Genomic DNA, 113,551 nt, shown 5'->3' with positions numbered 1-113,551 from the left:
ACTGTGGAAACTTTACACTGGACTTCAAGCAACGTGGATGAAGTGCCTCTCTTCTTTTCCTCCAGACTCTGGGACCTTGATTTCCAAAGGTAATGCAAAATTTACTTTCATCAGAGAACATGACTTTGGACCACTCACCAGCAGTCCAGTCCTGTTTCTCTTTAGCCCAGGCAAGACGCTTCTGACGCTGTCTGTGGTTCAAGAGTGGCTTGACACAAGGAATGCGACAGCAGAAACCCATGTCTTTCATACGTCTGTGTGTGGTGGTTCTTGAAGCACTCACTCCAGCTGCAGTCCACTCTTTGTGAATCTCCCCCACATTTTTGAATGGGTTTTGTTTCACAATCCTCTCCAGGGTGCGGTTATCTCTCTTGCTTGTACACTTTTTTCGACCACATCTTTTCCTTCCCTTCGCCTCTCTATTAATGTGCTTGGACACTGAGCTCTGTGAACAGCCAGCCTCTTTAGCGATGACCTTTTGTGTCTTGCCCTCCTTGTGCAAGGTGTCGATGGTCGTCTTTTGGACAACTGTCAAGTCAGCAGTCTTCCCCATGATTGTGTAGCCTATAGAACTAGACTGAAAGACCATTTAAAGGCTTTTGCAGGTGGTTTGAGTTAATTAGCTGATTAGAGTGTGGCACCAGGGGCCATCAATTTTGAACCTTTTCACAATATTCTAATTTTCTGATATGATGAATTTGAGATTTTCATTTGTTGTCATTTGTAATCATCAAAATTAAACAAAATAAACATCTGAAATATATGAGTTTGTATGTAATGTATGAATATAATATACAAGTTTCACTTTTTAAATGGAATTACTGAAATCAATCTACTTTTTCATGATATTCTAATTTTATGACCAGCACCTGTAAAGGTGGGCAAACTCTTCCGGTGCAGTGAGACCCTATTTATTCAGTGAAGCCATTTCAGGAGTGGTTGTGATTTGTATTTTTCAGAATTAGGAAACACAAGCTGAGGATTGTATTAATTTAAGTCCTAAAAATAACTTTGTTAATTTGCGTCATTGTGCTTTATTTTGACAAACAATTCAAGGTGCACAGTACAGGTCAGTTTCCTGTTTAACTCAAATACGGCTTATAGAATGAAGCTTTGTTTTTGGGTAACATTTTACAGATTTTTTTTAACCCTTATTTACCCTTTCCATACTCTTTGCGAGTACAGAAACATATGTTTATACATAATACGTTTTTTAAAGGTTAAATCTCTTTGCTCTATGCAAGATATAAACAAAAATAATAATTGTTTATCTAATTATGCAACCACCCTATAATTAACCTACTGTCAAAGGCTTAAAAGTGAAAAGGGGTCTAACAGGTTAGACCTGATCCTTTCTTTCTACTGGCAGTCTACATATTCAGTTATATTTGCCTTCTAAACATTTTGACTAGAGCTGCAGTATATTTCTCTTGTTTTACTTTTTTTATGTACAACAAAGCTCATTAGAGCAAATGTTTTTATTTTGATCACAAATTTTAGTAAATCAAGTTACATAAGTAAAGTAAAATAAGCTTCCTCCCTGCAGATTCTGATGAATTAAGATGGCATTACGTAAATAACTGACCAGCCAGAATAGCTTTTTTAATCACATTTCAAGCATGAGCCCCTGCAGCAGGTTGGCATCGGTGGAAGTGGCCTTGTGTGCATGACGTGTCCTTCCTATTCCTGGGTGTTTTGTCATTCTGCCGGGTATTAAAAACATCTGAGGTATTATGTTAAAGCTGAGCATTAATTTTGCTCTCTGACACCATGAGGAAAGGTTATATGAATGATGGAAAAGTCAGGGGGTTTTACCCATTGATTGTGACATTTCTGGCAGAAAAGTTCCAAAAGGACTTTTATTGATAGTAAAAACAGAAGCTGCTTCATGAAAGCTTCAACAGGCTGAGGTAAAATGTTCCCTTTTAATGCCATCAAAGGATCATCTACTGCATGTGTGGGTTTTGTCAATAACCCCATTGTGGTGGCTTTGAATCAATTTTGGAACCTGAAGCGCCTGGCAAATTTTCCGTACCAGTCTGTGCCATGCTGGGAACTTGGGCCTAATTCCAGCTTGGATACCGACACCTTTCTGTTTTGTTTTTTTTTATTTCAGGGCATTTGATTGTATTTAGAAGCAGGAGACACATTCAGTGCTGCCTCCTTTTATACTATTTTACTGGGTTTAACGTTAAAACTTTCAAAGGAAAAAGGGCTTATTTAATCAAATTATCTTTGTAAGACCAAGATTGAAAGTGCACACAGGCAGAAATGAGAAGAGGAGGAATTCTAAGAATAAACGTTTATTTAAATTTGTTGTGTGTGAAATGTGACGGAAAGCACTTCTTAGTTATTCTTTGCATTAGTTCAAAGAAAAAAAATCTGTGTGCACATATAGAATAACATGCAGCAATTGAAAAACAGAGAAAAAAAGCCTCAACAACCACTTAGTAAAATATTAGGATTAAAGTGACAAATTCATAAAATGCACCGTATTGTAGTAGTTTTTACTGTACTGTAAGTATTTTTGCATGCTTTCAGTTGCTTTGCTTCTATGCATCATACTTTGTGCAACAACAATGCTAATAAAATATACATTGTACAAAACTACAAAATAACTGTGCTTTTATTTTTAAAACCCTTTTTTAAATCTGGTTTTATTTCAGTATAGGTTCACAAAGTATATTTAAACCTCAGCCATTGCACTTTATTCTAATACCAGCTGTCCTTGTTCTTCATCGATACTTGAACATTGTTCATGCAGTGCAGAAGAAAAAAAAGTAATTACATTTTGCATCTAACAGAAGAAAAGAGGCACGCTCTGCACACAGAGATTAGCAGCCTGGACAAACAAAGCGCTGCAGGCGAGGTAAAGCTTCAACTCTTATTTAGTAGCCCTTGGAGAGCCTTGGTTCTGACTCCACCTCCCTTTTTACAGTGTTGAAGATTGTTGCCCTCTTTAAAACGTCTTTGAATCCAGTGCTACCATGTTACACAGGGAGATAGCCCTCTCTGTGCTCATCACATCTGCAAATGAGAGAAACAGAAAAATATTCCAGGTGTCAGTGGGGTCTTTCCAAATAACGCAGCCGTTTCAGATGACATCGGATCTGTCTTCTAAATCTCTCAGAATTATTCATAACAAGGCCTGACAACGAAAACAAAGCCTAATCAGTATGCTCACTCTGTGTTTTGTGCTCTGGAACAAGTTTACTAAGCCACTCGATATTTGAGTGTCTCTCATCTTTCTACTCTGATCAATGTTAAGGTACCCGCTCTTTCAGGAAAGTGTTTGGCAAACATGCTGTCAATTTGAATTCTTTTTTTATTCAATAGGGAAAAATACTAAAACATGAGCAAGAGAATAAAAGAATTAAACGTAACATTATGTTGCTGTGGTGGCCCTAAGTGAGCTTTGAAATGAAAACTAAAAAGTGCTTACAAAGAAACTGAACAGAAACCTCTATTGAAATTAGAGGACTTGAAATAAAGTGTCTTTTTAAGTGCAACAGTATAATTGGACACCATCTGACCTTTAATTTCAGTACATTAATTCAACAGGGAAATAAAATCCAAATTAAAGTGAAAGTAACTAAAGTCTTTTACATTTTAGATTATTTTGGGCGTGCAGGTGGAGCAGTGCTTAGCGCACACAACCCATGTACGAAGGCATTAGTCCTCGATGAGGCCAACCCAGGTTTGAATCTGACCTTTGCTCATTTGCCGCATGTCTCTCCCCCTTTCCTTTTGCCCTACTGTTGAAAAAATTAGCCTCTAGTCCCGTAAAAACTAAAAAAAACTATTTTTAAGACTAAAATTAAACAAACTTTTAATTAGTAATCCAGTAGCTTTTCTTCCCGGTTTAAAATAGCAGCTTTAAACAGTTCCTGTTTCTTATCTCTTCCAGGAAACAGGAACTGTTTTAAGCAACCCTTTTGATATGGAAGTAAAAAAATGATATGCCATCAAGTAAGGCAGATGTATAATTTCTCTACAGAAAACAGGAAATCATTTTCTTCCATTGACTATATTCAATGGCCAACTTTTTAATAACTTCTGCAAGAGTGTCATCTTGGGCCAGAGTGCCACCACAATACCTGGCAGATACTATTTACAATCTATTACTTCTTTTAACACTGCAGTACATGTGCAGGGTTTTTTAAACGCTACTGTAACTGTCGGTGAAATCATGTTTTGGTCAGAAAATAATTCAAATGAATCTTTTTGGCTCTGATGCTCCAGTTAGATGTTACCTAAAATGAGAAATATGTGGAAAAAGACCCAAAATAATATGTTCTTATTGGTGGAGGATTTGTGATGTCGGGGGTCTAAATGGGCCTGGTAACTTAATGAGTGTCTGTGGTTGTGATCTCTTTAGGGTTATTAATAACGTTATATTAAAAATAGGCCAGCATAGAAATTTCTCATGATTTCTGATGCAAAAAAAAAAAGAGAAGGAAATCAAGCTTTTTTTATGGCTCTATCAGTTCTAAATCTTAAGAAAACCTTTCGGGTTATCTGAGGGGGGAGTAAAACAGAGCAGCCATGTAGCAGCGATATGCAAATAGGACTGGTTAAAGATGTATGTTCTAACCTCAACACCATCCAGCATTTTCCTTTTGGCAAAAACATTTACAAAATACAGAGCAGGAAGTGCAGATAATTGTGGAGGGGCAGTACATGTCAGTCCATGTCTGCCTTTAATTTGGCTTAATTTCTTAAATCCAACATCCAAAACAAACGGATGGCCTAATAAAATCTCAGACTACTGCATGCATATTTGTAGGGGGAATGAAGTGTACTTGTTTGTACATTTCCATTTTAAAATAATAAAAACTCCAGACTGTAAGCCCGAGGGGATGAGAAAGTAATTGGAAACTTAAGAGCGGAGCAAAGCATAAATATCTTGAGAGATCTCCTTGCTCCCTGCTGAGGTCTACTTGTCATAAGACAAATGCCTAATTACTGCTGTGCTCAGACAGAAGGAGACACAACTTAAGCTGAGGGAAAGGGGAAATAAAAACGGGAACTGAATGAGATAAAGACCATACTTGTGGCACAAACCAAAACGAATTCATCTCTCCACTCAGATGAGGTACATCATATGATGCATAACTTTAACAACATTTAAATTGCATTTACAAATTGAGCTGCAGCGTTTATTATCTTTTATCAGTTAGGGTGTTAAAGTTTATATTTTTCCTACTAACAAGGTGTTCACATGAATCACACAACCAGCAGCTGTTTACATTAGAGCATGTTGAAATCATTTCACGAGCTGTAAACAGGTGCCACATCAACAACCTGTTAGCATAAGGCGGAATATAAATCCAGCAGAAAGCAAGAAACATCTTGCTCTCTATGTTTGCTGTCCTCCTAATTCCTCAGGCTATATATTCAAGTACTTGTCTGCCAGCTCAGACAGCCCTGTGTAGGATATGTGCTGGTAAGACAACAAATACTAGACACCTTGGTTTCTTTTGGTACCTTGCAGTCAGTCGCTCTCATGTTGGGTGTCCTTCAGCTGTGCGTTTAGGCTCGGTTCAAATAGCATTTGGGTTCACTTTGTCAAACAGTCCTGCAAAACAAAGCTGCGACATACACCACCCCTCTACGGAGGAACAAAAGGGCCAAATATTCCCCTAACTTTACATCAGTGTTTAGAAAATCCTCAATTTAAAAAAATAAAGTGGTACTTAAAGTGCACTGAAGCAGAATAATACTGTCAAATATCCAAAACGGTTGTCATCAGAAAATCAATCTGATTTTAGTTTAGCTGTTCTTGATGCAACAGGACAATGTTCTGGTTTTTTTTTTTCCCATTTAGTTTACTGGGACTAAAACATTTTCTAATAAAAAGGGCAAAAAATGAGTGAAGGTTTAAAATAAACCTTTTATCAGTCAAGAACTTCACATGTGACAGGTTGTACAATGTCTGACCTTGTTAACAAATACATGTAAACCCTATATTATCCATACCCCTGACAGATTTTGTATTATAATTATTTTTAGGCATTACAGTTCCCTCGACAGATTTCTAATCAGATTCAAGTCGGCTCTCTTGCTTGGTCCCTCTAAAACCTTAATATTGCTTCCATCAAAAGTAAAAAAGTAAAGTCAAAATATTAACTTTCAACCTTAATCTGCAAGGGGTATTAATAAACGTACAACAATAGGAAAACATTACCCATGGGCTGCTTAGCATTAGTAAGGTGTATCAAGGTTAGAACTGCTGAAAACTTATTATTTCTCACATACATGGTAGAGAAAGTGCAAGACATTCTAGATCTGGAAACCTAAAACTCTATTCTGCCTTACAGACTTCCTGACAGAACTTGTATGTAGAAAACATCCTTTTACCTTTTATGCACTTTTTAAATATATTTTCTATCTTCTCTTAAGGGGTACAGAATTGACTACACTTCCTAAGGAGTGAAACTTTGGATGTATTGCCTCACTAGCGTATACAAGCAAATTACACTACAGATGCAGCGGACGCATTAGCTACACAATCGGTTTAACTACCAAGGTGTTTTTGGAAGTCTATGCAAGATTTTCCTTCAGTTGATATTCAGCCATGCATGTCCTTTTTAAAACAAAGAGCTCTTAGACTACCTTCTCACTTTTCTTGTTTGGTGAATTAGTGCAAACTGTTGCAAAAACTGGGGTGTGCACAACTGGCAAAAACAATAGAACACACTCCCTACAGGTAGTGTGTGGGATTAAGCTCCTGATGCATAAACACCAGGTGTATATCAGGCGAGAGGCAGGTTATCAAGGTAACACTGTTGTAAAACTACAATTAGCAACCTACCTACTGGTTGATAAGCTGCTTCAAACTAAAGCAGACCATGTTGTCCATTTTTGTTTTCAATTCTTGTATCATAACACCATTACATTGTGAAACCCATGGATTTTTTTATCCATGGTTATCGAACCATGAAAATCTTACACCAGCCCATGCTTACCAGAGGTTACTCATTCGATAAATAAATTAAGTAAACATTAATATACAGTATCATCATTGTTATCTTTAAAAAGACAGCAGATTAATTTGCATTAATATGAAGTTTTAAGAAGTTATTCACAACTTTTAACTGATAGTTTCTTCCTGGAAGTCGTATTTAAAAATGGTTTTGTATGTCATTGTGCTTGTTGCTGCAGATGTCTGTAGTGTTATAGAGCCTCTCCAGCAGACAGACACAGCATGGTGGTAAAATTCCCTTGTTGTTCCATCCACGCAGCTGCATGCTGGCCTCATGGAGGCTACAGTGCAGGCAGGAAAATATCACCAGTTCGAAGGTGAAGTCTGTCAACAACATGAAAGACTGTATCAAGCAGCAGCCGAACAATTTCATGGGTCACCATAAGAGCAGTCTGATAGTAAAATACTCTCATTTCCATTTACATCCGTTTTCTTAATAAGTGAATCCGGTTTTAAAAATGCATAGCCCATCCTTGCTGTAGCTCATGTAGAGACAAACAGTGCTAGCTGCCCTATAGACAAACTTCACTCTTCAGTTCTGTTTATATTGCACCATGACTTCACTTCTTTTTGTCAGGCAATGTGCATCCTGCTTTGCTCTTCATAGATCCGTGATATTTCAGCACCAATCCTTAGAACAGACAGCAGTCTTGACAATATGTCTATTCCGGCAGTGTTGAGGTGAGGTAGATTGCACTTTTTTTCATGATTCATACTCTGACCTTCACTGAAAAGTTTCATTTTCATCTGTAGTGTGCTGGGGGGGTTGGTCTTTCACAGCAAAAGAAATGGCTCACTAGTTCAAAAGGTAGAACTGTCAAAAAAAAAAAAAAAATCCAAGCAAATAATGGAAATGAGACTTTTTCATTAATATAGTCAACGACAATGAAGGGTCAATGCCACAGGCACAGGGTCTCCATAAATCTACACTGAGCTCTCATCCGGCCTGGGCAACAGTTGAGTGTGCTTTCTTTTTTCTAAGATCCTGCTTAGCTCCTCAGAGAAGGTGTGGGAGAGCGGGGAAGTGTTTTCTGAGTCACTCTGCCTCAGCAACACGTAGCTGTTCCCGTTCATCCTCCTCAGAACGCTGGGCAGTGTGGCTGATAGACCATTTGGGAAGTCACACTCTTGAGATGTATGTTGTGGAGTGGGAGGGAGAGGAGGTGCTGGTGGAGGAGTCTCATTATTCATTGAAGTCTGACCCTCACCGGGAACAATCTGTAAAAAGCCTCCATCCTGCAGGTCTTCATTACGCAGCTTGGAAACTCCATTACAAATGCCATTGCAGTGACTTGAGATGGTCTTCAGCTCCATGTTGGATGAGATTCTGTGCTGTTTTTTGCACCTGCTGCTCCTCTTACTGCTCGGGTGTGCTGCGGCCGCGGCACGCAGAGAGTATTTCCCTCTCTGGCCTGTCCGCAAGCAGAAGCCCACATAAGCAAGAACAACAGTGAGGACAAAACAAAGCCCACCAAGGACTGTGATGAGGGAGAGGTAAATGGCTTCCATGTTTCTTGGGGACAGCAGGAGGAGTGTGTGGGCTCCATCGGATGAGGGATGCACAGTTGGAGCTGGTAATGTAGTTATTATGTTGAACTTTTTAGTGTGCGGAGGGGGAGGCAAATCCAGACTGATGGATACATTGTAGGTTACTACAGCAACCTTGACGTTGTTCTCAACAGCATGACAGGTGTAGAGACCACTCTGGTCATGTCGAGCTTTGATGATCAGCAGGCCGTCTGTCCCTGTTCTGAAGCCAGAGCTGAGGTCATAGCCCTGCACCTGGCTACCATCCAGCGTCCATAAGGGTGTTGCCAAGTTGGAGCTTAGCTCACACTGAAGCAGCACGTCATCACCAACCCGAACAGAGCGACTCCGCTGAACCACGTCTAAAAAAAGAAAAAAAACGAATGTGTTAAACAGTGCCGTGCAAAAGTATGGTTTCCCCTTTGACCTTTTTGTCACTTCACAATAAACCTGTTAATGTTAAACACCTTAAGCCCAAGCGACTGCTTTCAAAGGGGCTGGAGCTATTTTACAACAATAATGAGATTGTAGTTGACTAACTCTCAGAGCAACACACACAGCACAATTCACACAAGTACAAAAAAATTCACACACACACACAGTAGAAGATCCACACACACAGCACGATTCATACAAGCATACAAGATTCACACATGAACAGGACAAGATTTGCCAAAGTATTTGTGGTCGAAGACTCCCCATTGGGAAGAAACCTCTGACAGAGCCAGGTTCACCATGGTGGTCATCTGCCTGACCAGACGAGACAGAGAACACAGAAAATGTCTGGGAGGAATAACACTCTGATGAAGCTTTAGCTACGATGGTGGAGAAGGGGATGGAGGTGGGTTGAATCAGGGTCATCTGAATCGAAGTCGGACATTGCGCAACCACTGCAAGCACTTTGGGTAGCAGACAGAGATGTGGATTTGGAGACCTTTTAAGCTCAACTATGAATGCTGATTGGCTTTCATGGAGGTGTGGTTCAAAGCTCGATTGGCCTGTGACGGAGGACGATAAGGGTAAGTAATGGTTTCTTCAGTTGACCTAGGCTCCATAACTAACACAACATTAGACATGTCCCCAAATGATGTTATTGTGTTGTTATTTGAAATTAAATATTGTTAAAATTGTCAAGTATTTCAGACAATTTACATTTATCTATGTCAATTCTCTGCTGTAATGACAGGTTTTATTTGCTGGAGGGGTTTGTTTCTATTTATGTTTGTGTGTGAATGGTTGTTTGTCCTGTTTGTCTCTGGCGACCTGTCCAGGGTGTACCCCGCCTCTCATTCAAAGACAGCTGGAGATAGGCACCAGCACCCCTCGTGACCCCGCTTGGGATGAGTGTGATGGAAAAATGTGCCGCCCCTTTTAATAATCCCAATCTGTAGAACGTCCTACTTTTAAATGTTTAAAGTATATTAACCAAAAAGTGTCAAATATACAGCAATTAATTTCTTACAACAATATACTACAATTTAAGATTAATAATACAGAATTCATACATATTTTATGAGGTAGGTATTTTAGAGGTTTACTATGTAATTATAAATAGACCAACTGCTCAACTAATTTAATGTTTATATTATGTCGAACCATAAATAAAATTTTCTATGCTATCTTAGACGCTATTGGCTTTGTTCAAAATGTGAATACTCTCACACATTTTCATCTTCATACTTTAGACCTTGTGCTGACATTAAATGTGAAGAAGTAACAGTTTTCCTCAGAATCCTGTCCTCTCTGACCACTTTTCAACAACCTTCAGGATTACTTTACAGAGTCCTCCTTCCCCAAAATAAGGTTTTACTTTAGCAGATCATTATCAGATAGTGCAGTTATACATTTTAAAGAATCTGTTTCACTTTCTTTCTCCTCTGTATTGCTGAGCAGTGCTGCAGAGGGCAAACGTTATGTTTATTCCCCTTTACAGGTTGATGATTTTGTTGATGGGGTTGCTAGTTTGCAGCATATAGCCTTAGACAACGCAGCCCATTTGAAAAGGAAAAACTAGAAAATAGAAAGCTGGCTCCCTGGTTTAATGCAGAGCTGCACACTCTGAAGCAAAATTCTAGGAAATTGGAGTGGAAATGGCGCTCTAGATGTCAACGGGAATCCTACCTAGTCTGGAAAAATAGTTTACTGCTGTATAAGAGGAACCTTTGGAAAGCAAGAGCAGCATTCTTTTTCCTCATTAATAGAGGAGACTAAGAGTAATCCTAGATATCTTTTTATTACAGTTTCCAAACTCACCCAGAGCCATAACTCTGTGGAACCGTCCATCCTACCTTCTCTTAGCAGTCAGTGTTGTGCCTGAACGCGTTCATTGAACGAAAGTTCATGAACTCGTTCATATATTGGGCGAACGTGAACTGAACGTACTGCATTACTGCCTGATGAACGTTATTGTGAACTCGTTCATTCTGGTGTCTGTGAACGGCTCGCTCTCTCAGTTCAACTCCGTTCAATAGGTTGCCAGATTTCTATAGAGTCCTCCAGGCGAAACCTCGGCTAAATCACACCGTAAACAGGCCTTAATATGTAGCTGGAAAAACACCCAAACTGGCAACACCAGCTACCAGTGTCGCAGCCTACAGCCGCATGCGTCATCAAAACAAAATGCAGCGTGGAAGCCACAGCAGCATGGTGGCGACCGTGGAGGCGACAAAGCAGCGTATGATCACTTAAAACAGGTTTATGACCAGGTGGTCGGTGAGGATGATGGCAACAATCTTACATTTCTCTGCAAACTTTGCCCGCCGGCTTTCAGTAAAAACATTCGCACTTCAGTAACTTTAAATTTCTACCTCAGCCTGGTCCCTCAGTTTGTGTTAGTAAAATGTTCTTGAGGGTTTTACTATTCATGTAACTTGTTTGTTAAACCTGTCTGGTATAATTTTCCAGGATTTCAGTATTCCTTTTTAGTACGTACTGAAATGGAATTTCAAATTGAAAAAATTATTAAAATTAAAAAAACATTTGCACCTTAAAGACTACTTTCCTGTTTTTCTTTTAATAATTCCTCATAAAAAAGACCATTCAAGCAGCACATTTTTCCTGATGTTTTTGAGAATATACTGTAGAGGTGAAAACTGCAGCTGCTACTAGTGTGAAGTGAATGGACAGCAACAAAGCGTTAAAGCAACAAAGGGGAAATCTTTTCCCCTCAATGCTAATGTAAACCCTGGTTGGATAAGGATTCAAAACTGGATATGAAGATGAAATCTGACGCACAGTTTCAGTGTTACAACTGATAAAATAATTGCTCTCTGTGGTTCTACAGTAGGCTATGGTGTAATTGAGCAATATATATATATATAAAAAAAAAAGAACTATGAACTAGTTCATTTTTGGGAACTGTGAACTTAGTTCAAAATTTTGAATTATGAACTATGAACTGAACTAGTTCATTTTAAAATGTGTGAACTGAACTTTGAACTAGTTCACGTAGAAAGAGAACTTTCCCAACACTGTTAGCAGTAATGATTTTATGGGATTCTTCATAAATAAAATAGATTCTTTTTTAAATAAGATCATTAGCACTCTAAACTATTGGTTTATCCCTGGAAGGTGAGGCAGTATCTGTTAGCAAAACTGTTGCGTTCATCTAATCTATCCTTTTTACAGTCATATGTACAAAGACTTTTAAGGTAGCTGTAATTGAACCTTAACTAAAGAAACAGACTCTTGACCCAGATGACTTAATCAATTATAGACCTATATCCAATCCTCCTTTCTTATCTAAAATTCTTGAGAAAATAGATGCCAGACAAGTTTGTGACCACTTACACCATAATTAACTTTTTAAAAAGTTTTACAAAATTTTGGACCTAAATGCATCATGACAAAAGTCTCACTCTTGTGATTCACTGACACTTAGCAGACCTGCTATAGTGATTAGTTAGTGACAGTTACATTATAGACATTTGGATTTGTATTAGAAAAATATTTTTAACTGTCTGAGCTCTTAAAAGAATATATTTCAAAACGTTTCCCCCCCCCCCCCCCCCCCCCATTTCCAAACTGGTTTTGGTATTTCATGCCTTTGCTCATAAAATGTGCTCATGATTTACTATATTAATATTTGATTAATAAAATAGTATTTGAAAGAGTATCAAAGTGATTTTTTTTTCCCTTTTGGGGCCTGTATGCATATGCACTTTTCACACTTTTCAAAGGGCACGTACTTGGGAAATTATACTTATTGAGACAAAGAACAAAAAAGAAAGAAAAATCTTTCCCATATAATCATAATTTAATGTATATGCTCTTAAAATTACAAAATGTATTGGAGCTTTAGAGGAAAAAGCATTTGCGCAAAGCAAAGTAGAAGAAAAGACAGACTAACTTTATGAAATGGTTCTTAACTACTTGGCTCATATGCTAATTATTGAAAATTTTCCATATTAATCAATAAATGCCCAGATTTATAATAGCATGATGTCCAATTAGAAATATTTTAATCTCTGCTATCATACTACCCCACAGAGAGGCAGAATCAGGAGAAAGACGATGCTACATTTCATCAGAGTAAAAATTGATAAGTGGAGCGAAGGCATTCGCCTGCCTTGAATATCAAACAGATTTCTCTCCGTAGACAGCAAAGATGTGATTAAAGAAGGGAGGAGAGGATTTTACCAACGCTGTGCATATAATCAACTTTCAAAGAGGCCTTCACGCATGGCATCTTTTGAGCCTCATATTCTCTATTTCTAATCCTCTCTAAATACATAAAACTTTTCTTATAAGAATCAGATAAGATGTTTTTGTACCGTATCTTGTGCTCTCGCAGCCCGTTCTGCCATGCAGGATGTCTTGGATTAAGTTGGATCTGTGAAAAGAGAGGAAAAAATAATAAGCGCAACAGAATGAATGAAAGTCTGGAGAGATATTTATTTCTTAGCCTTTGAATTAGAACTATTTACAATCTCTCACAAAGGCATACTCAACTTTGGTATATGTATGTGGGTCTGTAACATTTTATCATGTTACAGACCCACATACATAGCGTACATAGTTGTACAAGTTTTTATATGCTATACAAAGATGAAATAACACACATGTATTTGTATAGTCAAAGGGTATGGATAATTTGTTTACAATAAAAGAAAACTAAAAGGAAATTAAGGTACCAATTTATACACACTACTCCTTAATAAAATCTCTGTTCAGAAACACTTTTAATGTTTTTACAGCTATAGGTATTTGGGGGAATGGCTATTTGTAGACTGTATGTCTTTCTTTTTTTTTTTGCAAAATAGCTGGTCTAGACTTTGACTAGGGATTTCTATCTTGACCATCTCATAGTAATTCTGCCTGTTTGTTCAATCTGAAGTCAGTAACAGCCTCTAACAGTTCCCTTCCAGTGATAAAGTTTGATCATTTTTCCATTTATTTCTTGCTAAGTGTAAACATTCCCATAGCATGATCCTGCCACCATGATACCAGAACATGATGTGTTCAGGTTTTGTTTCATGCCGTGTTCATGTTTACTGGTTAAGACCTTCCTGGAAGAAAGTGACCGAACATTACTTTATTTAAGGGGAAAAATGTGGACTGCTTGTATATCTGTTTGAGTGTGTGTGTAAATGGGTGCATGACTCATTGTAGAGTAAAGTGCTTTAGAGTTCCTGACAACCTTAATACAGTAAGTATTAAGGTTGGGCAATTGGACAAAAAAACTCAGCCTTTCAACAATCGTTTTTTAAGTGATTTTTTTTTTTTTTTTTTTTAGATCTACTGGTTATGGTTAAGATGCAGCCCATGAAAAAACAAAACAAACAAAAAAAAAACAAAAACCTAATGCTGTTTTTAATGATGCACATAAACTCCTTCCAGCTGCAGCTCTTTTCCTCAGTACCACTGTGCAGCAGAGATTTATCTACTTAAACTTCAGACAGACAGAAAGAACTGATCCAAACCATTATCTTTTTTTTTATTTTTGCCAAACCAGAAACAGGGAGAGGCATTTTCTTCTTTTTTTAGATGTGTTTACAGGCCGCTCAGTCTGTTATGGATTTGATTATAACACAACAAATTAAAAAATATATAAATTGAAAAAAGTAAAACAAAAAGGAGAAGTCTCTCCTCCAGTGAAGCTGTACTCTTTCCATAAAAAAATAAAAAATAAAAAATAAAAATTTTAAGATCTGTTTTATTTTGCACATTCAGATAAACAAATGAATGACAATAAAAAAATTATAATGTCTCATAACAAAGTCAGAACAACTGGAAAAGAGGAAACTATCCCCACTGGACCAAACCTATAAACCTTCTGTTAGGCTATGACCTAGCATATATAAAAAACGTGCAGGGATATCAATAGTTTTACAAAGCATTCTATATATCTCCCTTTTTGTACTCTGCTTGCTTCTGCTGACAAAGCTTATATGTCCACATCAATTAGCATATTTGAAATATGCAGCTGCATGATGTGTTTACAATTACAGCCAGGGTCAAGTTTCTGCCAGCAGTCTGTTTATGCATCTGTTTTGGGAGCTCACATTGTAAGAGGACAAAGCAACATATGAGGTTAGCGATTAGCACAACAAAGGGTCACCTTCAGTCACTTAATCCAGCTGCACCCTCACAGATTTCAACACTCACCTGTTGGACTGGGTCATCATGTCCACACACTCTGCTCCGTTCCAGGCACAGTGAGGATCCCGGGCAAAGATGCAGTCATAGCAGGATGAATACCTTATGCAGTTAGAGAGCGGCAGCTGAACAACGCCTGATGGGGAGCCGATGTACACACCCCTCTGTGGAGGGGGGAGGATTTTAGTATTATAGGAAAGTGATCTATGCTTATACTTGGTGGGTTTCAGACGGTCAGGCTGACTACCTTGTTTGAAGATATTAGCACGCTGATAACAGGTACTGGTTGCTCAAACAGCTGCAACTCTTCAATAATGTGCAGCTTACCTTTGATATCTACAGCTTTGTGCAACCAACCTTCATCTAGATGAGAAAGATCAAGAAAAACAGAATTTAAAAGGAATGTAATATATATATAAAGTTAGAACATATTACATAACATATCCCTCTAAAGGTTTGTTGAGGTGATGATTTATCTAAAAAAACTGTCTGGCTTGCTATTAATTCAGGTGGATGTAAATAAATAGGATTAAACACTAAATATAAAATGCCATACAAAGAGCAGAGTGTGCGACTTAACTTTCGGTTTAAAAGAAATTCACTTTCCCTCACTTCTATACAAACTGAAACATCTTTAGGTATTTCACCAAACTGCTATAACAATGTTCTTTTTTTTGTTGCTATATTCATTATGATAAACTGGCATGTTCAAAGTTAAATACATCAGAATTTGATTAAACAATAATAAAGAGCTGCTTTATAAGTTAAAATGACCAGATGCCTAATACAACCAGAGGGGAAAAAAATAAATATGAAATCGTTACTCTTACAGGAGGTTCAGTCTGATGTATTGGTTTGAAACACAGGGAACAATATAAATATAACAACTATACTAAAACGCCACAAATGGACAGGTGGAGGCTGAACTTTAAGACATGCTTCTCTATTCCATCTTTTAAATGCATTATTAAGGAAAATAAACTTTTTAAGGTCATTGATTGAGTCAGTGAACAGTTTGGATCTCCAATTAAACGTTTAGGATGGAACTTGCTGATCTTTAAGCTGTTATAACAAACTGTTTGAACAAGATTGGAATTCAAAAATTTTTATTTTTTCCCCCAGACCTAATTTGAAAAAAAAAAAGAGCCGGGTTTTACAAAGACAAAAGCTTAAGCTTTTAAATAAAATTGCATTTTGTTCTTTTGGGATTAATGAAAAATCATAGAGAACAACCCTTAAATCACAGATTTCACTCTGTCATTTTTAAAATGATCTGGTTTAACACTGTGGCAATAAATGCGTAAATCATCCCACCAGTACACTTCACAAAAAGTTTCATACACACCTGTGCCCATGTATAACACATGGTACATTTGCTCATCTAGTCCCTGAACCACTTGTGCTGCCATCTGTGTGTAGTCTGTTGTCCTCCTGAACAAGAGGGGACGCCTGTCTGCAGACTGGACCTGCTTGGACATTAGAGGATGTCGTCTAACAAAATCCAGGACATCATCAGGTAGGGATGTGGATGTGTTTATGCCTTTGGACCTCAGATCGTCAGTAATGCACTGCAGTAAAAAAAAAGGCCAGAGAGACACGGATAGGAATAAGGACAAAATAAAGTGCAAGGAGAGAGAGAGAGACAAATGTTTTCCTTATATGTAATAAACTGGTCTATAAATAGAGGCCAACGCTGGAGAGTAGAGAGGGTGTCAGAGGGATTAGTGAGACAATCCATATGGAGAATTCTGAGATCATAAGGAAAAAAAGAAACTTTAGATAGACTGTGTCAAAAGAAAGTGTATTTTTCATTCAGATTTTAATAAACTTGTGTGAGCTCAGCATCCGCTTTACGCTGACAGGAGGACAATTCTGCTCCCACTGCACCTGGATGAGGAAATAGCTCTTTTTTTTCTTTGTTCTGTTCAAATGATGTCAGCCAGCTCCTCTAAAAGGCTTTCACGCTCCCATCCTGAAAACCTTTGACCATTCCTTTTTTTCCATTTAATGGAAAAGTTTAATTAAGTCTGAAGAAACGCTGAAATTTACCCACAATAGAAAATGTCTTACCACAAAGTAGAGCGCTGGCCTCTTTACCCTTTTCCTAATTGCTACAAAAATGGTTTTCAGTCTTATCCTTGAAGCCGACTCTTATTCTTTCTCTTTTTTTCCATTCCTGTTTAGAGCACTATTTCAATATGTTCATCTTTACCTTATATTCTTTTATCTGCTAACCAACTATTCCTGTTCCACATAAATTAAACATGAGTTTTCTTTCATATTTATTAAACTCAAAAGTCATAACCTCCTATGTAGTAGATGCATGCTTACAGTTCCAGGTCTCGGATCCGGGATTTTTCCAACGTATTCCTTCCAGGTAGTGCCAGAATCCTCATTCTCCATGTAGGGTCCTTCGAAGGCTTCTTGGACTTCAGACAGAGGGAACCGACACACTGCAGACGCCTTCACGTTTTTCCTTTCGGTGTCAAGCAACACAGTGAGAAAGACCAGAGCACAAGTCACAAAACATTAACACTAGTAAACCAGGGGTTACCATGGCGAGCTAGAGCGAGGCTGCAGCTCATCTCCTCAAAGGGAGACAAATCGGAAAAAAACAAGGGCAAAGAGGAGAAGGGATGAATGCTGATAAAGATGAAGCTGATTAGAAATCATTTGGTTTACGAGAGCAAAGAGGAGCTGAAGAGATTAAAAACCTCACCGAGATATTTAGACTCTTATTTGTTTATGCTGGTAAGCATTTTGCTTAAATATAATATTGAGTTTTCCTGGACTATAGCCTTGTGATAACAGATTGTCTTTAGCTTATTAAATGCACAAGTGGTTCACAAAAAACCATCAAATGTCTGGAACCTAACCATAATATTACAAACGTTTGGGTTTCAACATTGTGTGGAATCACTGAGTCGCTAACGAATCATTAACACTCAAAAACAGAAATTGAAGGAATATTTCACATCATCAATCAACTAATTGATTTGCACACCAAAAAGAATCCCTATGGGTTCTGTTTTATCTGGAGAAGAACAAAACTCATTTGTTCATCTAATCCATCGATGATAAACTACATGTTTTCTTTTCCCTAACATCTACAGCTCCTCCAGAGTCACTGTGGGCCTCACTGCTGATTCTCTGATGAAGTCACTCCTTTCCCATCCTGTCGGCTTAGATGGTAATCAATGCTTTTGTAGCTTTGCTGTTTCCATTCTCACCCATTAGATTGGACAGCAGTCTGACAAATGATGAAAGTTTGGCTAATAGTTTTATAATCTATAATAATCTCTCTGAACCGTCTGCTTGTCTTTCAGATAGAAAGTTTTATCACTAATGTTCAAACCTTCACAAAATAGCTGGATCTATAGTAAGGTAACATAGTTTGCTATTCAGATGACTTCCGAAGGCAACTGGCTGAATGAGTCTAAAGGAGGCAGAACACAATCTTATAATCTCTCCTATGTCAATCCCATAAAAATCCATCAGAATTTATGGTTGAAATATAATAAAAAACAGAAAGGTTAAAGCATATGAAACATTTAGACAGTATATGTGCTTTAATAATTTTTTTTTCATACAAGGAGTTCTTTTAACACTCACCCTCAATCTTTCACAAATAGATTTAAGTAAAACAAGCCGCAGCCACAGTTAGTCTCAGACAGAAACTATAGCTAAGTTAAAAGTTACAACCAACAAAATCTATGTAAAAACAGCAGTAAAACATAAAAAATATTTATTTTATATGTCAAATTTTCAGCTTCTCTGTATCAGCAGGTAAAATCCTGACAACAAATTTCAAACACAACTAGAAATCTTTATAATCCTTTCCTAAACATCAGTTCAAGTCCTTCAGTGACCTTCAGATGATCAAACCAGTTGGAAGTAAAGCTCTCTGGGCTTTGTTTCTCTGCTCCCTTGTTATCTCCTCCCCTCCTGACATATTTGAATGTATCGATTGTTGCATTTTCTTCTCAGTCTCTCTCTTTCACATATCCAATATCAAAGCTTTGCCCCCCAGACCTAAAGAAAATGTTCACTCACCACTCCAGGCCGAAGATGCCGTAAAACAGTGTGTCCTGTGGGGTGAGGCCATGCATTACAAAGACACTGCGCAGCATGTTAAAGTGGAAGTCGAACTCAGGAACAGAGCAAGTCAGTCTGGCCTTCAGGAAGGATGTCCATCGTTTCTGGAGAGTCAAACGGCCTCCTCTGTCTCCCTGTGGGACAAGACATGCAGATAGGGGAAAGAAACATAAAGACTGGAGTAATAGGTGTCATGATAGGTGAGGACTACAAAAAAAAAAGATTGCTCAGTTGGATAAAGGGTGTCAGAGGATTTATAGCTGAGAAGGGTAGATTTGAGGTACCATATTTCATATGTGTGACACCTCCCAAAATCCAGAGCAGAGGGTGCACAAAAGAAAAAGATTCAGACAGGGTCAAGACCCCCTCCTGTAAAATTTAATTCCCCACTATAAGATTGATGGTAAATGTCACAGCCAGACCAAACACACACAGACACACATTCATGATAACAACAAAAAAATTTACCTCTGAGGATAAGTTTTCAACATTGCAAAAATAGGAATAGCACATTTTCTTACAACAATAAAGAGTTTTTTTCTACTATAAAGGAGAGAGTGACCTAATGAGCTTTTCATTAAGGAGACAAGGATTTACACAAGGATCATTTAGACAAGGATCTAAAAGAGAGCAGATGGCTGCCGCCATTCAGGGTTTCAGGGAATATTTATCATTCACATTTTTAAAAAGAAAGATGCTAACAAGCCTGTCTCACCTGCAATCAACCACTTCAAGCTTCACTGGCTCTGCAACTAATTCATCACAGATGCAGTCTGCTCCTTTAATTACAGTCCTTGCTATAAATGCATCTCCATCCCTGCCCCTCTGTTGTTAAATCAGCTGAAAACATCACATTCTTCCCTTTTCTCACCTTACAAACACGGGCCACTCGTGCCACCCTGCTGTGACTGGAGCTTGTCGTCTGCTCCTGGCTCTTCTCAGTGAAGAAGAAGTAGATCTTATCATCGTCCCCGTTGCTGCTGCCCAGACTCTCCCGTACAAGAGATGAGCCCACAAATTCAGCTTCTGAAATGAGGAATGATTAAAACATCATATTCTCTTCAGTTTATGGGCTACTGCGCCTTGTAACATATTCATACCCGTCTAACACTTTTGTTTTCTCTTCACATCAATAAAATCCATTGTATTTATTAATAATTTAAGTGACAAACCAACACAAAGCAGAGCACAACAAAGTTGAGTGAATAAAGGATGCTGCCAAGGTATGTCCTTTATGGGAAAGTATCAAACAGATAGCCATGCTTTCAGTGTTCTCAGTTAAACAATGGGTGTTTTGGTCCATTCTGACCTACAAAACACCATGGTCTGGGAAGCTGATATCATCATCCTGCACATACTATATAAGAGTCAAAAATATCTTGGTAGATGTGTTGGCTTTTGTTACTCTTCTCACTGTATATCTTTGCAGCAATATTTGATAATGATTTCCTCTGTAAGATAAATGGAACACATTCATCTAATTCAATGTTTTTTTATAAAGAAAAAAAAATCCCCACTGTTACCCATGGTGGTGGAAGCATCATTGTGGCTTTGTGGTATACTATTCAATTCAATTTAGCTTATTTATGAAGCACCAATTCACAACAAATGTCATCTCAAGGTACTGTACAATCAGATTGATTCAAAGTTTTCTATCTAAGGAAAACCATCGGATTGCATCAACTTATTGACTCAATTGCAATCCCTCACACTAAGCATGCTTGTAGCGAGAGTGGAGAGGAAAAGCTCCCTTTTAAAAGGAAGAACCCCGTGCAGAACCAGACTCAAAGTGAGCGGTCTTCTGCTGAGGCCGACTGGGGTTCAAGGAGACAGTATTAAAGAAAAGCAGAGGCAGGAAGGATGACTAAACTTGATGCAAGAACAGATATAAATCCTTATAAAAATGTGTCAGACTATAAAAGGAGGAAGATGTTCACCTTCCAAAATTACCTTAAAGAGCCAAGGATGGACGCATTTGCATGTATTTAATTGGACCAGTCAAAATCCAGATTTCAATCATATTAGGCATCTGAGGGAGAGCTCAAAATTGTTTTTGCTTTTTTGCAAAAAGCACTCAGTAAAAACTGCATCTTTTTCACACCTACAAATGTGAAAAAGTTGGAGAGCTGCACACCCAAAGAACTGGAAACTGAGTGATTCTAAAAAGTATTCCACGTCACAATTAAATTAATTATTTTTGTGTTGCTATATTAAATAACATCTAACTAACATTCAATTTTTGTATTTTGAAGTTCAGAGCCACATTGAGTCTTTGTATGTTCATCCCATTTAGGTCTAATAAAATAAAAAGCAGCTGTAAGAAAATGGATTTTCTGTAGTAACGAAACAATCTATCTTTCTGCTTCTTCTTATTCATTTAGAATTAAGAAACCACACTGTTAAATTACTTGGGGCTATCCAAGGATAACATCATAATGTTAAATAATTTAAAAATAAAATATTGCTTCACTCGTACAATCTTCCCATCCAAATGATACCGAATCCTTCTATTTCAAGAACTGATCTCACCATTCAGCCAGCGTGTGGGAGCATCCTCTGTCCTCAAAACAGGAGATGGAGAGTTTCGGCGAATATCTGGAAAGCTCCAAAAATCATACTGCGAGGCGGTGTATATCTGCTGATCTGAGGCAAAAACAACGCCTTTCATCATTTAGATTTGGACACAAATTCCTTATTAAAGAGAAATTTTCTGTGGCATGCGGTACCTATAATGACAGCTGTGTAACCCGTCTTTGGACCATGAGGACATTTATCTCTGCCTTCTTCAGGGTCAGAGGACATAACAAAGGTCTTCTCCTCCTAAAAGAAAAAAAAAAATAGAGACGCTTTCATTTTGAAAATACTAAAATAAAAATATCTAGCTTATACAGTTTTCAATATTCATCTAGCATCATCAAACATCTTCTAAAAAGGTGGATCGTGGACCTACAATGTATGCACAAAGCGGCCAAAAGGCATGAGTCCCACACATGTAAAGGTGAGTTGAGTTAAACCTCTGCAGGAGGCGGATATGATTGAAACACTCTGTCTGAAAGAGAGAAAGAAAAAGTTTGATTTAAAAAAGGAACAAACAGCAATACATACACACACAAACCATCAGTCAATTATATATTTACATCCTATTTAATCTAAGAAACGCCCTTTATTTATATAGTGTCATGATCTTGGAACTGATGACTGGCTTAATTATTCACTCCATTCACCTGTCTAACTCTGTCCGGTTTCTCATCACTGCTCATCTTATCCACCTGCTCCTGTCTCTATTTAAGGCGCTTGCATCCAGTCATCAGAGCCAGATTATTCTTGTTCTCTCTACCCAGTGGTGAGAGTGTTCTTAGAGTACCTGACTGTTGCGTATTCGCATCTGAACGGTTTGCCTGAACTTTCTTTGGACTCCTGGGTCTCTAAGCCTTCCTGTTCTGATCTGTTTGCATGACCTGGCTTCGGACTCCTGCATGTTCTCCAGGGCTGCAGCATCTGGGACACTCTGGGCAGCGCCCGCCACATCTTGTTGGCCAACCAGCTAGATCTTACCTCATTCTGTGGCTTTGGACAGAACTAGTAACCAAGTTAGTGACTAACATCTTCCTCTGTTAGATTTACGTGGTCACTAACCCGTGTTTCCTTTTCCAGAGTTTCCTGCCCCAGATGCCCAAGCCGTTGCTAATCAGATCTGCCAGCAATTAATAAATGATTTTTTTTTTTTTTTTCCCACTCTCTGTCTTGCCTGTATACTGGGTCCCTCTGTTCTGAGTCATGGCATATAGGTCTTTATCAAGTCCAAGAACCTCATAGCCCTTTACATTTCAGGCATTAAGCCACAGATGGTTGCAAGTTACACTGTAGCCACACCTGCTCACAGGTAGAAGGGAGGCTGAAATTTTTGAACAGTAGTTTGCTATAGCTACAGTTTAATGGTCGTGGTCCATGGATATATATCATTATATCATTCATAGTGTCTAACGTTTTTTGTCTTTTTTTTTGTAAATGAATTACACTAAGTGAAATTACTTGTTTGATACAAATGAAAGAGAAGCTCTTATTTACAAAAAACATTTCTTCGCTATTGATTGTGTATTTTATTTTGGGTCTTTATTTTTACCTGCATAAATCCATTTCAATTACCTAAATAATTATACCATTAAAGTAACACAAGAACAAGAAATGTAGAAAATATGATAAATGCATTACTTTTTTAGCTGTTTCAAGTTCAACATTTTTCCAATGAAAATCCCCTCTTGATAAGCGAAGCTTAGAGAATACTGAACAGTCCGATTATAAAACCAGGGTGTTGTAATAAAGAGAAATGCCTCAAACAGGCACAAGAATGACGGGATGTAGAAATAGGGGGGAAAAAACTTCTCAGAAGAATAAAGGTCTCACCAGCATTTTAGCATAAAGAAAGAGATAAACTTGCCAGCTAAAATATTTTTAGCTATTAATGTATAAGAGAATCAAACAAAGAAAACTTTAAAAAGAAATAAAAAGAATTGACTGAGGATAAAGAAAGAACAGAGTGCCTACCTTATTGTCTTTTCCCTTGAGCAGACAGAGACTCTTTTTCTCACTGGAGGCCTCCCACTCAATCTATAATAGACCGAATATGAGGAAAAACAAGACAGAAACAGACCTGGATTACATCACTGATCATTCTGCATAATATAGAAATTATCAAACACTTGCAGGAAAATAGACAATAATTATATTTCTGCTTTAAAGCCCTTCATGTAAGATTTTTTGCTCATCCTTGCATCTAAAGTTACTGCTGTCTGAGTAACAAAACATGATTTTTAAGGTTATGAAACGTATATTTAGCAGAGCTAACGGAGAGGACAGAGGCAGAGGAGGGTTTGTAATGCTGTGTTACACACACCTATGAAAAGCTAACACCAGATGAAACACAAAGTAGAACAGGAGGGAGATAAAGTTCACCTTGTGTACAAAAGAGGAGAAACATGTTGAAACCATGCTTTGACTCTAAAATGGAGTTTAAGTCTTTCTTAGAAGACAGTAGGTTATTATAAAAGAGCTCATATAGTTTTTTCTCTTTTGGCATAAAGAAACCGTTTATATTAATGGTTTAAGCCTGATAAAATATTTTTAAACACTTAGTTTATATTTTATGTTCAAATGAATCTTAGGGTTTTTTTTTTATTGAAATGAAAACAACTTAATTTCAGTTTTTTTTTTTTTTTTTTTTTTTCCATGTAGCCTGAAGATGATAGCCTCGTGAGACCATCCTGATCTCACGAGCTTTCAAGGTTTCACTTGCAAATCAGTCTGGAGACTTTCTGTTAAAGAAAATTTGGAGCCGTTCACCAAACGAACGTCCAATCAGCGTTGGTTTTGAGGCGGGTTGAGGTGTGACGCAACAAGAAGCACTACAGTTCAGTCTAAAGAATATGGCGGCTTCAGCCGATTAAACTAGCGTTAGCGTGGCTATAGAGCAAGTTTTATTGGAATTACAGAGTTTTTCTTCACTGAAAGAAGAGCAAAACACTGCTCTGGAGGCTTTTCTCAGAGGAAAAGATGTTTTTGCTCTCCTCCCGACTGGTTTCGGCAAGAGTAGCCTGGCTTGTGGTTGTGTTTTCGTCGTCGCTCTGTTAGTACGTCATATGCTTCGTTGATCTGATTGTTTTTTTTGGCCCGTCTATCACCAACACAGGCCAATCAGCTAACCAGTATTTTCACCCCTTCCCAAAATTACTTCAACGGAAGGTTTCCAGATGGATATGCGGAGCAAATCCATCTGGCGGAGTCAGGTTATGAAGATGATGAGCTTGAGGAGCTGCCAATGAAATAATGTAAGAGATTTTTCCAACAATTTGACTAGGAGACTGACTGTTTCAGAAATATTTTTTGTTTATATTATATCATATTATATATTCATTTTTCTTATATGCAGACAGCCATACCTTCATCCATACAAACTGACTTTTATTTAATAGGTCTTTAAAAGGCCCACCCTCCATATGACTGCACCTTTAATGTAAAGGTCTTTTCCTTTATCACATTGTAATAACACAGAGCATTTAAGAATAATCCAGCCTGTAAATGAGGAAGATTTTTAAATGGAAAAAATACTAATAAAAATACATACCTGTTGTATGCTTATTGGTATCATGCATATAGATGTTTAAAAATCATTAAAATACTTTCATCTCTTATCAACGACTTAATATTGCAATAAAACTGCAGACAATCAAGACTCTAATTTGATTAGGTTAATCAGTTTATCACATAAAGACAACCTGAGTAAATCAATAGATATTACTCTGCCTAAACCAACCTGGCTTTACTTTCGGGGGGTGGAAGTTGAGTTTAATACGGTATTCTCCAAAAAAGCCACATCCTGATCAAAACATTCATGCAAATGTCAACATTTACCATGTGCAAGGCAGTTTTCTAAATCATAAACTCATTGCACAACAATCTTTGTAGGTCACCTGTGACACACCCCCTTCCTACACTTACCCAAAAATAAATAAATAAATTGCATGGACTATATTAGCCTGTCTAATATTAAAGAGACCTATTCCATGCAAAATCAATGTTTTTGAGCTTTAGACTAAGTTAAAATTGTATTCCTTCATCGGAATCATGAATCATAAAGGGTGTTTCGTTTGATTAATGCATCTCTGAGTGATAGTCATGAATTTGGAAACTACCTCCGTAGATTGAGGCTCCCTCTAGGAAACACCTACCTTGACTGCACTGTGCCAGCAATGTAAACAAAGGCCCTGCTCTCCCGTAAAGGAGGGGTGATGTGAGGTAGAGGATGATGTTTCCATCTCAAAGTTAAGACCAAGTGGCTCTTTTAGCAACAAATGATACAGAGGAGCAACTTTTCTTTTAAGCTAAAGTCTAAGCTCCGAAAATCTGTTTTTTTGGCCTGTGGTCTTAAATTTTGTTCAGGCTCCTGAGAGGGTGGATATGGTGACGTCATCAAAAGGGCAGCACACAGACAGTGAGAGGCGCCTTCCCATTGAAGGCAAGTTGTTTTCTTAGGGGATAGAAGAAAACGTCTACATCTTAAAACAAATGAATACCCATGTAGTTTTAAAAGTATTCATTTATGATATATATTATATTCATAGGTGACTTTGAAAAGCTTGAAAAAGCCTGATATACTAGCTTCAAATGTTGTTTAAAGATTTATGATCTAAGGGGGGGGGGGGGGGGGGGAGCAAAGCAACAAAGAAATCTATAAGGGTGCAAATACCTTTTTGCCGTCGAAAGAGACACTCCTTGTGAAAGAACCTTGTTATTGATATAAAACAATTATTGCAGATAAGTAAGAAGGAAACTATTGCAGCCTTGGTTCTGTTAAGTTTTCTTTTTCAGTATTCAGTTGTACTTTGCTCCATGTTTTCCAAATTTATTGGTTTATTTCTATTTTGTTGTGTTTTCTGGATATATTGAGTTCTTAGGTTTTTCTTTGATACCCTCTGTTGCCCTCTTGTGTTGGTCCCCTCTTCCCTAGCTCCTTTCTAGAAGCATCTGTTCACACCTGCTCCCAATCAGTTAGTCAAGTCTTTGGTCAGTCAGACATAAATACTCTCCCTGTGCAGTTCCTCAGTGCTGGTTCCCTGTCTTTCCTCGGCTCCTAGTGCATGTCTTCCCTGATGTCTCCATGGTTCTGGTTTGTATTGCATTTTTTATTTGGATTTTGGATTCCTGCCTCTGTTAACTGTGAACACTCCATTAAAACGACAAAAACTCACCTCTGCCTCCCTGCCTCTGCATTTGGGTCCCCAAAACCTCAACCAAACCCTGACAGAAACCAGAACTAAAGAAATAAAAGGAATACTATATTTATCAAAAAGTAGGTCAAATTCTAACCATCTTTTATTGCCCAGCACTAGTAAAAAAACAAACCTGTGCTGAGAAGTCCAAGGAAACGCTTACACATTAAACCTTAATTTAAGATAATAAAGTTTGGATGTGAATGTTTAAGGTTAATGGTTAACTGCAACATTAAATATTAGGTATTGTTTTCGTATTACAAACATTTAGCTAACCAACATTGAGATTTATGTACAAATTACACGTTAATTGTTTTTTTTATTTGTCGATACATTTGCAAACTGGAGCTAAAAAAAAAAAGTTTAACCCTAATCATTTTCTACAAATAAAGCTCTATAATAGGGAATTAAACACTTAACTAGAGAGCTCCTTCAGTCAAAGAATACTACAGTCTATATGGACAAAAGAGCATTATCGCAGATCCAACCTCCAAGCCGCAGTAGTAATAATGTAGCTTTATGATCTTTGCTGATCCCATTAGAGCGAATAAGTGTTAACAATCATGATATTAGTTTCTTACTATCATGCCACTTTTGCAGTCTTAATTCTACTCTGTGTTTCTATATCTATGATTATTTTTTATATAATAAGGCTGCTGTATTATTTTTACCTTGAACTTCTTTATATACTAAGAGTATGTCATTTAAATAACTGTATCATTTTCTTTTTAAGATGTTTTTTTTTCCCTTGCTGTAAGCTCTGTGTATGTATTTAGATTTTTTGTTTTGTTTTTCAGTTTTTAAAACCCTTATATTTATATTTATAGTGTGCTTCGATTTGCCCATTGCTTCACCACTGACACACATGAATATCCAAACTGTGGGACAGTGCCTCATCTCAGATTTAAATGTTTTAATAACGGTTCCTGCCCTGTGATGCAGCCCTGTAAGGCACAAAACATGCAGCAATACAAAGAAGACAAACTCACAGAGAGAGGAGGACTGGCTGAGATGTCAGAGGCATTCAGAGCAAAAGCTGCCCCCTGAGCCCCCACATAGAGCCGCTCACTGTCATCCTGCAGCAACATTGTACTGATGGGGACTGCAGAAGACCTAAAACGCCTGCAGCACTGGAGACCTGATGAGAAAAGAAGAGAGAGGAGGATGTTTGATTGAGGGTGCTCCACTGACACTGCTTTTGCTGGAAAAAGAAATAATGTCTGTTAAAAATATATCATCTTTAAATCTCTTGCTCAGACAAAATTAGCAGCAAAGGATTTTTTTTTTTTCATATCTTCAAACGATCTATTGTTTTTCGGCTTCAATTATTTTTGCAGAACATTTTCACAAAAAAAACTGTACGATTTAAACCTGGTTTGACTTTTATAAAGCCATTGATACCAAGGAATAAGCACAACCCCTTAGACTGGGACTATTGATTACAGTCTGTCTCTGTAGGAAAAAATGTAGGTTCAAAAATAACCTGGTCCAGAAGAAAAATGTTTTCTCAGTTGTCAGAATTTCATATTCACAACTATACTATAAATGCTATTACATATTTGTTGTGTGGTGAGTAAAGCAACAGAATAAAGTAAAATATTTAGAATCTGATGGGTTTTTGTTCAAAAATGCATAATGTAGGACATATTAAAAACTGAAGACTGAGAGGTTCCTTAATCAGATCTGACATGTCGAAGATATAAAAGGTAAATTTCATTTGGTATGATGGATTTCCCACAGCAGGATTTTTGAATGCTGATGCAAAATCGTAGGTGTTGTTGCTTCTCCTTACAATGTTTTTTTTTTTTTTTTCCAAGCTGTCTGAAGAAAATTACTTCATCAAATTCCATTCTTTTAAAAGCGTCACAGCAGACGGCTCCTCATGTTGAAGCCTTTTTCACAAGGCTGTGATTCCAATCAACCAACATTTTCCTTTTTAATCTATTTCTCTGCCATCATAACGAAACACCCAGCTCTTCCACTGAGCTATCGATCATGGCCCGTCAGATCTATATTCATTGCAAGCATAAAGCATAGTGAAATGGACAAACATATTATTGGAGGGAAGATTTTTAATGCATTTGGTCCAGAAATTCTGCAACTTTACAAATATTGTACCTAGCTTAGTTTTGGTAATTGCAATATTATAATCACTCACATAGAGATGACAGTTTGCTATATATCTCTACATTCTCCAAAGGTTATACTTAAGTCCAGACAGAAACAAGCCAATAAAACAGTTAACAACACTACTTCTGTTATCTCTTTGAAGTTTAACTTCAACATAATCAGGCTGAAATGGGGGGAAATCACAAGTTAAAAGAATAAGAGTTATTCAACTAAGAAAGCTAATTATAAACAGCACTTTTATCTATTAACAATGATGACCTGTCTGTAGGTTTATAATGTAGCTGGATTTTAAAAATGTTTTGAATTATCCAAGGCTAATAATTGCTCCACATCTTTCTCAAAATAAGAAAATATATCTGTTTAAGCTAAAGACCAGAGCTTGGATTTAATATTGAGCACTCATTGATGGCGTTGAAAATCTACACAGTTATTCACATATAGACCCATATAGAATTTGATCTAATGAATTGATATCAGATGTATGAATGCAACAGGTTAAACAGTTTGCTATGCAGCAAGAAGGTTCTGGATTTGATTCCCTGCACAGGGTCTTTCTGCTTTGAGTTTGAATGTTCTCCCTGTGCATGCGTGGGTTCTCTCTGGGTACTCTGGCTTCCTCCCACAGTCAAAACACACGACTGTTAATTGGCTTCTTATAAATTGTCCTTTGGTGTGAGTGTGTGTGCATTTTTGTATGTCTTTTTGTGTCTCTGGATAACAGGAGTATTTTCAGCAGTTTTTAGAGCAAATCTCACAGATGACTAAAAGAAGAACAGAACTCGTTATAAAGAGAACTTTAAAAAAAATCTACTTTCCACAAAAAATAAAGAAACTGTAAATTGTTGCATATGTAAGCTTTGATGACGGCCATAATGAAATCAAAGCAGAAATATTCCCCTGTCCACCAAATCAATAGTAGGAGCTGTTGCTCATCATAATCCAAATTGCTTGACTATAGATTCAGTTATTAATTCAATTTTACTGAAACTTTAAAAACTGTGTCAAATATAATTCCATAAATCTTTGATTAATAACAATTAACTACAAGTCACATTTTCTGTCTTTTAACCATGACCCTTACCAGTTTAAACGACATCTGTAATAATAAGAGTCTTTCTTGAACGAGCATCACCTAGATAAGTTACAATCTTACAATGCTGAACTATATTTAAAACTATATAGAAGTCAAAAAGAACTATATGAACTTCATTTCAACCATTTCTGAAACAATAACTAAAGAACATGTGAACTCATGAGGCATGTTATAAATGGCATACTGACTATGATGTGCTTAGTAGGTAACACATTTATTTTTACTACTTGTTTTATAATTTGTAATTTTCGCTGAGTTGAATAGATGTAAACCAATGAGGCATAACTTCACCACCGACTACCTGTTAGTGTCTTGGTCTCTCTTTTTATGCCGACAAACACCATAAAGTGGAGGTATAGAACCTGACACCAAGGTTTTGGTGATTTTTAAGTCCTATAAATTACAAGGTAGGCCTGCGTAGATCTGAGTTTTTGTCCAAGAGTAGCCAACAAATGCTCAATCTGATTTAGACTGGGGAATTTGGAGGCCAAGTCAACTCTTCAAAACGTTGTTGGGATCAAAATCCAGTCCATTCATTGAAAGGTCTGTAATAATCCTTTGGTAGGCATTATGAGCCATCAATGTGTATATAAGACCTAAGCTCTCCCAGTAGAACATTTCCCAAGGTATCCTGTTGCCTCTGCTGGCTCTTCCTCTTCTCATAATGCATCCTATGCGTCACAATGCGTCATATGTCTCTTGTAAGTAACTCACCAGCCATTCACAAAATGAAAAACAACAAAAGAATTCACCATTTACTTTGATCTGTCTTACAGAACCAGCAGAACCTTCACCATCATTAATCTAAAACTATTTGTTGCATGGGGTTATACAGGCCAGTCTTTGTTAACCAAATCCATAAACAACCCTATCACAAATTCACCACTGTTCTTTCCTTCACAACCTTTGACAGATCTTCTCACATGCAGACCAGGAGCACCTCTCTTGAGCTGCAGTCTGCATGTTATGATGGAGTTTCATCCCGAGTTTGTCCTCGTCAAACATGCTCACGTCCTTTCCTCGTTTTCCATACATCACCTTTGTCTACACAATGTTTACTTTGCTGACTCTCATACCCCACCCAGTGCAATGATAAACAAATCATTAAGGGGAAACACTTGATCATTCATGTTATACACAGCTGTTATCTAAAAATAAATTATTTCCTAACTCATCAAAACTCATGAAAATTCAAGTATATTTTTGTACAAAGATTACATGGCCGTAATCCAAGATGCAAGACGTAATTTAAAGGCAAAGATCATGTCTATTCTGCAAAAAATTGCTAAAACTGTCATCCAAACCTAAAAGCAGCATCAAAGAGAAAGTATCAGGTTCTTTCCTTCTGGGTCCTTCCATTCACATCTCAATCCCCTGTTCTCTGTGTTTTTCTTCTGTCAAGCTAAACACCTACATGTCCTCCCTCACTAGTCCCTTGGCCTCCTTCCCTTCATCTTACCTGACTGGCAGCCCAATCTCCAGCACATTTCTCCAAACATACCCACCGTGTCTCTCTCTCTCTGTGCAAGCTAACTCAATTTTACCTTATTTTTGTTCCGAATCAATCCATCCTTAGCAGTCCCTAAGGATATACTTCTTCTTGCTCCTGTCCATCCTCATCACTAAGAACACACATCTCAGCATCATTGGGCATTTTCTGCAGGAAACATAGCTTGGAAACAAATCAGAATAGTTCCGGTAATCTCTTTTTATAGTAGCATGAGGATAATAAACTAATTAGAGCTGATTACTTAATAAGGCTGTAAACTCCAGTTGCCCATGTGTAGGAATTTGCTTTAAAAAAAATAATACTGCTAGTTTCTACCAGGTATAATGTTACGATGAGTCATAGGTGGTGCTCCTTACATTTCTACTTAATAGCTACATTTATATGGGTGTAAGTAATCAGAATCAACAGATGGTCAGAATAAAAATGTATTATGTAAACAAGCCAGTCAGGATGTTCTGACTGGATTTGGCAGGATCAGAATAAAACTGTCAAGGTAGGGTTCAGGTTGGCTGAGGACCCAAATGCTGAGATGATGAGGCGGAGATGAGTTTTGCTGATTTAATGAAGGAACAAATGGCAACAGAAGCATGAAACAAACAAACAAACAAACAAAAACCAGGAGAATGCAGGGAGAAACACACATGAGGAGTAAGTGATGAAGAGAAACCAGCACTGATGAACTGTAAAGGAGGATTATATGGGAGACAGAACAAAGAGTGGAGTTATCAGTTAACTGGGAGCAGGCGTGGACAGAAGCAGCTAAAAGGGGGGCCAAGGCGAAAGGAAAAGGGCACCAGGGGGAAACAAAGAGCAACCAGGGAAAACAGGGCTTAACTGTAACTAGAAAAGAACTTAAATAAGGCTAAAGGGAAATAAAGCTAATGACTACAATGACACAAATTGGAAAAGAAAACAATGAACAAGAAAACAGAATGACATAAATAACTGAAAACTCAAAAATAAACTCAAAAATAAGTCCAAAGAAGAGAAGATTAACAAAAACAAGCTGACCTGACTGTGCATGTGCATTTAAACGGCAAAATCGAGTTGTTTTCTTTTTTTTTCTTTTTCTGATTGCAAGATTTTCTGCATATAACTTGTTTAATGTCAGGTAATATGCGTCAAAAACAGAAATGTATGGGGTATAAGTAGGGCACAGCAACAGGTGGGGGAGGGAGAGTGAAACAGTACTTATTGCTTTAAACAGCTGGAAAAAAGATCCTGCAGTTCAGATATAAATATTGACACAAAATATCAAGATGTCAGCCAAGATCTTACATCCGGAACAAATGGCACTACTTATATACAGTGTATATAAATTCCTAGTCTCAGCTTTATGTCACCATCAGGAATTCCAAGCTATCTTGGGATGGATCTGTTTGACAGAACAAGATACTAATGAGGAGACGTTCAGTACAGCGTGTGTTCATACACAGACACTAACAACACATGTTACAAACTCCCTTGCAGCAGAAAGTTGTGCAAATCCTAAACATACAATCTATCAAGCGTCCACTTAGGTAGAATAAACAGGACACTAACGTCAATACACATAGGGCCGGATTTATCAAAGGTTTGCGTGTATTAAAACGTGAGCTATTTCACTGCGCACGCTAAAAAATGTACAAACTGATCTATCAACAGCGTGCTAAAAGCATTTGATCTTTAAAACGTGCTAAATAGCGCCTGTGATCCATTTAGTACTTTTTCTGCAATGAATATGCAATATGGGGCGTTTACACGCTAAAGTGCGTCTTGTGGGAGGAGAACATGTAAATATATTAATTTAGCACTCGCAAAGTGATTTATCAAACTTGAACGCAATTTTGCTAACGGTATCTGACTCTATATTTAACACGTTTCAAAAGAAGGTGCAAATGGTCTGTATGCGTAATTGCGCACACATGGCAGCGGTTATTGTCGCAAGAAGGAGACATGGAAATGAAGCAAGGAGACGCAGAGAACGCATTTTTTCACTCCGTGTGAATATTTTTGGAATGAACGAGGAAACGATCATCAAAACATATCGTTTATCCAGCATTGCCATTTTGGAGCTGTTGGGGGAACTCCGAATGGATTTGGAGCCAGCCACAAGGAGGACCCACGCAATACCAGATACCACAAAACTCCTTGCAACATTGCACTTTTTTGCATCTGGGTCATTCCAGCGTACGGTTGCAGCGTGAGCTGGGATCTCCTAATCTCGTTTTTTCAGAAGTGCTGTCCGACGGGGTCGGGGTTCTCCCCCTGCGCCTGTGGAGCAACGTGCCAAATGCTGCGGGGATCTCATCCACAGTCACAGGCCAATACAAAACACCTGTTCTTTTTTTTTTTTTTTTTTTCTACTGCAGCACATACCACCTTAGGGAATAAAGGTTGCCAATTTATAAATAAATAAATATATATATATATATATATATATATATATATATATATATATATATATATATATATATATATATATATATATATATATATATATATATATATATATATATATATATATATACTTATTTATTTTTTTTTGTTGGGGGTCACTGTAAGATTTAAATTTCTTAATGCACTAGTTTGTACAGACTACAAACTACTTTGCCGCAAACCACAAAACGCGCAAAACCATCATTTAAATAGGGCGTCTCCAACAGTTTTGCACCTTCCACCAGTTACGCAATCGCTCTTGTTAAATCACCCGCAAACCATGGTTCAGCCCCTCGCGCAAAATTCCACTTTGCGAGCGCAAATTACTGCACGCAAAATTGGATCTTGATAAATCCGGCCCATAGGGCCGGATCTATCAAAGGTTTGCGTGTATTAAAACGTGAGCTATTTCACTGCGCACGCTAAAAAATGTACAAACTGATCTATCAACAGCGTGCTAAAAGCATTTGGTCTTTAAAACGTGCTAAATAGCGCCTCTGATCCATTTAGTACTTTTTCTGCAATGAATATGCAATATGGGGCGTTTACACGCTAAAGTGCGTCTTGTGGGAGGAGAACATGTAAATATATTAATTTAGCACTCGCAAAGTGATTTATCAAACTTGAACGCAATTTTGCTAACGGTATCTGACTCTATATTTAACACGTTTCAAAAGAAGGTGCAAATGGTCTGTATGCGTAATTGCGCACACATGGGAGCAGTTATTGTCGCAAGAAGGAGACATGGAAATAAAGCAAGGAGACGCAGAGAACGCATTTTTTCACTCCGTGTGAATATTTTTGCAATGAACGAGGAAACGATCATCAAAACATATCGTTTATCCAGCATTGCCATTTTGGAGCTGTTGGGGGAACTCCGAATGGATTTGGAGCCAGCCCAAGGAGGACCCACGCAATACCAGATATCACAAAACTCCTTGCAACATTGCACTTTTTTGCATCTGGGTCATTCCAGCGTACGGTTGGAGCGAGAGCTGGGATCTCCCAATCTCGTTTTTTCAGAAGTGCTGTCCGACGGGGTCGGGGTTCTCCCCCTGCGCCTGTGGAGCAACGTGCCAAATGCTGCGGGGATCTCATCCACAGTCACAGGCCAATACAAAACACCTGTTTTTTTTTTTTTTTTTTTTTTTTTTTTTACTGCAGCACATACCACCTTAGGGAATAAAGGTTGCCAATTTATAAATATATATATATATATATATATATATATATATATATATATATATATATATATATTTACTTTTTTTTTTTTTGTTGGGGGTCACTGTAATATTTAAATTTCTTAATGCACTAGTTTGTACAGACTACAAACTACTTTGCCGCAAACCACAAAACGCGCAAAACCATCATTTAAATAGGGCGTCTCCAACAGTTTTGCACCTTCCACCAGTTACGCAATCACTCTTGTTAAATCACCCGCAAACCATGGTTCAGCCCCTCGCGCAAAATTCCAGTTTGCGAGCGCAAATTACTGCACGCAAAATTGGATCTTGATAAATCCGGCCCATAGGGCCGGATCTATCAAAGGTTTGCGTGTATTAAAACGTGAGCTATTTCACTGCGCACGCAAAAAAATGTACAAACTGATCTATCAACAGCGTGCTAAAAGGATTTGGTCTTTAAAACGTGCTAAATAGCGCCTCTGATCCATTTAGTACTTTTTCTGCAATGAATATGCAATATGGGGCGTTTACACGCTAAAGTGCGTCTTGTGGGAGGAGAACATGTAAATATATTAATTTAGCACTCGCAAAGTGATTTATCAAACTTGAACGCAATTTTGCTAACGGTATCTGACTCTATATTTAACACGTTTCAAAAGAAGGTGCAAATGGTCTGTATGCGTAATTGCGCACACATGGCAGCGGTTATTGTCGCAAGAAGGAGACATGGAAATAAAGCAAGGAGACGCAGAGAACGCATTTTTTCACTCCGTGTGAATATTTTTGCAATGAACGAGGAAACGATCATCAAAACATATCGTTTATCCAGCATTGCCATTTTGGAGCTGTTGGGGGAACTCCGAATGGATTTGGAGCCAGCCACAAGGAGGATCCACGCAATACCAGATATCACAAAACTCCTTGCAACATTGCACTTTTTTGCATCTGGGTCATTCCAGCGTACGGTTGCAGCGAGAGCTGGGATCTCCCAATCTCGTTTTTCAGAAGTGCTGTCCGACGGGGTCGGGGTTCTCCCCCTGCGCCTGGGGAGCAACGTGCCAAATGCTGCGGGGATCTCATCCACAGTCACAGGCCAATACAAAACATTTATTTTTTTTGTTGGGGGTCACTGTAAGATTTAAATTTCTTAATGCACTAGTTTGTACAGACTACAAACTACTTTGCCGCAAACCACAAAACGCGCAAAACCATCATTTAAATAGGACGTCTCCAACAGTTTTGCACCTTCCACCAGTTACGCAATCACTCTTGTTAAATCACCCGCAAACCATGGTTCAGCCCCTCGCGCAAAATTCCAGTTTGCGAGCGCAAATTACTGCACGCAAAATTGGATCTTGATAAATCCGGCCCATAGGGCCGGATCTATCAAAGGTTTGCGTGTATAAAAACGTGAGCTATTTCACTGAGCACGCTAAAAAATGTACAAACTGATCTATCAACAGCGTGCTAAAAGGATTTGGTCTTTAAAACGTGCTAAATAGCGCCTCTTATACATTTAGTACTTTTTCTGCAATGAATATGCAATATGGGGCGTTTACACGCAAAAGTGCGTCTTGTGGGAGGAGAACATGTAAATATATTAATTTAGCACTCGCAAAGTGATTTATCAAACCTGAAAGCAATTTTGCTAACGGTATCTGACTCTATATTTAACACGTTTCAAAGGAAGGTGCAAATGGTCTGTATGCGTAATTGCGCACACATGGCAGCGGTTATTGTCGCAAGAAGGAGACATAGAAATGAAGCAAGGAGACGCAGAGAACGCATTTTTTCACTCCGTGTGAATATTTTTGGAATGAACGAGGAAACGATCATCAAAACATATCGTTTATCCAGCATTGCTATTTTGGAGCTGTTGGGGGAACTCCGAATGGATTTGGAGCCAGCCACAAGGAGGACCCACGCAATACCAGATATCACAAAACTCGTTGCAACATTGCACTTTTTTGCATCTGGGATCTCCCAATCTCGTTTTTCAGAAGTGCGCGCAGTCATCTTATCCACAGTCACTTGTGAGCCATTTGGTATGTGCATTTTTCTACAGGCCAAAACAAAACACCTGTTTTTGTTTTTTTACTGCAGTGAAGTAGAAATTCAGCCACATACCAGCTTAGGGAATAAAGGTTGCCAAAGTTTATATATATATATCCATCCATCCATCCATTTTCTTTACACGCTTGTCCCAAGTGGGGTCGCGAGGGGTGCTGGTGCTTAATTCCAGCAGTCAATGGGCGAGAGGCGGGGTACACCCTGGACAGGTCGCCAGTCCATCGCAGGGCTATATATATATATATATTTTTTTGTTTTTGTTTTTTTTCTGGGATTGGGTGGGGTGTCACTGTAAGATTAACATTTCTTAATGCACCAGTTTGCACAAACTACAAACTACGTTGCCGCAAACCACAAAACGCGCAAAACCATCATTTAAATAGGGCGTCTCCAACAGTTTTGCACCTGTCACCAGTTGCGCAATCGCTCTTGTTAAATCACCCGCAAACCATGGTTCAGCCCCTCGCGCAAAATTCCAGTTTGCGAGCGCAAATTACTGCACGCAAAATTGGATCTTGATAAATCCGGCCCATAGGCATCTCTCAGCCTGTTAGAGCCAAAGTAATATATGAAAAAAAAGCTGTGATGTAGTTCTAAGTAAACATCTAATTAAAATATATACAGAGCATGATGCTAACAGCCTGTATGATCAGGTGTGGTGCCATTTTGACAGCAATTAAACCGTATAAATGCAAAAGAAAAAATAAATAAATCTACTTTTCCTGCCTGCCAGAGATCGTTGTGGCAAAAAGAAATGTGTCATGAATGCACCAGCCGCAGCCAAATCACTTCTCTCTGAATATTGCATGGTTATCAGGGAAGCTGTCATTAAGATTCCTATCAGCTGCTCTGAAACACAATGCTCTCTGTTCAGCTGAGCAGGAGTTACTCCCTACCCAGTGCTGCTCCCGGGTCTTCAGGTGTCTACTTTAATCCTTTATTCTCACCAGAAACCAGAAGAGTTCTCGCTCTCAGGAGATTTTTTTTTCTCACTCAATACGAGCGTCTCATTAAGGCTGAGAGAAAGCCTACTTCTCTAAGAAATCCAACCATGTAACATGAAGAGTGTCAGTGAAGGTTTGACCACAGGAGTGAGGTAGTTCAACACCCTCACTGGAAGTGTTGCAAAGCAGGGAGATTTATCAGGGTTGCTTTACAATAATACTCCCAAAAAGCATGTCTGTAGCTTTGGCTTACATGATCATTCCAGAATAGGCTGCTTTTGTCGGGTTGTGAAACAAAAAGCCCGGATGATGTTATTTATTGAGCAAACACTTGGAGGGACCTCAGCTGACCAGCAAAGTACGCTGTGTTCAGGGACACACACGCACACACAGACAAAGCCTGCACACAAGCTTATGGAACTTCAAGGCATCGGACTGTGACATGACAGACTGTCTAGGCTTTGCCGTCAAACATGTTTACTGCTTGCCTTATTGACGTTTACAGGAATTTCGGAGGCAAACCCTCCCATAACCTGACAGGTTTAAATAAGAGTCGACAACAGTGATATTCTTAGTTTGATCACGTTATTCTCCATGTAACAATGATTCCCCCAGTCTATCATTGGTAGAGCACCAAGCTTTAAATCTGCTCAAAGAAAAATATGTAAATTTCTTCCAACTGATAACCCCACAAGAATACATTTTCTTCTTTTTTGAAGAGAAAAATAGTTAAGGTGAAATGCGTGCGTTCCTGCATAATTGTGTCTACTCACTCAGGTTGAGGAGGCTTATTTTTAGATTGCAGAGAAAAACAAATATTTGAGGGATTTGCACATTGAAACCTCTCATCAGGAAGAGGGAACCGAGAAAAAAAAAAGAGTTTTAGTAAAAAGACAGTGCCAACATTTTCATATCCCTTAAACTTTTCATATCTCTGTTTGGATTTTATGTGGCTAATATAAAAAAAGCACATCTGTCAAATGGTAGAGAAGGGGAAAAATTAAAATATCTGAAATGCACTTGTATTAAGACAGCTAGTCAAAACTGTATAGAAACATCTTTTACTCCAATTGTTTCTTATAAGGGTATAATTCTACCAGTTTTGCAAACTTAGAGAATAAAATAGTTTTAAATATTGCAACACATTTTCAATTAAATTAATTTGAAAGCAGATTAACAGCAGAAAGGGAAGAGAAATACATATAGATGACTAAAGGATCCAGCAGCAACCAATGGAAAAAGTTCTAACATTTTAAATAAGCACAATTTATAAATATATGGTAAAAAAAAATCTTTAAAAGTGGTTTAAATAAAGAGAAATATTAGGAGCTAGCTGCTTAGAAAATGGTATGAATAACAGACTTTTTGAAAGCCGATCAAACTGAGAAATTGTAAATTCCATCTTTACATATAATCAAATAAACAACTACTGCTGAAAACAATTCGCATGTCCTACAGGCAAAATTGTATACCACTTTCTAGCACCATACTACAACAGTTGTCATGGTTACGGTGCTTCTTACTATCCTTAGCAATGTCAGACTTCCTGGATGCACTGCAGGGATCCAATTGAAAGCAAATCACACATCTGCTCCTGTCTCCGCTGCACCTCGAGCTACATGCCATCGCTCACATGGTAAGTAAACAATAATCACAGCTCAGTGGGGGGGAAAAAATGGAGGGACAAATCATCGCTTTTAAAGAAAAAGATATTAAAGATACGCGTGTTTTCAAGTGTGCAGAAACTGAAAGATTAAAGGAGCTTAGCTCTATTTGGCACAAAGTAGTTTTTTTATTTCCTAAAGTTTCATTAAACTTTTTTTTTTTAATGGGGAAAAAGAAAGAACAACTCAAAGATTAGAAATGCTAAAGAAATGAAAGCTCTCAGATATATCTTTGATATCTTAATTCTACCAAAGTCACGGACCTGTGATGGTTATTATAATTTCCGCTATGTTAGGTGGCAGATTGATGTAGATTCAAGAGCTTTATGACTAATTGGATATCCCACAACTCTTGTCCCGATGATAAGAAAAAGAAAAGAAATCAATGAGGATTAGATTCTTCCAGCAGCTGCACAGAACTGTGAAAGTTCAATTTGAGTTTTAATGGAATTTTTTTTTTTTTTTAATTTCTAATAAAAACACCAGCTAATTTGATTGGTGTGGGTAAATCAGAGGTTTGGAAGATGAAAACCTTCTCAGTAAATACCCTCCAGGGTGACTTAACCGCCACTGACAGCTTTAATACTTTGAGGAGCTAAAGGAGATTGAAGTGTGAAGCTCTGCAAATCTGACAAACTGCAAATATTTTCTACATCTTGACAACAAATTTAAGCATTGCAACATTGCAGATGAAAAATCGAAACATTTCTTATGCATGTCGATATCTAGCAAAAATGCAAGATTGATAGCAAAGAAATATATTTTTGTTTAAACAGAGGTTGGTGTAAACCAAACAGATCCTAAAATACCTGAAATAAAACAGAAACACGCTTATTCCCTTTTGGACTGTTGCTCGTTCAGTCCTCTAAATTTAACATTTTTTATCATTTGTAGACTTTAGAAGATCTGATAGAATTAAAGTCTTAAACAAGGTCAGTCTGTAAACAAAAAAATCATTTTTACAAATAGATATGGCTTATGATATGGTTATCAAAAGTTTAAATGTATCTTTTGTAGCTGATTCATTCCTATTTATTGTTCTTTTAACAAGTAGTCAGAGTTTTTAGAGCAGAATATTGCCGAACGTTTACTTCCCTACTTGTTGTTGAACATCACTAGATTCCACCCAAACAAAAAGCACAAATATCAGCCATTTGAAAAAGAATTCTGCTGACAAAAAAACAGAGAACAGAAACAGAGTCATGTTTTGGAAATTGACATTAAGGTAACAGTGTTTTAAAACTAAAGTTGTTGAGCTAACAGTAGCTTTTTAGTCAGGTCACCGACTGTGGAGAAATAACTTGTTTAAATTCAGTTACTATAATATGAATCGCCAGCTTTACTTTACAAATAGCAGAACAGCAAAAAGCTCATATTCTGCACAATAAGCACGTTTATTTAAATAGTGCTACACAGTTCACTTTGTGTTCTGTATTAAATATTGATCCTCACACATCTGGTTATTTTGCAGGACTTTCTTTCAGCTGACTTAAACTATTCAATAGCCAAGAAAGGCAGTTTAGTAAATCATTATCAAGGACTCTAAAAATAGTTCTGGGTAAAGCTTAAAGCAAAGAGAATTTTTAAGGAACAAATAAATTCTACTCTTATTACTGCTTCTCACATAAGATCTATTATTAATTATAGCTAATTTTGTTGTTTTTGTCATCTTATAAAACAAACAGGTAAAATTACTAGCAGTTGTTAATTTTCTTTCTGCTTTAAATACATGAAACAAATTTCAGCTGATTAATTAATAGGGCTATCAGCTTGGGCGTATATTAAGTAGGCTTTTTGCAGTTTGATATATATATATATATATATATATATATATCAGGGAGAATAGGAGGAAATTATTTTACAGAGTTGAAGCCATTCATTTTAAAATCCTTGCTGAACTTGATACGAATAACATATTATGCCTGATAAAAATAAATCAAATGTAACCTATATAGGGTTATATAGGGGTGTTTGAGTTTCTTGGGAGATACCAATATAGCAGCTTTGAGGCTTGACTGTTACCAATAGTGACCTGATATATTGTAGAGGGGAATATTTGACTTCATCAATTGATAGTACTTAAATAATAAAAACAATAGTCAAAATCAAAAGGCATGAAAATAACTGAACCATTTATTACTAACCAATGAGTTAAAAAAGCTTTAAGAAGAGGCAGATAAAATCAGTGTTTCAATCAGCTTTCATATATCGGACACTTTAGATGTAGGCTGATATATTCCGGTATCCAAAATCAATATTTGACTGGGAACCCCAAAATGTATCTATTGTATTATTTTAACAGAGACTGCAAAAGCTGTTCACTTTTTATTGAACAGCTTTTTAATCCTGGTTATCATCGAGGAAAAATCTTACACCACTCCAAGCCAGGCTGCAAGATATGGTACGTCTTGAAAGATGGAATAACCACAGCAAAATATTAATCGTATGATATTCTTACCGCTGCTCAGCACGGTGACACGCGGAGTCACACCCAGGTCCAAAGGCGCTGTGAACGGGAAGTCAGCTGCCAGAGCACACAAGAAGGTCGGCAACAGGAGCATCCCTGGCAGGAAGTGAGCTCCCCACATGTCTGCAGGGTGTCTCTTAATGCTGCTTCTCTCGATCATTCACCTCTTCTGATAAAACTCTGATGGCTTGTTTCTTCAGATGTGCAGCAGCAAAGAGAAAGGAAGCCTGAAATAGTAGAACAGAAACAAGGCCCGTAGAGTAAGTCTTTGATAGACAATTTTAAAGAAAAAAGAAAAGTTGGTGCAACAAGTTTAAGTCACCATAAATAAGCTAATGCACAAGGTGCTCAAAGAATATCACCACAGGGGAAAAGAAAAAAAAAAGACAAAGCGCTTTTGACATACACCACATCATATCATGTGTTGCAAACTCTTGGAGCATGGATTAGGAGAGCAGCGCCGTTAATATCGATTAAAAACGATATCCGAACTATAAACCTGAAGGCTAAAATGCAGAGAAGAGTAATCTAGATTGATACAGGAGGAAATCGGCTCAAACAGCACACATACCTGAGAGGAGACAAACATTCCAGCGGATTGATGACGAAATTTGAGTGTTTCTTTGAATTGTGTGTTTGTGTGAGTATGGTGTGGACGCTGTGATAAGAATACCAATGCTGCTCCAGCCAAGTAAACCCTCTTCAGGAGGAAAAACATGAATTGTTTTCTGAGAAGGAGAATAAACTCTGACACACGCTCTGTGGAGCCATGGCCGACTTTACATGCAGCGATGGTGACATCGTTCTTGTCCACCGTCTTTCTTTTTCAGCAGACCCACTCACTTTAACTGCTCCCAGATCCTAACGTAAACAGCTGCACTCTTCAGCACTTTCCATCACACACATCATGTCTGCATCTTCTGAGCTAAGAGTCTTTGCCTGATACATCACATAGATGTGAATGTGAGCATTGCACGCAGCTTTTGATCCAAAATGAGAAAGAGAAAAAGATGGGAAAAAAGAACAGGTTTAAGAGTGAAGACATTAGCAGTAAAGGCGATGACTGCAGCCTTACAGAAAGTCTGTGTAGTTCTCCAAGGCTAACTCCATGACAACTGGCTTTAATGTTGCATAATGCAGCAGCAAGAGCGATGTGCCATATCTATGCTGGAGACAGTGATACAGAGAAACAGAAGCATGTGTTTTATTTTTATAGTATACATATTGTCACAGAGGAAATATGGGCTCCGTCAGACTTTGTGTTTTGGAAAAAGTTACATAATTGCCATCCTAAGCAAGTAGCATCCCTTTCAAACGTGGAAAATCTAAGATTATTATTAAAACCATGTCCTCTTTGAGTGGATGTGTGCTGAATATTTAACTCTTGTGAGATGCTTGTTTTTTTTTTTCTGCTGGTAAAGGTTTAATTTTTTTGTAACAGATCTTTGGCAAGTCGAAGTTAACTTTGATAAGTTATTGCCTACAGGATGATGAAGCAGCGATCTTTGAGAGGTTATATAAGAAAATCATTTGTCGTGTTAGGAAAGTATTGATCAGTGGATTATCAGGAATTCCTCTAAGATGGTTGCTTTCATTTGCACACCAGCAGCATGCAAGAATTGGCTGACAATCCACAGGTGACCAAATCAAGTTATATAAGGTGTTTTACCTGCAAAACAATATCAATACATCCTTTTCCAAAACTCTTGGATAAATATATTTTTAAATTTAAAATTTGTCCCGTTGTAACTCAGACGAAAGGTTACGGATAAAAAAAGCTCATCAAGCTTGATTTGTTACACTCACAGAGCTTTTAAAAAGGTTTCTGTAACAATCTTCTGAGGACATGAAAGAATGTTATATTTCATTGAGTAACATGTTGCTGCAAACTGCTGATTAGTTGGCAGGAAAAAGGCTCAACCACTTCATCCTAGCTCACAATAAATACAAATTCAGCTCTGTTGGAAATGTCTGGTTGTAAAGGACACAAGTTTGGAAACTAAAATAGGGAAGTCAGTTAAAGATAATACAACTGAACAAAACATCTCTTTATTTTGTTTACTACAACCCAAATACAAACCAGCTCTATTGGTTATACAATGATTTATTCAGTTATGTTTTGAAAATGTAATTGTGTGAAGCCAACTTTTAAACGAACTGTAAACAGTAATAATTATTCATTCTAAAAATAAAAAAAGAATCCTGAATTATTTTCTCAGAAACTGTCTGCCTTTTGAAACCAGGATTCAGTTGTTTGGTATCTGAAAAAAAGGCTCCGCTTTGGGTTTGTGGCATATGTTTTTAAATTAACATGAAAATTATTCATTACCACCAGCTGACTTTTAAGTTTTAGATGTCATACTTTTAAAAATAAACCAAAAAAGGAACTGTAAACACAGTGAATTTGAGATAAAAGTAAGATCAACTGTAGCTCAATAGTGAAGGCTTATCAATCTCAGCAAAGGGACATTTATTTTTTTTTACCAAAGGGAAATCAAATCTAAGTGGAAGACTTTGAAATGTGACTTTTATGATCCACTAATAGCAGAATGTCAATCAGTCATATCCTGGCTGCTTTTCACAGGTTTCTGCATTAGGAAAACTAGTTGCAATTTCTCTAAAAGTACACATGTACTGCATGTGGAAGGTCAGTTTTCCAAGTCACAAAATACCTCAAAAGAAGCCCACCATAACAAATCTGACAGGCTTTAAAAAGCTTCCTCTAAAAACAATTAAAGTCTGAGTCTAATCCGTCCAATCAGGAGCCAGTAGTGGTGCTCATAAGGCAGAAGAGAGGGATCCTCCATGGGTACATGTAATTACCACATTTTCAAAGCTCTTTTTTCTAACATGAAACATTTGTGGTTTCATCTCTCTGACCTTAATTTACAAAATCGACACAAAAACTCTCAATTTTAAACTTCCAACTGAGCAATAACTCGAAAAATTATTTGAAAACAAGAAGCCAGATGTTGGGAATAAAATAAATCAATCAGAACACTGACAACCTGACCTTTCAGATCCGCTTACCTGCTGATCTCAGTGGCAGGAAGCTCTCTATCCCAAGACATTTATTCACATTTTGCCAAACAGTCATCAAGTGTCCATGGAGCTGAACAATAGAGCAACAGTGGTGACAGCTCCATTAATAGAAACCATTTCTAAAGAGAATAAAAAACTAAAGTTTTTTGTGTGTATGGATGTGCTTAAACAACAAGGCAAAGAAAAGATTACAGTCAGAGCCACTGAGCTGTGCTTCGACTAACAGATAGCCGCCTTTTAAACCTTCCTAACTGAGCTGCATTTGTTCACAGTACAGCAGCTTTACGTTTTACAGTGGTGAATAAAACACTGAGTTCTGTACATTTATTCCTAACACTAGAGTTATTCTGATAGAAAAACAGAGGCAACAGAGCTTTTTCACTCAGATCCTGTTTGCCATCAGTTCTCTAATAAAGCGCATTACTGTTTTATATAACAGGAATAATCTCCACTTTCTATTGCAGATGTGATATCAGCCTAAACCCCTTTAAGACCCGCTAGCCTTAAATTCATAATCTATAAAGACATAAGGGGACTTAGATTTTTGATTTATAGATCATTAATGGCTACAAAACAAAACTGCCAAAACACTCTAAGGAGGCATGGCACCATTAGTTGCTAAAATACAATTAAAATGCAATTAATTATAGCTGCAGATATGCTTTGTTTTTGTTTGTTTTTTTCAATCATTATTATTCTAGTGAGATTTCAATAGCTGTATTTCATGTTTTAAAACAAAATGTCCTGGTTAATTTAATCCTTCTACTAGTCTATGTCATTAATGTCTGTCCCCCATTAAGTGACATTTATTTCCATTTATGTTCCATTTATTCCATCTTTATGAGTTTGTTTCTATTTATTTATTTTTTTTTTATGATGAATTATGCAGGATGAAGAGTCAATTCCATCTACATCCTTATCAGTGCCCTGTGTCCAGTTCTCTTTGGACAGCAGTCAGAGAATACCATGGAAACATCTCAAGTCTATCATGTGAATACACAACAGGAGAGTTTAGAGAAACCAATAAGCAGCAGTAGGAGCAATAAAGGTCTGCTCATGGAGAACATGTAAACTTCTTGCAGAACAGGACTTCTTCCTACAAAGCAAATGTACAAACAACAGCACCACTTTGCAGCCCAGGGCTCATATCACAAATATAGATCATCACATAGCTTTTTTTTTTTTCTCCAAAGAATTTATATTCCTTTCCAATTGTGACAATGAATGCAGTTCGGGCCCAATGAATCCTGATCAATTAAAAATGACAGTGATCAACTGCTGGTATCCATAAGTTAATAAAGAGACATATTTACAGTTCTACAATTCTATATGACTGTTAAATGGGACTGTCTAACTTATACTTAAAACTTCATTTGTTTGCAGCTAAATTTTGTTTTAGTCTTCCTGTTTTCATCAGTGTTTATCATGATTGCCCCATTGGACTCCTAATAGGAAGCTGCACCAGGATATTGACTCACTCAGAACAGATCAAACACTTTCTGTAAGAGTCCTAACAAACATCTAGATAACAAAAAAAAAAATTGGAAACAAGCTCTTTAAATGTACCATACTGATCAATCAAGATAACAATCATTAAAAGCTAGCTAACTGAGTCTATTTAGTCTCAATGTGAAACACTGCCCAGATAATAACTGATCAGCTCCTCCTACAACACCTTGTGTGTTTACATGTTCTCAGCTGTCATCTTCATTCCAGCATAGATACTTGGTCTGTGTTAAATCAGTTGAAATGTCAAAAGGAGTAAAACTAACTCCTGGAAACTCCAGATTACTTCATATTGCAGTCATGCATAGAGACGCACAGTGTGTCGGTGGATATTTTCACCTATAGACACACAGTATAATGATCCTGCTTGAGATCCCAAAAATGTATAGTTCCTAAATAAATCATAAATGTTCCATGTAATTTTAATAGAATGCATGCGTTTCTTTTTTATGGGAATAATGTGTTAGAAGGTAGGTAAGATAAAATAGATTAATTACCTACTTAGTACAATACAATAGAAAACCCCACAATGAGAGTGTAATGCAGTGAGAAATATTCCTTAGATCTTACCTGAATTCGTGTCCTGATTCCTCGTGAATTGAGACTTATCCGTTTCCAAGTGGACTTCAGCAGCTGCCTCTCAAACAGTGACTGACACAGCAGCTTCTCCGCTCCTCCGCGTCATCAGGTGGCCCCGCCCACTTCTAAATTTCTGTCCAACAAACTCTGAAGTCCCTCTAATTCTCCTATTCTCCTCAGCGAAATGTTTAGTTATTATAGCAAACTCCTCATGATATTACCTTTCTATCCAGGGTAGTGTTGTGAGGTTCTTAAAGCGCCAGGATTTGCTGTAAAAGTGATAAAGGTGTGCTCTATTAGTCAGCCCTCTTTAATGGTGACACACTGACCCCTAGTGGCCACTTTGGAAAATTTCATCAAATAGTAGATCAAAATGTTCAAGCTTTACACTTCTTAGTATTTCAGATATCAAATTAGAGATCAGGGAGACCTCCATAATATTTGTTTCCCCCACAGTGGTGGCCAGATGATGCTGGGGGATAGATGATCTTGGGAAGGCCAAACAGCTTAATAAAATTTCTGGAGTTTTACTGAGTTGTTACAGTAATATCAGTGATAGGGAGCAGGGACAACACTTAGATAGACAAAGTATATGGTTTCTAAACAGCTAAATTAACATGTAATTGTCTTTTAAAATTCATAAAACTGTGGGGAAAAATGGAAGAAATAAAACATGTGGCAAATGTATTGTACCACCATCTAGGGAAAGGCTACCCTAACCCTAACCTCAGTAGTGAGGCATATCATCCAAATCCTTAGCAGCCGATGACCTACTTATTCATAAGGTTTAGAGCGTATTTATAACAATTACTCAAGGATTATGTGATGTAGCCTGCATAATTTGTTACTTCTTTATGTTGTCATGAAGTTACTGTAAAAATAAATTCATTAAATGACAGCAGCAATGACTTGTATGTCTCACATTGCACACTTTCCAAGAATGCAGTAAAATGTAAAAAAAAAAAAGAAAAAAAAAAAAAAGGGCACACATACAATACAAGCATGTTCTTTAGTAATCTTCTAAAATGTATGATTTACCATTGTAGATATCCTTTTAGTATTTGCTTATATATACATTAAAGCTATTATGTTATGAGTATGGGTCCCAGATGAACAGCTATAAATAGTGACATTTGTGGCTCAATTTGGTTGAAAGTAGACAGGGAAAGAAATACAAAGGTTTTAAAATAAAATGACAAATTTTTTGTTGGTTGTCTACAGATCAAAAGTTATCTTCTTTCTCAGGCTTTGAGTGACTTCTGTAAGCCCTACTCGTAGTCCACTCTTGCATTTCAGGTTTTGGTTGCTTTGGATTGGTATTAATCTAAAGCTGTGCAGATAAAAATCCACCTGTGGCTAGTCATCTTCTGCATGGGTAAAAATATCATCATCCCATCTCTATGATTTACTGAATAAATAAGATTAATATAATGTTAAATTAACAGCCATGAAAATAAATGTGCCTGTTAGATAAATCATATTTCTTTGAAGATAGATAACTAAATCATATGAATGAATCAATGCGGCTCCGAGGAAAACTAGCCCCATTATTCTCCCAGCCATAAACAACTCAAACCTTTGCTGGTGTCTGTAAACCCCCCCAGGTTCCCAGCTTCTTTGTGAAATCACAACATGATCCTGTTACTGTGCTTCAGAGTCCAACAAAAAGTCTGAACACTAAATCCTACAAATGAGGATGTCTTAAAGCATACTGTTGATCCATTATGAATGTATATATTTATAAAGTAGCACTCCCTGAACAGCAGCTATGATTTTATTTCCTCTCCTTAATCCATTTATAAGCAGGTTTGTAAAGGTTTGGGATTATGTCCAAGACATTCGGTGCCTTCAATCCAATAGAGCTGACCCATACAGGTCCCCTCTGAACATCACTGAGGAAAGGAGCATCACTTTTGCTGGCTGCCAAGGCAACAGCTGCCCTCAAAGAAGTAATGCTGAGCATGTTTATATGCTACAGATGCACAGTATTAGTTACACGGCAGGGTGCAGGGCCTTTTTTTTTTACTCGCTGTGTCCTCAACAAAGAAGTTTGTTCAGTTACTGAACCTCAAATATGTCCACCTTAACAAATGCCTCTATTCTATGGAGATTTCGCAGTGCTTCTGCAGGCTTTGCTCACTTTTATTCAACTAAAGCGTGTTATGTTGATTAGTGTCCTAATTTGATCTAAGAAACAAGGCTGCCTAATTGTTTGGGAATTTGAAACAGTCTTGTGCTGCCACCCACTGACTGCAGGGATGAGAAATAAATGAACTGAGCACTCCTCTGTTTTACAAAAAAAGCAAACAGGCAAAATGGGAAGATAGGTTGCATCATAGCTACTGTCAAACACAAAAACACCAGCTGTCATTTTGTTTGTGGCAAACTAAAAAAGGTATTATTAGACAGAGCTATAAGGACCAAGTTGGATTCTTAGACTTCGTTTTTCAATGTATTACTATTATTGTTATACTGGCTTTATTAACTGCATGCTGCTAAGATTGTTGCACAATAATTCTGAAAAATGAAGTAGTCAAATATCAAGTCATAATCCTGACTAAAGCTTGTTGATGGCAACAAAAGAGGATTTCTGATAAAGTCCTAAACAGACATTAGTGTGGTAGTTACCAAAACTCAAACATTGTACATCTTGTTTTACAGCTTTCCTCCTTAAAGCCTAGGGAATAAACCTGAAGCCCCAGGGCCACATTTAGCTGTATAGACCTTCTTTGCTTGACAATGACTTTGGCCAGCAACATTATAGTATTCTAAATATATTACATTCATAGCATTTACAGCTTTTCTATATTTACCTTATTCCTAAATAATTTTTGCTTCCATCAGAGCTCATTCCATTCAGATTAAAGAGTTTTTGCATCTCTGTACAGGATAACTTAAAAGTAATTAACAACTCTAATATTTTTTTACCGAAAGGTGCACCTCAGTCCAAGGAGAAATCCAATATATTTTGGTGATCCGCATCATAATCCGGATGCAGGATTTCTTTAAAGGCTTCTTTAGCATCATTCGGTGGAACAAGCAGTTCCCCCCTTAACCAGAGGGTGGCAGCAGTGACTATTAAAAGCTTCAATATTGGACTCAAAAAAGTCCAGAAGTAGAAGACAAAAAAAAAAAACATACAGTAGGAAAGGTGAGCCATGTCTCGCCTGAAATCTGATCAAAGAAAGAGTGAATGAAGGTGAGTGCATAACAAACACCAGAGGCTGCAGACACGCCCTCAGCCTTTTTTATAAACCTATAACAGGATTTTAAGGAAACCATTACCAAAGGTACACCTCATACCAAGTAACAATTCATTAAATTTGGTAATGATTTTCTGCCATTTTAGCAATAGGTGTAGGTCACAATATGGGGAAATTGTGCCGCTTGGCAGAGGTATGTGCTGTCCAAGGCATTTTCTGGTTAATGTAAAGAATTTGGATTTTGTTCAGATATTTAATAAATTGTCAGGTTATGCGACAGCTCTCTATATAAAAACTTTCAAGTTTCTTTTAATCGAACAACCATATTATTTGTTTAAAATTTTTTAAAACTCACTTTTTTATCCCGGCAGAGGGCAGCTTTTACCTCAATGCCTACTTGCTCACAACTCCTGGGTTCTAAGATATTTAACTATTATGTATCCCAATAAAAAGTAGAGGATGCAAACAAAAAATCATTAAAATGAAATTATAGGAAACACTTTTAGGGTGAACAATAACACCAGACAACCTTAGTACAAAGTATTTTATTGTAAATGTTTAAAATACTACAATACATTTGTGTTTAAAGTTCAGATGAAAAGGCTAAGGAGAGCTGTAACAAAAATAAATACATCTGCACCAACAGATATGTGATTAGCTACCATGGATCTTAGTTTTTTTTTTTTTGTTTTTTTACTTTAATTAGGGACTGTTTGACTCACATTCTAACTTTATAGATGCTTTCTCTTTGTGACTGCAAGATGATCATGTCCTGAAATTTCATGATGTAATGGAATGGCTCTTTCATAAAAATATACATGTACTTAATCATTTTAAGTGTAAAAAAAAAAAGACTGGATTTTCATAAGCAACTACATTTCCTATAGCTGGATGGTCATATGTGTGGAAAATACACAGAGATACAACATCTATGGCTACTCAACCATGGGCCAGTGCAGAGAAGCTGACTGGGCCACTAGGCATCATCAACCACAGCATAAACTACAAGGAAACAATCATAGCACTTCACTTGTTCCTCCTCAGGTCCTTTAACTTTCCAGGACAGCAAATATACGACCTGCTAAAGACTACTGTAGTAACAGCATGTATCAATACCATCGTCCCTGCTTTTCAACATTGTATAATGTCCAAGAAAATGTGTTTTAAACAAAACAACAGCATACAACTTTATTCGAATTTAAGACAAAAATTCTATGGTTGTCCTCGTTAATTAAATGTAAAAACTGTTCTGGAGAACAAATAATAAAACAGGAGGATAAAGGAGAAGAAATGTAGTGTCTTAAGTACATGAAAATTCCTGGAAAGAAAATTCCTCTGTTGCATTTAAACCAAAGTGCCAGAGTAGTTGATCCTTCATATAATGGGTCTATACTTGTATCTTCATTTTGCCTGGATCCTTTTGTCTTTTAAAGCCTCGGTGTGTTCGGGTACACCTTATTTCACAGTTACTGCCAGTCTGGACAGGTGCAGAGATCCATGAGCTTTAAGCTAGGGTTCTTTGTCTTGGTTTGATTCTGGGATAGAGCTGTTTGAGAACAGAAGCATGTCAATGATGCAGAGATGTACAGAAATCCTTCTGTTTGACAATTGGTTGCAGTGGATGCCAACTCACCCCTAGCAGGTTACGAGGAATGTAACCCTCAGCGTCGTTCAGACGGGCCCACCACCAGTCGATCTCCTCTTCATCCTCTCGGCGAACAATGGTCATGCAGTCTCCCTCACGGAAGGACAGCTCATCAGGATTTTCAGCTGCGTAGTCCCACAGAGCATAGACCACCCCCCTGTTCATTATTCCCATCTTCTCTTGAACGCCTGAAAATAACGAGGCATAAAGACAAAATATTAATTTCAAAAAATAGTCACATCATGGAGAATTTTTTTAAGCAAACAACAATTAAAAATGCAGGAAGAGCCATATTTTAAAACAGCTTTTACTGACCATAAAGGAACTGGGAGCACTGGGTATAACCCTCCTCCATCTCTTCACATTTATCTGCTGCAGTTTGCATGTCACTGTAGGTCATGGCAAAAACCGCCGCGCCCGACTCCACCAGAAACTTGCACACTTGGACATTGTTGCAGGATGCAGCGCAGTGAAGAGGTGTCCTGTTGGGGGTGAGTGACCAAAATAGGTTAATTTAAGCATGAATACCAACAACAAACAGCTCCAAATGTTCTGAGTCTGTGAACCCACCAGCCATCACTGTCAGCAGCGTTGACGTTGACACCAAACTGGACTAAAAACTTGACTATCTCTGTGTGTCCGGCACACACAGCGTTGTGCAAAGCTGTGATGCCCTCATCGTTGGGCTGACTGGGATCCTCCACCTAAATTTAGGGAACCATGCTTATTAAACTGTTTCCCTTAGAAACAGATAAAATGCAGAAATTCACTGGTTACTGAAAGTCGAACTATTTCATACTCTAAGCCTGGTTGGCGATAGGACATTACAAAACAAAAAATGTAATCTTTACAAAAAGCAACAAATACAAGATCTAACCGACCGCACTGACATCAATAGGAGGAGTTCCTGAGGTTCCTGTCACACCTTGTTGATTTAGACAGCGTATGCCCGATGTTGAACTTTCTATGCAATTTGTTTTTCAATTTTGGGCATATACATAGCGTATTCATAAGTCCAGAACTTCTGTCCAATGACAGCCTAACTTATGCATAACGCATGGCAGCGTAATGCCAATGAAACAATGCACATGAAGTAATACACATGCATAATTTCATGGGCATTAAGAAGCATCAGTTAAAGCTGCTCCCCTAAGAGGCATCACTGCTCTCCCGTTAGGAGAAGAGAATCTCATGATGTGGCACATTTCCGCATTTTGAGGTGAGCGAAACATAAGATAGCAATAATATGAATCTCAAGCATATAAATTACACATGCATCGATTATTAATGGGGTTTTATCTATAGACACCTTTGCCTAGAAATTTTACTGTATTTGTAACTTGAGAATATCTTTGTTTTACTTGAACCTAAAAATGCATTCTAAGGTATATTTAATAAAAAAAAAAAAGAAATGCAAGTTTGATTTATTTCAATGCAGATCATTATCAATTACAACTGGCATGAAAAAGATATTTGAATAATAGATGCTCATAAATTTGCTGCGAAATCAGAATAAATTATCTAAAAGTTAAAGAGATAAACAAAATTATATAGGACGTCTTAATATTTTACTCATTTAAGGTAACCAATATCATAACAGAGTAATAAGGAAAAATACACTGCAGCAAGTGTTTTAAATATGGTGAAAACAGGTCTTACTTCATAGATGATTCTCTGGACCAGGTCGAACTCTCCCTCTAAAGAGGAGTCCAGCAGCAGAGCCAGCGGGTTAAACTTCACCCTCATGCTGTGATCGATCCTTTCAGAACCAGACTTACGCAAATTAGTCCTCTTTCCCTAAATTAAAACATAAAACAGCATTTATCATCACTTCAAAGAATTTCAAAACGCCTTCAGCTTGTGCTGCTGAAGCATCAACTCTCAGTCTAGTTGTGGAGCAGAAACTGGTTTGTTATTCTAGCTCTGTGTGCAGGTTAATCTAGGTTCTAAGCAAAAGCTATTCACAGAAACGATTTTGTTGTTATGCAACCTCATTTAGAACAAAAGCCTTGTATGCAGGTTATGGAAAGGTGAGAAGAATTGAACCAGAGGAGGGGGGGAAATGGGTCATAACACTCAGTCCTTCCACATTTCCATCAAAATCTCTTAACTCTTTTCTCCAACAGCTTAGCAGCAAGAAAACACAAACTAGTGTTTATTTTCCAAACTACTTTATCCTCTTAGTTTGAGGAGATCAGGACCCATTTTCCTCAGGAACAATAACTGTGCTTTTTAAGGATTTTTTTTTGTTACACAACATGATCAGTTTACTTCTGCAAAAAACGTACTCATGACCTGAACTTTTAGAGAGTCAAAGGAATTTTAAAATAGATCAATGTAAACCCTTATGGAAAATGTGAAACTTCTGATAGTTTTAAAGCACCTATATGTTCGTACCGGGGGCAATGTGACCTGTCCAGTGACCTCAGGGGCTGTCATGTTGAAGGTGTCCTCTCCTAGGCTGTCCTGCTCTGCTCCGCTAGGGTATGGAGGTGGGGGGTAGGGGGGGAACTCTTCAACAAAGCTTTCAAGAGGCGGAGGAGGCAGGTTGGGCATTGCGTCATCCACACCAGCAGGGGGCGGAGGAGGGAAGAGAGCATCGTCAGGTCTGGGAGCTGGATGGGATGGAGGAGGAGGTGGAATGATGAGCTCACTGTCCGGAAAGGCTGATGGTGGTTGCGTCTGTTCAGTCGAGGTTGGAAGGGGAACGTTGGCCCCCGCTGGGTGTGATGGAAGCTCCCCTCTCTCAGTGTTCTGACCCGGCTCTGATGGGACAGGTTCTGCGGTACCTTGTGAGCTCTGAACATGAGGCCCGACAGATCCACCTGCCGCCTTTTCTGCTTCTCTGGCAAAAGCTGGAATTAAGGTCTTCTGATAGCGTAATTTTTCAATGTTGGGCCCTGCAGGACCCTCTGGTTCAGTGATGGAGCTGCGCTTCTTCAGGGGTCGGGGGGCATTATAAAGCTTCTTTCTAAGGGCTTCGAGGTCAGCGTCACTCTGATTCCTGTAGGGGTTGGAAATGAAGGGGAGCAGCTTGGTGGGGCTCAGAGGACGAGGGATGTTCTCAGTTTCTGGCTGGGGACCCTCAGAGACACTGGGACTGGATCGATTCACAACATTGTCCACCTCATTGTCTGGGGAACGGCGCTCCAGATATGGATTTTCCAGATGTTGGGAGCCTCCAGCTGGATTCACAGGTTTAGAATAAACTACAGACAAACACAAAACAAAAAACTCAGTTAGTATATCAAGACAGGCTGCATTGGTTTCCATTTAAACTAATCTCTGCTGAATTGTATTTGTTGCTAGAAAAACATTATGCTAACAGAAACCCCTAGAGTGATGGGAAAGCATGACTAAGAAGTCACATTATTAAAACCACTGATTTAGTGTTTACTGTTATCCAACTGACTAAACATGGCAAAAAAAATCTAAGAATCCAAATTTCAACATTTTATATGATCCAATATTGTCTTAGAAATACTTTTTGTCCATGTTCATTCTATGTAAGATGAGCTACAGTATGTAGCTTCCTTAGTTAACATGCTCTGACCCTCTTAGAATGAACAGAACTGTGATTATTTTTTACTTCATGAACCTCCAAATGCTCCAGTTAACCTGCTGTCTTGTCACCATTTTATTCCTCCATTTAACTTTCCATAAAAAAAGGCTTCAAAAGCACTCCTCAGGGTTCTCTTCAGGAACTTCAAAGATAACAGTTTTCATGCAGTCATATTTAAAAGTAATAACCAGGAATATTCCTCCCCCTTGTAAACTTACTGCTGCGGGTTGGAACCCTGTTGATGGCTCCTGGGATCCCCGGCTGGAGCGGCTTCCCTGAACCAGCCTGCTGAGTGTACATGGTATAAATGGACTTGGCTGCTACAGTTTGGGGTTTGGTCAGGCTGGAGGATGGAAGCTCTGGAGTGAAAGGTCGGACCGTAGCTGCAGGTGGAGTGTCCTGCTTGGAAGGTAGAGGGAGTGTCTGGCTTTGAGAGGTGGGAAGAGGGCCCCTGCCCTGGGCGGTCTGGGTCTGCTGGCTGTGGGGCTTTGTCTTGGGGAAGGTGCCCGTGTTTAGTCCTTGTTTGCTGTAAGGAACGACACTGGGACCTTTTGGTTTGGTGGGAACAGGAGGGGGCACCTTGACTGCAGCCTTCGGGGCAGACTGGAAAGTTATGTAAGAAAAGGAGATCTTTTTAGACAAGAGGAAGAGTTTCGGCAGGTAAGTAACACTTTTTTTCTGCCTAACAGGATGTTTTTCTCTTACCTGTGCATCCCTGACCAGATCTTCACTGCTCTGATTTTTGCGAAGGGAGGCGGCAGGAGGTTCTGTTGGCTCAAACATGGAGAAGGGGCGCACCTTCTTGTCTCTCTTCAGCTCTGATTCATCTGAACGTAGAGGGCAGAGAGTTGCTTAATAAGCCCTAATAGTAGTTTATTATTTTCCCTGGATACTAATGTATTACAATGATTTAGATTCTGTGTGCCGTTATTTCACCTTGCTCTATGTTAGAGTTGGTGTGAGAGGTCATCCGAGGCAGTGTTGAAGCTGAGCCGAGTCCATTGGTCTTTGAATCCTGACCTGAGGAGCTCCAGTCAGCCAGCTTTCCAGGCTGCAGACCTGAGGGGCGCACAAAGAAGGAGGAAGAGATAAAGTTTTGTACAAATGGTTCAATATTCCTTATAGGCAAACCATATCATCAACACAAAGCACAAATAAGGATCCCTTATATAATGGCTGCTTTTGGATGACTGGCTAAGACCAAGGAGTACTGTGGTAGGATGAGCGCTTGCTTTTAGTGAGATTAGCATCTCAACCATAGTAACAACGAGCATATTTCCATAAGACTCTCAACAAATGAGGCATATTTGTACATCGCTGCACATTGTGCAGGCATGAACAGGCCGGGTATGTCACAGTCCGTAATGACTGTCAGCTCAAGTGAAGGTTATGAATTTGTTCCATCTGACCCATTTAGAGATGCAGAGGAAGAACGGTCCAGAAAACTCAGCAAGCTGGATTTAAACCCAGCAGAATACGAGTAAATGAGAAACCGAAATATCTGAAGCAGCTGAAATCTTTTGCCGCAATAAAGAACTACTTAGAAGCACACACGCACACAAACACGAGTGTGTACCTTTTCTTTTTGCCCGTAGCTCTTTCAGAGGGTTGAGCAAGAACATGGCTTCTGATGGAGATGCATTCGAAAGACAAAACAAGCAAAGTGGTCTTAAAGCTTTAAGTTTCCTTTGCTTTAGACATGATGTTTGCAGAGCCAAGGCACAGCCCTGCCTCAGGAGCCATGCAGCACGCAGCGCAACCTCCCAGAGTCAGCATCATGCTTTGCTCTACACTTCAGCAGAAGAAGAACTGGGAAGGACTGTTTTATTGAGAGCAGGTTCTTCCATCTTCCCGCCCACCCCTCCCTCCCTCCCTCCCTCCCTCCATTGCTCTCTCTCCTTTCCATGCTGCACATCAACCCACCACAAGTAATCGCATGCAACAGGACAGACTGGAGAAAAAAAACTATTTACTTTCACTGCCTTTTCCCTTTGGATTTAAATAAAACAATATAGTCTGAGCAGGACAGAGTGTGATGTTGCTGACATTTTGCTATCAACAGCTCGGATGTAAAAATATTCAGTACAAAGATGCACAGAGATGATTCATTATCCTCAGCCAAATTTATAAAAAAAATAATAAAAAATGATTAGATTGTGCAGAAGAATGGTGAAATGTTGCAGTGGTCCAATTGTCTTCCCCTGGCTTTAAAACCCGAAAATATGACATCACAATTTATAATTGCCTCTGTACTCAGGTACTGAACTCTGGGATCAATTTACAACGGCATAAAAATATTAAGTTGAACTACTCTCTGATTCTTCATAGATTTCAAATCTTTGTTAGATTTGCCCAATGAGCTAGTAGTTTCTGCAAATCAACATTTAAAAAGAAAATAATTTCACAGAAAACTTAAAGCAAACTTCTCTATCGTTTCTTGCTAGACTCTGACCTTTAGTGATTATAATGACCTAATCTTTCTAGTTTTCCTACACTTTCTGTCAACTTAAAATTTCCTTCCCTATGCCTGTGGACTTTCATTTATGATGTGAACTTCTTGCTTTCTTTATATTTCTATAAATAGTGATTTCAGTTTCCTCTCTCATCATTGTCACCAGGTGAGTAAGTTTAGGCTCAGTACTAAGTACCAAATTGATGCAGTGCAAGAGTGTTTTTATGAAGCAGAGAATCAGAAGTACTTAGATCTTTAAAATAATGTCCTTTTTAATATTAACCAAGCCCCAACTCTTAAGTTTTGATAAAATGTTTTTTAATGTTTGTTGTTTTCATTTACTGCATGTTATTATTTTACACAAGGCAGGCTTTTTTCCAATGTTGTGAAAAATGCTGTTTAAAGACTAGAGATTGACTATGATGGTAGTTAGTTACTATGCGTTTCCTAAACCATTGCAACAAACCAGTAAGGTACAAAGACATAAAGAGTATCAGCAAAAACACAAATATCTGTGGAATAAATCCTTCACTGCAAATCTTATCAGCCTTTAGAATAGTTCAACAGAGAAGGGGAGGAAGCAGAATTGAGAGGTCACAACATTAAGTCAGTGTCTCTGTGTGTGTTTGGGGGGGTGAGGGGGCAGGCTACCTTCTGAACTCAGACTGACATCACAGTCAGCAGGAGCAGCAGTCTCCGCTGCTCCTGCACGAGTGCCGGAAGTTTGAGTGGGACACCAAAACAAAGAGAGGGCAAAATATGTTTCTATACATGTCTGTAGTAAAAGTAAGTCAATAAATATCGAGCTAAGATAATTTTCAAAAGATCAAATATGTTTATGTCATAAATGGGACAAATATGGGCGTCTGCCGTCAGGGGATCTCACCTGCACTGGCTTTACTTTGAGAGTCGCTGCCTGGTAGAGTCGCAGTGCCGTCTGGATAGGCTGGTTTTACCAGAAGATCGTGCCTTGCTGGGCCGCGGGGCATGGTGGACGACTGGATGTAAGGGCCGACTGCTGCCACACGAGACGGACCCGACTGTGGCCCGGTTTGGCTGTCGGAGGGCAGCTGTAGCAGAGACCAGGAAGAAAGGGGCAAAATCAAGATGAGATTTCTTACAAACAGCTCAACAGAAGATCCAAAGAGCTTAAGACACAATGGAAGAAGCCGATCATTTCATACATGAAATGGTACCAGATGAGAAACTAGTGATTGAAATGGGTAAAGCATGCCATGCTAGGGTTATCATTTAGGACAAAACAAAGAAAAGAAAAACATTCTCTTTTCTGACTGATAGATAGTGCTGAAACATTTCAGTGGTCAAGTCGTGACAAAAAAAAATTTGACCACAATGAGAAAAATCAATAGAAGCCAATTTAAAACCACCAATGGAGAAAAGAAAGAAAAAAAAACAAAAACACAGCTTTATTTTACACGGGGTATTGAAATCAAATATTTTCAAACCCTTAAGTTTCAAACTCTGAGGAACAAAGTAGAGACCATTACCAAAATCATCAGCCTAAAGAATAATGATGTTGCTAATCAGCCAATTAAACAACAGGCTCAGCAACCAATTTACAATTTTCCTCCATCAACAAATAATCCATCAATTGATTTTATTTCTGTTGATGTAGAATTTAGCACCTTTCAAGTTGATGTTTCATTGCCTAAAGTAGTAAACTTCCAGTAGAAAGTAATTTACAACAGATATTGGGATTTTTTCTTGTGGAGAAAGGGTATTTTTTATTGTTCATCAATAAATAGTTAAATATATTATAAAGGATTTTATTTATCCCTTGAGTTTAAATAAACTCCTTAACTTGAAAGTTAGTTTGGGTGTGTAACAGCTGAAAATTTTAGTTTGTGTTTTTCAGCTATTACAGTGCAGCATCTTTTGTTAATTGGTCGTTGGACTCCAACAAAATGAACATGTTCGCTGAAACTCAAATCATTCTCAGAAATGTTTTGCCTGCATCACCGTTCCCAGTTAACATAATTTTCTTGTTGTTAAAACTAAATACTCTGTGTGATTTAAGAATTTCTGCTAGGTCACAGATAGATACTTATTTCCTTGATGTAATATTAACCCAAATCTAAAAGCCTGCTAACAAGGAATAGTCTGGTTTCTGGTGCCATGCCTGGTTAAAGTTTGAAAAAGTTACAGCTTCCTGTGGATTCAAATCATCTCAATGTGACCACTAAGTGTCAGAAAGACTATAATTTTCTGTTTCAAGCATAGAGTAAAGCAGCACTACTTCCTCACCTGTTGCTGCCAACTGCTGCTCAGCTGGCTTAGCAAAGACTTCTATCATTGTAAAAGAGGTGCCAACCAATTATCTGTTTTAACACTGTTTTAAAACAGCAGGCTGCATTTTTGCAAGTTACTGGAAGAATCAACTTATTTCAGGGTGTCTACCCTAGCAGATGGCACAACTAATTAACCAGATAATGTTCATTTATTATGCAGCAAAAGGGAACACTATGCTCCGCAATGATCAGATCAAAACCATCTCTACATATTTAGAGGTGTCTGTTTCATATTGTTTCTTAATGTCAAAAATAAAAATAAACGCCATGTCAGCAGAAGTAACGTTGATAAATCGGTTTGAATAAATATAGCTGGAATATATTGCCAACATTTACGGTACTCAAGGATACTGGGAAAAATCTCTTGGCTAATACGCACTGATCAATAAAAAAAACTCAAAGAAAGGACCATGACACATCGACTTTAAAGTAATTTTCTGACACAATCTTGATCTGAAGTTTAAATACAGAATCAGTGAAGTTGGAAGTAAACAGTGGCAGAAAATAAAACTGATGACTTTACTGTTCATTACCAAACTAAATGACTTTAAATTCCAAACTCCTAACAAATCTCCTACAAATAACATTTCTTTTGCATTACCAGCTATGTGAACTTTCTAGTAAAATTAACATGCTCTTAATGTCATGCTGTAAAGTCCAATGAAAGCTGCCGTGCACAGTCATGCTTCTTAGTTGTGATTAAAAAGCAGATAAACGTAGAATGTACATCTGCAATACTAATTTAGTTACCTGCCGGTGAGCGTCTTTTGAAGCCCTCTCTTTAACAGGATAGCCATTCTTGAGAAAACAAAAAGCACAAACATGCAAAAGCAGTTCAAAAGACCAAATAATCCTTCCTCAATATAATATTAACTCTGTGTTTCCTAGAAAAAATAGAACAGTAGCTAAGAAGATCTGGGGAGGCTCTCCCTCTCCTGGCAGCCCCGAGTCTCCCTCTTGGGTCAACATGCTTTGAATTGGTGACGGCTGCCAGACGTTTGCAGTTTGGTTGGAGGGAAATGTGGCTTTGGTTGGTTTGTGTTTTTATGTTGGTTTGAAAGAGATCACTAATTATGATTCAAGGCAGGGTGTGGGTAAATCACCTTCTCCCTTGAGTCTATTCAGGTTTTCATCTCTAAAAACACACATTCACACACAAAACTGCAAAGGCTTCTATATACTGACCCTAATTTATTAGATAAGTCAAGAGGGCTTAAAAGAAAAACTAATGCTTTAATAAAGACTAGAGATGTAAACATATAATTAAAATAAGATAAATTGTCCATTAATGGTTCATTAGATTACATTTTTTTTCCTTTCCATTAATTGATAGGAATGTGCAAGTAAACATTTTTTTCTTTCCACAATTAGTACCTAATGCAGCTGTAAAAAATGTTTTCTTAAATATGATTTATTTATTTATTTATCTCAACATAAGGGCCTCAATATCAGTTTATAATATGCTAACAGAAAGATCACCTTGTTACAAGAGAAAACTGAGCTTTGTAAAAACATGGCTGCTTATTATTAGTTAGTTGATCAATAAGATTATTCAGCTTGAAATGATTTCAGTAATCAATCATTTGCATCCCTAATGCAGACTGTGTGTTACTCATTAAAAAGCTTTTACAAAACCTCAGGAGGATATATGTGATACGCCTTATTCATACTCTAATTTATAGCCCACTTTAATGTGTTTGCTTTACTAACATAGCTAACTCAACACAAAATACACATCAGGTGGATTTCTGATCATTTTATAATCTGATTGAAAGGAGAAGTTAATGTAATAACCAATAAAAGTTATATGTTCAGACGGATTGAAATCAAATAAAAAAAACATTTAACAACTAAAAAGTAGAAAGGTGAAGAACAGAAAAAAAAAGAAAGAAAAAAAAAAGCATTCATTCTTGGGTATTTTGTGAAGCAGAAGTTACATTTTCAGTCCCTCATTCTGTGAAAATGAGTCGGTTAACTCCCATTTACAGTCCCATGGCAACGTGTGTACAAAACAACTCCTGGAACGGGGAAGCGTGGAGTGGAGGAGCAGGGGGAGAGAAGACAGAACACCCAGTACTTTAAATTTTACTGCCAATGATGCAACAACAAACTGAAGAAATCAACTGGCCTAACTCAAACAAACACTGTATGCTTTAGGCTTTACCAAAAAAGCATGACTTTTAAAATCATACAATACATTAAAAATGGGGGTGTTCCTTTAAGAAATCAAGTGCTTTTTTTGTTAAGAGGAAAGCCAGAAAAGATAACATCTAAAGAGAAATTCCTGCCTGCCTTGATGAGATTGACTCATTTCAGCTCCCCTGTCGTCAGAACTTGTTTCTGCCAAAACAGGACTGTAGAGTGGGAGGGAGAGGAAGCAAGAGAGCAAAAAAAAGCTGCTCTGTCATGTGATCTTTGGAGGATCTTATTCTCAAATGTAGAGAAAAGAGAAAGATTAATCAAAAGGCATTCATCTCCTCAACTGAGGAAGATGATTAGTCTTCCCAAAAAAGGACAGTAAGTGAGAGTCGCCTTACATCAGCAGTGCTGATCTCTGAATACTTTTCCATCTGAATCGCAAGATAAAGAAAAAAAGAACAGCCTCACTTTAAGGCCACTAGAGGGAGTTATATCAGTAGCAACTCCTCTTAGCAGCCACTGTCCTTTTAGTTTAACATGATGAGTTAAATAAAAAGATGGGAAAAGTTTGTATGGCTAAACTTACAGGTAGGTTCTCCTTCTGCTGAAGGGCCGCCTTCTTCTTCCACAGCCTATCTCTGAGCTCACTGATCCGTTTGTCCATGGCAGCCACTTCCAGGTTTCGCTTATTTAGATTCTCCCTCTGTTGCTGCAGCTTTGAATTTTGATCTTGATTGAGCTTGTTTCTGAGCTGATCAGTGAGAAACAGACCAAACAGGTGTCAGTACATCATCTAGGCTTTTCTAATGTTTTTATTTTTGCTTGTTGCATTTCTTTCACCTGCAGCTCTTTGTAGAGGCGGTCCAATTCTGCCACTGAGCTTTGATTGTCATGCATGTTTTCTTTTTTGCCATTCTTAAGCGTTTCTAGCTGTCGGCTAAGCTCCTCCACCTTTGATGCAGCCATCACTAGTTCTCTCTGCTTCTGCTGGAAAAGGTTATTCATTTGCTCGATTTCTTCCACTGCAGAAATGAGAGTAAGGGGAAAGAAAAATACAAACATAAAAACAAGGACAGGAGAATCTGGGAGGGGCTGCTCTTTTTAAAAGAAATAAAATAAATAAATGTAAGGGACCTCACCTAATTTGCCGTTGCTGATGCGTTTCTGCTCCACCTGGCCCTTGAGAGCTCTGACCTTCTTGAGTCGCACTTCCTGGTTCTCAATATTTTCTCTAAGGCGCTGAAGCTTCTCCTGCTCAGATGCCTGCTGCTGCTGACGCTGCTCCTGCTGCTTCAAGTAGCGCAGCCGCTGCTCCTGCACAGGGGAAAAAGAAGACAATTAAAAATGAAGAAAGTGACAAAACAAAAATCTTTATTTGTAGATCATCACATCAGCACGTCATCATAAGTAGGAATATCACACCATGAAATCATACTGAGTGTCACATGCATCTTTGTGTATACTTGGGGATGGGATATAATGAAAAGTAAACATTGTTCTCTAACATCATCCTGGAAAACATTCCACAGTTGTGAGGTAAGGTGCAGACATACCACTTCTCAGCTGCTAAGGCACAAAAGAGGCCCTGCAGATGATAGTGAGGGGAGCCAAAAAGGGTCTAAAATAATTTTTGGACTTTAATTATTTTTTATACATCTATCTACATAGGTTTTTTAACATTCAGTTTAATAGCATTGATAAGATGGTGTTAAAATTGCCAAGATTGTATTTATTCAACTTAAAAAAAATTAATTTTCAGCAATAAGATTGCAGGTGAAGTATTTTACTGAATTCTCCCAAAAAGGTGAGCTATTCTGGAAGACGTCTGGTCATGTGAGCTGAAACTAATCTGTTGATGTGTGTGAAGTGTACGTGCCTGCTTGGAAGCCACATTCCTTGGCTTCCTGTACTGTCCTAAAGCATACTTAACATAGGTCACATACTGCCTCAGAGTCGGAGAAGATTTGGAATAGAAACATTTCAGAGAGAAGAAAAGACTAAAAGACGTTTAATTTATACCTCAGCTTTTTAAATATATCTAACAAATAGATTTAAACAGAGAGGGAAACGAGTCCTTAAGAAGAGAAGAGAAACTTATACAAATACCAGGAGGAAGTCGTCTAGATTTCTCAGATAATGGAAACTAATCTTGCAGCAATTAACAATTCAGGACACACTGTCACAACCAACAAATACGTTCTTAGCATTACCAACTTTATAATAGCACTAGCTTTTAAAGGCCCTCTCCTAAACATTTTTGGCTTTTACTTTAATCTTGACCATTTAATTCATCTCTCCTGAAACTTCTCTGTACAGCTTTATGTACCTTGGAAGCCAGCAGCTGTTGTTGAGCTTCAATCTGTTGTTGCTGCCTGGCAGCCATCTCCTGTAGCTCAGCTAGTGTCATATCCATCCGGGGAGTTGCCACCTGTAAAAACTTTATAAATATTTGATGTGTTTTGACACATTTGGGTTGGAAAATAAGGGAGAACATTTGTTGCACAAAAGTTACATAAAATATGCGCCAGGCTCTAATCTGCAAACACCACTCTGAATGAAGCCGTTAATAGGTTTTTAATCTTTCTGAAATAAAAAATGGGTTTGTCTTGAATAAAGTCTTGAATAAAGTCTTGAATAAAACACCTTGATTTGCCAAAACAAAGTAAATACCTTACCCCATTCTCCATCCTCCTTTCTGGAGGGGCCCTCACCCCATTTCTCTTTGAATCCATGCCTCTTGTTCCTCCTTTGTGACAGACATAAAGAAATAAAGACTAAGCATCACAATCTGCTGCAGAGTTTCATCAAAATCCCAATTTTTTTTTTACATTAAGTCAAATCAAAGGACAGTGAGGGATTTTAAAGCAGTGGCCTTTACAGGCATCTTTGAAAAACGATTGGAACTCCCTCTTGGCTTTTTGCCTGTTGGTGTCTAAAACAAACAAATGCAACCACAAAAACATGGGAGGTTTCTTTAACACAGCAGCACAGAAGGACGTGCTTCAGGTAACACAGACTCTCAAAGCTGCTCCTCTGGACGACTGGTGGGATAAGTACACTTTGTGACTCGCAATAATCTTAGGATTTAAACTAATACATAAGCTTCTGAGTCTGAGACCAAAACTGTGTCTGGTCTTTTTATATGTTGGAATTTTAGTTGAGAGATGGCATCTGAAAGAGATATACCCATTTCAATGCCCAGGAACTTGCTGACTTCATTATTTTTTGTTGCTCTTTACAAAAGCACTCAAAAGCAAGCTAAATATAAAATAAGTTAAGTTCTTATCTAAGCAAAAGGCACGACTGAAATCGGAAATCTCTATTATATTGCCCTGGATTACTTTTTTGGTCATGAACATTATTAAACACTTGCACAAAAAGCTAATCCAGGGCTTTGTTGGCAGGGCAGAGAAAAGCTTAGCTAACAGTGTGGGAAAAAAGACCAGCTGAAGATAACAAGAAGGGAAAACAACCACCTAATCCCATGGCTAGACTCAAGCTGTGAGGGGTAAAAGGGCTTATTTACGCAACCAGGAGTTGAGAAGATGGTGGATGACCAGTAAGACACAATATTATTATCCTAAGAAAAAAGGATGAGGTGAAGATGTTACTGGGATTCTCTGCCTTCCAACAATAAGACTGCTCAAGGGTTTGATTTTTGATTATATGGAAGGGATTTCTTTATCTTGGTTAACTTTATTAGAGGGGATGTCATAATACCAGGATTTTAGGGGAAAAAGCTCACATGCTAACAGCTAGTCAGATTGCCCATTTTTGCTGATTTTAGGAATTGAAAATTGTTCCTCTTGTGATTAACCTGCTCTAAGTTCACCAAGAGATAAGACTTTGGAATGCTGGTGGACTATTATTTTGCCATTCTAGCTCAAATGGGATACTACTGTCCGTTTCAATATGAAGTAGTTGGTTGGAAACAGACAACACCTTGATGAGCAGAAATTACCTTTAGATTTCTTCAGTTTTCTACAAATTCACAATATGTCATTCACAGGAACTCAACCCTATACAGAGCATTATATAGTGACTGATTATGCAATGTTAGATGAGTGTCCGAAGATCTAGTGTATGAAATAGCGGACTTGAAATTTCCCACAGTGGGTTATACCAGAATGATTTGTGAGAACTCTCCTCGCAAAGCATCATGGGATTTGTTGTGGCGGCAATAAAGAACAAAGAACGCCAGCACCATGCAGGGAGGCGGACTTACCAGACCAACGGGGAGTGGAAAGTAGTGATCATCTGTCTAAACGGTCGGTTAACTGAGTTCACTATGAAGTCCACTATATACTCCCTGCTCTATATAGTGATTGAGAGGCTAGGGCAGAAGTTCGGACACATCCTTATTCTTTTTAAATTAAATTGTTCTGGGACAATCTTTATTTAGAAATGACTGGCAAAAAGACCCGTAAATAAGTAGGTAATTGTCTAACTGAAGACTTAAGGAATCTCTGGCATTTCAAATCACAGAGTCAAACATGTTTTCTCTGAAGACAGCACTTGGTCAACTGGGTTTTCTTTGTAGAAGAAGTGAGCAGTAACACCTTATGTTTCATTGACTGCTTCAGCTGTTCTAGGTGGGCTTTCACAAACTGAAACGTACCAGATTCTCTGCCGGGGGCTCGGTTGTGCCGCAGAAAGAATCGCACCTCTCCTCTGTGCGGTCCCCATCTTTGGAGCACATCAAACATCCTCTCACCATCGCCTACAGGTCTCTCTGTAGACAAAGGATATTAATTTAACACAGTTTCTAAAAATGTGAGGTTAAAAAGAAAAAAAATACTGTTGAGGTTAAACCTGACAAGGCCAAAGTTGTTCAAAAGTGCATGTGGTGTTTGCTTAGAGAAACACCAAGAGGCATCCTAATTAAGTTTCTTAGTACAAAGTCGATGACGCACACAAAAACAAAGTGCTGTGTGTGTTCTTTTTGTTTGACACCACAGGGCTCAACGATCCTTGTGACATTTTCATCTGCAGACCTAAGCTCCTTTTATTACATAAAGGGACCGAAACATCCCAGTAAGGTAACCAGTTATAATGGTAGCACAACCAAATAATTTAACATGTAAAAATCCCATCATCGTTATTAGGGTTTCTTCTAAATCTTAAGGTGTTACGGGTGCTCTGAAGTGTTTCGTGGAAAATGGTAGCAAAATAAAGACGGCGTTCCTTCTGGAGATTTCTTGTGAAGGCACTCGAGGACAATAATTGGCACTTGTCTCCCTCTTCCAGGAGCCTCACCATGGAAACGGATTGAAAACCTTTCTATTTGAGCCCTGGATTTTGAATACTTATTACATGGGGGAATAAAATGAGGCAGGGAGGAAATTATAAACCACTTCTGCAGTTCTTGTTTGAGAAAAGAAAGAGACATTTAGGTGCTTAATGGTAGTTGGGGAATGGCTCTTCCTATCTGCTGCAAGGCACTCACCAGATCCACGCCACATCTCTGATAAGTGACAATCCGTCTCCCCGGGCTCCTTGCACAGCTCCACCACATCACGGCACAGAGTCTCCGGGGTAACGGGAACCTCAGTAAAATGTTGGTCATTGTTACTGAGGTATACGGTCAAGAACATCTGTACATAGAAAGAGGAGGAAGAGAGAACGAGTAAGCAAGGCTTACCAGGTAAAAAATAAATAAATAAAATGGGTGGAACAGGAATATTTCATGAAGGATCCGGGTTAAGGTGGGATGGATGATGGCAAAGTAAACAACATATCTCTTTGAAACCAGTGGGTGATTTCCCTATGGGTCAGCATCTGATGCCGTGTCTACATAAAATATCTTCTTCCTTAACAGTGGGATGACTTTTCTATACTGTGTTTATCTTTATCAGCAGAGGGGAAAAAAAAAACAGAGTTCCATTTAACTTCACTCCAGCTAAAACCACAGACAGCAATCCCTCTAACAACAAGAAGAAACCAAATATATCCAGCTGATTCCGGAGAACTGAGGTTTTTGTTTCAGGTTGCAAAGATGGGCAAACTGTAAAATACACATTTCAAAGTAAGCTGCGCAGTATAAGCCTTTTTCTACTGGTATGGTGCTGAAATACAACAAAATAAATAAGTAAAAAAAGACCTGTTTTATCATTAATATAGTTTATATCAAGTGTTAATATAAATCTTAGACAAACATGAAAACAGCAAGCCACGTCATTAAATCCTCAAAAAAAAAAAAAAAAATCCCTTTAAGCATGTGCCGGAAATGTCATCACAAACATACACTATATTGCCAAAAGTATTTGCTCACCCATCCAAATTATTGGAATCAGGTGTTCCAATCACTTCCATGGCCACAGGTGTATAAATTCAAGCACCTAGGCATGCAGACTGTTTTTACAAACATTTGTGAAAGAATGGGTCGCTCTCAGGAGCTCAGTGAATTCCAGCGTGGAACTGTGATAGGATGCCACCTGTGCAACAAATCCAGTCGTGAAATTTCCTCGCTCCTAAATATTCCACAGTCAACTGTCAGCTGTATTATAAGAAAATGGAAGTGTTTGGGAACGACAGCAACTCAGCCACGAAGTGGTAGGCCACGTAAACTGACGGAGCGGGGTCAGCGGATGCTGACGCGCATAGTGCGAAGAGGTCGCCAACTTTCTGCAGAGTCAATCACTACAGACCTCCAAACTTCATGTGGCCTTCAGATTAGCTCAAGAACAGTGCGCAGAGAGCTTCATGGAATGGGTTTCCATGGTCGAGCAGCTGCATCCAAGCCATACATCACCAAGTGCAATGCAAAGCGTCGGATGCGGTGGTGTAAAGCACGCCGCCACTGGACTCTAGAGCAGTGGAGACGCGTTCTCTGGAGTGACGAATCGCGCTTCTCCATCTGGCAATCTGATGGACGGGTCTGGGTTTGGCGGTTGCCAGGAGAACGGTACTTGTCTGACTGCATTGTGCCAAGTGTAAAGTTTGGTGGAGGGGGGATTATGGTGTGAGGTTGTTTTTCAGGAGCTGGGCTTGGCCCCTTAGTTCCAGTGAAAGGAACTCTGAATGCTTCAGCATACCAAGACATTTTGGACAATTCCATGCTCCCAACTTTGTGGGAACAGTTTGGAGCTGGCCCCTTCCTCTTCCAACATGACTGTGCACCAGTGCACAAAGCAAGGTCCATAAAGACATGGATGACAGAGTCTGGTGTGGATGAACTTGACTGGCCTGCACAGAGTCCTGACCTCAACCCGATAGAACACCTTTGGGATGAATTAGAGCGGAGACTGAGAGCCAGGCCTTCTCGTCCAACATCAGTGTGCGACCTCACAAGTGCGCTTCTGGAAGAATGGTCAAAAATTCCCATAAACACACTCCTAAACCTTGTGGACAGCCTTCCCAGAAGAGTTGAAGCTGTTCTAGCTGCAAAGGGTGGACCGACGTCATATTGAACCCTATGGATTAGGAACGGGATGTCACTTAAGCTCATATGTGAGTCAAGGCAGGTGAGCAAATACTTTTGGCAATATAGTGTATTTCCACAATGCAAAGAGTTTAGATGCCATTTGAATAAAAGCTGTGTTGTAACAAAGCTGCCAGAGGCTGTGACATAAACTGGATCTACTGAACCTTTTTTGCCTCAGCCTCAGGGTTTAGTATGCAGACATACCATTGTACCAGTCTCAATAATAGCACCAGATGAGTGACTTGTTTCTGGGAGCTGCTTAGCTCAGTCATGTTTGTTAGAACAAGCTTAGTTGACATATATATATATATATATATATAAAAAAAAAAAAAAGAAGCTTTGATGAGTCTGCTGAGCTGATTGAACAGGAAAAGGGTTGCAGTTCTTTTGTCGGCTGCTGGCCCCACTCTGAATTTAGACAGGTGCTGGTCCTCTGCTAGGTTTTTCAATGAATAAATGTGTTATAGCTCACTTAACGGTTTGGCTGAGTGTGTAAATGTGCACACTTGATCTAGCTGATGCAATCAATCTGACTTCATAGCTCTTTATTTAAGTTTAATTGCTAAAACATCAAAAATAAATCAGTCCTAAACTAGACAGATAAAGTGATATAAACAAATTTCGTCATCTATCCATGTTCCACAGATTCAGGATAGATTCCTTTTTCTAAACACAACATTTTATGAAATGGCGTCTACATTTTAGAATCAACTGTGTCACAAACACAAAGGGTTTGAGGAGAAAATATGCCAAGCTGCGATTGCTACGATTTAGAAACAGAAGCACTTTAGCTGCTCCTTTACGCTGAGACAGCTGCAGCTCTTAGGTGATAAGACATGAGGGATGCAGAAATTTGTTTTGAAGGACAAGTTCTGACTCAGAATTGATGCCTTCCCCCCCCGATAAGGTTTCCATAACAACTGTTTTTATAGTGATAGCAGAAAGTAAGGTGGGTAGTTTGCTGATGCATGGAGCCTGACATGACTGGATTGCTTAACAGAGATCTCAGTGAAAGACTCCCATTGACAGAGTTGGTGAGTCATCGATGTCAGCACAGGGAGCATCATCCTTTCCAGCAATGTACCATACAGAACAGTTCCCAGATCTGAACCTTTTTTTATTCCTTTTCAATGAAAGATAATAAAGTAAGTCATCCATTCATTTTCTTCCGCTTTATCGGGGGCTGGGTCGAGGAGGCAGCAGTCGAAGTAAGCAGAGTAGAAGTAAGATGTAGTAGTAAGAAGTTAGCCAAACTGGACTAAATGTTTTGCCACCAAGCTTTAAATTCCAGAAAAGCATTTTAAGGATCAGCACCAACTAGTTCACAACATTCTGGAGATATTGGACAAGTGAACTGGCCATGTAAACATTTGGAGACGTGACAAATACTGAGAAGGTGGATGAATCAATTGGAGGGAGGTCCTGGAGGTGTTACAATAAAAAATACTTTTCAGCAAAAAAGATTAATGATCCAGGTGCTAACAGTGACATTAGGGGTTTCTCCAGGATGTATTACACTCGGCTGCCATTACTGGCAACACTACAGATTGTCAAAAACCAATTGAAAAAAAAGAAAAACTGCATAAAATGTGTGTCTTCATAGTAGAAATATATCACCTTGGTATATATGATGAGGGGAAAATAGTTGGTTGGACCCCCTGTTTTGACAGAGCTGGACAAATCGAGTCCATTAAATATTTATAGACAACACCAAGCAGAATTAAACAGCTCAATAACAGCCTGATGGTCCCTCCACAGGACAAAATAAAAGCAGCTCTGCAGAGAACTAGAAACAATGTCTTTGTGTGCTTTTAAAAGAAACTGGGCAAAACTAACGCAGACTGAATTAAAACATCTGGCAGAGATTTGCAAGCTTCGCCTTCCGTCTATTAGATATGAAGCAAATGAAAGCATCAAAAGCTGAATTACACTTCCTTCCTGCCTGGGAGATTGCCCAAGAATGCACAAGGTACATACCGCCTATGTCAGGCTCTTTTAAAGCGATAGACTGATAACTCTATTACAGCATCAGCAAAGTCAAAGTCATTTCCCAGCATATGGCAATACTGTGACAGAAAAGATTTATATAATAAAAATGAGTGCCAATCTAAAGAAAGTAGTCTTCCCCCCAGCTATCTGAAACTGAAGCAGCTATAAGGCAAGGTCACAGGGGATATATCAGAGGGATTATGATAATCTGCCATATAAAATAACAGCATTTTAATGGTTTGCTGGCTCTCAGACACAATGTTAGGCTTATTTTCATAAGCACGCACACCAGCAATAGTCACTACTTCTTATCTAAAACAATACGGCTTGTTATTTTCCTTATCTGAATCATTCTTCAGTACCCGGGCTAAAGGGAAAGCTGTAATAACGTGGGCAGAACAAAACCCCAAGGTCTTGAAGGTCAGTTTTAGGACCTTTCTCTACAGGAGACAGAAAGGACTGTGTGTATTTCAGAGAGATGAAAGGCTGCAACATAAAAACCCAGAGACAAAAAGGTGCTGTAATAAGAATAGATCTAAGGGGGGGAAAGGCTGCAGCTGGCAGTGCTTAAGCTCCCTGCTGGAAGGAGCTCAAAGGCTAAGAAGACTGGAAATCAAACATACATCATCATAAATGTTATGAGTAACTGTATCAAGATGGCAATTTGTTGGCAGGGATTCTATCAAATATAAAGCTACATAGACTGAAATATCTAAATGTCTCAACAATAACATTGATAAAGATAATATTGGCCAGTGCCCAAGAGATTTTTGAGTTCTTGTTGACATCATGATGTGAACCAAATATCAAAAACATACATAGAAAAGAAACAATCAAAAAGCCTATATATATATATATATAAATAAATAAATATATATATTTTTTTATAAACAGCTAGGAAAAGGCAGATTACATTGGAATCGAATTTTGAACACAGTTACTTTTTTTAGGATGTTGCAATGAAAGGCCAGAGAGTGAAAAATGTAAATTATTAATCTAGCTGATTTTTCAGAGACATTCCCTTCTTGTCCAGGAGGTACGGCTGGATTACAGCCACTTTCCGTGGAGCTTGGGTGAAACTGCACTCTGAAGCTCTGACAGGAGCAGCAGGCATTGCTTTTGTCGCCACTGCTCGTCTTCACCCTACATCACAGTCACATCCAGTTACTGATGCAAAAATAAACTAAATTTCTGATCCATGGTAATGTTACCACTACTTTAAAGATCATTTATTACATCAAGACTACTGACTACTACTGGTTCTACACAAGATGTTCTCCAATGCTATATAGTAAATAAACTAATTTAAAAGGGACAAGAGGCATTTTTACAGCACAGATAGTTCTAGTTATAATTTAACCAATCTAATGATTATTCTTTCTAATGACTTCTGCACTCTCTTTTTACTTTAATTATTTCAATTAGTTGCAAACCCACAGAATCAGCTAAATTTAGCGGATGAAGTCACATCTGAATTCAATTCAATGTATTTCTAAAGCACTGCAGCAACAGCAGCCTGTGTATGTGTGTGTCCATGCACCACTGTTCCAAGAGTTGAAACAATTCCAGCATAGCAGTCCTTCAGAAAGGTGAGGCAACAGAAACCCCCTTAATGGTTTTCTGCATTATTCCCCTTCATCGCATTCACCCACTCACCCGAACATTGGACTGCTCAAAGGAATGAGGCAATGAGTGGGAAAAGGTCAGGAGAGAAAAACTAACAAGATAAAGGCAATACATTTGCATCTTTTAGCTGCAGCATTAAGAAAAGATTTTTTTAACCAAAACTAACAATGTCACTTCAGTCAGAACAATCGCCATGCCTCTGCACTGCAGCACTCAGACCATCACTTAATGATCAGCGCTTGCACAATATCCTCCAAGCCTGCTCTACGTGATGAGACGGTTCCCATTAAGAGCAGGTCTGGGAGATGAAGTGGAATCTAAGCAGAGGAGAATTATTGCTTTCTTTTTTGCAGCTGCCCTGTCTGCTAATCTTAATGACTGAAAAAAAACCCACCAAGGACAGAGAAGGTATTAAAGAAAAACTAAAAAAGAATACACAAACATTCTTTAATACAAATATAAATGTATACAACAAAACCTTCAGCAAGTAGAAATAAAAACAGACAAATGGTAAATTACTGCACTCTGTGTAATACAATGAAAAAAGGACGAGCTGGGGAAAATGTGGGTGACGGACTTAGCTATTCAGTGAAAACTTACTGAATCGTGTCATTGTAGTGTGTAATCTTTAACATGCAAATCCAAGCTAAGTAAAGCCCACAAACTGCTGAATAAAGTATGCAATGGCCTTTCCCAGCTCAGGAACTCAGATGTATTTTTCTTTTCTTAGGATTTTAAAGAATGAAACTAACAAAATCTGCAATATGACAAACCTTACAAGTAGTAAACTTACAAAGAACACATTTATACCCAATTTTAAGACTACTGACCAGTATAGGTGGGCGAGCTGATGGAATTAGCGGCCGTTTTTCTAACAGGAAATTAAAATCTTGAATATCAGTTAACATGATATTTTTACAACTAAAACTAAGATATTCTACATAAGCCTTAAAAATATTTTACATCTTGGTTAAATTCATAAGCTTTTAAGAGCTCTCCTTCTGATTCATGCTCTGGATGATTTAAAAATTATTTTAAGGAAATACCGTGGCAACATTTTCTAGAATCCGTTTTAAAACTTGTTCTTTTTATAGCCTCTTTAACTGAAGTTGCATCACATTTCATAGCCATAAGCAGATATTTCCACATGGCTGTCGGCTTCTTACTAAAATAAATACATTCCATTATTTAGTTCTAAACAACCGTCCGACTTTGCTCTCCAAAAAGTGTTCAGTAAACACATTTCTCATCAGTGAGGCAGTGATCCAATACGTTGAGAATTCAGCTTGTGAATTGTTTTCCCCAATACCTCCAGTTAATAGTTTGCAGACAAGGCTTACAAGGGAGTCATGCTCTAGCTTCATAAACAAATTGTTTCCCTTGAACTCCATGATACTGTATTACCTAATGTTAAATCAGCATGTGGGTTTGCATTCAGGCACCATACACCTCTGTCATATCTCACTGAGTTAACCCAGGAATGCAACAGCAGCCCTCCTCAGTTTTTTATTGAATTATGACCGTCCTTCCCCACCATCTACCACAGCATATAGATTTTGCACCATGTTACTGAGACGTGCAAAAAAAATGTGTGATGGAATAAAGATAACCAAAATATGTACACAAACATATCAACTATCAACCTTGAAAATCTTTTCACATAGCAGCCTTTGTCATGGGAGAGAAATAAGAAACCAACAGGATATTTTGTTGTAACGTTAGAAACGCAAACTAAATGTTTCCCATAGAAACAACAGCCCTGAATCAGGGACAGCTGGACAAAGCCGTTTAAGCAGCGATAACCGTAACTCAGGTGTAAATGAGTTATACAATATAATGGTCAATAAAGGTTGAGTGTCCCTTATCAGAGAGGCGCCACAGCACAGGATTACAATGGGGTCTCCACAACATGGTGTTAAAGAGCCCCCGATTCATTGTGCTCCAGAAGACAGTGACCCCTTATTTACAACTATGACACCAATTATTCCCCTGAGCCCAAAGTCCAGCCTGGGTCACTGCTTGGTGCTACAATTCAAAAGACAATACCTTACTCCAGAAAGACTGAATACATGCCAGTTTTCTTTCTTTTTGTTTACAAATGGGAAGTCTTATCTCATCAAAACGTATGTACATCCATCACCACAAAAACAGCGGGTGGGTTATTAGCCTTAAGTATTTTATTAAAATGTTGAGCGCCTGCCAATAACAAGCGGAGGTCATAAACCAGACAGGTGTTATCCAGTTCAACTCGGTTGCCAAGAAGAACAACACTTTCATCGAGATAAGGACTTACGTAAGATGCATCATTAGTTTATACCATCAACATTTTTTAAAGGTCCCTCTGTACTGTATGCCCTGTTACTGAACCCAAATGCTCATTTCATGCACAGAAAGCTTTAACTGAAAAAAATGGGCAGAAGATGATAAAGAAACTAAAATTAAATAAAGCTTACTGTAAACTGCAATTTTCCAATATACTTTTTAACATGAAAAAGCAAAAGGTATTTACTCTGTGGTGACCTATTAAACAAGCAGGCAGGCAATGAAAGTCTGTGTTTTGATAAATAAAATCTTAACAACATTAACTGACCAAACCTTTGGATGCTGCATTGTGATCAGTGACTGCTGTTCAGTTTATAATTCGATATATTCAGCTGATCCTGGAATTAGAAGCTTTTTCATTTATTTCAATCTGATGGTGGGATCGCATGCAAGTCCGTCATCAGAATCGGGTTTATTGCCATTGTTAGTGAAGGGGTTCACAACTAGGAATTTTTTATGGTACAATCGTGCAACATGAAACATATATGAAATAGGTAAATAAAATTATAAAAATCTCTAAAAACACTGGGGTATAAGGCATGCAAAAAATATACTAATATATACACTTAGGATAAAAATATGGATAAATAAAAAATAAAAAGTAAAATGTACATGGTAGTGCAAGTCATTGTATATTCTTCGACATGATTGGACTCCATTAGCTTTAAGAGTGCCCTAAAGTTACAAATATAGAGTTTCTATATAACTAACAAAATGTAAGCTTTGTTTTTTCAATTCAATTCAGTTTATTTATATAGCGCCAATTCACAACATATGTCATCTCAAGGAACATTACAATTAAACCAGATCATACAGTTAAACTGATTCAAAGTTTTCTATCTAAAAAAAAAAAAATGGTAAAATGGCATGTACTTATATAGCGCCTTTATTCAAGTTAGGAGACTTGACCAAGGCGCTTTACACTACATTCATTCACCCATTCACACACACACTCACACACTGATGGTGGCAAGCTACATTGTAGCCGCAGCTGCCCTGGGGCTCACTGACAGAAGCGAGGCTGCCGTACACTGGCGCCACCGGGCCCTCTGACCACCATCAGTAGACAATGCAGGTGAAGTGTCTTGCCCAAGGACACAACGACAATGAAAGCCGGAGTCGGGGCTTGAACCGTCAACCCTTCGATTACAGGGCAAACTCCTCCATCCAACGCCACTGTCGCCCTAAAGAAAACCACTTTCATCGACTCATTGACTCGAAGGCAATCCCTTACACTAAGCATGTTTTTTGCTATTTATAACCACAGGTAAGTAAAGGAAAACAAAGTATCTACCGGTAAAACTGCAGCTGCTGTATTTGATAAATCAATTATATAATAGTTAAAACTATTTTTGCACAAAAGATATACTGATTTGACACGCAAGTTACCATCAAAACTCTGGAAATGGAAATTCTTAATTTAAAGCTTAAGTATAATGTTGACACAGAGTTTATTTTGCTATTTATTAGCACACAATATCAATTATGTTATTACTTTGGCTTGTTTAAATCTGGGGTCTTCAATGTTTTCCAGGACAAGGACCCCCAAACTGATGGCGAGATAGACCGGGGACCCCCTAGCGAAATTGTGTTATTTCAAACTAGTCCAATAGTCACTCTATTACATATAGAGTAATGTAACAAAAGTAATTTCGCCCTGGGATTATTAAAGTACTTCTCTGATTCTGGTTCATCGATATGATGGGACAGGTGTTGTGAATGAAACGGTGCCCAGCTTGAAAGAGCTCATGTGTGTCGCTGAATGTGTGCATTAATGACCGAAAGACATCTTCTGCGTCCATTTATCTGTTTACTACAGTGTATTAAATTGTGTTAATGTGTATTTAAAGACATTTCAATTAATGGAAAAAAATTGCAAGAAAAAAAAAAAAAAAAAAAAGTCAAATTAACCGAAACTTTCGTGACCCCCATGCAGTACCTCCATGGACCCCCTGGGGGTTGCGGACCCCCTGTTGAAGTCCTACAGTTTAAATTACAATTGTACCATTTCCCAGCGCATGATAGGTTATACCCAGAAGCGGAGCTCGATGGGCATAACCCCTAGCCAATCATTGGCCACCCCTACCATTTATTTCCATCTAATTCAGATGGTGACAAATCATTTTAATTTTTCATATATAAACAATCACTTGACAACAAAAACACTGAGTAATTATGCACATCAATATACTAACATTAAATACGATAAGTAGATAATTAATGGTCGTTTCAGAAATAGATTTTGTGTCTTATGGGGTAAATGATGCGTCTCTGCAAGTCATGTAGGAGTCTTCGGTGAAATCATAGATAGATAACCATTTTAATTAAAAAAATATTAAATGATCAATTTATGTAGACATTAGTATTTGTAAATATAAATTTTATGCAGAATGTTTATTGATACGAGTAGGTAAGTAAAGACATATTTGACTATATTCCTCTATTTGTTAGCAACGGCTGTGGAAAATTAGAGTTTGTCTATATTTAGAAAATATGAATGTTTAGCTCATTAATTTTCCTCTTGGAACAGTGTAGATTGACCCTGAGGTTCTGGTGCCTATCAACTTTTGGCCACCCCTCAGTGTACGTTTTCTGGCTACGCCTCTGGTTATACCCCAGACTGCAGCAAAAGCCCTGGAACACTGATGATGAAGATGATGATACCGCAGGAGTCCAAAGCTAAGCTTAGCCTTTGCCAACAACACTTGGCAGGTGCCCCCTGGGCGGTGCATGCTCTCAGAATAATTGGTATCCAAATACTGACTATGTAAATTCAGAAAAGCTTCTGTGGTTAGGCTGGTTAGTTGTTCAGTTTCCAAGTATGCGCCATCAGAAAATAAATAAAGGTTTGGGCATTATGCATCCAAGAAAGCAGATTTGTCCTTCAGCACACTCACAAAGCGTAAGTACACTAAAAGCTTACAGAGGGGTTAGGGGATCAGGTTACCACGTGAATTTAAATATCCTGACGCAAAATAGATCAAATGTCGATCATGTTGCAGGAAAATAAACACAATAAGGTAAAGAACAGCGTTAAAACTTGTGTAAATCAATCTTACCGGCATCATTTTAGCTTCGTACCGCATTTAGCTAACCAGTCCAACATGAATCCCCACAGGCAGTTTCGACGAAAGCGTTCAGACTGGAGATCTGTGTAATCCCGAAGCCTGAACCTGACAACAGGCACGGCTACTTTCTCTAGCTCCAAGCTCCTGTCCTCCGCTGGAGAAAAAAAAAAGGGAGCTTGTTATTTTCTGTATTTATGTATTCGTGCAACAAATTAAAAAACGAAGCAGAGAAATGTTCGTCGTGGACCTGTTGCTACAGATAACACGGCGGCCTTCAGGACTAAAGTTTCCGTTGCTGAGCGAGCATCGCTTCACAACTTTGAAACAATGTATAATGGTCATAAAACAGGAAAAAAAAACAAAAAGCTATCAAATATATCGAACATAGCACGACTGGAAACGTAATAAAATATCAGAGTTAACTAATATTGGATGTTTTACTTACTGGAAAGATGCGAATGTAAGAATCCCGAAATCCCGCTGCTTGCTTTCTTGCTCAACTGCTTGCAGCCGATCCCAAAGTGACGTAAACACCGGAACTTCGTTCCTCTTTGGAATTTAGGCCCCGCCCCCTGTGTGGTCTGGATAAGCAGACACCACCCACTGTTTATGTGGGACAGAGGAGCTCATACATCTACTTATAAGCATCGATGGACCCTGATCAATGTATAATTTCACACAAAGGCAAAGCTCAAAATTGTACATTATTATTAACCTTCAAAAGATATTTTCTTCAAAAGATAAACAAAGATATCTTTCTGTACAACTTGGAAATGTTATCGTTATTAAGCTGAATGTAACAGCGAATGAAAACTATAAAGTTAATGTAATCATCATATTAACAAAGTATTAGCTGCAAAAAATTTTTTGGCAAAAAATATACTGTCATTTTCTATTTTTAGAATATTAATTCTTACACACCATGGACATTTTACTTGTGTCAGCTTGTGTTTTCAGAGATGTATGTCTTTTCACAACTGTCAAAGAAGCTCATTCATCTTTTACTACAGGGTGGGAAGACTTAAACAGAAAATGGCAAGATATTTTTTTTTCTTTTAAATTGGATCCATTCCACTATACAAAATTATCTGTCTCAAGGGAATAGAACCTATAAAATTGCCTATTACAATAATTAAAATGAAAAAACTTTTCAATCAAAGGTCATATATTTAGCCTCCTACTGCAACAGCAGCAACTACTACTCCTGTTATTAAACTACTGATACTAATAATAGCATAAATACTGATAAAATATTGAAATAGACAGTTTTTTTAAATAAGAAAATTAAGAGGAATTGAATCATATGTATAAAAATGAGAGAAAACGCTGCATAATGTTAAACTATATTAATGACCAAAAGGAGACAAACCCATAAATAAATAATAAATAGGTACTAAATTAAATTTGAAAAAAAATATATAAAATACATATTAATATTTTAACGTGAATTTAAATGCTGAAAACTATACATTATACTGTATAGTACACATTAATAATAAAAAAAAGAATCAAAATATGTTAAGATGTTTACTGTAATAGTGAATCTAGAATTGTAAACTGTCTCTTGTCATCAGCTAGCATTTGACTGGTTAGTCTACAACATACTTTATTGAACGGCATAAGTGATTACCGCAATATGCCATAAAATAAATACAGTGTATGCATTTTAAGGTTCTGATTTTTTAATTTTTTAATTTTATTTAAGTTTAATATCGTAAAATTTCAGAATTCTGAGATTAAAGTCAGAATTCTGAGATTAATTCTGACTTTAATCTCAGAATTCTGACTTTTTTCCTATAATAAACTAAAATAAAATTTTAAAATCAGTTTAATATGGGAAAAAGTCAGAACTCTGAGATTAGGGTCAGAATACTGAGATTAAAGTATTCTGAGATTAAAGTCAGAATTCTGAGATTAATTCTGACTTTAATCTCAGAATTCTGACTTTTTTCCTATAATAAACTAAAATAAAATTTTAAAATCAGTTTAATATGGGAAAAAGTCAGAACTCTGAGATTAGGGTCAGAATACTGAGATTAAAGTATTCTGAGATTAAAGAACCCCCCCCTCCATATTAAACTGAAATGTTAAAATCAGTTAACTTTTTTTTTTTTTTAGTGGCCCTAATCCCCTTCTGTAAATTCTAAATGCATTTGAAGCAAAGAAAGAAAGAAAGAAAAACTACAAAGCTTTAAATTTTAACGACGGCAAGCCAAAGGGCTCAAACATAGACGCTTCGCACACGTTGGCCGACGTCGGTCTCTCCCTGTTTGCACGTTATCCACTGTAGTGTAGGCGCTTTGCATAAGGGAGTTGCTTGCTTTCGTCTTAACGGTGTGACAGACGCTACCTGAAGTCATGGCTGAGCAGTTGGCTGCCATGTGTGATCAGCTTATAAAAGCCGTGATGGTGATAATGGACGCAGAAACGAGCCAGATTTACCGACTGGAGGCCCTAAAGGTAGCACTGTTAACGTTAGCTAGTTAGCTTTTAGCTAGCTTACGTTGTCATTTTGACCGTAGGACGCTCTCCATGATGTGACTATGAATGGGAATAAACTGACGCTTTCAATACTTTAAGTCTCTATAGCATTTGCTTGAAAGAGTTATCCTTAATTTCATGTGTAATTCTAAAACATTTGAGAGCTAGCCTAGTGTAACCGGTATTGAACCATGTTCTCACATTCACACAAATAATACATGAGATTGAAATTAAGAAATGCATTTTCATTTAGTCAAATCAGTAACCGGTATGTTTTCGGTAGGCAATCTACGTAACAAATGGGTCCAAATTTATTTATTCGTTATTGTTGTTTTTTTATGTTTGCGAATATTGGTTTTATACCCAACACGTGTTCCTAGCAATAAGTTAATGCACGTGTAACTCATGCGCTTTAATATATAGTTAATCAAGACATTTGCTTTTAATAAGGCCAACTTTTCTCTCTAAACAGTTCTGTGAAAGATTTAAAGAGACAAGCACCCTTTGTGTCCCATGTGGCCTGCATTTAGCGGACAAAAGTCAGCCTGCTGTGGTGAGACACTTTGGTTTGCAAATACTGGAGCACGTCATCAAGTAAGTCTATAACACGTGATACTTGAAAACCTACCATGATCAGAATTGTACTGTTTGATGGTTGTATTTTTTTCCTCCTTCAGGTTCAGATGGAACAATATGCAGCAACAAGAGAAAGTCCAGTTAAAAGAGTGTGCCATGCAGCTGCTAACAACTGTAGGTGTGACAGTAAAAGTAAAAAAAAATAAACGAAAACAAGATCCTGCTTTTCAAATCGGATAAAACTTACACTTTCTAGCTTGTGTTTGACATTTGCTGATGTTACTGGATTTCATCAGGGTACTCATTCTATCCTGGAGGAAGAGAGCCACGTCAAAGATGCCCTATCTCGAATCGTGGTAGAAATGATTAAAAGAGAATGGCCTCAGCATTGGCCAGATATGCTGAAGGAGATGGAAACCCTCTGTAGCCAAGGGGTGAGTTACCCATGCAGTACAGAAGAGCAGCATGCTTCCTTAACCAGCATAGTTTAGTTTGAATAGGATGACCTAATGGTTTGCAAGCAAATATGTTCCACTGGAGGATGAGTCATACCCATGCTACTTTCTTACAAAATTACGCCTACTATTATAAAAAATGAAATTAGTTTAAAATTGTTTAAGTTATTGTGATGTATTGTAGTGTTGCCAGTGCCACCTCAAATATCAATGTTTTGCTGGTGTTTTAATAGAAATATGAAATTCACCAATCGATTAGACTAGTGAGCAAATGGTAAGATAAAAGTTGCATGCATAAAGAAGCTCAAACATCACCTTCTAAAACTGAATCTTTTTAATTTCTCTGCATCAAGTTTATAGAATTTCAGAAGCAGAATTTTAGATGTTTATGAAATGTTTTGTTTGTTTTTGTTTTTTGCAGGAGGCACAGACAGAACTGGTCATGCTGATCCTTTTGAGGCTGGCAGAGGACGTTATCACCTTCCAGACGTTACCCACACAGAGACGCAGAGACATCCAACAGACACTCACCCAGAACATGGATAGCATCTTCAGCTTCATTTTGGCCATTTTGCACATTAATGTAGAGGACTATCGCAGATTGGTAAGTTATGTCTTCACTGGATTAGTTTGGGCTCCGATAGTAGCACTCCAAATATGATTTGACATTGGGGGTTAATCGTGTTTTGTTTTCCAGAAAGAAGAACCGGTTCACGAAGTGAAGGTATTCACAAAAATCTTCATCTTTTTTTATACAATTAAGGCTATTTTCACCTTCGACCTGTTTTATGTCCTATTAGTTAAATTTTTAACATTCTAATCCACTCACAGGCCAAAGCTCACTGTCGAGTTGCCGTGGCCACGCTGAATACGCTTGCAGGCTACATAGATTGGGTGAGCCTGGTGCACATCACTTCTAGAAACTGTCAACTGCTGGAGATGCTGTGCCTGTTGCTGAGTGAACCTGAGCTGCAGCTGGAGGCTTCGGAGTGCCTACTTATTGCTTTGAGCCGGAAGGTGAGTTGCAGGAAATATGCACTGGGATTTGTCTTTTTTGTTTATTATATAACTGCAATCTTTACTGTTTGTCTGCATGTTCGACCATGAATGAATGCTTCTTCAGAAAGTGTTTGAAAACCCATTGTAAGGTCATTGTTCTTCTGAGAGATGGTTAGTTTTCCCTAGAACTGGGACTTTAATGCGTTCAATTTGAAAAATTGTAACGTGTTTAAAAAAAGAAAAAAAAAAGAAAAACACACGCACGATTAATTGCATTTTCTTATATACATACTAAAGTCCCAAGCCGAAACCTTTGTCCTTGCGGTTTCTTTTACAAGAATCAATTAGAAATGTGAATATGAGTTGTGCAGTGAAGTGTGCCTACCAAATACCTCAGATCAGTAGGGACATCTAAGCTATGGCAGAAGTGTGTCTGCTGTCACCATAACTCCACAAAATAAATTTTAATCGAGTCTCACCACACATTTTCCCCGAATTTTTGTCCAAAACCTGCCTGTTCTAAATATCACATTTTAGGTATAGAAAAAAAAAAAACAACAAAAAAACTAACATCCATTAAACAATTAACTATTAATATTAAAAGCTTTGAGTGATTAACATCTGCCCTGAAAGATCCTTAGGGCTTTGGTAACACACTAACTACAGTCATGTCTTTCGTGTTTTAAAAAGTCTATAAGTTATCTGTCCTCCCTCTGGAAAAAATCATGTATGTATTAAAGGACAAACAGGAACAGTTTGAATCCATTTGGAACTCCTTCATTGATTATCTTTAGACTCTGAATATCTAAAAAAAAAAAAAAGTGCAAGTGATTGAAGAACAAGCGAACCGCAGTTCCCAAAGACAATTTATTGGAGGACAAATACTGTCAAATTTAATTCTCATGATAAGAGGCTAAGCATGAAATGTGATCAGTCGCATTGGAATAAATGTTGTGTGAGGCAATTTGTTGTCTGTATTTTATTTTGACTTGAACAGTAACGTAAATATTGCTGTGATTATATTCTTTATATTGTTCAAGATGTTTGTTTAAATTGCTAAAATTTGAATAAATATATTTTGGGAAAAAAAAGTCTAAGTTAAAAATTGTGAGAAATTTACCCCTTCCCTTGACTATTAAAGACATAATGACATGCTTCTGACTTTTTGATCAGAGATTAACAAAAAGCTCTCCACTCTGTTTTGGGAAAGATATTCAGCAATTAGGATTTTATTTTAAATTACTTGTCCATACTGCTTCATTTTGGTATAATGCAAACATTGTGCTTAGGTTGCTTAGGTTTAAAAAGTCTTTATTGTACTAGCGAAAGATGAATAATGCATGTTTGACAATATTGTTATATCCTTGTTTAGAAAATTAAAGCTGATCAGTTTTCAGGACACTCCAGTTCTTTTCTGTGTTTCACCCGGAGTCTCAGCTTAGCTGGAAAGAAACGGCTTTAACTACCGTTCAAGGAAGAAGCTAAAATAATCCTCATTTCTATTTTGTAATTTTTCTCTCTAGCAAATTATCTGAAATAAAACCTTATAGGAGAACACTTCAGAGACCATAAATGGATTTAAAACATGTTAAATTTATTTGTTCAGTAAAAGCCCAATTACGATGCCCCTTTATGTGAGTTTGCCTATTAAAGGGAGTGCTGCAAGTCAGACCTATGATGTGTTCTTGCAGCCTGAGAAGCTGGTTCTATCCTTTCAGGTCGTAGCTGTTTTAAAGCACTAGTGTTAGTTCACCTTTGATTGGTTATATTATCACCTATTAGAATACACTGCACATCTGAAACAGGTCTTTTAATTGGGTTTAAGGGTTTCTCATATAAAACGGTTTAAATAACCAGATTTTTTTGTTCTGTGTTACCAAACTGTCTTACTGTAATGTATTTAATCTAGCTAATCTTAGCTATGACAGTGTTTGCAATAGGAAGAGTTTTATGTTGTAGTCTTTATGGTGTTCTACCACAGGGCAAGCTGGAGGAGAGGAGGCCCTTCATGCTGCTATTTAATGATGTGGCCATCCAGTACATCCTCTCTGCAGCCCAGTGAGTTCCCCTGCTTCTTTATTCTGGCTCTGATTATACTTGAGGCTTTGTTATAATGAGACTTATTTCTCTGTGTCCAGATCGGCAGATAATTTAGCAATATGTCCGAATTCATCAAGTTCACAGTAAGTTCTGTCACAAGGCTGCACACTATCAACGACTGTGTGTGATTTGTCTTGGTGTTTTTATAATTTCTGTTTTGTATTTAGAACAGTGGAGGTGGTGGAGCGCCGCTACATTTTCCTGAAGAGACTCTGTCAGGTCCTGTGCGCTCTAGGATTCCAGCTCTGCTCATTAGTGGTGAGTTTTCCCTTGTGTGGCAGCACATAGATCACTATGTTTACAGTGTGTTTAATGCATGTCAACATCTAGAATTGTGTCCCAACAGGGTTCATGTCCAGAGGTTGAAGTTCCTGCAAATCTCAGCAAGTACACAGAAGCCTTATTAGCCTTCACTACACATTCCAGTCAGGTGAGTTCCTGCTAATTATTGGAGGAATTGGCTTGCATTTTACTTAAATTAACCATTTTCTTTTAAGTTCTACTTGGCTTGTAACTAAAAGCTGATATTTCTGTGTTTTTTTCTTTTATTTTTATTTTTTTTTCTATTCTCTAGTTTTTAAAATCTTGTACTATGATGACATGGGGCAGTTTGTTCAGACATGAGATTCTGTCAAAAGTCCCTGTTGTCTTGGAGATGGCCGTCAAACTCCTCAAAGTATCAACAACCAATCTTGTTAAGGTGGGATGCTGCTTTTGTACATTAATCACAGGGTGGAGGAGAAGAAAAGCAATGAGGTTATGCTAAGAGAAATATGTTTAACTGCATGGTTTAAAAGGTTGTTTTTGTTTTGTTTTCAGACTGGTTTCCCTTCTAGGCAGGACAGCCCAAGTTGTGTGTACTCTCGTATGGACTTTGACGGTGACGAAGACTTCAGCTCTTCCTTCTCCGGTTGGTTTTATTTCTTTTATTAGGTTACAGGAGATAATGCTTTGTTTTATTCAACTAGTGGTATTTTTTGTTTCTTTGTGTTTTAAAAGTATATCGAGCACAGCAAGGGGAAGTTCTGAGGACTATAAGTCGTATTGTTCCAGTGGAGGCTTTCCAGACCGCTGCAGAGTGGCTACAGTTTCAGATCGCCGCTCCAGTTGATCCTGGAGACGCATCCTGTAAGAGTTTAACTTTTAGTCTTGATTCCGTTTGGGGTAATATTTGACAGCTTTGACTCAATGCAATATTTTATAGAATGTTAAAGTATCTATACATTTTTAGATGTTTCTCACATTATACAGTTTGATGTAAGTTGGAATAAAAATCTGCTTCCTTATTGTTTTTCCAATAATAGTAAAGTGTTGTACTGTCTCTCTTCAGCTAAGACGGCCGAGGGTCTGTGTTCCTTGACGTCGCCATGTGTCCTTCAGTGGGATGCAGTCACAGTCTTTATGGAGTGTGTGATGCATCAGATCTTCAAAAGTTTGGATGATGAGGTGACAAAAATTACCAATGTACAGAAAAAGGAGACAGGTTTAGGAAGGAAATGTAATGAGTTCTAATTTTGCTGCCTGCAAACTTTTCAGAAGTTGCCAAGAGATCAGAGCATGGAGCTCCTGCAAGCCGTGCTGAACTACGAAACCAGAGACCCACTCATCCTGTCCTGTGTGCTGAGCAACATCTCGGCCCTCTTTCCATTCGTCACTCACAGGCCAGAGTTCGTGCCACAGGTTCTCTACAAGGTTGGATACAAGTCGATCTATTTGACTCTGAGGCTAAAAGTTATGGAAAAAGGGCATCTTGTGTCTTGAATGATTTAGAACCGATTTGGTTGCTTATTTCTGTTCTTTTTTGTCTTTACAGCTATTTAAAGCAGTCACTTTTCACATAGATTCAGAAAACAAGGTAAGCTTCTCTTTAACAGCTAAAACTTTTTTCATCATCTAAAGTTGAAATATAAGACTATGCCACCATGTTTCAGTTACCTCGCAGTCGAGCTGTGAAGAATGTTCGGAGGCACGCCTGCTCGGCTATCATTAAAATTTGCCGGGATTACCCCCAGTTTATCTTGGTAAAACATGTTTTTATCCCAGTTAAAATGAGTCAAAACTGGATTCCAATGATTTTTCAGGTGCTATTACAGTTTTTCTTCCACAGCCTTGCTTCGATATGTTTTACAACCATGTCAAAGAGTTGTTTTCTAGCGATGCCACGTTGACTTTCTTGGAGAAATGCTCCCAGATAGAAGCTCTGGTTCTCATCAGTAACCAGTTTAAGGACTTTGAAAAGCAGAAGGCTTTTTTAGATGAACTAATGACCTCAACAATCACCCAGTGGACCTCGGAGGAGATGACAAGGTAGATTTTTCTTTTATTTTTGATTCTGGGAATATGTCGATGATGATTTCAAATTTATAGCAACATTTATCCTGTGTCTGTTTCAGTGTGCTTTGGGATCCTGTCAAGTTCCTGTTATTTGTTGGAGCAGATACAGTTGTCACAGAGGCGAAGGATGAGGGAGATGCAGCAGGACATAACAGGGGTGAAGTAAGTGGGGTAGTAAAACTAATGCTTTATATTTAAAGTCAAATTATAAACTTCCCCTTCAAGAATCATCTAAAACGTGTTTTAAATAAAAAATGAGTAACCTGAGTATATTTAGATCTCCTTGCATGACTCTTATTCAGGTTCAACCTCATCTCTGCCAGTTGTTTTTAAAGCTGCTAAAAACGCTCTTTACATTTATTAAAAACAATCAAACTCCATTAGATATGGCTTGTAGAACATCTTATGATTAGATCTTTGTTTGGTGTTTTGTATTAAATGAAAAATTAATCGACAATTTCTGTAATTAAAAGCAAGTTTTGGCTAAAAGTTCATCTTATTACATCACAGAATGCATGAGGAAACTATTGGCATTTTGTTTGCTCTTTTGATCATTTAGCATTTTCATCTTTATATTAAATTCCACTGTTCAAAGTTTAATTCTGCACAGTAGAGTTATAATACAGTGTTAATTTTCAGCAAAAAATATTGTTTATTCTTTATTATGAAAGATCTTAATTCCAAGACAATTTTTAGTACCAACCTATAGACTGTTTGATGCTTTTTTTTTATCCTAAAAACCTTTCCCAATAAACTTCGTCATCATCTGAAATTTCTGCACGTAATATTGCCCAAGCAGGAAGAACTTGACTAATCTTAGTCCAATTCCCAATATGCATTCACCTGCAGTACAGCCCATTAAATCTGTTCCTTAATGTCAACATGAGGGGGAAGAAATTAGAAAATGAATCCACCGCTAGGCAGTCAGAGTTCTTATTTTACTTTTATTTATTTTTTACAATGAATCATTAGATCAGGGCTCATGCAGTGCCTCTATAATATGATATAATGCACTATTGAAGGTGATGCATGCAGAAACCATATTTTTGCTAATTTTATGAGAGCTAAACATGCATCCAGTCAATCAAATGGAGAAATTGGCTTCCATTGTTTCATCTGCGCCATTTGTTTCCCCTTTGAAATCAGCTGCAGTATCCATTTTGGTTTGGGCTTCTATTTGAAACTCTGCCTCAAACATTTAAGCTTTTCTAAAGCTTTTTATGGTTGAATTCCTGCTGTAAAAATCCATATCCATCCATCCATAGCCCATCCATCTTATCCTTGCTGTGTTGTATCGTCGACATTTGTAAGTGGGGAATAAATACACCACTGGATGCTATCGGTAATCGTGGCACAGAAACTACACAAATTCACGCAATCGATTGTTATTCCACTTCTTCTCGTGACTCCCTCCCTTTAAGACTATGTACAGTGGCATAAAAGTTCAGTATTGTTTTCGATCCTGGTTCATCACCTGAGCTGAAGTGCTCTTTTCTGTTTCCTGGTAGTTGAGCTTCTCTTTGAATGCGATGCTCGCGGTGGTAAAGCGTGCACGCTGGCCTGCAGACCTAGAAGAAGCAAGAGCCGGTGGATTTGTGGTTGGCTACACTCCCGCTGGAGCCCCTATCTACAGAAACCCTTGTGCAGCTCAGTTTCTGGCCTTCCTGCCCAATCTGCTCGCTCTTATAAGGTAAGCATGTGTATTTTAAGTGGACTTTTCCCTCATAGTGTCATTGTAGATTTTTGATCAAAGAATGACATTTTCCAATCCTCTTAGCTTTAAAGGTATTGTGGAAAATTTACTCACATTTTGTTTAAAAGACCCGCCCTCTCCACTTTAAAGAAGAATGCTTGTGCGAGAGCATGCATAAGTCCCATTTCTTCTCGTGCACACTCTGTTTAAAAGTTGCTTTTCTCATAGTTCATAGAAGCTTAGTGTCTGAATGTCTGCCCTAAACCCTGAATCCCTCAATCACTATATAGAGCGAGGACTTTAAAGTGAACTCATTCAACCTATTGTCAGGACAGATAAACACTTCCCTGTTGGTCTACTGCACGGTGCCTGCACTATCTTAGTTTTTAGTCGCTGCTGTCGGGTAGCGGCAGCCTATGGCTACAGTGGGCCGCTGTGACAGCAAATCCCATAGTGCTTTGCAGGGAGACCTCACCGTGCAAAGCATTCTTGTCTCTTCTGAGGACTTTCTTTTCTTCTCATACAGTTGGTAGACATTTTTCCCTCTTACAAGGCTTGGCCATTTTTAAAGAACCATGGTGAGAAAGGTGAGCTTCAATGACTGTCTGTCTGAAACCGTAGCTGACCACACATATATGCCTGAAAGTGTGCAAACGCAGAAAAAGATAGCTAACGGGAAGAGCATTTAGGACGACCTTACATAAACATATCACCAAAATGATTGACAATTAGGAAGACCACCTATTTAGATGAAACAAAACCATCTATACCTTTTAAAGTCTTTAGTTTCCTTACAGGAATTGATAGACTTGATGTTAAATTTGTTCATGTATATAAGATTATATTATTGTAATGGGTTTAATTTCTTTTTGTTTTTTCAGAACTCAGAACAGTTTATTTATACCTGAGAATGTTGCTCGTCTTAGTGAGACCTTCTCCAGAGCATACGATGTCATAGATGGAGATAAATTCATAATTCTTGGTAAGAAAAGCTTTCTCTATCCTGATTATCATCATAATCAACGTGAGGAGTCATTAAATATTTAACCTTTTAAACTTCTTTCTTTAGGTCTCCCCCAGCCTAGTCAGGATAATTATGATGCTCCCGTGAATAAAAGCCCTCTAGATCGGATGCAGGGGTTTTTTACTTCATTATTTGAAAACTGGTATGTTTTGTTCCCTTGTCGTAGTTAGATTTGATGTTTTTTGACTGTTAGTTTGTATTTTATCCCGATACTGTCTCAGTTCCTCTCTGCCTCCCTGTGCGCTCTTCACCCCTGCAGCTTTCATATCCTGGGTAACGCAGGTCCAGCTCTGATGCAGGAGTTTTACACAGTGGAGAGACTCGCTGAAGGAATCATCGGCTCTGCCTTTGCTTCCCTTGACCATGTGCCTGATCACAGACTTCGCTCTGTTATTCATATCCTTTTTTTTTATTTGCCAGTTTGTGTGTCTGCTAGATGAGTTAGTAACCTTATATCAGCATAAAGATGAAAACTGTTTGCCTTAGCAGATGTGTACGGCTGTTTTTAAAGCAGTTGGTGCTCTCCTGTCCTCCAGAGTATCACGAGAGTCTGCTGCGCCCCCTGCTGGGGCCTTTGTTCACCTACATGTTGCAGGTCAGTATGCTGTTAGTGAGAATTTTTAGGGGCAGGGCTGCAACATAAAGCATTAAATTGTGCCATTCTTAAGTGCATGGACTTGTGCTTTATATGACAGAGGCTGAACGTAAAGTGGCAGGTCATCAACCAGAGGTCCTCTGTGAAGTAAGTTGTTGTGAAATGATTAAGCTTTACAGTTTCGTTAATAGCAGCTAATTTATTTTTTTAAATGCCGAAATCGGTTTCATAATGACATGCCTGTGTCATCAGTGGGGAAGAAGAGGAGGAGCAGGTGATCCAAGAGGACAGAGCTGTGACTCAGGAGATGCTGGAAGAGCAGCTTGTTCGTCTGCTCACCAGGGAGGTTCTGGATCTTCTCAGTAAGTCCAGACAGCAACTGGTTTCACTTGTATTTTACATAAAGACCTGTCAGCAATATCATGTCACTATTGTGAACCATTTATTTAATTAATACAAGTACAATTTATATGCCATGCTTATAGTTGCCTGTTATATCAAGTAAATAGAAAAACATCTTGCACAGTTATTAAACCAAGCTACATTCAACACTTGGTGTTATGAGAGGGTTGAAACATACCCACATAGGATCAAATGAAAATAACTTATTTTTTTTGTTGTACCTCAATTGCCACTACAATAATTAAGAGTTGAGTGTAACAGGAAAATTGACAGGGAAGGAGGATGGTATTATCTATGGTAAACATGGTGGGGAACGTAGAGCTCGTTGTTTAGAGTAGATTAAGTTTTTCTTGTTTTCTTTCTACTGTTTATTTGTAATCAAAAAATGTGTATCGGGTTCATCTGACGGCTGCTCTGTCTTTAGTTTAGATATGTGGCACTTTTTTCACTAAAGATGTTACTTGAAGTCTTATTAATCTTATGCAATTCTGTCAGCAAAGTGCTTTCAAAGTATTTTGATTGCTGAGAAGACTGCATACAAGGAGTTTTTAGAAGTTCTGTATGGTAGATCACAGCTGCTTGATCAGCGTTTTCTCTAACCCAGCGATGTGAGTTATGATGGCTTCTGAATAACAATCTTCTTTCCTCTTTTAGATGTGAGCTGTATTTCCAGAAAGGTGCCAGAAGCAGCAGCAAATAAGGAGGAAAATGATGGTGAGAGTTAATTTCTACGTTCAAGTGAGAAAGATGTGAATGCTTTTTTCTAAAGACGTACTATTCCAGAGGAGGATGTGGCGATGGAGTCGGTTCAGGCAGCATCATCTCCACAGCCCATGGAAGAGCTGACTGAACTTGGAAAATGCTTGCTTAAACATGAGGTCAGTCTCAGGTTGAAAAAAAGCACTGTGACTTTAAATAATGCTTCTGAACTGGATGGTTTGCTTTTTTCTGTTGCAGGATGTGTATATGTCTTTGCTGACCCTCTCATTCACCTCACTCTCCTGGAAGGACACCACAAACTGCCACCGCACCGCGTCCATGGTCTGCTGGAACCTCCTGCGGCAGGTAACTGGTTTATACCTAAATATCAGTTTATTTCAACATGAGGTTATAAAAGACAATGTATAATGCCCACAACAGATGCCTCTAAACACTTACAGAAAGACTTACTGACGGTTATTTTTCCATGTTTATCAAACTGCTTCAACCTAACATTTTTAAAAATATGTACTTTAAAAAAACTAAAACACAAACTTCAGGGACAAATGCTGCCTTCATGTATACAGAAGTATTGGAAGTGTGTTAAAAGTCATATCAATACTGAATTAAATTATATTGCTTTATACTGTCCATTACTGTGTCCACCCAATAAAAAAAAAAACCAGAGGCAGCCTTTCTGTGCATCGATCTTTTTACATAAAAGCGTTTTCTTTACTCCCAAAGGAATTTCTTCTGATCCTGCTGAGTTGATTGTAAAGAGAATCTTAAACCTGATTTTTTTCTTCTTTCTGAATCTTCCCTCAGTGCTAAGTGGAATTTGACTTCATGCTAGACATATGTTGCACTCAAACTGCAGCCTGAATAACAGATTACTTCATTTAGTTAAACATTGTGCCTCATACTCCCCAGCTAATATAAACTGATTGCCAATTTCAAAGGACTAACCATGACACTTTGTTTTAATTATTTGAGTGAAAGATCATGTGGTGTTCTTTGGTAACTGAAGAAATATAGTTGAATACAGCCAGAGCAGTTGTGTGCAGTTAAACCTGTACCCAATATAGCTAAAACTATTGTAATAAATAAAGTTAGAAGATGATTATTATTTAGATTGGATTGTATCAAAACACTTATTTTGAACTAGACTGTTTCACACACAGGTCCTATTACCAATAGTAAAGTAGTCATTTTTGGCAGTGACCATCTGTGACATGAAATGCATATGGTACCCTATTGAAACTTGAATTAACAAAGTTGAACTTATTTTTTTCAGGTTGTAGGGGGTAATCTTCTCCCTGAGGCGGTGACGTGGTTCTATACCAGCGTCCTCAGAGCCCTTCAGGTTCACGGGCAGCATGACACCTGCAACGTTACCCTCTGTAACCTGGCCATGCTCATCTATGACAACCTGGTGAGGCTATTGCTGATGACAAAAGCTGTTGGCTATTTTTATTTTTCTGTGTGTGTGTGTATATATATATATATATATATATATATATATATATATATATATATATATATATATATATATATATATATATATATATATATCATACAACAGGTAAAATTTGCTGAGGTGGAATAAGAAACAAAATGCTAAAACAATTTAATGTCAAATAATTCAAGTGGCACTCATTTATTTATTTTTTTAAAGTTTTTTATGAAAACGATTTTCATTAAACTAGTTTTAGGACACAGTAAATACTTTGTGTATCCCTTTCATGCGTGTCCATTTTCTGTCCATTTGCTTTAGCGACCGCGCTACATTGAGCTGAGGACAGTGATGACCCAGATTCCAAACATCAACATGGAAGCTCTGGACCACTATGATCAGAGGCTTGTGGATCCCAATGCCCAGAAATTTGGAGAGAAAAAAAGAAAAGACCAGTTCAAGAAGCTCATTGCAGGAACTGTTGGGGTAATGCTACATCTAACCACTAGAGAGCAGTGTTTCACTTTAAAATTCTGAGTGAAGGTCCTTCTCAGAGGGTGTCCCTGTAGTGCAAATCATGAATGTGATTCTGACTGGGCTGTAAATGTTGGACTGCCTCACCAACGCTGAACAATCTAATGGAAATCTTCTTGTTTGAAACTTTTTCTCTCACAGAAAGCTCTCTGCCAGCAGTTCCGGAAGGAGGTTCACATCCGTAACCTTCCATCCCTCTTTAAAAAGCCGAAGCCTGACAAGGATATAGTGGAGACTGAACAACTGGGCCTTGCAGCTCTCTTCAATGCAAAGAATGATGGGCTGTAGGTGGAAAGTTCTTCAAACTGGCTGCAAACATTGTTCTGTGTTCAAACAGAAAACCGCGACACCCAGCTGGAGCCGCGTGCTGCTCCCCAACACATCTGCCATCTTGCTTTTCAGTGGGTAACCTCAGCAAATTCACCGAGCCAGAGCAGGACTCGACCACTTTTTACATTTCCACAAACACTATTCACCTTCACAAACAAATTAAACTGTCTAAATCTCAGCTTTTTTTCAAGCAGAGCAGCACTATTTATTTTTTAAAGAAAAACTTTAAACCACAAATCGAACTTCTATAAGATTACTCAGCTTTTTTTAAATGGTCTCTTTTGTTCCATTTTCTTTATTGTCGTTACAGCTACACAAACACTAAGCATATCAGATTTATAAAGATGAAATATGATCTAGTTGAAGATTTTGTATTTAATGAAACAGATCAAATCTTACGATCCTTAAAAGAAGCTGAATCTGAAGGGACAGACTGCAGAGGGAGCCTGTTAAAGACAGTGGGGGAAACGGATCTGTATTATGTGGCTTGCACAAGCTGGGTGCATTAGGTGTTAAAAACTATAAATACTAGGTAAGCTTATTAGTTTGCAGAGATGTGAGGGCAGAGTGTTATGAATGAAACGGTGATGAAGAAAAGAGAACGAATCGTTGTTCAGATTACCTTATTCTGTCTATTAATTCTGAGTCATCAGCGGTACCTTAGGTTCAGCTTGTCTTTTTAACCGTGGAAAAATACTTTATGAAACCTTGAATAAACTACTAGACTGTGCTGTTTTGTATTAGAATTTTGAATACGAAGCAGCTATTCAACATGCATTCCCAGACGGTTAAGCTAACCTTGGTTATCCTAAACAGCTTCGACTCTAAAGCTGTGCATATATTGCTTCACAAACATATGTGCCAAAACACTGACTGTAAGGCTATAAGGAGATGGCTCAGTCCACAGGTTGCATATAATATAAAAACTATTTAAGGATGTGCTTATTAGAGGATGTGTAGCTTATTCCAAGTGGGTCTGTGAATCTACGTCTTAAATCACCTGATGATTTTTTATTTTTTTTTATCTGATCATGTTTGTTCTGTTTTTATGAACAGGCACTACATTCCTTTCTTGTTTGAAGGATTGTTTTTGGCATTTTTTTGTATTTATAGCAGATCATATTGTTTTCCTAAATTTTACTGTTTTATATACGCAGACCAAAATGTGTGTGGCAGCTGTTCTGACTTGAACCTCTGAAATGGTTTTTCAACTGGTCTACATATCAGATGCAGTTTGACAAAAAAATATATATATATACATATATATATATATATATATGTGTGTCCTAGGAAAAAAGGATTTCAAGTTTTTTTTTTTTTTCCTTTTTTTTATTTTATTTTTTTTTTTCAGTTTTCTATTTTTGTGTGACGAGTGGTTTATAAACATGGCCATTTTTTTTTTGTCTGTCCAACACTAAAATGTTCTGTACAAAGAAAGAGGGATTTCAAAAAATGTTATGTGATTTATATTTTTGCTATATAGATCAGAATTGTTTGTTAGAAATATTTGTTTTTTGTTTTGTGTTTTTTTTAGTTTAGAGCACATTGAAATAGATGAGCTTCATGGTAATATTAAATGAAATGATCTGCCTCGTTTGAATTTTTATTATATGCTTCATTTTAAAACGAACTACCGGTAATTGTTTCTAACATTTAAACAAGGAATTCTTATATCCTCTTAGAAATGTTCCACTCCTTATAGCAGTCAATTTTGTAACTTAAATTGGCTCTGCATGGTTTTGAAAAATCTTGGGAAGGCCATAATACTGGTTATTGTGCTGTACTCTTTCTAAATCTATTTGCTATAATCTTTCCATTTTGAGCAGTTTAATTTGTTTTTCCAACTTGCTCAATATTAAAGTAGCATGTAGTTGGAACTTTATAATGCCAGAATATATTGAGGAGCAATAATTGCACTACTAAAGAGTCCTTTGCAATATAAATATTACACTCACTGATTTTGCAATAATATTCTTGCAATATGTAGTGCAGTCCTAACTTGAATTCAGTATTAGAAAATCTTTATATTAAAAATGATTTGCTGCCCTGCACTGTAAGTATTGCATAAAATAACCTCAGGAAAAACATGACTAGTGTGATGTTGGAAACATGAAAATATTTACCATTTTAAAATACTCTGGTTGTGCACCTTCATTGCTATTTTCGCATTGGAGCATCTTTAGTCTGAGGCTATACCTAAAATTACCCCTGCCTTTTTGATATGAATTTCTGATGTTTGGCTTAAAAAAACAAAAACACACACAAAAAAAAAAAAATCTTTGTGAAGTGGCAGAGATTAACTTTCAGGCCAGTTTTTCATAAAGAAATCTGGAAGATGTAAAGCAGTTGTAATGTATCTATAGAGGCCTGATGATGCAGAAGGTGCTTTTTACCATTCTTCTCTCAGTGATCCATGTCCAGTAGTTACACATGTAGCAGGATGATCTGAAGAACTCCACCTTACTTTACATGCACAAAATGTACCTTGAAGAGCTACACCATTTTTAACATTAATATACATAAATCTAGATCATCTATATTTAAAACTCACAGTGGCCCAAAATATCCAAGAAAATCCCTAAAGCCCTTATTTTTAATCACTTCCAATATAGATTAATTTGGCTGGCCGGTAATATTATTGGTTACCAAAAACAAACAAAAAATAATCACATGAAGATTATTTTATGACTAAAGCTGGTAAACTTAAGGTGGAATTTGTGTTCAGTAGTTGACAGCTGGCTCTAACCAGGTAGCTGATTCACAAGAATGTGCAATAAAAAGTGAACTAAACCAAAAAGTTTATTGTTGCAAGTTATAGATGAAGTTTCAATAAAAAAGATCTCAACACATATCAACAGCAGCAGAATGAATACTTGCTTTGTTTTTTAATTAAAAATAATTACATTTTACACATATACAGTTTGTATTTATAAAAAATACCAAGTGTATTTATTATTTTTAAATACCCAGAATGAGAACCTCAAAAAGCCGCAGTAATGTCAGCTGGGGATTGTTGGCACCAGCAGACTTGGTTAGTTGGCTGATGGGTTAAAAACATAAAATCCAGCTTGAGGTATAAGCAAACTTTGTTACCAAATAAATTAGCCAGCCCTGTTTTTTGGTTTATCTTCCCTACTGTTACAGTATAAAGATACATCGGTTATTTCCTGTTATTTTAAACCTTTTAAAGTTTTCCTCATGGCTATAGATATGGATATCTTGGGCAAGAATCTATGTTCCTATAGATTTTTCGTGTTTTTAGAGTACCAACAATCTTCCTTAATTTAAGGACATGTTCTTCTGTTCTTTCTTTGAAAACTAGACAATATAAATTGCCGTCTTTTATATGTATGCAAATATGAACTCATTCAGGATTAAAAATAATGTATTTAGAGAATTTGATCATTTCTTACCAAGGTACATTTCTTTTTTTAAATGAATCATTTGTACCCTACCACCTTTATATGTTTCGTCTGTTTTGGAACAGTTTGCTTTAAATAATTCACTCATTTGATGTCAATTAAGACTTAACATCAAGAAACGAATTATATTAAGAATCTAAAAGAACAAGAAATCCTTTCATTGTGACCTGATAATCCTAAATGAAAATACAGCACAAGGCAATGTTTTTTTATTTTGTTGGACCACCTTTATGTTTGATTATGCAAAACAACCCTTCATTTGGTACCTTTCATATCCTTATAATCAAATCAGTTTAAAAGAACTTAAGTCATGACTCATTTGACAGTGCACATTTTTTTTTTTTCACTCCAAATCACACATTTCCAATTCTTTGGGTTCTTTGTGCGCCTCAGCTCATTTAACCTCAGTACTGACTATGTTTCTAAAGCCTGCACAGCTGTTTCCAAAGGTTTGGTGGGTTTGGAAATACTCTTTCATTTTCTTCCGAACACGGCTGCAATTTCTCCTTTTTTAACCAATTCAGCTTCATTCAACTGTTTTTAAATGATATTTGATTACAGTTCTTTTGTGGGTTTGATGCAAGTAAACAATTCTAATATTTCTAAAAATTTTAAAATCTTTTTCACAAGCAGAGGATATATGATAGAGAAACTATCAAACATAACACTTAGAATAGTTTATAAGTATTGCTTATATAAACTTTTTTTAATCTAGCTTTTAATAGTTCTGGAAAGGAAAGTCTTTTCTTACTGATGGTTTTGGTAGCTTTTACCAAGTCTATTTACATTTCTATGAACAGTAATGCATGTCCTGTTGATTTGCATCTTGTGTGATAAGGGCTCATAAGTTTACCAGTTATAAAATGAAATATAGACCAGAATGCAGGGCATTTGCTTATATCAATCGTAAATTCTTATTAACATCCTCTGTTAAAAAAAAAAAAAGTATACAAAAAGACTTGAGTGGCATCATTATCTCTAAAATAAACAGAGACCTTTTAGAAAAATCTACCTATTAACCTTCCCAATCATTGTCTGAGGTGTTAATCTAAACACTGCTGCTGTCCCAACACATACAGGTAGACACCATTCCTGTTGTTGTTTATCATTATTATGAGGATTATTACTCTGATTTAACATACAGGAAATATTAGGGGAGTTATTTTTATGCAATTTTTTTTTTTTTTTTTTTTTGCCGTTTTCCGAATTAAGAGGCACGACTTGACCTGCCTCAGTTAAACAGCATGTTTGGTGGTCCTGTGTTTTGAGGAGGTGCCAAGAGAAATAACCCTATGGGTATTATCATCTTTAGCTGTCAGACAATTGAATTAAAAGAATATGAATAAAAAGTTAAAAAAAAGAACCAGAATGAAATATATGATTTAAAAAAAATAAGTTTAATAAATGTGTCCCATTGCGTTCTTAGGGGTCTTTCAGTATGTGTGACAACAATGTTATGGTCATACAATAATAAATTTTTTTTTTCGCATTTGGGGATACAATCTTCCGACTGGATAAATTTACTCAAATTAGACTTAAGTTCAGTTTGAGATCATACTACTGTAATAAAGATGAAGTCCTTACCAGGGAGGCTGCTTGTGTGACTAAGAATTTACATATTTTCAAACTTATTCCTTCTACAGTTGGTGCAAAATCATAAATGTTTTCAAAGCACAGTAGTTTAATTATTAAAATAGTAATTACCTAAACCCTGGGCTTATTTTAGGTGAGTTACAGTTAAAGATTTTTGTACTAAATATTGTGGGTGCTAAATGTATTTAGAATTTGGTTATCAAATATACAACCGGTAGCATTATCTGTTATTATCTGTAACATCTTTTTTGTTTTTGCTGTTTTATTTCGTGTTATTACTCCCCAAAAGCAAACAAAATTTTTTGTGTCAAGTTTTTTTGCTAGTTCAGTATGTATCCCACTACATAGGAAACAAGACATCTTTAATGGGTTTCTATAATGCTTCTCTTTTTAGGGTAGGAGAGACGGCATGAAAAAATTCCACTGATGTAGATCTTTAAGTGTTTAAGTTTAAGATCTTTCAGTTTTAAGTTTGAACATGTCAGTGAAATCAAGATTTTACATTGACTAGACCCACGAGTTTTCAATTCTTAATTCCCAACCAGTCTTTTAGCGGATTAACCTGTATGTTTTGGGTCAAATTGTGTTTTGCCGTATTTTTATTTTTTATTTGTTATCTATAGCTAACAAATTTTGTTTCTTAAGCAAATAGTAAAATCCATGAAGGATTCTTTGAGAGTTCTGCATTTTCTAGTAGCAGACATAAGTCTGACCCTCATGTTTTATGGAGCCTAGATGGAAGTTCAATTGAAAAAACTCATTGCTCACCCGCCTCCAACACAGGCCAATCAGCTTTGAACCACACCCCCGCTAAAGCCAATCAGCATTCAGAGTTCATTTTAAAAGGGTCTGCAAATCCACATCTCAGTCTGCTACCCAAGCGCAGGCAGTGGTTGCGCTCTGTCCAACTTTGATCCAGACGACCCTGATTCAACCCACCTCAATCCCGTTCTCCACCATCATAACTAAAGCTTTATCAGTGTCATTCGTCCCGGACTCTTACTTTGTTGCCTGTCCCATCTAAACCAGTCCGGCAGAAGATCAACATGTTTAGCCTGGCTCTGCCAGAGGTTTCTTCCCAAAGAGGAGTTTTTCCTCTCCACTGTCACTTCATGCTTGCTCATCATGGACATTTTCATGCAACCTGTGTTATCCAAGCTGGGCCTTAATCTTCAGGTCCCCTAAACAAGCACTAGTATCAGCTCACGCAGTCGTCTTGATCTCTCCATACAGCAGTCTATGGACTGACCAACTTCATTCATCTCCTCTCTGCCACCAGTTTCAGCCCTGGGGGAAACATCCCTGTTCTTTTCTCCTGTTCATGCATATCAAAACAAAATTCAGTGCTAATGTTTCCTGCCGAGGTCTGAGTGCCAAAGACTAAAGTAATTGTGTCAATAAAATTTTTGTAAAATAATTATTTTCTTTCTGTGTGAGTTTCTCAGATTGAAATAACATTTTAGAGAAAATGTCTTCATTAAATGTTTTAACATAAATTGTGTTTGTTTTTATAAATTTGGATTTGACACCCATATACAGATACATGGCATTTATAAGTTTATTGCATAATTGCATATACGAATGGGATGTCCATCAGTCCACTGCACATGCTTGTTGAGTGTTTTGCTTCCTTTCCATAATGGTTTAATTAAGGAAAACTGGATTTCCGTTTTTGTCTTAAACATATTTCATCTGTCATCTAAAAGTCTAAATTCCACAGTGTTAAATATGCAGTGTCAAAGTACATTGACTCTTTTACAGTTATTACAACAACAACTAGAGTAAAATATAAGTAAGTAAGTAAATATATATAGTTCTAATTTAACACTAATTCCAAGTAGGACCAAATGCACTTTTAAAGTGTTACTTTAACGCAGCAAAATTTACTGTGTAGATTGTGCTGGAAGACATGGTCTCCATTACACCCCACAAATCAGCTAACTGTTGCCCTGTCTGGCTGCTAGTTGGGTCTAAATCTATCTGAAATGAAGAGTCTGCGGCCCTTCATAGGTGGTGCATCCGCATATTCTAGAATAGGCTGCTGTAAGAACTTCAGCTTCCAAACAATAATAAAAAAAAATCTGTAAAAAGTTAAGTTAAATATTATTCCTTTTATCAGCTTTGCTTTTTATCAGCAATACTTTTGTATAACATATACAGTCTTGAATAAAGACAATTTTAAAATAAATATACAGTAAATATAACAATAGATCCTGAAAACTATGTGGTGTCTATAAAGCACTATTTCAGTGCTGTGTTCATACTCTATATTTTTGTACGAATGTTTAAGAGATGAGAATAAGGATTAAAAGAAAGTTAAAAGACAAAAGAAATCTAATAAATCAGTAAATAACAGTTAGAAAATACAAAATAATAATAAAGATTCATAATCGAAAATTAAATCGTAATTTTAATGTGTGCACTCAATGAGGTTTTTAGTTAAGTGTTGGATATGTGTGTTCTCTAGAATCATAAAAAACAATACAACTATTATCATTGTATGTATAAAAGTTTTTTCAAGGCTTTATGTGAAGAATATAGTTCAGACAAAAAAATTATAATATTAATGGAAGGTTCGATTAAAATAATTTTTAATTCAAATAAAAACTTTCCTGTTTGTGATTGGAATATATGTGTATTCCCCTTAAGATCCGGCACAAAGTACCCATTCTGTCTTACAAAAGGGTCTCCAGTTCTATCAGACTGTGAAGACATCACTTATTCACAACTTTCCTTAGGTAAACTCTGATTTTCTGACAGATATATATATCTCTTTATTTCCTATTTAATATACGTTAGTTTTCTTCAAATCTAGATATTCTACTAATGATTGATCCCTAGGCTTGGCCTTTAATGGATGCTGAGAAATTACTACATCTTTACATCATCTTTTAGCTGACAACTAATAGTTTGGGGTCAAAACTGAATTTAATCTTAAACTTTAAAAATGTAATTTACTCCAAGTTTAATTTGTACAAATTAACCTTAGATCACGAGGTTACTATTTTCTTTTGCTTTTACTCTGGGTTGTTTTACTACCAAAAAGATTTTTAAATTGTGTTTTAGGATCACACATAACATATTCTAAGAAGGTTTGGGAATACTTCTGCAAGATCTGGATGTTTTGTTTTTTTATTTGCACTAAGACAAATATGTTGTTTTATTTTACAATGTTAAATATCAGACAAGACAAATGGAGAACACATAAATTTGCTGTCACAGGTGGAACACGGCCCTTAGTTGGCGGCTATTTCTTGTTAGTTGTTATTGCCTGAGTTTTTCAAAGCCTCCTTGAACATTTTCTGTCTTTTTTTAACTGTTTTGGAGAAATTTCAGAAAATTCTGGATTTAGCCAATTAATGCAAATAAGTACATTTCCTGAAAAAACTGCTTGGACAGTTAAACTTTGTTTAACCAAAAAAAATAAAATAAAATGAAACGTGTTTACGCAGGAGCAAAACGTTTTGTGGAATCCAACCAACCTTCAACCAACGTGCAACCGAGATATTGCACCTTATATGCAAAAAACCCAAAACAAAAACAATGGTACTAATAATAATGATAATAATAAATCTATTATAATCTGGCTTGTGTGCACCACACAAGATTGACATTGGGGGGTGGAATATAGCGCTCATTTCAGTGAGATGGATAAGCTTTGGACTCACCCTGCACTCTAACAAAAATTAGGTAAATTCATTCCTGGGAGTAATGGAGGAAGCTTTACTGTGCCTAATGTCCTAGTGTCCCACTGTGTGTCCTGGCAGCTGTAAAGCCGTGCTTGCGTGTCAAGATTGGTCAGACACATGGCTGCTAAAGTGAGACAAGGTTACACCTCTCCATGCTACAACCACGCTCTCCAGAAGGGCTCTGTATGGAGGATTACAGGCATTTTCAGATTACTGTTAAGCGAGACTGAACTGTCTGTTGCTCTGACCCCTTTTATTTTAAACAGGGGCAGCAGGAACTGCTCCCTAATGGGGCTGAACTGACAAAAATCAACAAAAGTAGGGAAGTTTCTGGTATAAGTATGCGTCAGTAGGTGTGATTCATTTAGGTCACCGGTCATTTGCCCCCCCAGAACAAGAGGAGCTTTAGTTTCACCTGCAAATTTCTATAAATGGGAACGAGAATAACAAAGTGGCGTGGGGGCAATAAGGCCTGCGTCTGTTTAGCTTTAATTGCAGAGAACTGCCTCCCAGTTAACTGGATCACACACCCTCTCACCCGTGGAGAAATGTCTCTAATTGTAGATGTCTTAATCAAACTCGGCAAAACATAAAGAATTGGCCCACAGTGTGTTTTAGCAGGCAGGGGTTAAGAATGTTGGGGGGCGAAGTGTGGGATGCTCATTGACGCGGGATGGCCAACATGGAAGCTGCAGTGCCAGGAGTTTGCCCCGTCCATCTGCCATTCCACTCACCCACCCACCCACTGACACACTAACAGGTACGTGCACGTAGATCCACGTGTGTTTTCTGTGCACACGCTTTCATACTCCACCCTGCTCCACGCTCAGGCCCTTCCCCTGTCCTCACTTAGCCCGGGCAGCAGATGGTAAGGGGTAAGGCTTGTAGCCCCCCTCCTCATCCTCCTAACTCCAAGCCACCATCCCTGTCTCCCCCTAGTTTCCCCCCCCCCTGCAAACATCACCCCACCCTTCTTTGTGTTGTTGCAGAGCCTGAGTGCTGAAAGGCGAGCCCCAGCGTGTCTCCCTCCCACTCCCCTACGAATCCTTGGCTGGCTGCCATTGGCGGGGCTCAGTCAGGTGTCCTAGTGCTTCAGTTAGGGGAGGAAACGCTGGTTAATCTGCCCATCGCGTGCCACTGGCCATAGCCTGGCCTCTTTGTGTCTGGCACCCCTCTGATCACTCCCTCCACCCCTTCATCTGTCTTTCTTCCCCCCAATCTCTTCCAACCCAGTTTCTCCTCCTCAAGACAGTGTCATCCTTCCCCAAAGACCAACTACACTGTCACTGGACACACTTTTCAACTGTATTTAAAGACGTGTCTTCCAATTTATTTTAAAACTGAGATTTTATCTCTGAAGCCTTTTGATAAACTTAAAATTTCTAGTGGACTCATTAATTACACCCTTGCATATGTAACCACATCTTTATGGGAAGGAATGGGCTGATTTTTTAGTGTTATTTATGTGTGGCTGTCTGAGCTGAGGTCAACAGGCCAATCACAACACGCTTTGGCAAGATGAAGTCCTGCTGTGGCCAGTCAAACTTACATTTAAGTTGTAAAACATTTAAGAAAAACAAACAGGTGTAGTATGAGGCATCTATGGACAGAAAGCCATAATAGGTCATGTTTTAATTTAATCGTTGCATTTTATATTTATATTTTAAACATCTAAATGGTACAGCAAATAGAAAGTTTCATTGCAAAAGAAAACATGTTTCTTTACTGTGCATCTAACAATAAAGTTTGAATCAAATTAGAATTAATTGAATGCTTGAAATGTGCCACAATCCATCCAGGGGAAACTGAAAACATTGGATAGAAACTGGTCAGATGAGAATTCAACATTATTTGTGGAGGAAAGAAATTTAACTGGATATTACCATAAAAAATAAGACTATGAAACTTTGTTGAAAGATTGTTTATATATTAAGTGAAAGGTTGAAAGCCTGCCTCCCTTTCCTTTGACACCACTTACCCTGTTTTTATGTGACTTGTTTTTTTTCTCTTTATATATTCTACACTCACCGGCCACTATATTAGGTACACCCATCCAACTGCTCGTTAACACTTAATTTCTAAGCAGCCAATCACATGGCGGCAACTCAGTGCATTTAGGCATGTAGACATGGTCAAGACAATGTCCTGCAGTTCAAACCGGGCATCAGTATTGGGGAAGAAAGGTGATGTGAGTGACTTTGAACGTGGCATGATTGTTGGTGCCAGAAGGGCTGGTCTGAGTATTTCAGAAACTGCTGATCTACTGGGATTTTCACGCACAACCATGTCTAGGGTTTACAGAGAATGGTCCGAAAAAGAAAAAACATCCAGTGAGCAGCAGTTCTGTGGGCGGAAATGCCTTGTTGATGCCAGAGGTCAGGGGAGAATGGCCAGACTGGTTCGAGCTGATAGAACGGCAACAGTGACTCAAATAACCACCCGTTACAACCAAGGTGGGCAGAAGAGCATCTCTGAACGTACAGTACGTCGAACTTTGAGACAGATGGGCTACAGCAGCAGGAGACCACACCGGGTGCCACTTTTTTCAGCTAAGAACAGGAAACTGAGGCTACAATTTGCACAAGCTCATCGAAATTGGACAATAGAAGATTGGAAAAATGTTGCCTGGTCTGATGAGTCTCGATTTCTGCTGCGACATTCGGATGGTAGGGTCAGAATTTGGCGTCTACAACATGAAAGCATGGATCCATCCTGCCTTGTATCAACAGTTCAGGCTGGTGGTGTTGGTGTCATGGTGTGGGGAATATTTTCTTGGCACTCTTTGGGCCCCTTGGTACCAATTGAGCATCGTTGCAACCCCACAGCCTACCTGAGTATTGTTGCTGACCATGTCCATCCCTTTATGACCACAATGTACCCAACTTCTGATGGCTACTTTCAGCAGGATAATGCGCCATGTCATAAAGCTGGAATCATCTCAGACTGGTTTCTTGAACATGACAATGAGTTCACTGTACTCAAATGGCCTCCACAGTCACCAGATCTCAATCCAATAGAGCATCTTTGGGATGTGGTGGAACGGGAGATTCGCATCATGGATGTGCAGCCGACAAATCTGCGGCAACTGTGTGATGCCATCATGTCAATATGGACCAAACTCCCTGAGGAATGCTTCCAGCACCTTGTTGAATCTATGCCACGAAGAATTGAGGCAGTTCTGAAGGCAAAAGGGGGTCCAACCCGTTACTAGCATGGGGTACCTAATAAAGTGGCCGGTGAGTGTATATATACAGTGAACACCCTGCTATATTGCAAGTTCTCCAACTTAGAAATCATGGGGAGGTCTGAAATTTTCATCATAGGTGTCCACTGTCATAATCTAGACATAATAATCCAAAAATCACAATATATGATATTTTTAGCTATTTATTTGTATGATACAGCTGCAAATAAGTATTTGAACACCTGTTTTATCAGCTAGAATTCTGCCCCTTAGTCTGCCTTCAAAATGTCCACTTCATTTATTTTACTAAATTAGGTGCACCTGTTTGAGCCCTATTAAGACACCTGTCCACCCCATACAATCAGTAAGAATCCAACCACTAACACAGCCAAGATCAAATATCTGTCCAAACACACTGGAGACAAAATTGTACACCTCCACCAGGCTGGAAAGGGCTACGGGGAAATTGCCATCAGCTTGGTGAAAAAAGTCCGCTTTTGGGGCAATCATTAGAAAATGGAATAAGCTAAACATTAGAGTCCATCTTCCTTGGACTGGGGCTCTCACCTCTTACCTCATGGGGTCTCAATGATCCTAAGAAAGGCGAGAATCTCCCCAGAATTACACAGGAGGAGCTGGTCAATGACCTGAAAGACTTGGGACCATTGATTCCAAGGTTGCTGTTGGTAATACACCAAGACGCCTGAGAAACAGTATGACATGTGCTAATAACCTGTTTATCTTCTGTATGGAAAGAACATAACAAATAATCTCTGAATTAACTACCTAAATAATGTCTAAACTTTCTGCCACACTGGTCGAACCTCTCCAGTAAGAAAAAAAGAAGCATTTATTTCCCTAGAATTTTGGGTTGATTATTTACTGTTTGCTTGGTCCAGAGATTTTTTTCAGCAACCAGAACTGGGTATAGGTCACCCTTTCTTTTTAATAGTGTATTAGACCCAGTTTAATGAATGGGTGTGGCCAGGGCTGCTCTTGCTTGAGAGTAACTGGATGTTTTTAGTCTTGTTTACTGGGAAATGAATATGACATCAGAACATGGTTATTAAAAGAGGAACATTGTGTGTTAGACCTATCATTTTTTCCTCGATTACAAGATTACAATTTGTGTGAATCATCTCTGAAAAGCAAAACTTAATCTTAATATTTTTGGGCCTATATTTCAACCACTCGGACTGGTGTATTTGGTTCAGTGTTGAATTCTACTTGCCGGTAGCAAAGACAGAACCAATCCAGCCAGTTTATAAGGTTCCTCTTTGCTTTATTTTACAACATTTATGATGTTTTCTACAAATAACCAATCACAATCATCAATTACATTCTTGAGGCATTTAAACACTGATTCTTCTTGGGTATCAAGTTGAATTGGGGGAACAGAGCATTCAGTCTGGCTCCTCCCTCTAATTGGGGGTTCTTTACAAACTAAACGGAAAATATTTTGTTCTATCCCATCTAGCAGACAATGTTAGTCCATTGAGCAGTGCCAGTGTAAAGCTTTCACATGTAACTCTATTCTTAATGACTGCATATAATAATTGGCAACCCCTATTTTATTTTCTAATTAAAGACATCTTATTGACCCTTAATTAATAGTTGTCACTAAGCTGATGGACAGGTTGTGCAAGTTAAGGATTTTGTCTACTCAACAGAACTAGAACTAAGGAAAATGCATACGCAGGCTTTGTGCATTCGGTATTGGCACCATCATGCTGTGGGGATGACGGAGCGAGGTAAACTGCTGAGAATGAAGCACAATGTGAGGGAAATTCTACAAAGTCAGAGTGTAAAGGATTTAAAACAGCACAGTCATTCAGATTTACAACAAAATCGTTTGAATAAAACTGTGTTTATTAAACTTTTTAAAACTATTTAGATAAAGACGTATATAAATATATATATATATATATATATATATATATATATATATATATATATATATATATATATATATATATATATATATATATATATATAATATAAAGATATTTATAATATAAAGATATTTATCTATTTATTCAATTTACATTTAGAGATTAATAAAGTATTTTTGTATTGAATTTAATTATTTGTTGAATTTGCACAAAGTCTGTAACTAAATCAAAGAGCTGTAAAACTTCAAACTGATGTTTTTAATGGCTCTTCTTCCTTTTCTGACTAATGCACCCTAACAAGATCTGAAGCTTTATTTGCAGAGAACCGTGGTTAAATAATACACTAGTTGGGTTTTATAAAAAAGCACAACATGCTTTTTTGACTATTTCATTTTTGACAAATAGTTAAAACCCAAGCATCATTGTTATTCAAGCTTAAAGTTCAGTCGTTCTTTGTGTTTTCCTATCCCATAAAATCCCAATAATCTATCTAAATGTGTGAAAGTTCAGCGTTTGACGACTTCTATCTGGTGATGAAGGGGCACCTTGAAAGGAGAACTGATTAGGATAAATAATGCTCAGATGCTATTTGGAGGAGACCGATAAGGTAGTGTTGCGTAATAAGAGAGAGGTCAGCATCATTTGACCCCTGCTGACCCTTTTTTTTGACGGACCTTGGGTTTGGTCATCACTTCAGAGACCACGCAAGGTACAGGGTCAGGGTTCATGGTGTCCCCAGCTGTGCTGCCATGGAAACCACAGCCTCAACCCACAACTCATTTGATGCTCAGCCTTTGTTTTAAAAACAATTTCATATAAATACAAGAGTTTAGGAGTGTTTTTTTTAGATATAGGAAAACTTATATCTCTAATGCTTTGTTTGTGACATTATTGCAAACTGTTTTTCCTCCCAGATTTTTACATTTTAATTTTCCATGTTACGTAAAATTCCTGCAACCGTATCTGTCGTGTTTCTCATAGCTACCAAAGCTCGGTGTCTGCCATTGTGATCCACTTCCTGTTTTTGATCAGTGTGCAGGGTTTTTCTTGCAATCAGTGCTGGTGCAGGGTGGGGGGAGAGAGAGAGAGAGAGAAGAAAATCAATACTTTGAATATAATGTGTGGCCCTGTGGTATAAGAGAATGATTAATGTAGGGATGGCTTCTCTCTGCATCAGATGGGACATGTGTTTGTTGGTTAGATGAATGAATGAATGAATGAAATGAAGAGAGGAGAAGGAGGGTAAATGGCTCAGCTGCCGTTGACTGTGCCACCACTCCTCCTCTCTTCTCATCTCTCCATCACACCATGCTTTCTGACCATCCCGCTTAATCTTTTTGCTCTACTGTGGTATTATGGGACCAAAGACTAACACGTACAGGAGTTTATGGCCCAGTAGCCCCCCCTCCACAAAAAAGCAGCCCCCAACCAGATTAATGAGAGCATGTTACCACGATGACCCACTGAACGAGGAGGGGTTAAGGGGTGAGGGCTGAAAAGGCAAAGGGAAAGGGAAGGAATCCGGCAGACAGATTCAGGCTGAAGCATGAGGCAAGAGGAGCAAGAGCCTGAAAAGGAGAGAGTAAGTCTCGGTCATAGAGAGGGAAGTGTGGAGGCGGGAAAGAGTGAGGAAAGAGAAGGACATAACAAGCGTAGAAAAATGTGTGTGCTTGTGTTTGCTTATTGCAGTGGCCCCACCTACCCCGCCATCCTGTTAAGGAGGCAGAGTCCCGAGGAGGAGGAGGAAGAGGAGGATAGTGGGATCCCCTCCCTCGGTCAGCAACACACACACACATCCTCTCTCTGTAGCTCACACACACACTGCTCCATGAGGCAGCAGTCGCTGAGCAGCTCTGGATAGACCACGCGAGGTTCTGCAGGTGTCCCACCCTTCTCTCAAGCCAGAGATGCTCCAGCAGGTATTAACTCATTTTCTACTTTTAGTCTTGTTTGAAATTTTCTTGTTAATGAATATACTATATGCTTTTGCTGCTTAAAAAAAATAGTTTAGATGGGAGATTTTCAATTGGAGGAGAAAACCCAAACCTTTTTTTTTGGCTCATGTGAGGTTGCATGTGCAGTAGCGTAAGGCTGAATGCCTGCTCATATAGTTGTTTACAAGCTCTACTGTAGCTGTAGAGCTGATAACTTCAGCTAAGTGGGCTTTTGCAGGTCTCACTCTGTGATATTTTCATTTTACAACCTTCTGCTGCATTTTAAAACACCTTTTTTTCATAGAGGTCCTGGCTCTGGCTGCTTGTTGCATTATTTAGCCTTGAGTTTCATTTTTAGTGGCACTCTTATAGCTGGATAAAACAAAATACAGTATGTACACCCTCTATATGATCTTTCATGTATGATTGAAGGATCTCAATCCAATTAAATTGTAAAAAGCCAATAAGTGTTTTTTTGCTCTCTATGGAAATTATTATTTATACTGAATATTTTTTTTATTCCAATTTGAAAATTAGAAAAACATAATATCTAACATTACGATGATACTGTAATTTTTTTGTCTGAGCTGCATGGTTTTGGGAGAAGATCTGAACTGGTAAATAATCCTATGCATGTGTGAGGGGGAGCACATGTCTCCTATGTAGCGTGGTGTACTGGCAGACACCCAATTCAGCCATCTCTGCTCAGAATGTAGGTACAGTAAAATACAACTTCTGTTTGAAATTACGACTTAAACTACCTAACTTTAAAAACATACTTTCTGCATTTTTGCTGTAAATTTGTAAACAACCTGCTTTTAATTCATTCATAACCAAAAGCTAATACAGATGATTATTTCTGTGAAACTGTATTTAAGGGTATATTAGTTTCATGTTGCCGTCTTTGAAAATGTGTTAATGTTTGCAAGCCTTTAAAAAAACATAATATCAACGTTATGTTTTCACATATATTTTTTATGGCTTCCATTGACCTATTAATGGTATTATTCGTAAGGTGCATGGCATGGCCAGGGTCACATCCCACAAGGGTTTGGATGGTCAGCCCCCCTGGCCGCAGCATGGTCAGATAGTAGCCAATAGGACCCAAGCTGTGGTCATCTTTCTATCACACTCTTTTTAACTGGAGGTCAAATGAGTCAAAGGGTAATAAGTTTAACCCCCTTGAGGGGCGAGAAGTCAGAGGTCACAAATAAGGCTGTAGGGAGAAGGTTTGAATCATCAATCAGTGGCACTCCTGGTTATATCTGCACATATCGATAACCTGCTCCGTTCTGTTCATCTCATTTGCATCGCATGGTAAGCACCAGCCGAAGCTGGTATTATCATAAAATTTTGAGGAAAAAAAAAACTGCAGATATATTTTAAAAGGTCCAGTTTGCAGTTCAACTATAAAATGAAATGATTGACTTTTACATTTCTATGAAACTCTTTTGCTTTTTTCAGGTGCAAGATATGCACATGTTAGCCTGTCTTGCTTTTGTGTGGGTTAACTTAGGTCAACCATTACCTTATTCTTTCATTAATTCATCTTGTTTTGTTGTTATTTTTTCTTTGTGGGTAATATCCTAATAAGCTAAACTGAGCTCTCAGAATGAGGGTAATATGCTATTTTTCTGGCATGCCCTCTAGTTTAGAAGAGCAGTCATAGCTACTTGATTTGAATAAGCCTAGGCTTATGTAAAGGGGTGTGGCCTTTTTGTGCATTTATAGTTTGTTTTTTCCCCCCAGCAAACCACTGTTCCGTCTTTTTTAAATACATTTTACTTTAATCCAATGCTGCCTAGATAAATAAAGTTAAGAACAATTGTGGTTGGTTTACAAATGTAACCTTTTTGTGACCAAACGGTAATCTTCCCCGCGTTTCTGAAATGGTGGTGTGCTGATGTTTCAGCATCTTCCAGTGGTCTCCTCCCTGGTTGATGTTAGCGATGTGTCAGCATTAAGCTTGTTCTGCCTGCTAGGCTGCTGGGGCCTTGGTGGCGACCAGCCCAGTCCAGCCCAGCCTGGCCGAGGGAGGGATCAGACATGTCTTGGCACCGGGCGAGGGACTTGACAGGATCAAGGATTGCCAGAAAAGTGTTTCTACAGTATGCAGTATTGTTAAACAGTGGATTAACATAGTATGATGCTACTTTTGATATATATATATATTTTGTTGTTTTATTTGTTTTATCTCTTGACAGTGATGGAAGAAAAATGTTCGAAAAAGCAGAAGATGCACAGAAATTCAACAAAGACCCCAGGTTATGCTCTGCACCAGGATTTCGCTACTACATGGTACGTCCCTCTGCCAAATTAGCCAGCACTAACACAAATCTATTCAGTCCTCCACGTGCATATAGCATTCTATGGGTTTAGGTGCGTAGATTTAAGGACAAGCACCCTATATAGAATGTGAGGAAGCCATTAAGCGTGTGAATAAGAGAAGTGTACATGTTGCTCAGTCAGCTAGTGCACAGACAGAGCCCATCAATCACTAATGTAGCTGCCTTGCTCTTTTTTCTGGTCCCTCAAGTCTTATACCAAATCTGGGACTAGGCATCACTTTACCTTATCTTTATTTGGGGTGAACCTTGCTTTAAACTCTTACCTCAAATCATGCTAACAGAATTTTGAAGTTTAATATGCATGTATGATAAATATCAGAGCATGCACGCTGAGATGTTTTTATTACGCACATTGTATAATTTTGGTACAATGTAAAAGTTTCCTGCTGTAGTGCTGTTTCAGTGTAAAAGTACAATAAGATGTGCAGGGTGTGTTTCCACGATATATATTTTCTTATAAGAGATCAAACTTCGATTGAGGTTTTACTGCCAGGGTAAT

The 113,551-nt window shown here is 37.9% G+C and overlaps 3 protein-coding genes and 1 long non-coding RNA gene across 8 annotated transcripts in view; 2 read left to right on the top strand and 2 right to left on the bottom strand.

Annotated features, from left to right (window-relative positions):
• Positions 1 to 2,539: 2,539 nt before the first annotated feature.
• On the bottom strand, positions 2,540 to 47,760 carry LOC119788559 (semaphorin-4G-like). Of its 3 annotated transcripts, none has more exons than XM_038292967.1 (17): positions 47,569 to 47,760; positions 45,481 to 45,611; positions 42,442 to 42,677; positions 27,960 to 28,108; positions 23,750 to 23,812; positions 22,155 to 22,253; positions 21,931 to 22,024; positions 21,734 to 21,847; positions 20,076 to 20,230; positions 19,163 to 19,338; positions 17,441 to 17,585; positions 16,455 to 16,677; positions 15,357 to 15,472; positions 15,119 to 15,273; positions 13,285 to 13,343; positions 5,488 to 8,874; positions 2,540 to 3,027 (listed from the first exon to the last, which is right to left on the bottom strand). In XM_038292967.1, the coding sequence occupies exons 3-16, from the start codon at positions 42,608 to 42,610 to the stop codon at positions 7,910 to 7,912; spliced, it is 2,682 nt and encodes an 893-aa protein (XP_038148895.1). In that variant the 5' UTR covers positions 42,611 to 42,677; positions 45,481 to 45,611; positions 47,569 to 47,760; the 3' UTR covers positions 2,540 to 3,027; positions 5,488 to 7,909. The 3 variants fall into 3 exon arrangements, with proteins under 3 accessions (XP_038148895.1, XP_038148894.1, XP_038148893.1); XM_038292966.1 differs by having other exon boundaries at positions 45,481 to 45,562; XM_038292965.1 differs by lacking the exon at positions 45,481 to 45,611 and having other exon boundaries at positions 47,569 to 47,759.
• A 3,673-nt stretch (positions 47,761 to 51,433) lies between these two features.
• On the bottom strand, positions 51,434 to 79,911 carry LOC119788555 (apoptosis-stimulating of p53 protein 2-like). 3 transcript variants are annotated; one of them, XM_038292957.1, is made up of 21 exons: positions 79,761 to 79,911; positions 79,307 to 79,469; positions 68,334 to 68,481; positions 67,506 to 67,619; positions 65,563 to 65,633; positions 65,214 to 65,315; positions 64,027 to 64,201; positions 63,728 to 63,909; positions 63,474 to 63,638; positions 63,286 to 63,318; positions 61,499 to 61,546; positions 59,326 to 59,509; positions 56,924 to 57,046; positions 56,693 to 56,814; positions 56,206 to 56,590; positions 54,823 to 55,634; positions 54,085 to 54,222; positions 52,996 to 53,129; positions 52,741 to 52,907; positions 52,414 to 52,613; positions 51,434 to 52,326 (listed from the first exon to the last, which is right to left on the bottom strand). In XM_038292957.1, exons 2-21 carry the CDS (start codon positions 79,331 to 79,333, stop codon positions 52,285 to 52,287), a joined length of 3,372 nt encoding a protein of 1,123 aa, XP_038148885.1. In that variant the 5' UTR covers positions 79,334 to 79,469; positions 79,761 to 79,911; the 3' UTR covers positions 51,434 to 52,284. The 3 variants fall into 3 exon arrangements, with proteins under 3 accessions (XP_038148885.1, XP_038148886.1, XP_038148887.1); XM_038292958.1 differs by lacking the exon at positions 63,286 to 63,318; XM_038292959.1 differs by lacking the exons at positions 61,499 to 61,546; positions 63,286 to 63,318.
• A 1,637-nt stretch (positions 79,912 to 81,548) lies between these two features.
• LOC119788571 (exportin-5) lies at positions 81,549 to 96,236 on the top strand. Its single transcript, XM_038293068.1, has 33 exons — positions 81,549 to 81,775; positions 82,269 to 82,390; positions 82,474 to 82,546; positions 82,669 to 82,806; positions 83,249 to 83,431; positions 83,525 to 83,551; positions 83,659 to 83,844; positions 85,808 to 85,884; positions 85,965 to 86,009; positions 86,094 to 86,184; positions 86,273 to 86,356; positions 86,501 to 86,626; positions 86,746 to 86,836; positions 86,926 to 87,054; positions 87,257 to 87,372; positions 87,463 to 87,618; positions 87,740 to 87,781; positions 87,858 to 87,947; positions 88,034 to 88,233; positions 88,320 to 88,422; positions 89,769 to 89,950; positions 90,835 to 90,935; positions 91,023 to 91,119; positions 91,237 to 91,373; positions 91,475 to 91,572; positions 91,673 to 91,719; positions 91,825 to 91,934; positions 92,629 to 92,688; positions 92,758 to 92,852; positions 92,932 to 93,039; positions 93,968 to 94,105; positions 94,448 to 94,612; positions 94,802 to 96,236. The coding sequence occupies exons 1-33, from the start codon at positions 81,674 to 81,676 to the stop codon at positions 94,946 to 94,948; spliced, it is 3,666 nt and encodes a 1,221-aa protein (XP_038148996.1). The 5' UTR covers positions 81,549 to 81,673; the 3' UTR covers positions 94,949 to 96,236.
• Positions 96,237 to 110,345: 14,109 nt separating this feature from the next.
• Positions 110,346 to 113,551, top strand: part of LOC119788556 — a 9,287-nt gene continuing 6,081 nt past the window's right edge. Inside the window, exons 1-2 of the long non-coding RNA XR_005281489.1 lie at positions 110,346 to 110,689; positions 112,909 to 113,002. This is a non-coding gene — a long non-coding RNA (uncharacterized LOC119788556). The remainder of the gene's footprint in view (positions 110,690 to 112,908; positions 113,003 to 113,551) is intronic.

This window comes from Cyprinodon tularosa, unplaced genomic scaffold (genome assembly GCF_016077235.1).
Source record: "Cyprinodon tularosa strain WSP-4 unplaced genomic scaffold, ASM1607723v1 ctg32, whole genome shotgun sequence".
Taxonomy (NCBI): Eukaryota; Metazoa; Chordata; class Actinopteri; order Cyprinodontiformes; family Cyprinodontidae; genus Cyprinodon; species Cyprinodon tularosa.
This window is presented reverse-complemented; position numbering and strand designations above follow the sequence as displayed.

Excerpts from the sequence above, each read along its gene's own strand:
- LOC119788555 (XM_038292957.1), bottom strand. The coding sequence starts at position 79,333 with ATGCGGTACGAAGCTAAAATGATGCCG. Across the intron at positions 65,634-67,505 it reads AGCCCCCGGCAGAGAATCTG|GAGGAACAAGAGGCATGGAT; the intron begins GTACGTTTCAGT and ends TCTGTCACAAAG. Across the intron at positions 55,635-56,205 it reads CAGGGTTCCAACCCGCAGCA|TTTATTCTAAACCTGTGAAT; the intron begins GTAAGTTTACAA and ends GTTTGTCTGTAG.
- LOC119788559 (XM_038292967.1), bottom strand. The coding sequence starts at position 42,610 with ATGATCGAGAGAAGCAGCATTAAGAGACACCCTGCAGACATGTGGGGA. Across the intron at positions 21,848-21,930 it reads TTACACAGCTGTCATTATAG|ATCAGCAGATATACACCGCC; the intron begins GTACCGCATGCC and ends TTTTTGCCTCAG. Across the intron at positions 15,473-16,454 it reads TGTGTTATACATGGGCACAG|ATGAAGGTTGGTTGCACAAA; the intron begins GTGTGTATGAAA and ends TTTCTCATCTAG.
- LOC119788571 (XM_038293068.1), top strand. The coding sequence starts at position 81,674 with ATGGCTGAGCAGTTGGCTGCCATGTGTGATCAGCTTATAAAAGCCGTG. Across the intron at positions 82,547-82,668 it reads CCATGCAGCTGCTAACAACT|GGTACTCATTCTATCCTGGA; the intron begins GTAGGTGTGACA and ends GGATTTCATCAG. Across the intron at positions 94,106-94,447 it reads TGCTCATCTATGACAACCTG|CGACCGCGCTACATTGAGCT; the intron begins GTGAGGCTATTG and ends CATTTGCTTTAG.